A 121,896-nucleotide genomic window follows, 5' to 3' on the forward strand; every position below is an offset into this window, starting at 1 on the left:
TTTTTGGGTAGATAGGAGGGAGATGAGGCAGGGGGAGGGGCAGAGAGAGAGAGAGAGAGAGAGAGAGAGAGAGAGAGAGAGAGAGAGAGAGACAGACAGACAGAGAGAGAGAGAGAGAGAGAGAGAGAGAGAGAGAGAGAGAGAGAAACATATAGAGTGGAAGCACCAGAATTACCAAGGGGCCTTAAAGACAAAGCCATCCATCATGCCTGTTGATTTGTTTTGCAGATTGTTTTACAGCTGCTGTGCGACGCAGATCACTGCATTACCAAGTAAATAAATGACAAACCTCATAAAAAGGAAAGAATCCTGCATTGAGGCATTTGGACCTTGAGCCCACAACATCCTACCATACCCTTCAGCACACTCTTAAACAGACCAGGGAGGTGAGCTGTCTTAAGTATTTTGTCCTCTGTCCATTTCCATTCTATTATCCCATGCCCCTTATACTTTTTTGACTCAAACACTTTATCTTATCTAATTCAGAGTAGGTCCATCAGAGAGTCTGTGTCCTTTACAGGCTCCAGATGGCTGTCACCAAGTCTATAACTTAACATTTCATCTGGCATTTCCACACTGCATTCATAAGCAGCACTACATCATTCTATTGCCCTATTCAAATTTGCCACAGTCTTATTCAGAGCTGCGTTTGGGATGAAGCCATTGTTCAGCAGACAAAAAAGAGAGGGTTTGCAGTATTCATTATAACACCTGCAATGTACGTTTGGAGCACCACATGGGACACCAGCACAAGACAAACCACCAACAAAAAGTCAAGTGAACAAATATGTCTGTGATGATATAAACACAGATATTAAAATTCTTTCAGCTGCTGTTCCGTAAGGGAGAAGGACAGGGTGTGCACAAGTGAGCAGCAACACTACCACTAGAGTATCACTGAAACCTACATAGAACGAGATCAAGTAATATTCCATTCATCCTCATAAGCTACAAGTCTAATGCCTTGAACCAGGACTTGCATACATGCTTACATATATACATATACAGTATGAACTCAATAAGACTCCCTCACTTTCCCACAATTTGGTTGGTTAAATTTTTTCCCTTCTTCTTTTTTTTTATCTGTCTTCAATTCGTATATACAATTTTAGCAGAGAGTATAATCATTTTTTATATTTAGATAATATATTTTTCAGGCGCCCCCATGGCATATACTCAGATTTGCATTGTTTAGTGATAAACAAAGCAGCCTAAAGGAACACTGCAGTTAGTGGTCTGATTTGCTTTAAGAGAAGAACAGTGTCATCTAGTGGTTCCATCCATCCAGTGAGTTAAACACTTTGGTCAACTAAAAAAAATGACTTGGGACATATTCAAAAATTTAAAAGGCACATGGCCTACCTTTTAAAGCCTATTTACAACACTACTTTATATACAGTATAGGGGACTTCTGACACACACTGACGTACATGAATGACAAGTCAGTTTGCCACATTTCTGCTGCTAATACATTCTTATAAGACAAGACTATAAGACAAAAAAAATTCACAGATATTTGACTGATCTACACTATACTGCCAAACGTTTTGGGACACCCCTCCAAATCAGTGAATTCAGGTGATGTTTTTCAGGGGTTGGGCTTGGCCCCTTATTTCCAGTGAAAGGAACTCTTAATGCTTCAGCATACCAAGACATTTTGGACAATTTTATGCTCCCAACTTTGTGGGAACAGTCCTGACCTGATAGAACACCTTTGGGATGAATTAGAGCTCTTTGCAGCTATAATAGCTTCAACTCTTCAGGGAAGGCTTTCCACAAGGTTTAGGAATGTGTTTATGGGAATTTTTGACCATTCCTCTAGAAGCACATTTGTGAGGTCAGGGACTGATGTTGGACGAGAAGGTCTGACTCACAATCTTCACTCTAATTCATCCCAAAGGTGTTCCGTCAGGTTGAGGTCAGGACTTTGTGAAGTTCCTCCACACCAAACTCTCTCATCCATGTCTTTATGGACCTTGCTTTGTGCACTGGTGTGCAGTCATGTTAGAACAGGAAGGGGTCATCCCCAAACTGTTCCTACAAAGTTGGGAGCATGAAATTATCCAAAATGTCTTGGTATGCTGAAGCATTAAGAGTTCTTTTCACTGCTACTAAGGGGCCAAACCCAACCCCTGAAAAACACCTGAAATCAATGATTTGGAGGGGTGTCCCAAACTTTTGGCAATATAGTGTATCATTATAGATCATTAAAATAACCTGGAACACTAATCACCCATGTTGTAACAACCACACAAAGTTGACCAGTAGGCAGACAGATTATCCCTCAAAGCCTCTCTAAATCCTGATACACAATTCTACCGGAAAGCATTCCGCTTAAAGAATCCTGTTTCAGAGAAGTGTCTAAAAAGTTTTCTTGAACTCTTACAGCAGCATGAATTTCAACACTGCACTCTTCTGCCGAAGCCAGCAACTAAGTGCAATAATATCATTTTAACAAAATAAAAGTCACTTGTTCAAAGAAAAGATGAGAAGAAACTATGGAACAGTAGAACAGGAGTAGGAGTTATTGTTTGAAAAATACAATGTAAATACAACTGAGTGAAAAAACAAATGCCATTTTTTTCTCATATGAAAACAACTAAAGTTCTAAAGTTCAACTAAAGGCGTGTTTGTGTGGATAAGTAATACATCTCTCTCTCTCATATATATATATATATATATATATATAGTGAGTAACCTGTTTAATAACTTAGAACCACTACCTTTTTAAAAAAATAAAATTGTTAAAATAAAACAGTGATATGAGGGAATTATAAATGTTTCGTTTTTACCTCATCCCAAACTTTTTACCCAAAGGTTTTTAAAGTATATTATTGTTTGTTTCTCTGACAGTTTACTCACTTGGACAAGAACCCGACTTTTTTGGGGGGGGAAGTTTCTCTCTCTGACAAGCTTTTACTTTATGACAGAAGTTCATCCAAATAACAGCCCCCTCAGCTTTGGCAGAAATGTACCCTTCTCTGTTTGCCCCTCTCGGCCATGTTGACTGCTTCTAGCTTCACCCTACTTCTTGCAGAGGGGTCGAAACAAGCCGAACTCTTCCAAAAGGAAAAAATCAGTGTAGAGGGAAAACGGTGGCCGCGCGCTGAAAACACCGTGTCGGGGCACCAGAGCACATTTTCACACTCTTTCTTGCTCGATGGGAAAGTGAGTGTGAGCTTTTTGTGTCCGTCATGTGTGTATTAGTGAGTGTGTGTGAAGATGACCTGAGTCGGAGTGTTTGAAGAGGAGGAAAGTTTGAGGAAAAAGCTGTGCGGTAATAAAATGGAGAGAGGAGCTGAGAGTGGGCTGAGGAGGCTGGCGGCGCTGGAGACCTCGACAATCCTGCCCTCTTACTCCCTGCGTCGACTGCAGCAAAAACAGCGAGAAGGTGACGTTTCAACAAAAAAAAGTTATATTTTTTTTCCATTGTAAAATATAGTCCGAATCCAGTTAAGCTGTCTTAAAAGTTGCAAACAAAAGAAGAACACAAAAAACCCACCCCATTTAGCGCTTTATCGTTTACCTTTTTGTCCAGGCCTCGTGAAAACAGTTAGGTGCGCGAGCTGTGTAACATCGCCTCCTGCTCTTTGTTTTACAGATGTTTTTACACTGCGGACAAACACATATCGAGTTTTTTTTGGTCGCTCATTTTATAACGTTAGCAACATTGTGACATCAGTGAAATGTTTAAGTTGGCTGTTTGTTGTGTATGAGGTGAGCTTTGCCTCTTTAATTCAACTCTAACTAAAAGTTAACATTTTTTTGGCTACATTCCTTTCACTCGGGTTACCCTACAGAAAGCCGCCTCTGCCTCCATGATGCGACTTCTACTTGTTTCACCGACTTGTTCTGGGTCTTTAATGCTATTTTCCTGTTTCATATTATAACATTTCAGCTTGTCTTGTTAGCCCATACCTTTCTGACTCCAACCTCTCCTGAATGGCAGACATCTGAAACAACACACACCCACACACACACACCTGAGGCATCATTCAGAAATCTGAAACAGGGTCCACACACAGGCATCTGAGTCAGGACACACACCTGAAACAGGGTCTACACACCTGAAACAGGGTCTACACATGCACACACACACACTCAGAACAGCATTCAGATATCTGCTTGATGAAACAGGACACACCTAAAACAGGGCATACACACCAACAATGGCATGCAGGCATCTGAAATGGGGCACACACAAAACTGAACCTGGGCACATATACAAGAAACAGTGCACACACACACACACACCTGATCCAACTTAATACTAATCTTCATGAGCAGGGAAGCTTAAAGCTGCAGTTTGATAGGACAGACTGAAGCTAAGAAACTCTGCCTAGGTCAGAAACCTTTTCTGACTAGCCACAGCTGAACACGTGTTAATCTAATTTGGATACTCGACATGAATTTTATATTTTGAGGTTTCCTTTAATCATGCTCATGTTAGTATTAGTAACAGATTATTTGAACCATATTTTCTTATACTTGTGTAATAATGTCAATATAAAAAGTATGAATACAATGTTCTCAGATGTATGATGTATAAAATTGCACTGTAACAGAATTGTAAAGTCAGATAAATTTTTAAAACTAATGCTGACTTACGGCATTATTTCTACATTTCTGATATCTATAGCAAGTTTTCTGACATGGTTTCTTCCTGTTTTTCATTCTTACAGATTGATAGACTTTGCATTTCCGTAATACCCGAGGAGAGGATAGTTCTCTTTTGGAACTTGGTGTCTGTTCTTGTCATCTTTCAGTATTGTGGCATTGAAAGCTTCTGTCTGTGCCTTTGGCTGGCACGGGTTATGAGGATGTGCTGCCCGCATCGGGTACGAAGGATCCTGACGTGATGGGGTGCAGGACAAGCAAGGTCCTCCCAGAACCACCAGGAGACGTGCAGCTAGATCTTGTCAAGAAGGTCGAGCCTCAGCAAACTGATGTCTATAAGAACTTTATACGTGTGGATGGCAATGACAAAAAAACTGGCTCTCCTTCCCCTCAGGGTCAGAGTCATGCCACGGGTGCCACTAATTCCCCTACAGCAGGAAAAGGCCAGATGGAGCCTTCTGAACCACGGCGAAACAAAGTGGCCAAGTACCGGGCCAAGTTTGACCCTCGGGTGACAGCTAAGTATGAGATTAAGGCACTCATTGGGCGTGGCAGCTTCAGCCGGGTGGTGCGGGTTGAGCACAAGGGTACACGCCAGCCATATGCAATCAAAATAATCGAGACTCGATGGCGTGAGGGCCGCGAGGTGTGTGAGTCGGAACTGCGAGTTCTGCGGCGTGTACGTCATACCAACATCATCCAGCTGATGGAGGTTTTTGAGACGGCTGAGCGTGTGTACATGGTGATGGAGCTGGCCACTGGAGGTGAGCTCTTTGACCGCATCATCGCACGTGGTTCCTTCACTGAGCGGGATGCCACACGTGTACTCCGCATGGTGCTGGATGGAGTGCGCTATCTTCACATGCTAGGCATCACACACCGTGACCTCAAGCCTGAGAACCTGCTCTACTACCACCCTGGTGCTGACTCCAAGATCATGATCACCGACTTTGGTCTAGCGAGTACACGCAAAAAGGGTGACGAATGCCTCATGAAAACCACTTGTGGCACGCCTGAATATATTGCCCCTGAAATCCTGGTACGCAAGCCTTACACCAATGCTGTGGACATGTGGGCACTGGGGGTTATCTCCTACATCCTGCTTAGTGGCACCATGCCCTTTGAGGACGACAACCGCATGCGCCTCTATCGGCAGATCCTGAAGGGGAAGTACAGCTTCTCTGGGGAGGTGGGAATTAAATATTCAATCTTTATTCTTGTCTCCTGCATATTCTAACACCCAGCTGAACTGAAGAAGGGAATCAGGTTTATTTTTCAAACTGTGAATATAGGTTCTGACAATAAGATGGTACATCAGAGATTTTCTAAAGAAAATGAGATTTCTCTTAACAATCATTATTTTCCATGTTAATTAACATTAACAACACATGAACTTCAGTATTAATTCACTATCATTAAAGTTAAACAAATTGACATTCGGATAAAATGATTATTTATTGACTTATGTTTATTCGGTCCAGGACTAAAACAAATCCATATAAATGAGCAGTGTTGATGTTGGAACTGTGGTCTCCATGTGTAAATAGCAGAACTTGCAATTTAGCCTCAGCGTGTTTTCAAACCTGCTTCGTTTCAGTATCTTTTCTGAAATGGGGGACTTAAATTGTTAGTGTCTCATTTTCTTTCTGCCTGTTTGCTTTCACAAGGGAACATTTCAAGGCGTACCAAATATGTTTATGCAAGTCAAATGTCACTAAACTGTCCTCTCATTGGTCAGTGTGCCAGTTTATGTGCTGAGGTTCTGCTCATAGTAGTCATCAATCAAGTTGTGTAGACAGCAGCTTCACAAGCTTATTGTGGCTTTCTTTTTAGCTGTGGTTATTATAATTGATCAGTTTAAGCATGCACCAACGTGTCCTTGCTAAACACTGTGTAAATCTCTGTTTTTATATGTCTTAAAAATTATTCAGACCAAGATTCAGTGAGGCATTTTACCTGGTTCTTGGTCCAAGTTAAACCATGATTCATGTTGCGAGCTATTAACAAAACAAACACACTTCATGTAATGCAGTTCCCATCATGCATTAGCATACAGGTTGGTTTGTTGGTCTGTTTGGTCCGGTTGCTTTCCTACTACAAACAAACCACTCTAGAGTTTGTTTGTGTTCGAGACAAGGCCAGCTCATTCAGGTGGTATTGTCCTGATTGTTTTGGTGCGGATCTGAGCATAATTTCCGTGTTCATATATGTCGAAAAGAACAGAACCAAGGGAGAAAACTCTCCAGGTTCTGAAACAAACGCTCCTAATGAACAAGTGTGCAAATCCCTCGATTTTGGTATCATGTTGTCCATATTGTCAGTATTGTGCATTTTATTTACTTACTTATCCGTTTACTTTTGTTACTCATTGGTGATATAAACAATAGTTTATGCAGCTGTTCCTTATTTACTTAATTAAAGCATTAGTTGCTTTTTCAATCTTGCATCTGGTTTAGTTTGTGAATACTCATGTAAGCTTATGCTGAAGTTCTTTTGTCTTTTTCATTTTAACTAATGCATTAAATAATGACTGTTAAACAAACCTTAATGTAAAGTGTTACCAAATTTTGTGAGCTGCACGGTTCTTACAGGAAAAAGCAGCACATGAGGCAGAAATCAGTGCAAGTGTTTAATCATTGTTTTGATAAAACACAAGGCAGAAAAGAGGATTCAGCATAATGACAGCAATGATCAGGGATATTTCTAGAAATCATTACTGTGGAATGTGACTTCGAGCATTGGATCTACTACAGTGAATTGATGAATACAACTAGATGTTGATGTCCTAGTATTAAGCGGAATTTAGCTATAAATGTTTCAGATGTGTCTCATTGCTGTTGCACCAGTTGTTTAGTGTAATTACACTTAATATTTTTTCTTTGCTGTGGTTATGCAGCTCTGTGCCTTGATGTATTCAGGGCTCACTGGTGGTTTGTGGTATAGCATAAAGACTGCCTGTTGTTATAAAGCTACATGAGGACATGTAGACATTAAGCCAGTCCATTCACAATCTGCATTCCTAAGCAGAAATATTCCCCAGAAGGCCACTGTCACGACACCAGAAAACAATACCCCAAGAACGCCTGGCCTCTCATCCCTCTCTGCATGTCTGCTATAAACTTTATTATAAACCTCCTTTACCGTAAATGCTCTCTTGATGAATGAATTGATTGACAGACCAATTCTAAATTTATGGTTGTGCTTTTGAGGGAGTTTGCTTTGTATCGTGGATTCTGTGTTTGTTTGTGTCTTTTTATGCGTCTTTTGTGAGTGTGTGTGTGTTGACTGGATGGTAACCAGAGCTTTCCTGTGATCACATCATGTCCCACACTAACCCTTTGCTGCAGTGATGTCTGTAAGGTTGTGTGCGTCAGTGTGTCTGCGTGCTTACACAACAATCTGTCGGCTTTTAAGAAAAAGAGTTACACAAAGCAACAGAAGTTTGCTTTCTGTTCTCTGTGTGGGACTGTGAGATGTAAACAGCAAGGTTACAAATTAACAGACAGTTTAATTTGTCATATTAGTCAAGTTAAATGTTTACAGAACGTTTACGTTTTCTCATGGCTTGCCTCAGTGAGCGAATTAATCTTCCAAAAATGACCAAGCTCATGTGGATCAACTTCACCTAAAAAAGCCACTGCTGGCCATTTCAGTTCTACACTTCTAAATATGAAGAGACTGCTCCTAGTAGATGCAGAGAATATTAGGTTTCTTTATAAAATGTTTGATTAATTGACACTTCATTGGATAAATTTAAGTCTGGATTGTATTTACTTTTATCTTGCTTAGGATCTTAAGATATATATATATATATATAATTTAAAAAACTCCTTCAAAAAAGGTACTAGAACAACTAGTCTGGATGGAATGGGATTTTTTATTATTATTTACTTACTTAATTGACTCCATGCCATATAAATAATAAACTTGGTAAATGTTCATATCAGACAGACATGTGTAATGTAGTAGGTCAAGAAGTAGCACATCAAGAAAATCCAGAAGGTCATACCGAAAGTTTGAATCTATTGATTACATATACACAAAATACTACATGGGACTTTGTTCTAAACTCTGTTTGTGTCATGAGAAAAGTCTATTTCTGTATTTCATGTCATTTTCTTGCTCTCCTCACCCCAGCCGTGGCCGAGTGTGTCCAACTTGGCGAAGGATTTCATTGACCGCGTGCTCACTGTGGACCCGAGCGAGAGGTTGACGGCCGGCCAGGCGCTCAAGCACCCCTGGATTGTTAGCATGGCTGCTTCGTCTTCCATGAAGAACCTACAGCGCTGCATCTCTCAGAACCTGCTCAAGAGGGCGTCGTCGCGCTGCCAAAGCACGAAGTCAGCACAGTCGACACGCTCCAGCCGCTCGAGCAAGTCAGGCCGAGCACGGCGTGTACGAGAGAAGGAGCTGAGGGAGCTCAACCGCCGTTACCAGCAACAGTACAACGGCTGAAGACAGGAAGCCACAGTCACGCCTTACGTGCTGGTACCGACACTCTGGGACCCACTAGACATGTGCCGATAATCTTTACAAGGACAAAATTTACAAACGTATTTCAGACTTTTATGAGTGACCCAGAATTCTATTCAGAAGATAGCTTAATGTTTTATCAGATTTAAAAGCCTCTTCACATGGATCCTTCTTCGTGAAGGCATTCCTATAATCCTGTTCACCAAATTATAAATCAGTAAAAGGTTAAAAAAAAAAAAAAAAAAAGGATGGCAAACAGAACTGTCACTTGGTCTTTTCTGACTGAATAATAAATTTAGCCACTCTTAGAATATCTTTATACCTTATGAAATTCTTGCCGTGAGGGAACCTCAAAGAATAATCTGCATTATCAAATATAATATCGGCACATGCCTAGGACCCACATGCTGTGAGCAGAGGAGGTAAAGTGGCACAGGAGTGGTGTGTACTTACGAGTCTTATTGAAGAACTCTGAGAGACGACGCGCTCGCTGACCACAGAGCCAATTAGCAAAGAAGTATCTTACTCACACTCCAGTCCATCTTTGTGCTAGTGTTTTCCCTTCATGTTCATGTTATTTGTATTTTTCCTCCTTATTTATTTATTGTTCATGTTTTTTTTCATTGTTATATTGTCTATGGAGTTACTGTCTGATTAAGCCTTTACCTGATTGTATTATCTGTTGAACAGAATTCTACATAATGAAGTTGCTGGAAGGACTACTAAATCTGTGTTGGCTGTTTTTAGACCTTCCTGATTTTTGCTGTGAATTATTTTTGTTAACTGTTATAGTTCTAGGTAGTCACTCTCTAGGGTGATCTTGATGCTGTTAATTATTTCCCATTTATTACAGTTTATTGTGCCAAAAATCAGTTCAAATATGAAGGTTAAACCATGCCTTTTCTTTCTAAAGAAACCACTTGGGTGAAGTAGTTATTTATGGGAGCTCTTTTACAGCGAGTTGTCTATTGATGCTGCTTCAACTGTCAAGTAATTCCTGTCACCTTTAAACATTTTGATTTACAGATGGATCTACAGTATATAACATTGATTTACAGTGTGTATTTATCTTTAAATAAAATTAACGCTCAAGCACTTGAGCTAATATGCAGTACTTATGATTGCATAAGTTTCATTCAGCTGTAGCCATGTTTTATGTGTGATCTTATTCCAGCGATCAAATCAATCAGCTCGTCAAACCATGTCACATATCTGATACTTAATTCAGCGTTTTTAAACAGTGGGTATGTTCACATTTTGTTACCAGGATCAACCTGCTATCTTGTCTTAATTTAGGAATTTTCCCACATTTGTGAAAGTTAACCATTAGATTTATTATTAAATTTTAACACTGTATTCATTTGGGAAAGGAATGAGGTGTTTTTGTTGTTTTTACCCACTGAAGTGACCAAAGACACATTTGAAGCAATAATAGCTCATTGCATATATACTTTCTTGTTAGTGTAATCATCTGCTATACCTTTCTCATTCCAAAAATAGTTATCATTTGGGAACATTGAAATAACATTGAGTGATATTAAAAAGAAAAAAAATTTTTAATTCTACTTCTTTTGGGAAAACCACTGTTTCATAATTTTGTTTTTTAACTGAACAAGAAGGTTGTTTGAAGGGAGGAAATTTAAGAGTGTTAATAGATTGAATTTATACCTGATGTATTAATAAAACGAATCTTTGCCAAATTGCCAGTTTTAAGGAAACATACCGGAAAAGAAAGTATGGAGTGTAACAAAATCCTGGAGTTCTCAAGACATTCAGTATGTGGAGTTCAGTTGTTTTTGTAAACCTTGTTTAAAAAATGTTTTTATTCCCCCATTTGATGAAGTTGATCCAACACTGTCTCTTGAAGGAAGAGTGTAAATTTGTGTTGTGCTCATGTTGGTTTTGTTTTATTGAAGATTGATGTTGGATCATGTTAAATAACTTTTTCCCCCCAGAATAGTGAATTGTTAGTTTTTATCAAATGTCTCAATTAAAGAGTTTCATTTAAAAGGTTTTAAACAATTATTCTGATGTTGTTCAGTTTTCTTTCTTCTGTTATTTTAGCAGCAACACTGTAATGGACTAGTATACCATCCAGGGTAGATTTTCAAAACCTTCTGCCTGGTGATCCACCACAACACTAAGTGAAAGAAAGTGCTTACAGAAGAGAAACAAATGAATTTTAATACTACATCTAAAGTGTCATATTTCTGTTCATAGAATTAAAGACACACACCGATCAGGCATAACATTATGAGCACTGAGAGGTGAAGTGAATAACACTGATAATCTCCTCATCATGGCACCTGTTAGTGGGTGGGATATATTAGACAGCAAGTGAACATTTTGTCCTCAGAGTTGATGCGTTAGAAGCAGGAAAAATGGGCAAGCATAAGGATTTGAGCGAGTTTGACAAGGGCCACATTGTGATGGATAGACGACTGGATCAGATCATCTCCAAAACTGCAGCTCTTGTGGGGTGTTCCCGGTCTGCAGTGGTCAGTATCTATCAAAAGTGGTCCAAGGAGGGAACAGTGGTGAACCGGCGACAGGATCATGGGAGACCAAGGCTTACTGGTGCGAGTGGGGAGTGAAGGCTGGTCCTTGTGATCCGATCCAACAGACGAGCTACTGTTGCTCAATTTGCTGAGGAAGTTAATACCCAGTGCATGACGGGTCAGGGCTGTTTTGGGAGCAAAAGGGGGCCAACACAATATTAGGCAGGTGGTCATAATGTTCTGCCTGATCGGTGTAGATTTTCATTTTAACGCATGCCGCTTAAGTGTGCTTAATCTTCTTGCATACAGTGGTAACTAAATTCTAGATCATTTAAAACGTCTTTTTTAGAGTTTCCAATTGTATAGCGCCACCCTGTGGCCATAACCTGAATCATATGTAGAGCAGCTGTAATTATTAAAGTTCAATAACGTACGAGGTAATGAGTTGTGATTAGTTTTTTTTTTTTTTTTTAAATCCAGGCTAATTTATAATCCGGACTCCGTAAATTGATAAGATTATAGAAAATCAGTGGACAGAAATGTAAATATAATTGCCCTTTATTAGATTTCCAGCATTTCACTGTTCCTCACTGTACTACACAGCAGCGCTGCTAGACGTGACGCGCATAGACTTTCAGTACACACTTCTGATTGGCTAAAAGCTGCATCGCTCACCTCGCTACTCTGCGTAATTGTCGCTGATTGGCTAACTTCCTCTCTGCGTCTCAGGTTACTGTAGCAAAGCAAACAGCATTGATAAACCAGCCATGTCTGTTAGCATTGTGGAGCTAAACACACCGTCTAATAACGCTGTTTTACACCGGATTCATTAAACTGCATTCTCCTTCCCTGGACGATGGCGTGACTGCCTGTCAAAGAGTGATGTGAAAGAGTGAGTGATCTTTCTGTGATGCTGTACATACTGATGGCTCAGTTCACACGCACTGTTTGTTAGCTGTCGTTAGCTACTTTTGGCAGCATGTCCAAAGATGCACGCCTGTCTAGTGAAGTTAAAGATATTTATTTACCGACTTTAATTCATATTCACTCGCTATTTAATATCTGATTAGAGCCTAAACAACTCTACCTAGCCTTTATTGCTGCAAATAAAGAAGAGAAAGCTGTAAAGAGAACTTTCTCTTCATTAAGCTTCAGTAGCCTGCTAGCTTGTTAGCTCTGTTTGTTTAACCACATGATTTTTAACTGTAAACAAGTGACAGGAAAAGTGTAATATCACGGCTACTAACCATTACAATGCACAGAATGTAATGTTAGCAATAGCAGATTGTTGTCATGCTGTAGTCTGTTAGCTAACTCCAAAGCAATGCGTTGTATTGTACAAGAAAAGACACAAAGAGAACTGTATTCAGATGCTGTGACTTAAAAATGTACCTACAGCTTTACTCACTGACTTTCTTCTGTCACATCTGGATTTGGATCTGACCCAACATGTAAGCAGTGTTCATGGGCGGATGTTGGATAATTTAATAACCAGAAATAAAATAAAACAAAGGCTGAAATACTTAGAGCAGGTACAGTACAGTCAGCGCAAATTATATTTCGAGCACAACAAGAACAAGGCTGTCGGAGTTGCTCATTTTAATAAACATCGTGTTGCTGATGGTTTTATTTCTGCATCAGATGTGGACATGACATGACTGCACACCAGTGTACAAAGCAAAGTCCATAAAGACATGGATGAGAGAGTTTAGTGTGGAGGAGTCCTGACCTCAACCTGACAGAACACCTTTGGGATGAATTAGAGCGAAAACTGAGAGCCAGGCCTTCTCGTCCAACATCAGTGCCTGACCTCACAAATGTGCTTCTAGAGGAATGGTTAAAAATTCCCATAAACACACTCCTAAACCTTGTGGAAAGCCTTCCCAGAAGAGCTGAAGCTGTTATAGCTGTAAAGGGCAGGCCAACTCCATATTAAATTCATGTGCATGTAAAGGCAGATGTCCCAGTTTTGGCCTGGCTCATAGTCTCTCATAGGCTCTAATTCATCCCAAAGGTGTTCGATCAGGTTGAGGTCAGGACTCTATGCAGGTCAGTCAAGTTCCTCCACACCAAACTCTCTCATCCATGTCTTTATGGACCTTGCTTTGTGCACTGGTGTGCAGTCATGTTAGAACAGGAAGGGGTCATCCCCAAACTGTTCCCACAAAGCTGGGAGAATGAAATTATCCAAAATGTCTTGGTATGCTGAAGCATTAAGTGTTCCTTTCACTGGAACTAAGGGCCTAAGCCCAACCCCTGAAACACAACACCTGAATACAATGATTTGGACTGGTGTCCCAAAACGTTTGGCAATATAGTGTGGCTGTGGTTTCTTCTATCTTCCCTGAATCTAACTCGCTAATTACACTTTTTATTGCTTGATAAAATAGATTTAAAACACATCAGTATTTATGAGCCTGTATCAGTATGTCTGTTTACACACTGCTCCTTTTATTTATTTATTTGTTTGTTTATTACCAAGGGAGGTCATCTTGTGTCTGATGATTGAAAAACAACCTTACAACATATATTTCATTACTGCTCACAATTTGACACAAACAAAAAACAGTGAAAAGCATGTGTATAAAAATATTGGCAACTTTATTTGGAAGTTTGATGATTTCACAAGCCACTACATAAAGTCTTCATGGGAATTTTATAGACTGTTTTGCTTCCTTCTGGTGTAATACAGTTCAGTTTTATTTGTATAACACTTTTAACAATGGACATTGGCACAAAGCAGCTTACAGAAATAAGCAAGCCAGAGATGACAGTGGCAAGGGGAAAAAAAACTTGAGACTGTATCAGGAAGAAATGTTATGAGGAACCAGACACACAAAGGAACCCATCCTCATTAGAGTGACACCGGAGAGTGTCATTTTATAAATAATTTCCCTTTAATAACTGTGTACTAAACCTAAACATGAGATTTATTCTAGTTATGAAGGTTGTCTGAAATTGTTCACTGATGGAGACTTGAGTGCAAATCTGTTCATATCAATAGCAGCCTAAAGCCATCTTCATGGTTTGTAAGTACACAGTAATCTCATGTATTGTTAGACTGTCCATGTGGGCCATCCTCAACAGCAGTGAGTGAAGAGTCTCCAACCTAAAGTAAGGCATCAGAATGAATCAGGCAGGACCGGCGAGCAGAAGTGGTCAAGACCATGATGTGCATTTATTTCAGGATGTGAGCTAGTCTATAATATGCTTACATAACCTAATAATCACTTAGTCTTAAGTGCTTGGCGTAAAGATGAAAAATCCATCTTGAACAATTTAACGTTAATAATCACTCACTGCAGCTGAGGCTGGCCCCACACAGACCGCCTAAAAACTCCATGTGATAACTGCAGTTGGCATCACATTGAAACCATAAAACCTGTGGATATTCTTCACTGGAAAGCCTTAGGACTGCAATTGCTAGATGCTGATGCTTTTAAGATGTTTCTAGGTTCCTAGTCACACAATTGCACTTGTTGATCATATAGTGCATAGTTCTAGAAAGGAAATTATTTATAAGCTCTTTATCCGGTGTCACTCAGATAAGGATAGGTTCGCTTTTGAGACTGGTGACTCTCAATGGTTCTTCCTCATATTGTCTCAGAGGGTTTTTCTTTCTCTTGATTGCCCCTGGCTTGCTCATTAAAGATTTTTAAAATGTATAAAATAATATCCAGAATTTATGTATTTTTCTAAAGCTGCTTTGTGGCAGTGTGGCTATTTTTTCAACCAGGGTGGGTGTTTTTCCAGAAGCTGACATACTGACAGTAAATAGTGTTTTGAGCAGTTTTTGTCTGTGCAGAGACTATTCAGTGATTTGTCTCTATTTAAAAGACACGTATGTATTTAATGCTACCCTAACATATTTATTAATTATTAGATTAATATCTAGATAACGTAACTAGATAACATAATGTGGATTCCCTAATCACAATCAGTTCTGATGCACACTGTTTTGTTAACTTCTTGGATATCATAATGTTTATTTCCACCAATTTGCCGTTTCTATCATAAATAACGTTTTGTGTTATGTTTCTGTAGGAGGAGATAGGAGGCTCGTATACTTTTGGAGCTGAGAATCAGATACTTTTACTTCATTATCTGCTTTAATATATTCTCCATGTGTGGTAAGATGGCACCCCTCCTTCAGTTTGTGCTGCATCACTGATCGTCTCCACTGGAATCCAAAAATGGAGAGAAAACGCAGAAAGAAATGAAAGCACAAGCCATGCATTACCCAGGCTTCTCAGAGTTGTGGATCTAAATCTTCTGCTTGCTTTCATCAATGTTTACTATCTATCAGCCACATTTATTCAGTGATTTATGAAGCACAGACACTTTTAAACACCTTTGGATGGTTCTGAACTGAACTGGCGCGTGGACACCATGACACTAGCCACAGCACTGTGGCTCCTTGTGGTTGTAGCCCTGCTGGCGGGGAACGCACCCCAGGCTGGCACCGAGGATGAGCGAACCACCTTCAGCTCTTCTTTCTCCTCGGACGGATTCTCGAGCTCCAACTGCTCTCAGCTCACCCTCAAACTCGACTTCTCCTCCAAAGTGGTGGAGCACGGTAAGTGGAGTCACTCTCTCTTCTGCTTTTGTGTCCTGTCACTTTAGGTTGTTACACTGATGTGTTTATTCTGACTTGCAGTTATTCATATAGGAGTTCAATTCAAGCACATACCAGATTCAAACACATAATTGAGATGATCATTCGTGATCATGCATTGACTTTTTCTTGGAGCATGTGTTCAGGATCCTTCTCCAAATGACTGCAGTCATGACTAGCAGTGAACAGGCATCTTCCCTTAAAGGGCCCACATGCACACACTTAATAACAATTAGATTTATTCACACTCAATAACATCACATGCTGTAGTATAAATTCTTTAGTGTTGAGCTTTTGAGATTCATGGAACAGGAACGTGTATGTCATTTTTGACATACACGTTCCATACTAAACGAGTTTCCAAGGCCTTTCTGAGCAGCAGGTCTTAGTTTACAGTTGAATGTGTGGAAGGCCATGTTGATTTGACATCATGTGCTGAAGTTGGGGTTGAGGAGACCATCCTGAGTTCATGAGTAGGAATTCCAGGTTGAGGGGAAGTTTTCTTTGATTTCTCTTCGTCAGTTATTGAAAATGGCAAGTTCTGACCTTTTATTTAAAAAAACAGTAATAAAAGTGGTTCAGATTTGCTCTCGTAAGGTTCACATAGCTGTGCCAAAGTGCATCACCATCAGGCGAAAATAGTTTTGTCTTCACCACTGTAAAACATGATTAAAAACTCCTACTGCCATTTGGGTTTGGCTGAAAGATGGTAAAGTTTAACAGGTGCCAGTAGTAAAATGTTGATACTGTGTGGGTTTTGGGAAACTTAATTGTTTACGTTTGTTGCTTGTGATCTTCATTCTTGTTCACCCTTATCTTGGGCTGTTTTCAGAAAAACTCTGTTTAGATAATTGATATGCAGTATCCTGAAAAAAGAAATGTAACCACCAAATGTTCATTGCATCAAATGACGATTTTGAAAGACTAAGCCTGCTGAAACTCAAAAATTCCATTTCATTTTTCAAGATCATAAAAACATTTATAGTGATTTACTGATCATATTTTTTTAAAATAAATAAAAAGCTGCTAATTTAAAAACATGCTTGGTTCAGATTTGTGGCCCACTGTACTTTTTATAGTCCACCTCTAGTTGAAACCAACCACAGTCAAAACAAAATATTTTTTTATTGAACCATTTTAGTAACTCATTTCTAACCTAGAAATTTGTTAACGATCACTTAGACATTTTCTAGCACATTGGCTCAATTTTTATTTATTTATTTTTTTGTGTAATATGTTTAGAATATACTTCTGTCATTTTGAAGTCTTGTAATTCATTTCATTGTGAAACAGTGTTCTGGGTTTATCTTAAGGATCATTTTACTGCAAAATCATTTTATGTCACAATTAAATTAGCTACCAGTTAAATTGAGTTGTTCTTGTTGGGGCAGAATCAGCTCGTTTTCACCTTTTGAATCATTCAAAGCTAGCAGTTAAAGCAGAAGGATTATTTACTGTGTTTTTGGGGTCTCTCTTTATTGGTCGTTCTCTGCTGCTGTGGCCTCCAGCTCTGTGTGCTGAAAAGACCAGTGTTGTGCACATACCTAAAGGCCAGCACATACATGATCTTTGTAATGACCTGAAGGCTGGCCTGTGAATGTGAGCTTTGTGTAAATTCCCACATGTTTTATTCATTCACTCTTCCTTAACCTGCAGAGAGGGCATTATAACCTGCTTTAATCATGGTGAAGTCTCTGTCCTTTATAAACTTGTAGGATGGAAATGTGAAGTGTGAGGCAGGCTTCTATAAATATGTGGTTTAAAAACACTGAACTGATTTACATTATTTTGAAACATTAGGACCAAATTTAAATTTGGAAAATTTTCTATTAGATTTTATTCAATATGAATGACCAGTAAGAATCACAACTTTCACTATGATCTGTTATGGCTCAATTGCTATTACAAGATATTTCCACAGTTTTCCACAAGTTGTGAAGAGGAGTGTAGTTTTGGGCATGGCTTCTTCAAAAGTGACCTATGGATCACTTTTTAACCTCCAGACATTCTGTTGGACTGGATTATTTCCAATGTGAAACTTTCTGGAAACTTTCGAACCCTAAATGAGAACCAGGAAGGGTGGTACACAAAAAAAAAAAAAAGCCTTCTGTTTAGCGAGTTGCATAAACATAGCTAGTGGAAGAACATGGGTGTTTCTCATAAGCCACTCAGACAAATAAGCTCTAGTTTCAGTGGAACCGTATGCTTATAGTTTGCTTGTGCCATAAACAGTGAACCAGAAATAACTCTGCCTATAGAACTATTTTATCTCTACCTACTTAGCTGCCTGAGGGATGAGCGATTATCTGTCTTTATATTGAAACCCTGATTTGAAAGAAGACAATTTTCAAATCAAAAGTGCTGCAACTTGAATTAGTTGAAAGAAACAGCACCTCTTGTGAGTGTTGGAGTATTCTGGTTTAAAAAAAAAGGGCAAATATTTTCAGCACTTTTGCCTTTCTTTGTTACAAACCAATATCATATGAACGCTCAGAGAGATAACAGATGCTAGAAGTATGTAGCTAAAGACATGATACAGAATTACACAATGTCAAACAAAGCTTTTCTTTAATACTGGAAGATCTCATTCTAAAGTATTCAGTTGTTTTATGATGTGCATCAAAATCCACTGAGCACACGGTCTATATAATGGTCACTTTAGTAACAACATTTTTTTTTTTTTGGTATTTATGTTTGTCTCATGCCCAACTTTTTCATTATATGCTGCTAGGACAATAGATGGTACGAAATCTATACAAACACTTGTGGCCCTTTTTTTTTTTTTTTTTTTTTTTTTTTTTTTACAGTGTAATGAAAGCTTAATAAAACTCTGCACACAAATGAGCAGTAACATGCTGGAGTGTACACCTCCAACATCCTAACAGCGTCTCCACTATATACAGTGCAGTGTGTGTGTCACCCAGCCTTCAGGAGACAGCTGATTGAGGTGGGGTGCTAAGTTCGACCGCATACCTGGAAATGTTTTATCAAGGATTTAGCAGAAACATCGTCAATAATTTGATTTTATGTGTCAAACCTGGCATTGGTCTAAAGCATCTTGATAGTGCAGCTGTGCAGCAAGATAAGGGAAAAAGAGTCACTGAGCTGCTATGTAAATGAATAAAAGTACATGTTAAAAAAAATAAAAGTTTGTTAGTAAGCCTGTTAGCTAAACTACTGGGCTTATTATACATTGGCATGATATCTATTCATCTACCTACACACAATCCCTGACATAATCTCAGAATCCCCTCAAGACTTATATATATACCTGGATGTCGAAGTGTATATACCAGGCCTTAAGCTGTGACACAGATAAGTATGGGACTCTGATGAGGGTGGCCCTATGCCCCTATTATTCAGATGTTTTTGCAGAACTGCATCTGGAAAACATAAACTCTTGAATAGTTTTCAGAGCAGTAAATTCCACAGTGAGCTTGTTTTGATGATGCAGTGAATAGGGGTGGTTTGACTTTTTCACAGTAAGATACCTTGGTCTAAACTGGTCAACGTGTTAATCGACCACTTAAAAATTCAAGAGGGTGATGAAAATGAAAAGAAATATGTATGACCAGTGTCTTTGCAAGGAAACAAAAATATCAGATTCACTTATTGTGGTTTCTTGGGGAAAATGTTTCCAGATGTCTGTTCAGTAATGTCGAGAGACATCTTTTTGTTGTTTGGTTGTTTTTTTTTAAACCGTAACAGGATAAGTGAGCTGGGAGTGTCTTCACAATGTACACTTGTCACACTAAAGATTCCATGTGATGTACACAATAATCCAGACGTCACAAGAAGTGCTGGAGGTGTAGGGCATGTGGTTACACAAGTTGCACTCGTTTATTAGTAGGTCACATAACCATCACATGTACACAGTCTTTACCTGTGTTAGGAAGAAATAAAACCCTGGAAATATTGCTTCTCTGACAAGTCCTTTTAAACATTGTCTATATTTTATTGCTATACATTTTAAACTTCGCCAAACTCGAGGTTTGGTTTTGGAGTGATATGGTGAACGGAAGAAATAGTATAGGGGATGAAAATATCTTTACTAAAAGATTTATTTTTTTTGAGAATGACATTTCCTAAAATCTCTTTTTGCAAGTGTTTATCAGTTTGTCATTGTATGATAAGGTAGAGCATGGGTGTGAGAAATGTACAGGTGGAAATGCAGTTGTTTACTCTGTAAAAAAGTCAGCATTAAGTTAATGGTCAGATCATACACCTGTGACTTGTAGTTGGATGGGAACGGGTTCTGTTTTGTATAACATCTTTGTTCCTTTGGTCTCGTGTGGAAATTATTTAAAGCAGTCCTGTCGAGTCTAATTTAGATAAGAAGCACCTACAGGCAATTTATAAATGACTCAAGCGAGCAAAAGTCCATGTGGTCACTGACTGTAGTTTACAGCATCACCTTTAATCCTTCTTAATAGCTTAGTGTAGTGAAACACAGCATTCAGGGGAAAATGGCTTGCTGGAGTGATTTTTGTTCCTTGTGAAGAAAAAGGAATGATTTATTGTATTCATAGTTAACTACAAATGGAGGTTCCTCTCAATAATTCAATTCAGTATTGCAGTAAAGTGATTCAGATGAAATCACAAATGATTTTAAAATTGATATTAAAGACACTTTCTCCCTTCCTTTCCAGAGTATATAGTAGCGTTTAATGGGTACTTCACGGCGAAGGCGCGCAGTCACTTCATAAGCAGTGCCCTGCAGAATGCCAAGGCAGTGAACTGGAGAATTGTGCGACGTGAAAATCCGGCCAGCGACTACCCCAGCGACTTCGAGGTGGTGCAAATCCGACAGGATGCACACAGCAGTCTGCTCACGCTGCAGGACCACCCCTACATCAAGAGAGTCACCCCCCAGCGCAAGGTCTTTCGTACACTCAAACTGCTAAACGGTACGTTCAGGTCTGCAAGTAGCCGGTACTCCACCCACTTCAGATGTGCTCCATATCACCAGTCAGACTAACCACTGCTAGCATGATTGCTGACTGTTTATATCTGAAGCTCACAGTGCTCGTAAATGGGCAGTGTAATACAGCATGATTGTAACTTCCTGTAAATTAACATGGCCAATACTGCACATTTAGTTTAGCCATTTTTTCCTTTACCTTATTTATTGCTGGAAGGCAGCTTGATAATGTGGATAACTGAAAACAGTGTTTTCAGTTCATTACTTATCTTTAGCTTTTTGAAACAATTCTACACAAAAAAAACACAGAACTTACAAACACCTCATTTGTTAATTTAAACCAAATGCAGTGACTGAAATTGCACTCTGTAAGGGGACTATTACCCACTGGGGGAGAATGCAGCAGATGACTGAGAAACCAGCAGTCATTTATGTCTGGTTTGAGTGAGAGGAAACAGACCTTCAGGGTAGTAAGCTTGGAAAGAATGCCGTGTCTGACATACACACACACACACAGACTAACACAAGTCACACTAATGTCAGTCTGCAGCCACTCTAAAGTTCTTATTTATACCTGGTATTAACATCTAAGTATGCTAAGTGCAGGTGTGAACAGAGTCGAAGTTATATTGTCTTGCGATCATTGAAACTACCTGTAGAGGCAGTCAGAGTCTCATTTCACGAAATAATATATGAAGTGTACATGAATACAAAAATGTTCACAGTCTGCGAGTTTGCACTGTGAGTGTAGTGTCTCTTCCATTGAAGCACAAGCTGAATTTGACAGTCACACCTTACAGTTTAGTATACAGTTGTATCAAGCAAATTTAGCGACCACATTAGCCCCAAACCTGAGCACACAGTCACTGTGACATGTAGCAAAAGTCAGAGGAACAGTGTAGGCTATGGTGTGTAGTTTGATATTCATTGGATATGAAGAGTAAAAATACATCTTTGTCCAGGGAGCTCAACTCAGAAAAGGCAGCATTATGTCATAGCTAGTTTCCCGTTACATAGTCCGTCAGTCTGAAGCGCACTCCTACACACATCCCACTTTCCTCATCAGACCTAGCAGCCCGTCGCACAGGTTCAGTAAGAACATGCTGAAGAAATTATTAATTGGCTCCCAAGTCAGACATGGTAGGTGTTTGAATGACATATAAGTAGGACTACATTTAATCAGTGTAACCTTACATGTATAGCATTAATTATCATTAAACCTCACTAGGGCCTTGTCTGTGAGAGCCAGCTTGGGTGGAAAAAATAAATCTAATTATAGTCTGCGGAGGAGGACTTGGGTCAGGTCTTAAAAAATCCTCATGAGTGCCCCTTGAAATGATTAGCATTGCAGGTCGTTTTATTATGCCTCCTCTCCATCTTTGGATTAGATCGCTGCATAAATAAAGCTTTACCAGTCTTTCACTGATTTTGCATGAATGTCAGATTTTGTCTCAAAAAAGGATTAATAACGCGCTCAATTTAATGGTGGCTATAGTGCTTAGTGACCTCGTGAAGCAGCCATGGTTACAGAGATGTAACATGCCAGCATGGTGTCGCTGCTGTGCTCATTATTGATTATAAAATGAAATGAAATAGCCTTTATTTGTCACATATACATTACAGCACAGTGAAATTCTTTCTTCGCATATCCCATCCTTGGAGTTGGGGTCAGAGCGCAGGGTCAGCCATGATACAGCGCCCCTGGAGCAGAGAGGGTTAAGGGCCTTGCAAAATTCTAGTCATCGTTTTAAGTCTATCCTTTTAGCTGTTTAGTAAATTGTGATTAGCTAACTGCGTGAATGTGTAAAATCATGTGGCTTCAGTGCAGTGCAAAAAACCATCATGCAGATACACGAGCTTCAGTTAATGTTCAGAACATTTAACATCAGAATGATGAAAAAGCATGATCTCTTATGTCATTAATGTTGACTGATCTGAGTAGTTTAGAAACTACTGATCTTCGATTTTCATACTCAACAGACTCTAGAATTTTCACACAGTGGTGTGAAAAACCAAAAACATCCTGTGAACAGAGAGTCTGCAGGCTGAAGCACCTTGTTAATGAGAGAGGTCAGAGGAGACGAAGGCAGACAGGTTTGAGCTGACTGGAAGTCTATAGTAATTCAGAAAAGCATCTCTGCATGCAACACCAAACCTTGAGGTAGATATTCTACAACAACAGAAGACTACACTGGGTTCCACTCCTGTCAGCTGAGGGAGACTAGCAACCATACCAGATAGTTGAAGATTAAAAGAAATCGCCTGGTCATCAGTGTTTCCAGTCTTCAGTTGTCTAGTTTGGGTGAGTGCCCATGAATGCCTCAGATCCCTGTTTCTGGCTGATGGGTGTGGAACTTGATGTGGTCTTCTGTTCCTCAAGGTTTGATGTGTTGTGCACACTGAGATGCTTTTCTGCTCACTATCAGTTGCACAAATGCTTATCTGAGATAGACTTCAGACTCTAGAGACTGTTGTGTGTGAAAATCCTAGAACATCAGCAGTTTCTTACATACTCAATTCAGCCCATCTTCCACAAAATGATGAAAATTGTATCTCCTCTACTATGATTTCTTTTTAGTATTATTATTGTGTTCATTTCTCTCTGGTCAGCCGGAGGTGACGGCAGCTCCTCCTGTAATGACACACGCTGGACACAGAAGTGGCAGTCATGGCAGTCATCTCGGCCACTGAGGAGGACTAGTCTGTCTCTGGGCTCGGGGTTCTGGCATGCCACAGGTCGCCACTCAAGCCGTCGCCTGCTCCGGGCCATTCCCCGCCACGTGGCTCAAATCCTGCAGGCTGATGTGCTGTGGCAAATGGGTCACACAGGTGTGTATATTTCTTTGGATGGTCACTGGAATGCAAAAAACACAGAAGACGTTGCATGTTTGCCTCAATTTGGTGGCCAGTACCAATTTTTTTTGTGTATGGCTCTATGGATTCACTAAAATAAATGTTTCTTGGCCTCTTTGTAGGGTCAGGAGTGAAGGTGGCTGTATTTGACACTGGACTTAGTGAAAAGCACCCACATTTTAAGAATGTTAAAGAGAGGACCAACTGGACCAATGAGAAGACACTGGATGATGGTAAAACCCCACTGCAATTTGTTTTTGGCAGTGAAAGCAGGCTAGAGAATCCATTTCAGCATTGTTTCAGCAAATGTCTGTGAGCATGTTACATGTACACATAATTGTCTGCTCTCTGAACAATATTATATTTTTGTTTGTAGGTTTGGGCCATGGCACCTTCGTGGCTGGAGTTATAGCGAGCATGAGGGAGTGTCAGGGCTTTGCTCCTGACTCTGAGTTGCACATTTTCAGAGTCTTTACCAACAGTCAGGTACATGTATACAGCTTATTGAGCCTTGGGCTTAAGGTGTTCAGATGATTATGATGTATCTATAGTTTAACTCATTGGTTGCTAGCTCTTTTCTTTTGCAAAATTATTGAATGTCTCTGTAAAGAGATTACTGAGTGGCTCTTCTGTGGATGTGTTATGAAAGTGGTGGAATAGTGTATAATTTTAGCCCTGTCCACATCATTGGATATAAGGAGCCCTCTGAGTGACATAATCATTATGAAGCTGAAAGCGCAAACAGTATCTAATCACAATCATGATTGAGAATAATGTTTATTAAAAATATTCCTCTCAGGTGTCCTACACTTCCTGGTTCCTGGATGCCTTCAACTATGCCATCCTGAAGAAGATCAATGTCTTGAACCTCAGCATTGGTGGGCCAGACTTCATGGACCATCCATTTGTGGATAAGGTGCTCTTGGTGTCCCTTTTTGTTATCTCTGTTGTCATGAATTTGACACCTGAATGTTTGAATGTAAGAATTTTCCAGGTAGTTTCATGGTGTTTTCACACCTATTATTCCGTGCAAAGTGACTGCACCTCAGTGCGAAATTGATATTTTTGGTTCATTTGATTTGGTTTCACATAGCACATAATTAAAAAAACAAAAGAAAGAAAAAGGTCACACATCACCCAATCATGGAGAATGCAAAGTTGGTGCTTAGGAAATTCTATGAATAAATAGTTTTGTGTATTACATCTAAATTTTATTATCTATTTTTTGTTTGTATTTGCAAATTTATAGAGCACAGCTTGCACTTTTGTGGAGCTTCAGCTCTGTCCTTTAGCTCATTTACATGCCATGTTTGGTTCACTGTGGTTCAGTTCGATGTTTAATCACTTTCTTGCTGCAATGGAACAATGCTGTAGTTCACTTGGAACCAGACTGAGACTGTCTGTGTTCAGACACAACTAAGTTGTTTTAGTCCACATCGTAGTACAATTCTCCCTTTCCCAATCAAACCACACAGAGGGGGAAACTGACCCTGATTTGATTTAAATGGATTTATTATGAATATATGAGAAATGCATAAAGGTGCGAATGAGAAAGCAACTTTAGAATAATAAGAGACTACTATCAGTATCTTTTTCTGCCTGTGCATTGGAATTCTAAAAATAAACCTGACTGCAGTGTGTAGTCTAGGCATATCTGAGCCGATATCGGTTAACCTTCATAGCCGAACCCAGAATCAGTAAACAGAACATCATGAACACTCAACAAGAGTGCAACAGATTTTCAGTCATAACACAACAACACACTAAAAGCTACAGGGAAGGAAAAGTATTTCATATAATAGCAAGCATTGTGTGAGTATTTGAAAAACTGATGTACAACCTATAAACCTTTTTCTTGGCTTCACTCCAGGTTTGGGAGCTCACTGCAAATGGGGTTATCATGGTGTCTGCTATTGGGAATGATGGTCCTCTGTATGGGTATGTGGCAAAAATAATGAAAACCATGCAGCAAATAGGTCAAATGATGGTTTAATTTTTTTTTCTGAGGTAATAAAATATATTTACAGTGTTTGTGTTAACATTTACAGCACTCTAAACAACCCTGCTGATCAAATGGATGTGATTGGGGTTGGAGGAATTGATTTTGAGGACAACATTGCCCGGTTCTCCTCACGTGGCATGACAACATGGGTACGTCCTGTTTCATAGCAACACCACTGAACTGCAGCCCTCACCTGAAGGCTTATGCACAGGCTTGTTAGTGCATGCCTGAGGACTTTGTGCTGACCTAGAAAGGCAGACATATCCTATTTAGCTTTTGAATCGAAGAGTTCACCTTCAGGAAAGGTACATCAGTTCTGGCCTTAGGTTTGCTCTTTAGGTCTCTTAAGAGTCATTAATTGTGTCTGGGAGCAAAAAGCACTGAATCATACTTGAGCTAGTGCTCTAACCTAACTATTATCTCTTCTGTCTATTCCCAACAAGGTATCTTTGATAGTTTTTTGGGATACAGATAGATAGACATTTTTTTGTTTTTGTTTCTGACGTGGACATGTAAAAGGCAGACTTCGAATAATTCTGTTATTGACCCAGAATGATGATAGTGATTTAGTCTCAAGGTATGATGATGGTTTGTATGAATGCTAGAAGATCTACTGTTTCTGACTTTCAGGAGCTGCCAGGTGGCTATGGCAGAGTGAAGCCTGACATTGTGACATATGGCTCTGGAGTTCGTGGCTCTGGGCTTAAAGAAGGCTGCCGCTCTCTGTCTGGCACCAGTGTGGCCTCTCCTGTGGTGGCCGGCGCAGTCACTCTTCTTGCCAGGTGAGACATGCCAACGCAAATACTTTTCCTCTTAGCCCTTCTCTTTTGAGCCAACACAGTACGATCAACAGACACTTTCTAAAATGTTTTATTTCACTTCGTTTGTTACCAGCTATTCATAATAAAACCACCTAGGCTGCAGAATTTTATTTGTACTGAAATTTTTATCCTTTAATAATCAAGGAACATTGTGCTGATAGTAGGAATGTGTTTTAGAAGATTTTTAAGAGTGAGGTTTATGGGATTATTGCTGCTTTGTGCTGCCATCTTGTATTTCTTTAAGGCAATATGGATATGACCACCCATTGGTCATGTCACAAGACTTGCAGCCTGCTTAAATTTTGAAGACTTTGTGCTGTCTAGCACTTTATATATCAAATTGTTGACATAATTTTTTTAACCACTGAGCCCAGTAGAATATGCCTTTTCTCAGCTGTCTGGATTCTGTGTATATATAATGCTGTTTTGACATACAGTCATTGGCAGAATGTCTTTTCCAAACCCTTTAAAACAAATGCTTGTGGCTTCCTTGACTGGCGCTCTATTTTGTGTTTCCTTAAAAACACTTCCAGGGATTTTGTTACAAATAAATAACTGAATAGACTTTTTATATGCAGAGTGTATAACATGCTTGATGGACTTACTGCAAAGAGAGACTGATGAAATTAGACAGTTTGTCTCTGTTCATACAGAAGAATGTCCCATTTGCACCCACGCTCCTGTGGGACCAGTGAGTCATTGATGCATTTCTTTTGAGCCGCTGATGATAAGAAAAACAAAGGAAGTGAATTAAAAGAATCAATCTCCTCTCCCTTGGAAAGAAAGCTTCAAATACTCTGTCTTGCTGTCCTGCTGCCTTTTTTATGTAGGTCAGGTCAGTTAATATGAACTGGATTGCAGCAATCCAAGGATCTTTCACACTACCTTCAGTGTCTTTATTCTCATGTCTTGGTTCTCAGCAGTGTTGAAATCCGGCTGATGTGGCCTTTTCCCTTCTGGTTAAACAGTAATAACCTCGGTCAGATTGATGTAGTTTAAGTTGATCTCTTTGATATTTGTAAGTGATATGTGTTAGTATCTCATTGTTATCGACGATTTTGTTCTCTCTCTACCTTAGTACGGTGTTGAATCGAGAGCTTGTAAACCCAGCCAGTATGAAGCAGGCTCTGATTGCATCGGCTCGCAGGCTGCCTGGAGTCAACATGTTTGAACAGGGCCATGGCAAACTGGACTTGCTCCGAGCGTACCAGATCCTCAATAGCTACAGACCTCAAGCCAGGTAAGACACACACACACACACACACACACACACAAAATGAACAATCCGAAGCCATGCCCCTCTTGGCCACTATTGCTATGTGTAGATCAAGCTTCTGGGAACTGGAGGACAAAGTCATTGCATAGATCTGGTTATAACACCAAATAATAGATCAGAATTTAATGGAATCAAGAAATGTTTTAGGAAGATGCCAGCAACAAGGTCTTCAGCATGCGTTAAAAAGACACATTAATATGAAATTGTAATCTACTTTAACAATGGATAATGGCAATACTTGATAACCTATGCTGCTACTATTTGCTTGAGATGACCTAGCTTATTTCATCAACAGCCTGTTTAAAGGCAGCTTTTCATTTGAGCGAAGATACAAATAGTTGCATGAAGACAAGTCTCCGCTAATATTTGTCTAATGCTTCTTGTTTCAGTCTCAGCCCGAGCTACATAGACCTGACAGAATGCCCCTATATGTGGCCCTACTGCTCCCAGCCCATCTACTATGGAGGCATGCCAACTATCGTCAATGTAACCATCCTGAATGGCATGGGTGTGACTGGCAGGATTGTAGACAAGGTGAAAAAAAACCCCCAGAAAACATGATTTATATTGATACTGGGGATTGATAGTTTCATGAAGAATGTTGATACTTACCTACAACCAATGCCATGTGATATAAGCCTCATGTACACTATAACACTAAGGAACTTACAGCATCTTCCTACAATACTAGTAACCAAATAAAACATCTTATGTTTTTTTAAGTGGAAAGTCCAAGGGTGTCTGACTGGAGGACACAGACCTTTATCAGCAAGCATGATGCTTAGAAATGAGCACATGAAACCAGCATACAGAGAAACACATAAGGGCGCATCACTTTTGCAAGCACTGAAACATACAGGCTTCCTTTTACCAAGATCTAATTCAAGCAGAATACATGGCACCTTGCATTCACTTTTATTGACCATGCTGGCTAATAATTTTTTGGTTGCTCAGGTCGGACAACCAATCAGGTCCTCATACTTTGTTATAGATCCTCTTTAAATATTGTGACATCTTAAAACATGAATCTCAGCACAGGGTGTATTGCTAGCAGCATATTAGAGCAACCAACATAAATAGCAGTAAATAAAATTTGCCAAGATGTCCCTGATTGCATAATACTAAGGCTGCTTATTTCAGTATCTATTCAGTAGTTTTTCGAGATCTAAAAACTGCTCATACTCTAGTCTGAGGGGAGAAAAGGTTTATATGCTTATTTCATTAAATTTTCACATTTGTTCCTCTCGGTAACTACTTGTACATTTATTCAATAGCCCATCTGGCAGCCTTATCTGCCCCAGAATGGGGATCATATTGATGTGGCTGTGTCTTACTCGCCTGTGCTGTGGCCGTGGGCTGGTTACTTGGCCGTCTCTATATCTGTGGCCAAGAAAGCAGCCTCCTGGGAGGGAATTGCTCAGGGTCATGTGATGCTCACAGTGGCCTCACCTGCAGAGAATGATGTGAGTAAAAATAGAAATTTCTGTGCTATCTCCTAGCAGAAATGTTTGTTCTGAAATGTCCAGGAAAACAGTCTAACTGTTGTGACCATTTGTTTGTGTGTAGTCAGCAGTAGGAGGGGAAATAACCTCCACAGTGAAGCTGCCAGTGAAGGTGAAGATTGTGCCCACTCCTCCTCGCAGTAAAAGGGTGTTATGGGACCAGTATCACAACCTGCGTTACCCCCCTGGCTATTTCCCCCGAGATAACCTGCGCATGAAGAATGACCCACTCGACTGGTAGCTTGATAACCGTTTATTCAGATTTATCACCTGTCAATTTGAAACCTCCTTGAATATTCTTGGTAAATTTGTCCAAGTAATGTATCCAGTACAACTGAAGATGGACTGGTGGGGGTGAAAGTGAAAAATCATAAAGGGCAACAATCTGTAAAATTGTTTATTGTTGTCATAGGTTCTGTAATTGATTTCAAATTATGAAGCAAATTATAAAGCACTGTGTAAAGTAAACAAATGAATCTGTTTGTTTCTGAAGGAATGGTGATCATATTCATACCAACTTTAGAGACATGTACCAGCACCTCAGAAGTATGGGATACTTTGTGGAAGTTTTGGGTTCACCCATTACATGTTTTGATGCCAGTCAGTACGGTAAGGGTGTAGATTAGGCTTTAGATTGTGACTAAATCATTATAAAATCTTAAATCAGCAATACTGTGGACTTGTGTTAGTTCAATAAGATATGTGTCCTGTGTTTTAAATGTAGGCACTCTGCTGATGGTTGACAGTGAGGAGGAGTATTTCCCAGAGGAGATCACCAAGCTGCGAAGGGACATAGATAATGGTCTGTCACTCATCATCTTCAGTGATTGGTACAACACCTCAGTTATGAGAAAAGTGAAGTTCTATGACGAGAACACCAGGTAACATTGCCTGCCATGTCGCACTTAAATGATCCACTAATAAAATTCACTTTTCTATAGTGGTGTAAAGATAAAATCTGTCTGAATTGCAGGAGTAGTGTCCAAATAACATTAGTGTTACTATAACAAAATTATCAAGTACCGTGAGAGCACTATTGAAACAGTCCTGTAGTGGCGAAAATATTTAAGACAGAAAATAGAAATGAAAACTTGGAAAATACCTAAAGATGTTAATGGTGAAAGTGTTTCACACAATAAGAAGCTCTTATTGTCCTTTTGGCAAGCAACATTTCTCTCTCTCAAGTCATTGTGTTTTTCCCTGGTTTCAATCATGCTATTCCATACATGGGGGAGAAGCAGCAGACAGGATTGGATTGCATGACTTGACTGTTACATCTCATGAACCACTAAATATTACAAAGTCCTTGAGTAAAAAAAAAAAAAAGAATGGCTGAGTTCCGTAATAATGAAAACTATATGTTTCTGAGTTGTTCTGTCTGCCCAGCTACATTTCTTTGGCACAATATGTGCAATTATTAGCCTTCCTTTATTTGAGCCAGTTCATATTTTAAATATTACGCCTTGTAATGTATGTCATTATGGCTATGTGAATGGACTTGTTTTGGCTTTTGTAGGCAATGGTGGATGCCAGACACAGGAGGTGCTAATATCCCAGCTCTGAATGACCTCATCTCTGTTTGGGGAATGGCTTTTAGTGATGGACTATATGAGGGAGACTTCACAATGGCAGATCATGACAGTAAGATTTTACTAATATAACACATTGTATTTCTCAATTTTTGGTTTAACTACATTAAGATGGATTTAGTTGTTGTAAACAGGGTAACAAGTGTATATACAGTGTCTCACAAAAGTGAGTACACCCCACACATTTTTGTAAATATTTTATTATATCTTTTCATGTGACAACACTGAAGAAATGACACACTGCTACAATGTAATAATAAATGTAATAGTGAGTGTACAGCCTGTATAACAGTGTAAATTTGCTGTCCCCTCAAAATAACTCAACACACAGCTATTAATGTCTAAACCGTTGGCAACAAAAGTGACTACACCCCTAAGTGGAAATGTCCAAATTGGGCCCAAAGTGTCAATATTTTGTGTGGCCACCATTATTTTCCAGCACTGCCTTAACCCTCTTGAGCATGGAGTTCGCCAGAGTTTCACAGGTTGCCACTGGAGTCCTCTTCCACTCCTCCATGATGACATCACAGAGCTGGTGGATGTTAGAGACCTTGCACTCCCCCATTTGAGGATGCCCCACAGATGCTCAGTAGGGTTTAGGTCTGCTTGGCCAGTCCATCACCTTTACCCTCAGCTTCTTTAGCAATGCAGTGGTCATCTTGGAGGTGTGTTTGGGGTCGTTATCATGTTGGAATACTGGCCTGCGGCCCAGTCTCCGAAGGGAGGGGATTATGCTCTGCTTCAGTATGTCACAGTACATGTTGCCATTCATGGTTCCCTCAATGAACTGTAGCTCCCCAGTGCCAGCAGCACTCATGCAGGCCCAGACCATGACACTCCCACCACCATGCTTGACTGCAGGCAAGGCACACTTGTCTTTGTACTCCTCACCTGGTTGACGCCACACACGCTTGACACCATCTGAACCAAATAAGTTTATCTTGGTCTTATCGGACCACAGGACATGGTTCCAGTAATCCATGTCCTTAGTCTGCTTGTCTTCAGCAAACTGTATGCGGGCTTTCTTGTGCATCATCTTTAGTAGAGGCTTCCTTCTGGGACGACAGCCATGCAGGCCATTTGATGCAGTGTGCGGCGTATGGTCTGAGCACTGACAGGCTGACCCCCTACCCCTTCAACCTCTGCAGCAATGCTGGCAGCACTCATACGTCTGTTTCCCCAAAGACAACCTCCGGATATGACGCTGAGCACGTGCACTCAACTTCTTTGGTGGACCATGGCGAGGCCTGTTCTGAGTGGAACCTGTCCTGTAAAACCGCTGTATGGTCTTGTCCACCGTGCTGCAGCTCAGTTTCAGGGTCTTAGCAATCTTCTTATAGCCTAGGCCATCTTTATGTAGAGCAACAATTCTTTTTTTCAGATCCTCAGAGAGTTCTTTGCCATGAGGTGCCATGTTGAACTTCCAGTGACCAGTATGAGAGAGTGTGAGAGCGATAACACCAAATTTAACACACCTGAGACCTTGTAACACTAACAAGTCATATGACACCGGGGAGGGTAAATGGCTAATTGGGCCCAATTTGGACATTTCCACTTAGGGGTGTACTCACTTTTGTTGCCAACGGTTTAGACATTAATGGCTGTGTGTTGAGGGGACAGCAAGTTTACACTGTTATACAGGCTGTACACTCACTACTTTACATTGTAGCAGAGTGTCAGTGTCATTTCTTCAGTGTTGTCACATGAAAAGATATAATAAAATATTTACAAAAATGTGAGGGGTGTACTCACTTTTGTGAGATACTATAAGTGTAGTACATTGTGATCTTTCATCTCAAACCACATTCAGAGTTTGTCTGGAAAACATCTGATCACACTGCATTCATAATATAAGCACTACTGCTTCTCTTAATGCTTCAGGAGACAAAACTATTGTGGTATATAAGTTAATCAAGGCATAAGGGACCCCATTGTAAGGTGAATGTAAGAAGTGATAGAAGTGTGTAAATGGTACCATAAGACTGAATTCTTTTAAAAGAGCATTGGGCCAGATTTTTAAAAATAAATTTATATCCTATTAAATAAATTTATATTATTGACCAGATTATGATTGGATCAAATCTGATTTGATGTGAACTCTTGTTTTAATGAAGAAGGACCATGTAAACACAGACAGTACTATAGATTGCTTTGAAATTTCATCAGAAAATAAGATGGGACATTTTGGCCCACTTACTTTTTGTCGTATTTTTGTCATAATTGATAACTTCTGGTGGTGTGAAACCAGCCATAGTCACATAATTAGCTGGATGAGGGCCAACTGTGTGCAATTAAAGTGTCATATGTTCTGAATATATAAATCCTGGAAGGCCCCAGGATTGTTAGAGAACATGCTTAAACATACAGCATGACCGTGACCAAGGAGATATCAAAACAAGTCCAAGGCAAGGTTCTGGATAATTAGGGTTTAGTTCTATAAAAATATCCCAAATATTTCATGGTACACCACTAAGTCCATTGAAAATACAAATAAAAGTAATTGGTAAAACCACAACTCTGTCATTTTATCAAGTTCATTTAAGAGCTAGGCTGTAATATATTAGTAAATTTAGAAAAGGACATACATAAGGCACTGTATACATTTATTAAATGTTATGATATTAGGCTAAAAATCTATTATTGTTTGGCCTGTTTGTGAGGTGATGTGTGCTTGTGGCATCCTTTTTGCTCATTCTTTGTGAATATAAGTGGTCAATAAAGATGCATTGAGACAAATGACAAGGCCAGGTGTGAACTGTTCTTGGTCTCAGTTAACCACTCAAGCTTAATACATGGTGTAAATGAAGACTAGGTCATGCATAAAATGATTTTTTATGAGCCGCTAGTTGGTGTCATAGGTATTTACGGTTGTGAGTTGTGCGTTCTTCCTTGTTAGCATACACCGATCAACTTTTACGTTGTTATATAATATTGAGTAGTGCCACCAAAACAGCTCTGACCCATTGATACGTGGTGTAATCAAGACCTCTGATGGTGTGCTGTGACTCCAAGATTGTTAAAAGCAGATCTTTTAAAGCCTGTAAGTTGTGCGCTGAGGCCTCCATGGAATGGATTTATTTGTCAAGCACATACTACACATGGTTTATTGGTTTAAGATTGTTGAAATCTGGAGGCAAAATCAACACATTGAACTTTTGTTCCTTATATAAAAAAAAAATTTGCATGATGTATTATCCTGCTAAAAAGGCCTCTGACATTAGGGAATGCCTTTGATATGAAGGGGTGAACTTGGTCTGTAACAGTTTTTAGGTAGTTGGTACATGTCAAGTCCCAACAGAACATTGCTCAGAGCACCACACTGTCTATGCCAGCTTGCCTTCTTCATGTAGTGCATCCTGGGGCCATATCAGATGCATGATCATCTGGCCATCACAATTTGGCCCTTGTCAAAGTTCCTTACAGTTGCCCATTTTTCCTGCCTCCAACACAACAACCTTGACAAATGATTTTCTTGCTGCCTAATATACTCCACCCCTTTACAGATGCCATTATAACGAGATAATCCAAATTATTCTCTGTACCTGTGAATAGTTTTGATTTTGTGGTTTTAATATTGTCAGATTGGTATATAAAATTCTCTCTCTCTCTCCTTTCTCTCTCTCTCTCTCTCTCTCTCTCTCTCTCTCTCTCTCTCCTTTCTCTCTCTCTCTGTTGTTTTCCTCTATTGTTCTGTCTTTCCCTCATTAGTGTACTATGCCTCAGGCTGTAGCATTTCACATTTTCCAGAGGATGGGCTTGTTATTGCACATACCCTAAAGGATCAAGGTAAAATCACCCACGACTGTGGCACACTCTTGCCACAGCTTTACTCTTGTTGCCATGACTACCACCACTACTACTGTCTACACTGTACTACACCACTACTGTCACTCTCTTGTTGTTTGGGTCTCAAACACAATGCACAAACAATCCCAAGCCTAGTTTTCTGCTCTTTGTATCTGTTTCTAGGACTAGAAGTATTAAAGCAAGAGACTGCAGTGGTGGATAACGTTCCAGTGCTTGGATTATACCAGACACCTTCAGAAGGAGGAGGTCGCATTGCTCTGTATGGAGACTCCAATTGCATAGATGACAGTCACAGGCAGAAAGGTGGTGTTAAACTGACTTAAAAAAATGTAGTTCTCAAAGTAAGCTTTTGGTTCCGCTGTTTTGACTTTTGTTTTGAATGATGTAGTTATTAAATTAAAAAAAGGTTACTTATGTAATACAGACTGTTTTCAGGTTAATCATTCTATATCCTGAACATGGTGTTAATCTTCTTCTGTTATTCTGGTGTATGGCTTGATGTTTCTTTCTTTCTGTAGACTGTTTCTGGCTTCTTGATGCCCTGCTGCAGTACACATCCTATGGTGTGACTCCACCTAGCTTCCTTCATTCACAGAACAAAGTGCCAGCTCCTTCAGGCAATGATAGACCTTTGCCAGAGAGACTGGAGGGTAAGACCGGAGATCAGCTTAATGTTCTTTCAGCTTACTGTGCATTACACCAACACTGTGTCTAAAACTTTTATCAGGTTAATCTTCTGTGACCTGACTTTGCAAATGGTGATTGACTAATATAATACTGTTTTCTTGTGGTTTTTTTCCTTGTTTACAGGTAATCATCTCTACCGCTACTCAAAAGTACTAGAGGCCCACTTGGGTGACCCAAAGCCACGCCCTCTACCTGCCTGCCCTCACTTGTCTTGGGCCAAACCTCAGCCACTTAATGAAACAGCTCCCAGGTCAGTGCCTATGCAACTACTCCTTTATCATCAACAGATGGCCCAACAAAGGGCTGGATTTAACTTTGTTTTCTCTACAGTAACCTGTGGAAACACCAGAAGCTGCTGTCTGTGGACATGGACAAGGTGGTGCTACCCAATGTAAGGTCATATCGACCCCAGGTCAGACCTCTGTCACCAGGAGAGAGTGAAACCTGGGACATTCCTGGAGGTAAGATAGGCTAAAGACAAGGCCTTATTATATCCTGCAATATATATCCTGACTACTTATAAAGTATATCTATGGCAAATTTTCAGTTATTAATGACATTGTATATCCAGAAGTAAGTAATAAGCAATCGTGGCTGGATGCATGTTATTGTCTGTAACACAAATGGCGTATTAATTACAGGGAAAAAAAAACTTACAGTCTCCTGATCACCTGTTTTATAATAACACACTTTCAAAAGTTCTACTGTCATGTGAATATTATATATATTATGTTATAGTCTCCAACACTGGCTAAATACTGGGGAAATTAAAAAACAAAAATGTAATAAAATCCCTCACAGAATGTTTTTAAGATCTGTTTGACTCCTGCATGACTGTGTATTGTGTTTTCAGGTATAATGCCGGGTCGCTACAATCAGGAAGTGGGTCAGACCATTCCCATGTTTGCTTTTTTGGGTGCCATGGTCGTGTTGTCCTTCTTTGTGGTGCAGCTGACTAAATCCAGGAGCAGGCCAAAGCGCAGGAAGCCACGCATTAAAAGGCCAACCTATCTCCAACAGCAGCAGCAGCAGCAGCTCCCTCATTCAGGCAAAAACCCTACAGTGTGACACTGCCTTGCTCTGAAACTTTAACACACCAAGACTTTAAGGTGGTGGATTGAATTTGCTACAGACTAAACTGTCATTTGATGCACCATGCTTATGAAGCTGCCACCTTGACCTCTATTTGTGGGGTTTTCCTATGGACATTGATGTTCCTTTCTCCAAACGAACCTTTCATTCCAATGACCAAAAAAAATTGTTTTTTTTAATTTATTAACAATGTTTGAGTAACGATTCAGCCCTTGATATGTATGTCAAAATGGACAACCATGGAAAAAAAAACAGTTTCGTACACAGTGCAAAGTCCTGGATGTTTTTAAATACCTTTTCATAACTCTGTCGTCATAGTCAAAATTTTGGGAATTTTTTTGTTTTATGTCATTTGTTTGTGTTTTTATATAATGAGCTTCTGATGATTTTGTAAATAGCAATCATGATTTTTCACCTTTGTTGGTGGTCTAGCATAAAAAAAATCTCATCTGCAATAAAGCATTAAACTTGCCACTGCTTACTTAATGCATTTAAAGTAAATCTAAAGTTGATCACTAATTTACATGTGGTAGAAGATGTCAGATATGATGTTGGCCTTTGTAGTAAGTTAAAAACAACTTCTTGTTACTAGTGCAAACATATTTTAAGAGGTAACTGGGTCTTTGTGTTATATGTAACGTCTGCCCTGAGGGGTTCATGCATACAATCAGCAGTGAAATGACATTACTGTCTTTACATGCTTATTTGAGTATATTATTTCTAAAAGGAAAGCCCAGTTATCATAAATAGTTGGTTGAACACAAAATCCATGCATGGACCATCCTGTGTTCACAATTTGAATGCTACAGTAAACCAGTTGTTTGATTTGAAGGACAGTCCAAATGCTTAAACATAAGAATATAAAGAAACTTTAAATATTGTGCTTGGACCAGGATCGCTCTATAATTGTCTCCAACCTTATTAGCCATTACAGGAAGTGACTCAGTGCTGTCACTTTGTACACTTGAGACTTTATCAGTAAAAAAAAAGGTTTATTATTAGAAACAAACTTACAATATTATAATAACAGACAATATTGTGTTATTAAAGATTCTTTCATTTCAGTTCAGTTGGGTGTTGGGGCCAGCAGGGTGTTAAAAGCACCTGGCTGCCTCAGGGAAGGAGCTGATGTAGTGAGAAGTCATGTGCAGCTTCACTGTTAAGTCATGTTTAAAAGGTAATGTGGCACTGCAGGCTCTGAGTAATTACTGAGTGGAAATTCTCAGACAGGGTGTTTGGCTCCAGGTCCGGTGACAGAGACTAGTGTTGAGGCTCAGGGTCCTTTCTGCCTGTTAGAAAAGTTAAACTGGCTGATGATCTCCATCCACATGTGGCTTGCTGGCAGTGGAAGCAAAAACCAAGGCTGGGAAATTCAAGTTTAACATGATTTAAGAAATTCACTGAGGCACAGATAAATGGTCACAGGGTCAGTTCCCAGGTTCTTCGTGTAATTAACCTCCACTGTGGGCCGTCATTCTGAGGGGTCAGTGACATTTTCACAGGCTATTCTGCCCCATTAAAAGTGGATCAGGCCACAAGGTTTAGAGGGAAAGCCCGGCTCCATCACTTTTAATGAAATCAGTTCACTTCACAGCAGTCTAGGCCAAGAGCGTGGGTGATGGGAGCACTGATCTGTGGTGAAGGTGGAATGAATTTGGAATGATTGCAAGGCTAAAAGAATGAGTTCGAAAAGAGTTAAAACTTCCAGTTGTACAAGAGAAATAGTCCGTTTTAAATCTAATGTCTACGTTTTAGACATTTCACATTTAGATATTTTTTTATTGCTAAGAACCACATCAAAAGAAAACAACTCAAGGCAAGCTTATTTTAGTGATTAGTTTTCTAATTTCTCACATTTGTTTTAAAATATAGGATTATATATAAAAAGGGGTGACAGAACGGCTTCAGTTTGCCTTGTCATCAGCTGAAGTCACTGAAAGTGTACTGGGTGGATGAACTCATTTCTTCTAAAGTAATACTCTCTATATGGTATTTTGATGGAGACTGGAAGAGAGTGCTGTCTAACACTGTGTATTGAATGTAATCATTTGGTTGGATATCTATGTGGACATCTTTTCCTCTCAGGAGACAAGTAGATCCAAAGCATGGCAGTGAAATCTATATTTCTTTATACAGTTCTCTCTGACAATCATAGCAACACTAACAAACTGTGGGCATCTGTGACCTCACGCATAAATAAGAGGTCAGATAGCACTTTACCCAGGAGCGTGTTACTATGCCCTGTGAGCATGCAGCATAAGAGGCTGTTTGATGAAGATGCAGCATGAAGCTTGATGAATGAATGTGTCTCAAAGGAAGCAGACACTAGCCTTTGCCCTTTCCAGTTGGTAGCTGTGGAGTAAACTGTAAACTGGTAATTTACAGAGAAACATGAAAAAGAATTTCAATCAATCAGTTAACAAATAAATCTTCTTTTAAAGTCATATATATTTCCTATTATATTACTTTCTCTTTCCATAGTAATCCAAAATTGAGGTCAACTGCTTCTGTTCAGCATTTTAATACAGGTCACAGACCATAGTAGGATGTTAAGTGCTTTATTATATTATGCAGTGCAGCTGTCTGGAAGCATTTGCACTCCTTATGATTTTCTACACTTTTATCACTTTGTCATTTATCTATATGTCCCGCATGCAGCTTGTTTGTGGCTCTGGACACTACCTGCCTGCTGTGGGCTGGGGTTCAGGATGCTCCTCTTGTAAACTGTCCTCTTGTACAGCCACCTGCACCTTGGTTTTATTTAAACCTCAAGAGGTTCAGGGGTCTCTGAGTAAAAGACCTCTCTGTCAACTTCCTTGAATTTGTTTGGATTATTTTGGCACCCTACCCATACACAGATATTTACCTAGATGGCCCATCTTTAAATACAGAAAACTCTCCCACCAAATAATAAATAAGAAAAATGATGGTTTGGGGTTGATAAAGATTCTTACACTACACTGACACTAAGATGCACTGAATGACTTTCTTTTAAGAATATTTTTTGTATGTAGTTTGTGTGTGCTTGGAGGACTTGGTCTGCTTAGATCTAATTAAATTCACAGAAAACCTTGTAAAAAGAGCTGTGCATAGTTTTAGAACAGTAGAGACAGAAAAAACCTGCTCTCATGTTTTGTTATCTCCTGCCAGGAGGTGTGTGAGTTACTGAAATGTAAAGGGGAAAAGAGAGATGAGGGAAGTGTGATAGCTATTAAATTCACCTATATCTCTCATAACATAGCATATATGTTCTGGTCCATAAATATTTGGGCAAAACAAATATCCAAATATTATGACAAAAATAATGAATATCAGAGAATGAATGACTAATCAGTGAATTAAAGGGAAGTAAACACAGCCAAGTCAGGTGAACAATGTAAGAATTACAGCACTTTTTATATATTGTCCCCCCACTTTTTAAGAGAGCAACTTGTCTGACTTGTCTGCACACTGGTTTCATGACAGGTGTGTTATTCCCTCATTATTTCACATAAAAGAAAAAAGATAAAAGGTCTAGTGTACTGACAGAGTTTCTGCCAGTACAGCAGGCCATTCATTAGGCTGAAAAATCAAAACAAAGCCATCAGAAAGACAGCAAAACATTAGATGTGGCCAAGTTAACCATTTGGTTCATTCTTAACAAAAAAGAAAGAACACACTGGTGAGCTCAGGAACACCAAAAGGCCTGTAAGACCACAGAAAACAACTATGATGAATGATAGAAAAATTATTTTCTTGCTGAAGAAAATCCCCTTCACAACTACAGGAGGTAGTCGTATCCGTGTCAAAGTCAAGAGCAGTCTTCACCAGAGTAAATACAGAAGGTTTACCACAAGATGGAATCAATTGCTAAGCCTCAAAAACAGGAAGATCAGATTAGAGTTTGGCAAAAACAGCTAAAAGGACCATACAGTTCTGAAACAATGTCCTATGGACAAATGGGGGAAAATTAGATTGTACCAGTATGATGGGAAGAGAAGATTATAGAAGGGAAGAAATGTTTGGCTGCAAATGGAACTGGTTCACTTGTATTTGTTAATGATGTGACTGCTGACAAAAAAGGCAGCTGGATGAATTCTTAAGTCTACAGAGCTAGATTATCACAATTTCACAATTCAGTGGACATAGCTTCACAGCACAGATGGACAATGGCCTGAAACATAGTTGGAAAGCAACCCAAGACTTTTTGTTTAAGGCAAGGATGTGGAATGTTGTGCAATGGCCAAGTCAATCACCTGACCTGAATCCATTTGAGCATGCATTTCACTTGCTGAGAGCAAAAACTGAAGGTGAAATGCCCCAAGAACAAGCAGGAACTGAAAGCAGCTGCAGCCAAGGCCTGGCCAAGCTCACCATGGAAGAAATCCAGCATCTGGTAATGTTTATGGTTTCCAGACTTCAGGCAGACATTGACTTTAAAGTAATAATAACAGCAATTTAATTTGCGAATTTAATTTCATTTGTTAGTATGTCCAATGACTTTTGGCACATTGAAGGGGGAATCATGGGGTGGGCTGGCATCTGGTGCTATAATAATGTGTAAGACTGAGTAAAAAACAAAATCAAACATATAATTTACAGTTTATTTACAAAACAAAAATTCCATATTCCATATTAGAAAAAGCATAATGGAAATAAAAGACACAGAGACATTAAGAAAAACAAGGTACTGGCAAATAGATTTGCAAAAATCCAAAACTATAAATTAGCCTGATATAGTAACATTGACATTTTAACAATTCTCAGATATATTCTTTATTATTATTACTACAGGGTTAGGGTTATGGTTAAACCCTTAAAGAAGGAATGATTCTACAACTTACTTGCAGCATGACATTGTTTTCTCATTTCAAGGTAATTCTTCAACTGTAATGTTTGTACTCATCTATACAGAGAACTTCAGTCTGTGTGTACATGATAAAAAAAATAGGGCTTTTCACACTTCTGAAACCCCAGATAAACAGAATCCTGGGTTATCTGTAATCAGGTTTCACACTGCTCATACTATACCTGGGATTAACTGTTAATCCTGGGTATTCGTTAACAGATATTTCACACTGTACATTCCTAAACCCTGGGTTAATGTTCTTATTTGCATATTTGTGGTGTCACTGTCACTGACTGGACGAACAGCAGGCAAACTGTTTACATGACGTGCGTTTCCCATTACTGACGTGACATGAGCCTCACTGCTCAATTTCTGATTGGCTGTCTGTTGCCAAGCGTTCAGCAGCAACAAGCAAACACTGCTCCGTTTCACACTGAACAAACTTAGCACTGCAATGCTGGGTTAACACCACAAATGCAATACTAACCCTGCTCCGGATAACCCTGGGTAAAAAGTGGTTTTAACACCGCTTTCAAATTACAGGTGTGAAATGTTTCGGGGTTAAAAGCGGTGTTTAGAATGATGATAACCTAGGGTTAAGTGCAGTGTGCAGTGATCGCTTACACTGAACGATGTTAACATGCATAACTGCACTATCCAACTCCACATTAGTCATCCACATTTCATCCACATCATTCACATTTTAGAAATGCAAAATAAACAAATGTTTAAATATAAAAATAGATAAGTGTTTTTTTTTTAAACTTTATGTACATTTCTATTACACCTAATAGATTGTGATTTTACATCCAACTTAGATTCTAAAATTTTTTTTTTGCATATTTATTTTAAAGTCATTAATGGTTGGTATAACAGCCAACCAGTCTGCTTGGCAAAAGTATCAAAATATTTGTTTTATTTATATGAATGCAAAGCTTAAAAGCAAAGATAAAGGAAACAGAAATAATTGGACATGGCAAAGCTCCAATAATTAGAAAGCTTTTTTTCCATCTGGTCTTTTTGTCATCTCACCACCTCATCTGATGCCACTTTAAAAGTGCTCCGTAAGTGGTTCACTGTTATAACCAGATTAGCGAAGGCTAATGGTTGGGTACTTTCCATGCATCTAATAATTGCTATTTGCTAATTGCTGATTACAATTTATGACAAATTGATCTGTCTGGCAAAATCTTCTTAGCAAATCAGACATTGCATTATTAGACTGACATTCTGTTCTGCTGTTTTGATGATGATGATGATTCTTCTTCTTCTTCTTCTTCTTATTATTATTATTATTATTATTATTATTAAGCGACCCAAGATTTCATCATGGAATCTAAAAGCTGCCATAATTCCCATTGAGTTTAATTGAAAATTTGACCAACGTTGAAGTGTGACAAACTTAACAAACTTTACCTATCTAGTTTTCATATGCTAAGAAAATTAGGTAGTAACATAGTGTGGGTTTGTTAAGAGATCAAGCATCAGGGTCAATTACGTCCTTTTATGTCTCAGGTGTTTCTATGGTTTCTTGTTAGTGTGTTTCTCAGTTCCACATCATGGATTGCCAGTGGCACAGTGCAGGCATCACATAATGGCCTTGCTCCTATGAATGTATTTGGAATACATGCGCACACCATACACTTATCCTACACAGGGTCACAGGAAGTTATCCAGCCTATACTGAGTGATTATACATGCTGATAAGTAAAAATCAGATTGTATGTTGGTGAAAGTTATTCACACAGTAAGTGGCCGCACAGTGACGTCACGCCCAGGCCCACCTGGGTCAAGTCAAGCTCCGCCCCATTCACCCTTTTACCTATCCACAGTCTTTATTAATTTAGTAAATGCAAGTGCTTTGAGTTTAGCGACCCGTCAGGACTCAGGAATGGAGGCGCAGACGGTAGTAAACACAGGTTTCTTAGAGAAGCCGAGTATGAACAGGGAGAACGCGAGGCTGGGTTTCTGCGGCGCCGTGTTCATCATGCTGAAGTCTGCTCTGGGTGCAGGACTGCTCAACTTTCCCTGGGCTTTCTCCCGAGCTGGAGGAGTTCACGCTGCAGTCACAGTGGAGATGGTGAGTAACGGTATCTATTTAACCAACCGGCTAAAAACATCCATCATCAGCAAGGGTCGAGAAAGACCGCTTTAATTAATAGGTTATGGGTTTAGAATAAGATTTAATGGTTTTGTAGCAAGCTGGAAAGAACCTTCTGGTGTTACCTCTAAATTTTTCCAGTTTAAAAGTTCACATGAAAGACTTGGTCCAAACCCCCTAAAATCAGAAGTATGCAAACTACTCAAATACTAAATTATTATTGTGTGATTTATGTTAATATAGTAGGTCATGGTTTGGTTTTCTGTGCTAGTCCTGGGATTCCCAGATTATCTGCAGCCCCTTTAACTGCAGTATAAATCCCACGATCTCTCTCAGCACAGATCTATAAACATAATCAAACTACACAAAGTATATGGCCGATTATGTAATGTGCTATAGACCTACAGGTTTTATGGTTATTGAGGTTTGTATATGATTCAGTCAAATAGACCAATACATAGAAGTAAAATAAATATAATTTCATAATGAACACTTTTATTTTTCACCATAGTAACAATATAAAAAGTAAATCACAGACCTCCTGAATTTGCTTCATGGGGGTCCCCAGGCCCACTTTTCTACAAAAAAATACAAATGGTGTACATGTGAGGGTACGACCTCAGTGAAAAGAAACATTTTTAACACAGTCTTTTTTGAAAACATGCCGTAGTATATGTTGATGTACTATATTTGACATACATGATTGAATTTGTCGAGCTAGTTTTATATATTGTGTTGTCCAGACTGTTGGACAAAGGAGATACTTAATACATAATACTTTATGTGTCTCCTAATTAATGCATTTTCCCCTGCTAGTTTTCTCTCATATTCCTCGTTAGTGGACTGGTGATACTGGGCTACTCATCCTCCATCAGTGGTCAGAGCACATACCAGGCTGTGGTGGGGCACATCTGTGGGCCTGCAATAGGCAAACTGTGTGAGCTCTGCTTCGTCTTCAATGTCTTCATGATCTGTGTGGCATTTCTGGTTATATTGGCAGACCAGCTTAAAAAATGTAAATAACATTTATTTTATTCATGTAGTTTTACCCGAGTTTCCCTAATGGCCATTTAATTGTGGAGTAAGTGATTTTAATTTGAAATCATTTTGCAATAATTTCCTCACATTTCAGCAGCAGTGAATAATATATTCTAATGAAGGAAATAGAGCATGCCTCAAGCTCTATAAATGGAAGAAAAAAATATGTGGCCCACCAGCATCAAACCAATCAGTATAAGGAAGTGTGTCTAACTACCTGTCAGTCATGTTGCATGTGGATTTATGGTGCTCTTTTCTTGCGCAACGATCCAGATCTAGGCCATAGGTGTCAAACCGTATCCACAAAGGGCCGTGTGGGTGCAGGTTTTCATTCCAACCGAACAGAAGCCACACCTGATTTCACCTGTTTAATCAACTGATCTTGGCTTTCAGTAGACTCAGGTGTGGCTTCTGCTCGGTTGGAATGAAAACCTGCACCCACACGGCCCTTTGTGGATACGGTTTGACACCCCTGATCTAGACTGTTTAGTACCTGCGTAATAACATCTAAATTCTAATATCTATAATCCTGCTGGTGTAAATGTGACAGATGTGCCAGCGCCACAAAATCTGGTTAAAGTTTAAACCTATCATAAACTGTGTGGCAACATTAATTTGATAATAAATGCCTAACCTTTCACCTCCTAATTATTTGTTGCAGTAAAAGCTCATGTTGGGCAGCATTTAAATTGAACAAACAGGGAGAGTTTTTGGCATTCAGGTTCATCATATGTTATTTTTCCAGGCCTTTTCTCAGCTTCTTAAACATACTGTATAAATGAGAGCACTGATGAATATTAGTAATGTCCAATATAATAAAATTGTGAATATTGAATATTCTTTAATCTGTTATCTGTACATGCTTAGTACTGACAATTATAAGTCCTTATTAATGCCTAATGTCCCTGTCTGTGTTGGCGGTGTTTCAGTGAGTATTTCCATACATGGGCTAATCACAGGTTCAACTGGGAACGAGATGCCTTATCACTGGTACACAGACCAGAGTTTTACACTTTTCCTTGTGTGTCTCTTTGTGATTCTTCCTCTCTCAATTCCTAAGGAGTTTTGGATACAGAAGTATACCAGGTGAGAAACTTGCACAGGATTTGTAAATGATTTTTTTCTATTATTGGATTTATGTAATCAATAAAGTAAGCAAAAGCTATTATCTCTGTCACTATAATTATTGCTGGCATTTCTCACAGTGACTTTTACAGTACAAAGAATACTGCTGCATGTTCAGACTAATCTACACACCAGTGTGTACAGTTACCACAATTTAAGCCTAGAACTAATGAGTTTGATAATTGACTAATAGTTCTAGATGAATCAGTTAGGTGGATTGTTTAAAAATATGCTAAATCCAAAAAACAGCATTTACAGCATTTCAATCAACTAATGCTACTACAGATTTAACTACTGTAATTACAATACAGTATTTCTGACATTTATCAAAAATCTTCCATACACTGTGTCAGTGTGACCAATGGACCAGTGGCCTGAGAATGGTTCTTAGTCTGGTTCTTTTAGTACCCTCAGGCCATTTAATTTTGACTGGTCAAATTCAAAATAAAAGCCATTACACACTGGCTGTGTCACATCTTGCAATACTCAAATGCTGGATTCACTTTGCTGTGTTTGTGCAAAGTGAGTCATTTTGGATATTTTGAATTTTTACTGTTTGGAATCAGGGAATCATCTCTTTTTGTGATCGAATACAGAGAATCAGAGAATCTAGGGGAAACCCCCATGGACATGGAGAAAATATATGTTCAAAACACCACATGGAAAATGATCTAGTAGGCTGATCATTTGCCACAACGTTCAGTCATGTTGTATACGTTTAGAGATGGGACTAATATTTCAGAGGGGCAGGAATTTGTGTTAGACACAGACCTTTAAAACCGAACGTAACCAAAATTACATTATACTGAAATTGAAAGATGTGCATAAATACATAAAACATTCTTTATATGTTCTGTCATGTTGCTTATGTCTCTTCTTAAACATTTTTATGTCTTAAACTTTTATTGTCCAATTGTAATGGTTTTTTGGTTGTAATGTGGTTATGGATTTTACATGTTTTTTGCTAAAATGCCATAATTTCCCTTCATGTGTGCATGACTCAGAATGTACATTTTGCAGATATTTTTTCTTTGTGTTATGTCATCTGTAGCGCATTAGGCACTGTAGCTGCCACCTATTTGACTGTAGCCATTGTTATAAGATATTACACAAGAACAGTCCCCGAGGGCCACCTGTCCCCTTCATACAACAGTGGGCAAGTATTTGACCTCATTTCCATTTCTTAATAAGACTTGTGTAAGGATTATTTACTGGAAGATTATTGATTCTGTGCTATTGCATTGTTCCCTCAGTGACTACTTTCTCTTCATTCCTGGTGTCACTTGTGTTGAACAGGCTGAATGGTTAAATATCATTTTGTGAAATATTTTGTTATGAAACACTGTGGGATCAGGACAGTTTAAAAACCTTTTTCTCTGTTCACCCTTTCTGAAAGTCAATGGAGTATGGAAAATCTATACACAATTATAGTAATTGCCTCATTTAGAGTCAAAGAGAAACTTTGTTTTAATGTTTTAAACTCATTCTGTTGTTCTGGCCTTCTACTTCCTAGGATGGGCTTTTGGGCTTCAATCTTCAGCGTCATCCCCACAATCTGCTTTGGCTTTCAGGTAAATGTCTTATGTAAGGACTGTAATGTAATTGGACTAGAAGTGGAAGTAGAATTTTCCATACTGCCATTTTACCTTGGAATGGCACCTTATCTTAGAACAATACTTATATATAACACAAAGCACACACTTTATTAGGAACACCTGTACACCTGCACAGTCTTGCAGTTATCAGTTATCTGTTAACGGTGCAATGCGAAAAAGCAAACAGATACAGGTCAAGAAATTCAGTTGTGCTCATGATGGTCTTAGACTCCCATTTTTGGCTAACAGGAGTGGAACCCAGAGTGGTCTTCTGCTGGTGTATCCCAGCACAAGTTTCAATGTTTTGCGCATGCTGTCATGCTTTTCTTCTCACCACGGGTTCAGCAGTTACTGAAATACTCAAACCAGCCCATTTGGCATCAGCAACCATGCCACAGTTCAAGTCACAGGGATCACACATTTTCCCTATTCTGGTGTTTGATGTGAACATTAACTGAAGCTTTTGACATGTATCTGCATGATTTTATACATTGTGCTGCTGCCACCTGATTAAAAGATTAGATAACTGAATGTACAGTTGTTCCTAATAAAGTGGACAGTGACTGTATATTGTGTATTGTATTCTTATTCTATTCTATCGGTTTAAAGCTTGTTTGGTATGTGTTGTATATTTTATTACACATAAGCAATTTAAAAGAGCCTCTACAGAAGTACATATGTCTTGACATATTGTGGAAATGAAAAATAAACTTTGACTTGACACCAATTGTCCCTTTACCTATTTCCCTCTAGAGAAAATACAATTCACATTAACAGTGAAAAAGTAGTGAAATAATACTTTTTTCAATTTCACTTATTGCTTTCTGAGAAACCCAATGCACAGTGGGTGTAATAAAAGCGAAGTGCGAAGACCCATGATCCCTCAACAACCTTGTAATATTACAGTTGCCAGTATTTGGGCTTTTCAGATATCAGATAAATATGTAGAAGGAAGATTGCCCTCCTTGATTTTACTCACTTTAATAACATGGACATTGATCATTATTAATAAATAATCCTATTCTCTTCCATGGTAAGACCTTTTATTTTTAGCAGTAAATTTGCGAATATGGAAGGATGCAGAGGCCTAGACATCCCTGCTTTATTACTTTAATATACAGTTGCTTTTCAGATCCAGAGAGATCCTTGTGGAATTACATACTCATCAGAGTGTTTTAGAGTGTTTTTGCTGAACGTCTTTTGTTAGTTTAGTTGAATTTTCAGATAACATGCTTTTATGTGAACAGCAGTGACGCGATAGTCTCAGCCAAAATTATGGAGTTAACTCTGCAATGAATATATAAGAACTCTGCAATGCTAGATTTGTTTTCTTTTATCCAGTGTCATGAGTGCAGCGTTGCCATCTACAGCAGTCTGGAGAATAAGAAGCTTTCCAACTGGGTCATAATCTCATTATTTTCTATGCTCATCTGCCTTGTTATCTACACACTAACTGGTGAGGTTCCTCTTATATATATATATTTTTTTACAATATGTCTAATCACATGTAGAAATAACACACTCTCTCTCTCTCTCTCTCTCTCTCTCTCTCTCTATATATATATATATATGTATACTGTGTGTGTGTGTGTGTGCGTGTGTGGATGTATATAGACAGAGAGAGAGAGAGAGAGAGAGAGATTGAGAGAGTGTTGTTGAGTGGTGATGTTTATTTATTGTTTAGTTATTTTTTTATTAGATCATTAGAATTTTATCAGATCATTTCCTTGCAGTAAAGATTACACTTTTATGGTAAATCTTCTGGTAATTCTTTTTTTTATTTTTTTTAGGTATTGTGAATTGTTGTACTTGAGTGCATGGTATTAAATTAAGAACATTTCTGTTTTGAATTCTTAGGTATCTATGGGTATCTCACCTTTGGGAGGAACGTTGCTGCTGATGTTCTGATGTCATATAGTGGAGATGATGTTCTTATGATCATTGCAAGGTTACTCTTTGGGGTTTCCATTATCACCATCTACCCCATTGCTCTTTTACTTGGAAGGTAGCATATATAAAATATGTCATAATAGTGTTGTTGCTTTATTGATTATTGTAGCTATAACTTTGTACATGAATATTGTTCTTTATGGTGCTGTTAGACTTATGTACAGTCTTTCACCTTAATAACTGTTATACAGTGAGGTGATACAGGATTTTTTTGCTATATAAAATACTTCCTGTGCATATTTAAACTTCAATTAAGAAAACTTCACCTTACATAAAGTTATTAAAGAAAATAATATTAGGGTCTGTTCTGTTTAAGTGGTTCTATAATTGTGAAGTTGGTTACTTATCAATTACCTCTATGTATTGGTAGTGTAAAACCACAATCTTTTAATATTTCACTTGGTTTAATGATGAGGGCCATCTGTGTATCATGGCACACAACACATTTTAGTTTGTGTTGTTGTGCTGTTTATGTAAACCTCAATACCCCCTATCAGGAGGGTCCTTGGAAAACTGATCTAGAGCACATTCAGAGGAGAAACAACACCATCCTAAACACCCAACTAAACACTGTAATTCCATATTTGGATTGAAAACTATTCACATGTACCATTTGTGCACTTGTACCAACATCAGGGCTCTTCAAATCTGAGTTTTGAAGTCCACTGTCCTGCAAAGTTTAGCTCTACCCCATATCAAACATATCTAAAGCAGCTAACCAAGGTCAGGATTGGTTAGGGTTAAACTCTGTGTATCTCCCTGTATAAAACCCTGTAATAGATCATGCTTCACTGTTGCATTATCAAATGTAGTATAAGCATAAGCAATTGTATGTCAATTATAAACTTATAAAATTATAAACTGTAAAATTCTATACATTTTTTCATTTGTTATGCTTACATCTGTTCATTTCTCAAAATGTATGAATAAAATAGATGTTTTCCCCAGATTCTGCTAGCTCTGTTACCAGAATGTTTGCAGCAGAATGCCGCTATAAAAGAGATTTTTAACCTGTAAGTGAGTGGAATTCAAAAAAACTGAAGATAAAAAATAAGAGAGGTCTGATGTTCTGCATGCACACTGTACTGAGGTAGACATACTGAGGTTTCCGTAAATAGTTTAACCAAATTTTGGTTCGCCGTTATGTTTAAACCAAGTGAAATAAATAATGAAAATGAATAAACTGGTGGTTTTGCATTGGCAATATATAGAGGTAATCACTCAAAAAAAAAAGAAAGAAAGAAAAAATATAAATGGTCAAGCAACCTGTATTGGATGACTTGAGTTGGAATGACCAATTGTCAAACAATTAAAAAACACCTGAGTGTAAAAAGCTATAGACATTATAAAGACTTTAAGCATTTGTGCAAGACCCTGTCAGTACAATTGGTTGGATAATATGCAGGTGTAAAATTCATGGAGCAGGACAGGTGCACCACACAGGATTTTGCAAAATATTCTCAGACTAATGATAAGGACGTTGAGAGAAGAAACAGCAATCACAAGAAAAGAGTTACAACAAAGCAGAAGGAGCAACAATTACACAGAGAACAATAAGCAATGATCTGTACCACAATCATCTCCATTCTTACACCAAGTACACAAATCCTTTCTACACAATTAGCACAGAGATGCTGCCTGAAAGCATTTAGACAAAAATGTTTTATGCAAAAACTCTGAAAAGAATTGTATGAATAATTCCAAGAATATTAGAATATTAACTCTAGATTAAAAATTTATTTGTTTGACCATGTCTGCCCAAAGATAGTGTTTTTTTATGATCGTTTTTGTGAGACATCTATTCTGAAGAAGTTCAGTTTATAAATTTAAACTATTTATCCTGATTTTATATATTTTTCTAAAGCAGCTTTGTGACAATATACATTGTTAAAAATGCTAGACAAATCAGTCCTTCCAGGATTTTGTTTTGTGAAAAATGCGTGCTGTAGCTTTTTTTCAAATCCTGGAAGAACTGACTAATAAAATTAAACTGAACTGAATATCATCTTTTATATACTTTTTGATGAATACATGTTCTTTTGACCTTCATTTAAAACACTCACAATAAGAACTGTACATATTCAATATTACTACAAGCACCAGTTTAGTGGTGCGTCAGCTTTTCCACTGCATGATTTACAGGTTGGTGATTCAGGATCCCTTGCTGCGGCACAGAGAGACTTATGAGACCTGCATCAGAGTTGCTTTGACTGCAGTGTGGATCCTCATCACTCTCCTCATTGCTCTGTTTGTTCCAGACATCAGCAAAGTCATCAGCATTATTGGTGGCATTAGTGCATTCTTCATCTTTGTCTTCCCAGGTTAGACTGCAAGCAGTGTGTTTTATTCTGTACCTCAATGCCTCATTCTGTATGCTGTAGCTGAATAAGCAGTGTGATATTATATAACACTACACTGAAGAGGAGAATTGACATTTTGCTTATGCTTATAACTAACCCTAGTTATTCCAGCTGTGTCAGAGAATGAATGATGAGACAGTTCTTGTCATTTACTGGGCATTTTGTTTATAGTATACTGGATACTTCTTCTATATCATTTTTTAATACATCGCATCATCAGTTTTCATTTGTTCAGAATTGAAATGTTTTGATATTACAGAATCGTTATTGTCTCTGCTTACAGGACTTTGTTTAACATTTGCAATGCAGTCTCAGCCAATGTCAGCAACACTAAGGTGAGTCTGGTGAAAGATTGCCTTTGTTGGATTAATTACAATCTCTTTACACATGTACTCTGTCTACTCACTTGTTTTTGTTTTTGAAGGTGGATCTTAATTGCATGGGGGATGATCACAGTTTTATGTGGCACATTCATTTTTGGCCAGAGCACTTTCTTTGCCATTATGCAGGTCTTTCATAAGCTATGATCCTTGTCAACATTTGAAACTCTACCTCTGAACAGAACTCTTCTGTTCTCAACGAAACACTGCAAAAGTGTGAATGTTTGACAAAAGTCTGACAAAATATCTCTGGGAAATCCATGAATATATTGATATGTTGGTATGTCATCTTTTTAAAATACATTTTTATGGTATGCAAAATTATAATAATAGTATTTTAATAGTATATTAAGCCCTAGTCTTTTGTGTATATAAGTGATATTGTCTTTTTACCCTTATTGTGACTTTAAATTTTGTTCCAAATTTAATTGTGTTGAATTGTAAAATTATAGCATGTACACCATGTTGATTGAGCAGATCCATATAGAATAAAAATATTTCAAATCTGTGAAATAAAATAGGCTTCAGAGCCACTGTGAACATGACCAAGATTATCTAAGATGACTTGAATGAATGAATGAATGAATGAATGAGCATACTGTCAGTCAGATGTTTTTGTTACAGTTTCATCAGTATTATCATAGACCAATCCAAAGGATAAAAAATAGCTATTTTCTTATAGCTCTCACATTCTAATAGGACTCTAAACACTTTATTAAAGGCAGGTGCACTTGAACGAGAGACTTTTTAAGCCTATAGATATAAGACTCAAAGACAACACTAGTATTGTGTTAGTATAAACTGTAAAATTAAGTATGCACTGTGCTGTGAGTGCCAAAAATAGAATTTGGCCTTTCTCAATTGTTCCAATAATGGTCAAATTGCTAAACATTTTCATGCTTTACATATGCCTATTCCTTAGTTACATTTTCAAATTTCTGAGTCTAGAAAAATATAAGGTGTTAGATGTTTTGATGACGTGTAAATCCGTGCACTACTTTCACTAGTACTTTCACTAGTTCTTATTGCTCATAATAGGCACAACTGTATCCTTGCTCCTTTGTGCAATTATCTGATCAGCCAATTGTGACAGCAACACATTGCATAAAACCATGCAGATACTGGTCAAGAGCTTTGCTTAATGTTCACATCAAACATCAGAATGCAGAAAAATGTGATCTCAGTGACTGTAACCATGGTACGGTTGATGTATTTCAGGCTTTTCAGTGACAGCAGTCTGTAGCGTTTACACAGAACGATAAAAAAAAAAGTGGCAGTTCTGCAGGCAGAGATGTTTTGTTGATCAGAGGTGAATGGCCAAACTTGTTTGAGCTGACAGGAAGGCTACAGAAATGCAAGTGACTGCTAGAAAGTGTCTCAGAATGCACGTCAAACGCTGAGGCAGCTGAGCTACAACAAAAGATGACATTGGGTTCTATGCCTTACAGCTAGGAACAGGAAAGATAGTTGAAAATTGGAAAAGTATTAAATACTAAGAGTGCTTGAAAAATGCTTGATGATTCTACCTCAGACCTTGCAGATGACTGCAACACCAAAAGCTTCAATTACAGACCTGCTTGTAATCCTTTATGCTGGCCTGTCATTTTAGTTCCACAGCATGAACATCTCTAAAGCTGCATGTTATTGTTGAAAAAAAAAAAAAATCTATCCAAATTAAGAATGAGCTAATGTATAACTAGATTGGACGACTGAAACTGATTTCTGGCTGCCTTGCAACATTTCTTTTTCATGAGGCAATGTCTCATTGCATCTGACACATTTTTCACATTTATACTGACACTCCCATTTAAATAATTAAACCTGAATCAAGCAGGCAATGTAGCTTATGGAGTCACGCTCCATGCTGATTGCCCAAAATTTTAACAATGCCATTCATTCGTGTTAATTGATTAAGTCGTAACAGTTAGTTTTTTTGTTTTAAAATTGAAACAAAAGGTGTGAAGACAGTAAATGGAGACAATTTTTCATTCACGTTAGACCTTTAATTCTATTGAATTACATCACTACATTATCTATGATAACAAAGTTAAGACAAATATAATATTTGCATCCCTGCAATAAGTCTCTACAATCAATTTCAAGAGAGAAAGCTAGTTTTTACGGAAACATACACAGGTATAAGAATTAGTGTTTTCTGTTAAACAATGCCATAAAAGTGCCATTTCATACTCGATTTCTTATAGTGTTTATGTATTTCTCAGTTCAGGTGTTCCTAATTTAAGTAATATAAAATTAAGAAATGCACAAAATCCATTGAAAGTAGCATATCTAAATACTACAGCAAATAAGTTACTGGACATTCATTGGAACATGCACTCACGTGAGGAATGGGGAAAGTGAAGCCAAGTTTCATGGGGAAGAAAACAGCTAGGAATATTCCACATCATTGTGGACATTTGCTTCACCTCGGCTTGAACCGGATCACATCATACAGGAGCCCACAAGCAATTTGACAAATTTCCATTCACAAATACATCAAACCTACATGCCGTAATTATTAATGAGGCTGTTTGATTAGAGGTGGTGAGATTTTGATTGTTATATAATTCATGAAGATTAACAGTTCATTTTCAAATCCTGTTGTGTAAGTCTCTTTGTAAACAGTGAACTTTTCACCATATTAGGTTATGAAATGCACAACAAAAGATTTATGGGAATTAGTGTTAGAGGACATGAGTTCATTCCAGTCAATATAAATGTTCCACAACCAATATATGTACTATCAATAAACAATCCATTTAGTTCTGATTGAAGCTAAAATATTTAAAGACTCTCAGCATGTCAGATTTTGTCTAGATCTGTAAACTTCATTTACGTAAACATTTATTACACAACATTCTTTCATTTACATGATGTTGCTGCTCTGGGTCTCTGGTTGTGCACTTTGCCCGAGTAGATTTAATATTATTGGCTGAAAACTGCAGAAACATTGGCTTTTACACATTGGCTTTTGCAATGCATGTTTGCTCATTTGCAGTTTACCAAACACTGAGTTAAATTACTCGGTTTATTTGTTATCGTAACCATTATTGTAACCAGAGACTAGGTTTACTTTCCTTTTCATTGTTTTGATCCACCCAGAAGCCATAAACAGTCCAGAGATATTACATACTATTCCTGAAAGCAACCTTAACAGCTTTAAGGAGGACTGCGATGATGTTTCACATTCATTGCAGTCAAACCTACAGCATGTAAACAGTAGTTACAAAAGAGAGGGAGAAAGGGGAGTAGCGATAGAGGGAGCTTTGAGAGATCATCGGAGATATAGAGGCTTAAGAAGAGGGGTATATATGAAGGAAAGAGGAGGCGTGTGGTTATTCAGGTGTAAGATGAGGCCTTCCACCCTGGCCTTCCACACAAGCTCTGTTCCTTTCAGTCTCGGCTAAGACTGCACCAGGCGGCTAGAAAGTGCGAGAACATAGTGCATCAGAATCATTGTGGTCTGATTAGTATTGTTTTTAAGTGGTATATACATCAAACCCTTCAGTTAGCCCTGTGAATGGACAGATTGTCACCGTGGTAGAGCCCACTTACTTCAGGATAGCAATAATTCATCAGCTTTGTATTGATTGGAGTTACCATCCCTCTAAAGGGAAAAGAGGACTTAAGGCAGCGAACTGTGTGTGTGTATATGTGTGTGTGTGTGTGTGCATGTTTGTGTGTAGTTCTAATTTGAAAAAATCGATTAAAAGTTAAAATTTTAATAATCCACCATTTCTATTTTGTCTCCTCTGTTTCTTATACATCATTTCTACCATATGTATAAATAACTTCTTACACCATTTGTTCCCCTGAAAGCCACCTGGGCAAACATAAAAATACTGCACTACAAATAGCATCAGTGTTCACTCAATTCTTAAGCAGCCTCACCTGGCACAGCCACAGTGGACATGACCTCAGGCTGGCACAGCGTGTCCACTTTCACATGCTGGAAGGCCTTGCAGGCTGCACTCTGAAGGTGTCTAATGAACAAATACAGAGAAGAGGTGAACAAATAAGGGGCTATGTAAGTATACCTGCTTTTAATAATAGACATTGAGAAAGACGAAAGACAGACAGAGAGACAGACAGATAGATAGATAGATAGATAGATAGATAGATAGATAGATAGATAGATAGATAGATAGATAGATAGATATGTCAACAGTTTTAATATAATTATTTTATTAAGGCAGCAACTGTTTGAAAAAAAAAAAGAAAATAATATGAAATTTGTATAGAGTATGACTAACATACAGTAAATTATATTGTTCTGTACCTAATTCAAGCATTCCTTTCCTCTATTCAATCTGCTAAAATCTAGTTTTGATTAAATTATTAATAAAGCACCCACTGCTGGAGAGAACCATTACTCTCACAGTACATCCCCTGAAGCATCAATAAGTCATAAAACCCCTAATCTATAGTACAGTAGGTAAATGCTGCAGATTGCTCATCAACAGCACACAGCAGCAGAGCAGAGAAACCTGTTCAGATTGAAATTGTTATGGACAGTGGAACATGTTGATAGACAAGAGAACACACTGATACAGATACAAAAAGCAAGTGGGCAACCTTTTCCATTCCTCCTCCCCATCCCAGAACTCATACACAACGAAAGAGAGTCCGTCAGGAAGCCGCACTGCAGTCACACTGGAGATGGAGAGTGCAGGAGAGGGTGAGAGACAGAGACAGAGTGAGAGAGAGAGAGAGAGAGAGAGAGAGAGAGGGAAACAGAGGAGAGCAGAGGAGAGAATACACTGAACATAAGTAGAGTGAAAAACAACTAATTTTCCTGCTAGAATTTAATGTAAGGAAAGTCTTTCATATAACACTTAAGTAAATTACAAATTAAATTCTCTCCACTGCTAGTTCTGACACTCAGTCAAAATTCATAGTACTGTGTGAGACTCCACTGGATGGCAGTAGTTCGTTGTGTTGCATGCAGCTTACATCATATGTTTAGGTAAACTTGATGGTGTATATTGACCACCTAGCAGCTTTCATTAGAGGCAGTAATCCTGCAGCAAGTGCTTACAGCTCTGTTAATAAAGCGCTGCACTACTTTATTGAACACAACACACTGTGAATGTCCTAAATTAGCTTTATCAGGCAACACCTGCTTAGAGGGAAAGCTACTGGACTGTAAAAGCTTTTGCATGTCTGTATGTACACTTAAGTAACAGAAAATCTGGTATACAAGAGTGTGACTGAATTTATAAAACCTTCAAACTATAGTTTATGTGTGAGTTTCAGTTTAATTGAACATTCCACCCCCCACCCCCCAAAAAAAAAAAAAACTCTTAAGAAGGTAAAGAGAAGAAATAAACAAGATGAATTAGATGCTTCAAAAATGAAGGTGGGAGAATTTATGAACAGGGAAAGTACCAGGAAATTAATTACATGTCAATTGCTGAGTAATAGGAACTATTCAGAACCTGAATATTTCACATGCATCATGCAGGCAGTGATCAGTTCTGTCAAAAACCTTACGGCTCTTTATTAGATCAGCTCCTTGAAGATAGTCTTTGACAAATACTAAAAACTATTCCAAACATAAATGTTCTTCTTATCTGTCCTTCTAAGTATTTTATTTGGCGATGAATAAGATGCACACATCCCAACTGTGATTTTTACACAACACGGTTAGAGATGTAGAGGAGACATGGACATGGCTGTTAGACACTAATATAAATTTCACACATGCATACACCTATTTTTCTTGATTTGAGGGAAATTGTTACAAAATTTATGAAATATGTGCTGCTTAATCTCTGCATTTGAATGACAACTGTGTATGCAAATCAGTGGATGTTCCTGTCTGCAGATGCACACCCATAATTGCTTCTGGTTTAGCAAAGTCATCCCATAAACATGTTTTATGTGAAGTAATGCAATTTTGGGATCAGACACTTGCTGGGGATCCCCTGATATTAAAGAAATAGAGCATTTCTAGGATTTTATGTAGTGAACAGAAAGCCCTTGGAAGAAATGAAGGGCTTTGGAGCTTTGTGGTATTACTTCTGTAATTTTGTAAATGTGTCCCAACTTTCATCTTATTATTACGTCTATGTACCATGAATACATTTTTTGTTTGTTATACTGCATACATTTCAATGTTTCAAAACCACCCCAAGGTCACAGAATTACTTATTTATTCCCCTTTTATTAATCATTAATTCATGAGCTAAAATAACATCTGGCCAAACAGTGTTGCCTTTGGTTACCAGTCACCCAGATTCACGGGAGTCTTTCCTTTCGAAGATAATTACACAGTAAACTAAAAAATATCTGGAAATTTAGGAAAATTAATAATTATAGAAGCATACACAAGCTAAAAATGGCTCAGATCATTAATACAGTGAGCATACACACTTACTGGAAACAGTCCCTCTGGGCAGAGACATTCTTGAGATACTGCTTCAGAGCCTCACAGAACTCTCCCAGCTGCTTCTGGGATACCTTCATCTCTTGGCGAATCAGGTGAAGGGACTGCATGGTGAAAGAAAGAAAGAAGGAAAGAAAGAAAGAAAGATAATAAGGAAACATAATAAGCAAATCAGTGCTGGGAAAACAGAAGGGATATAAAGAAACAGACTGGCTAATGAGTGCTATCTCAAATCCCTGGCACTAATAACTATGCTCCCTGATGATCAGGTTTTATGAGGCATCTCAGTTAAATGGGTTTAAAATGAATCTCGTTTGTTAATGGCATTTGTTTAAATAAAATTCTAACCACACCTCTTGAATTCTCCAGATAAGTCCAATTGTGAAAAAACATTCTATCAATAGAAGCTTCATAAATGAACATAATAACAAAAAGGTTCTTCAAAGAGCAATTCATTATTTACTGTATTACTTTGTTTTACTCGGAACAAAAGACCTCCACCGTGACTGTTTGGAACAGGAAGACTCCATCTGCGTTTTTCAAAAGATCTTGGCGCAAAGACATTTTATAAATAAAATTCAGCTGTGCTTGAAACAGAAGGTGTGGTTTCTGTAACCATATATGAGATGAATACAGTATAGTAACATTAACATTAACTGTTCTGTTTGCTGCTTTCCCCCAACTTATATACGAAATGTACATAGTGCATGCATGGGGCAGTATCATTCCTACCCCTATGGACCTCTATGTAGTTCCTCCTATGCCACAAGGTGCAATTATAACTCTATGAAGCTAAATGGGGCAGGGAGCATGCTGCCCCTTGATTGCGCAACATCTAGAAATGTGACCAAATTATTAGAACATCAGCTTATGTCTGTCGAGATTCCTTTAAATTGTTGATCACTCAAAAGAAGTACAAAGAATGTAAATGGAATTTAAACTGTAAGGAATTAGAACATTATGAAGATTGACATTTGTTGAATGACTGATATACTGTATATGGAGCTCTACACCACCTGCCCTGTAGATGCACAGCAACAGTTTATAATAATGTGAACAAAGACATATATATTTAAGATATTTTACCTTTTTAGGATGGCATTTTTGCAGTGTGATGACTTGGAGTATGAATCTACACTGATGCATCCCTACTGAATATCTATAAGATTCTTCAATAATGATCATATGAGGTGTTTGATTGTGAAACTTTCCCCCAGGGAGGAGTAATAAAGAGTAATTGACACTATTAGGAAGTCCAGTTTTATAGCACAGTTGCAAAGGCTTGCTTCCCCAGGGCCTGGGTGGATTCAAACTGAAGCCTGATAATAAAACCCTGAACTTCATCAACGGCACTTTGCAACACCTTAAAATGCAATCAGGAAAATGCTTCTACTGATTCCCGCCCACTCTCAATCACAATAAACACCCCCCTTTTTTTTAACAGCAAGAAGAAGTTCAGTTCAATCTTGGCTAAAACATCATTTTTGTGATCATTTGTCCTTGATATTTAACCATAGGGTTATTCTAGAATGGGCTCAATTTAGCCTGACTGTCTTTTTTTAGTTTGTTAGTTTTCTTGAACAGCAAGGAGCCATCAAAGGCTCAGCTAAGCCCCAGCGAGCTTGTCGGACTGTGTGAAGATGCCTCATAAAGTAACTATAAACAATCACTGTGCTCAGTAGGAGATCTTTGTAGTCTGTTAAAACACTGAAGGCTAGCAAATTACAGTTCATAATATTTTGCACATATTTCAAATTCTTATCTTCATAGCTTTTTCTTACTGAATCATCTGACTGCAGGATGTATTTGCACAGGATTTGCATACTGCACAGAATGTTATATGTTATGCTTTATTCAGAACACCTGCAAATATTCGCTACACTCCTAAGCCTTGAGCACTGAATAATGGGATTTTTATAGGATTTTATTTCCCCTTTTCAGTCTGATGAGGCAATGAGGCATGTCTATGCACTATGCTGTCAAAATGTATTATTGTATTGTATTAATAAATAAAAAATGTTTTATGGTTTATAGGACTATAGCAAGTTTTTGTTGCATTTTAATAATGAATGAAATTAAGCTGTCTGAACATGGTGTATCATGCTTTGAGCTCTACTGGTAGTAGACATTCCTGTGGGTATGTATTGTGATGTGTATTCTGTAGCTTTGAGCGGAACGATGTACTAATGTGTGAGATATGGGCTACACTGGGAATCGAACACAGGGATGCAACCTCAAAAGTGTAGTGTGGAAATTACAGTTTCCATGGAAACTGGGGAATACCATCCTCCCTATTTTTCTTTCTCTCCTACATTCCACCCATCTCTCCTGCTCTTAGAATGGTGTATAAATCACAGGTTCATTTCCCCCCTCATAATCGTTTGCATACATTTACACACTGAGCTCCCTTTAAACAGGATTAAAGGGACTAGGCTTGGAGAACAGAATGGTTTGCATCCTAGGCAATGCATGTGTTCTTTCTGCAGTTCTCTCCATGATAATGGCCCTAAATGAGCAGGATGGCTTTCAGATAAGCTCTTATGTATCTCCCTCCAGGGTTTTCAATTTCTCTCTCCTTCGCACTTGCTCTCCCACCAACCTCTGCCAAGCTCTATCTATCTCTTGCCCTGCCTCTCTCCTCCTGTCCTTTCCCTTTGTTCTTCCTTCATATTGACATGCCACGATGATGTATAAGCCTAGCCTGCAAGCTGGTCTAGAAGAGGCATGCATGGAGACCATTAAAGCCAGTGCAACTTAGAATACTGCATAGTGAAGCCGTAAAACTGCTGAGGTTACAGATATACACAGCAGAGAAACCACAAAAGACTGGCAGGATGTTTACTCACAAGCTTTCCCTCCCAGCAGGAGGTTGAACAGAAGGTAGGACTGGACTTCCTTATCATGTGGATTCAGGACTGGCATTAACAAGCTGTCCAATTAAAAGAGGAGCTATCATATCTCAGGGTGTTTAGAACACCTGCTTAATGCTGAAAACAGGTACATGAGGCACTTTTGGGGTTGAGATTGGGCATGTTTGGCAATTGGTCATACCTCATCTATAGCATCACCTGCACTGCCTTCAGAGTGACACAGATCTCCACATTAGGGGTGTAAAGCAAAGCAAATATCTGCATCTGTATTGGTTTTATTCAAATATGTGCATGACATGAAATAAAATCGTAAGGGTTTTTTCCCCTCACTTTCACTAACCACTTTATTATGCCCAAGGTCATGGTAGATTCTGTGCCTATCCTGGGAACACTGGGTGTGAAGTGGGAATGAGACAAGATGCTAGTCGATCATAGGGCACCACCCACACACACATTCAAACACTCATTCATACCTAGGGCAATTTAGTGTAGTCAGTCCACCTACTGGCATGTTTTGCAGAGGAAGGAGGAAACCAGAGAATTCAGAGAGGAAACCCTGGCAAAACACATGGATGCTGCAACAAAGTCCAAATTATGATGTCTTCTAAAACCAAAATGTATTTATCAAATCAGTGAACTATTGTTTGTTGTTATAAGAATCTAATAAGCTGGGATACAGTGATGCTGCTGGTCATATAATAATAATAATAATAATAATAATAATAATAATAATAATAATTTGTATGACTTTTCAGTAAGATTTTCATATAAAAAATATGAAAAAAAACCCACAGTGTTTGGTCTGTGGTCTGCGTGGGCTATATTGAGTCGCAGCTCTATAAATATATCTTTTTGAATTTTTAACCAGTTTGCATAGAAATATGTTAGAAAAATGTTTTTCTTTAGAAAAACACAGTAAGGCAATGTTTGGGTCAGGCTACTGGAGCCGACCACAGAAGATAAACAAACAAACCCACACACACACACACACACACACACACAATCTCTCTCTCTCACACACAGTGTGCCTCCTATTCTTATCCATATATGTATCTGTTTAAATTCTGTAACATTTTCTGTCCTTTCTGAATAATGTATTCATCACATCTCTACAGAAATATAAATAAACATGTTTCTGATATGATCCTTTTACAACTGAGTAAACACAATGCAAAAAAATAAATGCATGCAAATATATTCAAAGGAGTCAGTGATAGCTGCTGTGAATGCTGTGGCAATTAAGTGGGATAACAGCAAAATGTGCCAAAGGGCTATAATTAAGCAGCCACTGAAACTACAATCAGCAAAGTGATAAAAATCAGCAAAAGCTTTTTAATGACTATGAGGCAGTTTAACTTAGATTAAAGAGTGTGACCTAGTACTGTACTGCACTGTATTTTATGATTTGCAACAGGAAACATCCTTTCATTTTTGTCTAGTAAGCTTACCAAGCATTAATCAGATTAATATGGCACAAAAGATTAACAGTTTTAAGAGTTTTACTTCAGAAGCAGTTGTTTCTGCTCACTGCATTAACAAGCATTTCATCATTCACCTCTTTTTTTGTTTTAGATACTTGTAAACTCCCCTATGTGATTAATAAAGCAATTTTGCTAAAACTGTCAAAACATATCTGTTATGTCCTTGTACAGAACACTCTACAACAAATAATCACACACACACAAACACACACACACACACACACAGCTGGAGCCATCATGTCGATCTTGTACTAATTCTATTTGTACTGTGACAACTGAGTGTAAAAGCTAACAAGGATTAATGAGGGTAAAGGAAGAGTGATTCAATTTCCTTGCAACCCTCCATGCACCACATATCACTGCACAAATCAGAGACAGGATGCAGATAAGCTCACGATACATGGATCTCAGAGCTGCGGTTTGGGTGGAGAAGAAGTATAGCTGCACTGCTGCCCCTTACACATGTATTCTTCATCAGAAACTTCAATGACCCATTCCACCATAATAACCCTGACATCCCAGAGGGCATCAGTTCTCATACACTCATCCATTCTGACACACAAACAGAGCACATTTGCTGCAAATACAAACGGATATTTACAAGTAACAGATGTAAAATGAGTAATTGTGTGAATTTTATCCTGTTGGAGGTGCAGTGGAGTGCTGTTCTGGTGCTTGAGATTCATTGAGGTTTCCCAGTCTGTATTTTGTAATTTAAATCATTTATTTTTTATGGAATTCCAACAATCGCACAACCTCTGACAAGTATTAGCCTTACTCAAAATGCCCTGAAACAAATGCCTATGCATATCTTTTCCTCTAAGAAGGGGAAAAGACTCCTTTGGGCCAAAAAAGCAATTAAAGATTGATGGGATGCTCTTAGTGTGGACCGCAAAAGCAGCTTTTTGCCCAGCACTTAGAAGGTTGGAATGATAATGTACCAGGTTGCTTATGGCTCTCGTGCTTGAGGTTACGGAGAAAAAATGAATATCTAAGCATGCTATGATTGGATGAATGGAAATAGATCGGTAATGTATTCCTCAGACATGGCAGGTCAGGTGCTGGCGCATGTTATTGCAGGCTAGGATTTGTATGAAATCTGTGTGCCGCTAATAATGATACCACCAAGAGTCGTATCTTACAAATCTCATGCAGCCAGTTAAGAAAAGTCGCAGAGAAAATATCCACATAATGGATGGGGGGCACGTTCTACATGCATGAGGTTTGCCCCAGTACTTACTGCGCTAGCTGTACCATCAGTGTCAGTAAGCCGCTGATGCAGGTCAAACCAGACTGTCTGTAACAGGAATAAAGACAGAAGAACCACTCGTGAAATCAGTTTTACTTCTCAGTTGTTTTCGGCTGCAGCTACTTATCCACATAAACCCTGAGGTCAGAGAGATAAGTGCATGATTTAACCATAAGCACCTTTCTCAGGCTGGGTACAGAAATGGATAAAAGGTTAACAAAACTGATTTTTTTAATACAAGCTGCTTGCTATGAGAAGACCTTCAAATGGAAATAAATAAGTCCCTTGCTATAGTCTCTTAAACAAAAGGTTTAAATTTGTTTATGTTTAATCACTATTTTTAGTCATTTATAGCAGCTATTGAGAAGCAACTTGAGATGCTATATGAAAGTAGACTATACAAATTAAATGCATTATTAATAATAATAATGATTATTAATAATATGCACATTGTGTTCAATATTTTTGCAATGAATTAAATTGTATATCTGCCAGAGAAAAAGATAAACTCTGACAGTGCTTGGAAATTATTAGCCATGAGTTGCATGCCATCAATGGTCGCTCCAGCTCATAGTTTAAAAACAAACAGACAAATAAACAAACAAACAAACAAAAACAAGGGAAAAAAAACCCACTACTAATCAGAATATTCTCTAATGTTCTGAATATTCTCAAATGCATAAAATGAACCGGCAAATCAGATGGTGTTAAATAATCACTCTGATTCAGACACACACAGAAACAACATGCACCGCTCTTTGTAAAGCTACTGAATTATATTCAGGCGCTCCAAGTCTAATGTGAAGTAAGCCACTCAGAAACTACATAATAACCATAAAAGTCAAAGTATTCTTGTGACAAGCTTCTGAATGCTTAATTAAATATTCATGAATTGTGAATTTTGTAAAGGCTATGCAGAGTCTTAACCTAATAAATGATTTGATCAATTTTCTATGAATGTTTGAGCATTTATGTACACTTCAGCTCACACAAAACAATTATTTTGAAATAGATAACTATTATTATGCAGATTTTCATACTTGGCTAAAGAAATGATAGGACACATATAAGAACTGACAGACAGGATCTGTATTAATTACAGCTTAATCTCTTTATAACTGAACAGTCTATTTCCCTGCAGATTAAACTGTCCTGCTTGCCTGATTACCGTTGTGGTTAACGACTCATGCAGGCTGGGCAAAGCAGATGTATGATACATTGTTCACTCAAGCACAGTAACAGCTTAAGCAGAAATCTTGCCTAAATAGACACATCTGGATGGCCTGATCTGTGAGGTATCTGGAAGCATGAATTTGGAAGCATGAAATTAGATGAAGGTAAAGCCTCACCTATGTAATGCTGAACATTAATTAAGGTTTTTATAATAAGAGCACATAATTAACTCACTGACAAAGGTTATGGACCATAGCTACATTGCCCTAATAACTTATGCAAATAAATTTATTCTTGTAAAATTTACTTTTGTCTACTATCTCTTCATGAGAAGCATTTTCACCACTAAATGAATGAGACGGAAAAGATGGAGTCTAAGATCCCCACTTGACTGAAAGTGCTGAATGCATAATGGTTGCTAATGACGCTATACATCTGCAGAGATCTCCTGTAGAGGCCGGAGATGGCGGCTTATATATCACATGGTGGATGGGTGAGGAGGACAATCACTGCAGGGGTGAATGGCATAAGCTCCAGGGATGGGGGTCTTAAGGACGCCACTGCAGGAAGTGATGGAAATGCATTTTCCCCAAGCAGTGGGATTGCATTATACAGATAACAAGAGCTCTGTGATGAGAGTGATGCCTCATTCAGCTGCGAGCCGGAGCTGGTCAGGCTGTTCCTCTCTAAACCAGTGGTTATTTGCAATTATGTGCTACAATCTTTATTGCAGAAGATGGATTGATATCCTGTTGTACACATTTATGTGGCAGCAACATCATGAGACTATTTAACTCCTTAAGCCCCTGACTAATCAATTAGTTATTATTCATCTTAAAGCACTCTATTAAATATGTGCTTGCTATATCAATATATGAATCATTCAGTAACTACATTGAAATGAAGAGGAAAGATATGTAGTTATGAGAGCAAGAAAAATGAGTCTCCACTCAACAAAGCCTGGAAGTATAAGTACATGGCTGAGTTCATAAACAATATGGGCTGTATTTACTAAAATGATTGATGAAAATAAATAAAACAATGAAAATGTAAAATTTCTTCAGAAGGGGTGCTAACAGTCAATGATAAAACGCTGGGATTTTTAACTGAGGTTACAAGACTTAAATGTGACTTCTGTACTCACATTTGTTGTAATTATACATTCTCTTGTATACAACATGTTTGAAACATGTACTTCATCCTTATCAACTATTCAGAACTTCTTCATACAATTATTAATTTATACCATATGGATTGTATATGTATCTTCATATAAGCAATAATCTTGTTTGCACATCATTGTTTCCATCATTGTTTTCCAATCACATCCGATTCCTATCACTGCGGCATGGACTAAATCTCACTGATCTTGTGAACTTACTGTTCAAAGACTTAACTAAGGACCAAACCAAAAATGATAATGCATGTAAAAATGTACACATGGGGGTGTAATTGAGCAACCGTCACAGAAATATTTGCACAAATAAAGTGTACTAGAAAGAGGATGCTGCTGTAGAGGATGACCAACATATGCACATTACTAAATGTCCATGTGTGTTTCCATATATTATAGATTTTACAATATACCTACATAGTAACAATTAATTGGATATTCACAAGCCATTCAATCCAATTAAACAAAATTTAGATCTAAGAAAAAAAATCTAATAGCTCTCTAGAAAGACTAATCTTTCATTAATAACTGATGAGATTATATTTTCCACAATATCATGAGACATTTCTATTGCATATGTCTTTTGAAAACACTGAACGCTGCAGCTTTGGAAATTTGTTGTGCCTAATCAGTCAAAGAAACTAATTTACTAATTTTATATCATTATTTATTCTTACACAAAATGTTCTAATTTAATGGTTACTTACATTTGTTACTTTTTTTTAACCTCAGTTCAGTAGTTTTACTGAAGTGTTAATAACGCTTAATCTTTTGCTTTGACACATGATTTAGAGGGAAGAGAACAGTGAAATGTCTTAAAAACATATTTCCATCACAGTATACTCAAAAGTATATTTCCAATTAGGAAAACAGACAGTAGAGCTTAAAGTGTTATAGCAATAAAATATTTCTGCTTAGTGGTGAGTTTGGCAGTGCTCTCGACTGACTTAACTTGTCAGTGCTTCAGGATGAGCTCCTGATCCTCAGAGTCGATACCATACTTTCAGAATGCTTCTGTGAATGTGAAATTAGCTGTGTCTGATCTCTCAACATGAGTGATTGTCTGGTTATTCTTAGCTTTGAAAAGAAACTGCTATGTCAGAAACTGCAGGATTAACTAGGGACCACATTAGCCACAGTGCTAAATGAATACATGCTCTCAGAACCCCAGCTCTACCCAAAAACCCTTGAGATGTCTTTATTATATTATTATTATATGGGCAATATTTATCTTGTTATCATTAGCAGTGCTTTGTTAGCAAGCTGTGACTATACAAATACAAATTATACATGCCTCTTTATGTGACTGCTATATACACAGGTCAGTATATTGATGGGAAATTGAACATATGGGTATCTGTATGCAGGACTTGACCTCTTATGGTGATGGGAATTGAACCTTGTTACCTTGTTCTCCAGGCGTCCAATCAGTTCAGCTAGACGGTTGATCTGCATTTCCAGGCCTTCTTTCCTCACCTCGACAGGTCCTGCGAAGAACACGTCACATAGAGTCATTCCATTATACTGAATGAAAGTTTACATAATGAATGCATGAACTGTGTCCTCCATGTCTTCCTGTCAAACTCTTAAAGCAGTATAATCATGTAACCTTTATTACATCCACAAGAATTTATTTAAAAAAAAAAAGAGTCTGGGCTTTTAAGGACAATGACAATAATCATATTAAATGACAATGAAAGTTTGTTTCATTTTTTACATCCAATAGATTGCACACATGTTTATTAAAATGCACAATCCAAAAAGATACTATTAATATTACAATTACAATGACAAGAAAAAGCTTTAATGACTTCAAATGAGCACCACTTCAAATGACACATAACTACCACTGATGCACAGGACAGGGAGGGATAAGAAGCAAGACATAGAAAAAAGATGACTGGGTTCTGCTGAATCCCTTCGTGATTTTGTAGGAAGACTCAATTTCAGGCACATATCTATATTTTAACATAAAACATACATCTTTTAACAACTGTTTCAAATTATTTACATTCTTTCAACTTTTACCATAGCATGCAGCACTTCAAATAACTGACTTATGAGCAAGTCATAGATAACAGTACTAAGGAGCAAAAATCCCTGAGATAAGGTTGACGAGGGAATCCATCCTCTCCTGGGTGAAACCAGTGATATTTTGAGAATATAGTATAACAGTCAAAGAGTGACAAATAAAAGCGTATAAGAAGTTAATAATCATGAAAAAACAAGAAGATATTTCTATATGGGAATATATTTCCATGTTTTACCAAGAAGAGGTGACTCACAAACATGAATGAAAGAAGTGTCATGCAAGTAACCTGTAACCAGTAAACTGTGTCAAACTTGTGCTTAAACTAAAACTGGAGTTTGGAAAAGCTGGTCTAACTTTAGCTTCTTTTCAGACTGTTCCACATAACAGACTTGTTACTGTAAGTCAGCCATGCTGATGACAGCCGTCACTGTGCGTAGTTGCAATAACATACGGTCAGACACACAACAGATGGAAAATCCACACACTCATTTTCACACGCTATGCAGTAGGTATCCTGCAAAAATATTAACAAACACACGTCACATTAATTAACACACCATGACAAAACCAGGGCTGTAATGACTTGCTTCAGGGCTCGACTGTCAAATTTACGTCATCATGCTTTAAGATCGTTAACAAAACTGAGATGCAATAATATACAAGACAGAAGAAATAATATCAATAATTCTAAAATTTTGAGCTTGTAGTCTGAGCCCTGTTATATGCTGGTTTATGGTAAAGCCTCACTGTAATTAACTCAGACATGTGAGAAATGCCAACATTAGAAGAATCTGTACTAATCACCATCCATTGTTACTTCAGCTCACCATTCAGAAGCAGGTTAAAGATATGCCCCCCTCCCCCACAACTACAGAGTTGCAGCAAATGTAAATGAATGACAGTCCCCTAGAAAGCTTTGAAAGGAAATTTGTGCAAAATTGTGTGATTCACAAGGGTTCATTAAGCGATGCAAGTTCTACCATTTCAATGCAAGCAACTACTCCAGGAGCATTTTAGATGCTCAGCTAAGCAAAGCTTTTTATATGAATGTTATAGGACATTGTGCCAGAAAATAGAAAACACATGCTTAAATTTAGCTGCTCATCTAGCAAAGTACTGTCTGATCAGTGAAAGGAGGGAGAGAGAACACTAATCCAACAACTCTGTCGGTGATGAGAGAGAAAGAAGCTAGGATAAAACAGGCAAGTTAAGGTGAAAAGCAAAACTAACAAAGAGAGTCAGGGGAAAGGTGAATGTGCCTTGAATTGAACACAAGTGGAATTTGATCAGTATTTTCTTCTTAGTATTCAAAAATGACAGATTGGACAAAGGTTTCTCTGAGGAGCACACACATGCATGAGCAGCTACTAGTGAAGTCAACAGGCTCGGCTTTTGTGTCAATCCTACATTGGTGAGACCATTTTAATAAAGTTTGTCATTCCATGAGTACTGGTTTATTGAGCATGACCGTGTTTCCCTGGCAAAATGAAGCAAATAATTGAATCATATCACAATAAATTACTGTCAAAAAAGCACATTAAAGCACATCACTTCTATCAGTGTTTGCCACAATCCATGGCTCCTCAGAAATATCACTGATATATTTTGTGTCAGTAGATAACTGATCACAAAATGCTGAACTACAAAACGCAGTCCAGTAGGGCTTATACAACCACTACAATACTTTCAAATATACAGTCCTTTTTTCTTGCTGAGTAAGTATTGTGGTATATGGATCAAATAGGATAGGGAAATCCTACACAGGGCTAAAACAAGACAACAGTCTGTCTACAAAATAGATTATATTATGTTATGCTTGACAGAGAGGAGAGTAACTAAAATTCCCTACTCAATTAGAGCCACTTAATTGCTCTGACTGCATATTACAATGTACATTGTATAGCTGCTGAATGAACAGAAAGTGCTGACTTGACACGCAGATGGCTCTGTGCTGTTAAGGACTCCTAAGAATTGTTACACCATTAAAACTGCAACAAGAAGTATGTCAAATGTGGATACTGAATGGGAGACTGTGGAGACGATCGAGTATATCGACATCCAGAGCAAATGTGGCTGTTAAAAACGAGACACAATGCTTCAGCCCATTGGAATGTAGACATCATTGCTTAGAGAATGCTGCATGTGAGCTATGTGCGCTATGTATAGACCAGCTCCATCTCATGTTTCAAATGATTCTTACATAAAACCCACTCAGTAATTATTTGTGCATTTCCATCCCCCACCAACTATAAAGCAAGTCAATTCCCCTTCACCTGTGATCGATTAATTGAGATTGTTATAAATGGGAATAAAAGAAGTGGCTAGTGAGTGCATTTTAATTTGCACTCAGTTTGATTTATGGGTAAGATGCTAATCTTTAAGCTAATCCCAAACACTGCAGTGATGTATGTCTGACATGACACATTTAAAGATCTCTTCTTATTACTGCCGCTTCTGCTGACACAAACTTTTATATGGTTGAACTGCTCCAGCCTCAGAGGATTTTAACTAACATACTGATATAAGTTCAAATAATCAGTAGACTCACATTATATTCTAAACATTATATTTTAAACCTCCTGACACAGCCTTGGACCTGCATTCTAATATACATACACACATACACTGGCATAATTAGCAGTGAATACTTATGCAAGAAACATTGGTTTGACCCAAATACTATACTGTATGTATGATATGTTTTGAGACCCAGTCCCTGAAAGAAGCCACCTCTTTGCAAAGTAGTAGGTTTCTTGTTTATTTTTTCCATTTGTGTGTGGAATGTTAGACATCACTGTCCTACCTGAGCCCACATTCAGATTCCTCATGCTGTCCTTGGCACTAAGTCTGTTATTTGGTGGATAGTCTGGCACCGGAGCTTCATTGTGCCTTTCAGGAACACGTGGACTGCTCTTACTGTGGTAAGATCTAGGTTAAAGAAGGGAGCAAGAATTATTCATGATAAATGTAGAAACTCTGAGCAGAGGTTGCTTACACAGACATATGTGTAATGACAAAAAGTTCCAAAAGTGCACAACCAGTGATGCCAAGTGAACTACAATAATACATTAAACATATTAAACTTCAGGCATCTTTGACTATGCATGGAGAGTATTAATTATATTGATTGATGGGGTATGACAAATTACTGCCAACATACAGTACCATGCAAGAACAGGAAAGATGGAATTGACCCTGATTTAACTGAATACAGATGCAATTAGTCACCAGTATTCCATCCATGAGACCTAAGGTGACATAATGGTATGGAGAATCTTTTACTGGCACACAGTGAGCCCAACTGAGAATTACTTGAATGCCAAAGATTATCTAAATATCATTGCTGAACATGTGCATCTTTCTATTGCCACTCTATGACAAAGAATCACTCCACATTTTACATAACCCTGTGCCATATCACGAAGCACAAGTCATTTCAAACTGGATCCATACATGACAATGACTTCAGTATATTATGTAACATGGGCCAGAGTTTCAATTAAATGTTTCTATCACCTAGGTGGTGGAATCCATACCACAAAGAACTGACTGACTGTGTATGTATGTGTGTGTGTGTGTGTGTGTGTGTGTGTGTGTGTGTAAAATGTAATGAATTGAGCTCCACAAGTGAGTAGACAGAACAGCAAAAGATATCATGAGTGTACCTAGTGACATGAGCTATACACTAGAGGAGCCAAGTGAAAACTTGCTGATCAGAATGAAGGATAGTTCTTTTTCAGTGGTGACACACTTTAACAGGACATATTATTGAATCTCTGCAGGTGCTAGTGTGTTCAGAAAGCTTAAGAAAAAAAGACCCAATCTACACTCTCAAAGATTTAGAATATTATGGAATGAACATCATATTTTAGCAACAAATGTCACAATAATATCAACAAAAATATAACAACAGAACCTGTGGGGCAGCTTTATGACCTAAAAATAATTTCTCTCTGTTTGATTAATAGCTCAAGAAAACACTCTAGAAAAATATTTTTTGAGAAAGCCTTTAGCTAGGTAATGACTACATCCATAATTATAGTTCATTTACTGTTTTGACTTCAACCTTTCTGACTAGTAGTAGTCAGACATATTAGTAGTATTACTAGTTGTTGGGGAAGTGGTAGCTCAGTGGTTAAGGCTCACGGATCGTTCAAATCACAACTACTAATTCTGACTACTGCTGTAGCACAAAGTCAAAACAGTAGATGAACTATTTGAGAAATCACTGCTATGTTAATGGGAGCAAATTATATATATCCGTCAGCTCAGAGGACATTTTGGAGTCAGCATGCATTTCAGCATGCTTCATAGACATCTCAGTCTGGATGAAAAATCGCCAGCTCTAAAATAGCCTATAGAACACAGAACTTCTTAGCCAAGCATGAACAAGAACTTCTCATTAAAGCATGACTGTCAAGCTCAGTCTATAATCATTACTACTATCCAGGATTGTTGAGAAAACAATCAATGGCCATTTGTACTTCATTGTGCTGTTGCTATGATCTTTAAATCTTGTGCCTTTACCCCGGATATCCTCATGAAAAATCTGACAACGCTTGTCAGAAACAGCTTATCTATGCATTCACCATCTCATGGCAACTCCCAATTGTAAAGCTTTGCTGTCCAGCATATCAGCATCCATTAGTAACAGCAGATAATCTATTCTAAACACAGTCACACATCTAGTGTGGCCCCTTAATCTTTCCTTCTGAACTCATTTCACTGGCTGTGATGCTGTTTGCATGCAGCAGCATCAGCTTAAATGCCTTGAATTTCTCATCAGAGCATATATCCATTATGATCACTATGATATACAGTACAAGTGAATCATGCACATTTTGTAATGGTAGAATGGATTGGACACTGTGTATGTCCTGCTTATTGCACACACACAAATATCAAGGAACATCTGAAGATTTAATCCTTCCAAGAGCACAGATGGAGACCCTCATGCTCTCTCCATCATAGTGACTATTTTCTTGTTTTTTTTTTTTTGGTCATGCAGATGCTGTATTCTTCATGGTTTCTCCGTCACTGTTATTAATGTACATTAACATTTTTACATACTAAAGCTATCATTACATACTTAGAGGAAAGCATTATCTACTGTCCATAGATGAGCTCAAAGGTACTCACAATTGGCTAGTGTTGCTGTGCTTGACAGAAGCGACAGATATGCCATCTCTCAAACTTGCATCCCTTCTCTTGATGTCAATCTCTTGATGGTAGAGTGAATGATTTTTTGTTGTGCCACTCAGGAGCCCAGTTTGAATGTTTCTGATTAAAGAACCTGTAGCTCTGTCTGCTCTTCCATCAATGATTTTGTATGTTTTGTGGAAAATTAGTAAAAAATTTTTTTTGTTTTTCAGCCCATACTATTGCACTTTACATTTTAATAATAAAATATCTGAATTATATTCTGCCTCTGATGTTAGTCACATTGGATAACAAATTGTTTGAAGGTATATTTTTCCCTTTAAAAACTCACCCTGGAGGACAATGCTGTTCATCAATAGCATCCACTGCGCTCTCCACAGAGTTGAGCAAGGACTGGATTTGATTGGCTGATTCCTTCAGCAGGAAGCGAGTCACAAACTGCTCAATATTAGTTCCTCTTTCATAGACCTGTTAAAAAAGAGAGGGGGTATACATTAGAGAGAGTGAGTGTGAAAAGCAAACAGCAGCAGAATCGGCACATTGCAGGGTGTCTAATGATTGCATGCATATCTAATGAGAGCTTGCCTGGGTCTCAGCAAGCTCATCAGTGAGTTGCAATGCAGCAGAAGGCTTTTAACATAACACCATATAACTAAACGCAGGCTTTGCTAATGTTGCATACAGCAGATGGTGGAACAACTGAACTCTTTCTGAATTATGGATGGGAAAATACAAGAAAGTCAACTGAGTATAGTAATAGCAGGAAATAAAAATGAGATATGAGAAACTTGAAAATGATGTGACATTTTCCAGATTGTAATTGCTTGCTTGATTGCTAATGATGCCTCAACAGTCAAGGAGAAACTTCTGAAAGGTCTTTTACTTTAGATTATTTTAGAACTAGACAAAACATTAACAACATGCCATTTCCACTGATTCACAATTAAGTTATTAAACCTTCTTAGCCATATTAACATCGTGTTGTTATGTTAATTGAATGTTTGTTGACTTGTGACTTCTGATCACAAGTCTATTACGGTTATTGACTATAGCAATAACAACAGTCACAACAGTTTTCTGGCACCTGACAATCACAGAGCACTAGAGTAAAAGTGTTCTCCACATCTTTGCAATGTCTTTATAGGTATCTCAGCACAAAGAACAAACATTTATTAGATAAATAATAATGATTTTCGTTATCCATGGAATTATGCAAAAGATTCTACAGAATGCTTATACAATTAAACACCAAGAGGCTCCTATTTCAGGAGTATTGATATCATTCATGGTTGAACCATCAGTCCACTCTCACATGACATTCAATAATCCCACAGGAAGAATATAACATTTCACTTTCTCACTTGTCTAGACAGAGATTGCAAAACATCTGACAGTGAAAAACTAGTGCCAGTTTTTATTTGCGTCTCATGGCTATAGAACAAAATGCTGAAGTGCAAAGATGGCATGAAGTAAAGAGCATTGAACACACTGATGCTTCTGATGACTTACAGCACAATGCAATGCAGACTCCTGCTGACTGTGTTTCATAAAAGGAAAAAATAGAGGAGAAAGTCTGGGACACTAGAGAAAGAGCCAGTTAGTGTGTGTGTGTGTGTGTGTGTGCATTGGGGGCCAGCGTGATTAATGTTAGGGACATGCCAGGTCAGCAGTTCTGTATTGCATTTTACTACTACTGAAAGATACACACATCAGCAAGAAGTAAAGCAATGGCGGTAATGCTAAATGCAGATTTGTTGAGAGAAAAAAAAAATTAAGATAAATGTTATAAAGACACAACGCTGTCAAAGCATCACTAAGGGGTGATTGCTCAAATTGTTGAGAAACTCTAGATAAAAGCTATAATAAGAGAGAGTCATAGAAATGTCCGGTGCCTGTCCCAGTCTAAGACTTCAACCTACAGTATGTCTAGTTGGTTTTACTTGTTGCCAACCTATTCAGATCTTTCAGCATTTTCTGGCTAATTTTCTGGTATCTCGTTTCTCAGTTCTTTCTGTGATAATCATTGTTTCTTAACTGCAGAAACAATGTAGTTGTTGAGTATTGAGTAATGAAAAGATTAAATGTTTTACTTAATGCTACTAAGTAAATAAATCTATATGAAATTTGGAGAACATCATTCACAAATCTGCGATGTTGTTATATATGTTTATATAAAACTCTAAATAGAATCCAAATGGTGAAGCAGAGCTTAAATACTGTGTTTTAAGGGAAAGGACAAAGCAAGGGTTTTATGTGTGTGTAAACCAGTGACTAAATGCATTTAAAATAGAAACTATGGAGCTGAATATTAATGAAAACTAAACAGAGTGCACAAATGTAGAACATAAGGCAACTGACACTTCTCAAGGATATTTACAACATACCTTTGTTTGTGATTATATGGGAGAATTACTGAATAACAATGAGTGACAAGGTAGAATACACACACATTTGTGCTGAAAGGAAATGAATGACTGATGCTCTTTGCCAAAGGAATGGGTTCATCCATTATACATAACCATTGCACATGTGTGATAAATATTACAGAGGTAGCAGCAAAAAGTAAATTAACTAACTGAACGGAAAGATAGGCTGAAAAGAAACTGACTCATCAGATGTTCTGTTAACTTGGTGATTTTGATTTTGATATGTTGAATATGATGAAGGACAATAGGTAGCTAATTCTGATTAGACACTACTTCAGGCTTGTCCTCTAAAGCTCCTCCTGAACTAGATTTTGCTGAGCTATGAGTAGGCTGTTAACACACCTAGGCTTCTGAAATGTTCTGTAATTTGAGATAGCCACTGTATTTGCATCTGTGAGGAAAATAACTGATCTGTGGACCTGCCTTGGGTTTCCATTCGTAATGCATAAATTAGCAGATATACTTTTAAAATAGATGTTAACAGCAGACACGTGGACAAAGGCTGGCTCCAAAACACACATTACGGGAAAGTCCAATGAAAATTAAATATCTTATTATTTAAAGGTGACTCAGTGGCCTGAATTAGCTTTATGTTTAATGCTACTAGCTTGCAAAATAAAAGGGATCAGCTTATACTTAATATTGTGCTTAGAATATGCTTGGAGTATACGCAGGCCTCTTCAAAAGCCATTTCCACAAATCACCAAACGGTGTTGCTAAGAAACATATTGACTCCTGTTGCTAGGATACAATTAATTGGTTGGAGTCTGAACAGCTATGTGGCATCTAAGGACCGAGAGGATCTGGGTCTTAATATAGATGAGACACCACAGATATGCCCGCATATCTATTTAAAACAATGGCACACCTGTGTTTTTCTGTTGAACAAACATACATATATGCTGTGCTCTAAAAACGTGCAAGCACAAGCACTTTCTTTCTGAAGCTGAATCTAAAAAAGCTGTTCAGATGAGCAGGCTCACCAGTATTTCAATAAACCACCAAAAAAAAAGCATTGGCCTTCATCTTTGTGCATTAATTGACTTTGGCTTTAGGGTGTTAAGTTATATTATCAATATTATCAACATATACTTACAATATTGATATGAATATATCACTATTATTGATAAACTGTTCATTACAGTGAACTTTAAATAATGAGAAATGTGTTAGTTTGGCTCAATTACCAAGCACACTAGAAAGAATGCAAAGGCAGACAGAGAATATAAACCCATAGCCCAGGCGAGATCCCAGGCAAATCTTCAGAAAAAATAAGGAGATTCAATCCTAATCACATTATGCTGCCTGAAAGCTGGAGTCGTGGCATAATTTGGTTATTCAGCCTGGGATACATCCATTCACATGCTGGGATCAGAGCAGCTGAAGAGCTACAGGCTGGGATTAAATCTAGAGCTATGAGAAAATGTCAGAGAAAATGGACTTTGGTTTCATTTTCAGTGTGTGAGATAGATAGATGATGGTTGTCCAATGTCTATATATAACGCAATGTTCACCAAAAATATTTTTACTGCTCATATGAAAATGTTGAATTCAAACATAGTACATCTTTATTTAATGTTGTTTTTAAGCAAAAGAGGGAGTTTATTTTATGTAGTGCAATTATTGGCACTTGAATTGTGCTATAGGCACAATAGGCAAGATCTCTGTAGCATCAGACTATTATTAATATAGCCTAATTTGCACCTTTTAAACCTTACACTTTCACAGAAAAATTAGTGTGAGGCAGAGAGTATAGTGTGCTTTGTACAGTTCACAGTTTTGGCCACTAGGTGCAATAAGAACTGTATGGGTTGCTCTTGATACTTGATACTTCTAGAAGTATACAACTTCTAGAAAGGTTAGCAAATCAACAGAACTTCAGATTATATTTGTCAAATTGTGATGATTAAAAATCATTGGTTACTCAAAAGAAGTTTGTCTATCCAGTAAATAAAATTATAAACTTCTTTATATCATTGTCCAGTGCATGTGGACTTCCCAAAAGTCTGAACCTCTAGGCAGAGGCAAGCAGTGTTCTGTTGCACTCTTTCCTGACAAGATGTGGTGTGCTGATGAGTGTCTAATGCAAATTGACCCATTCTTTGATAATGTAAAATAAGGATGTTAAGTTATTTTTCCCTGCTCCAGTTATGATCCACTCTTTCTCCTCAGACAAGCAGAAAATATACAATACAGACGTGGACATGAACACTAAATTAAGCACAGCAAAAAAGCTCAGGGCTTAGTGTGCTAGTTAGACAGTTCTTGAATCTTTTCTCACTTCTGTGCCCTAGCTCTGACCAGCACCATCTGCATAAAGATCCTACGCAGTCACAGTTGGTAAAGTTTCATGGTAACAGATGGTGGAATTAAATGAAAGGAAACAAAGCAACACCAAACAGACAGGGCAACTCTTTACTGTAGAAATAATAAACTACACTTTTCAGTAGGAATACTGCTCTTAACACAAAATCCCTGCTGCCCCTATTTGCCTTGTCCTGTTCTTATCATTATTGCTCAGTTAATGTACCTTTCATAGAGGCACAAATGAAAAAGATCATTTCACAATATGAAACATGTAATTTATCAGCCTTTTCCCCACAATTTCAAAGATAATGATAAAAAAATACTAGCACCATTTTATTTGATATACAATGTTAGCATACTGTAGGTAATGGACAGTATCCTCTGCATCACAGAATGACAATTTATATTCACCAAACAGCATTCTGACCCTTAAATACCTCCACATTAGCACATAGTAAAGATGTCATAGGAAGGGGAGGAATAAAGATAACTCCACTATATGCTATAAATCCTGAGACATTAAAAATGCAAGAAATCTCAACAACTCTCAACATGTAATAGAAGCCCAATTCTTCAATAATACATTTGTCCACGTTCTCTTTATCTTGTCTGCAGTATGCGATGCACCCGGGTATGCAATGCTGATTGGGTTGGGAGTATAAGAATGACAGTTCAAAAAAGATACATTTAAGAGACAGGCTTTCCCCCTATAGTTATAACAGGGAACATACCTCCTATACTAGAACAAACAAGACTTTTAGAGGTATTTATCAGTACACAGACAGTGATGGAGAACCACTGTAGAATAAATATGAATCTAAATATGAAGCATAGTCTATACATAAGAAAAAGATGAACTGTATGCGACTACATATTCAAGCCATTTATATTCACAAAGGATAAGCTAGTGTAATAACAATCATAAACGCAGAGGGATCTATAAAAATGACATGGCTTTGTTTAGATTACAAGAGAATGTAAGGCAACAAAACTGTCTCAGTGCAGGAGCTTTTTGTACCTTGTTATTGTAGATAACAATTATGGAACTGGCAAATTTGGACAACACTATAATTCAGTAGAGCCTGGTGAGATACTGAGTGGGGTGAAATTGAGATTTAGTAGGTGGGGACACCCTACTTATATATAAGTGCCAACAATGTGGGAAGAGTTCAACACTGATATCTTGTTTAGTATAGCTGTTTCTGAGGCTTAATATAGCTAACTGGGTGGCCAGACCTTAGGTTTTCAGGATTTCTTGTTTTTCTTTTTATTTCTAGCAAGATTCAAGATACAAAAAGCCATTAAACTAACATAATGAACACAAATGATCACACATCAGTTAATTGAAGAACTACATTACTGAAGGAATACATTTTGCAATCTTAAAATGAAACAGTTATTAAGCACAGCATTATCAATTATCATCAAGCCATAATAAACGATGCATTTTCATTCTGCTCCAGTACAGTAGCAAAAGCTCAGCTCTGATTGTCATCAATATTACCAATATACTGGTACTCCTCTACATTGATCTTTTCCCTCCTAATTTAACCCTGAGTGATGAGGTCTGAAAGATTATGAGCATACAAATGTTAAACATATTATTTCTCAATTTATGCATAATCATAAAAATGATTCTGAAATAAATATTTTAAATCAGTCCATCAAGATGTGAATGTAATTCCATGATGCTTAAAAGAGAAAGCAGTAAAATTTCACAGTGGGATGTATGGATATACATTATTAGTATGCCACACCAACAATCACCATCATACAGTATGTTTTTGCTGAACACCCCATTCCAGAGTTTACAAACCGCCATTGCCACCACCCCACCCCCCTTGTTACTATAACAGCCTGTACACTGCTGCAAACGGCTTGTGCTATACTGTGAAATGTGGCTGTTGGTGTTTCCCCATTCAGCCACAAGAACACTAGTTAAGTCAGGTACTGATGTCCAATAAGGGGTCCAGGTGTGCTGTCGACAGTTCAATTCATCCCAAAGGTGTTTAGTGGGGTTGAGGTCAGGAGTCTGTCAGGATTAAAACTAAATTTTTCCTTTGCTTGAGAGATTAATGAAGATCTAGCTCTTCTATATGTTCCCTTAGTCCACTGTATTTGACATATATACAACATAGAGATTTAAAAGAAGACAAATGAGTATAGAAATAACCATGAAAGCACTTTTAGCTATGACAGCTGTAAATAAGCTCCAGGAACTGCCATAGTGCCAATCTTTATTTGTCAATAAAAATACCTCATTATAAAGGCAGTTTGTTTTTCAGACATGTTGTTAAAGATCCAACAGGGGAGCAGTTCTTTAAGGGAGAAGTCTCAGTGGGGAAATCGCTCTATCAAGGGAGGTTTCTATGGATGTAGCTCAATAAAAAGGCAAATTTTTACTAAGCTCTTTATGAAAACATGTTTCGAAGGGGGAAGTGGCCCATAAAATCAGCCTTCTATGGACACTGTTTTATGGAGGCAGCCTTTCATGGAGGCAGTTCTATAATGAGACAGCTTTCAGTGAAGGAAATTCTCTAAGGAATCAACTTTTATGGAGTCAGACTTGCAGCTTCCCATTAAGACAACTTTCCACCAAATGAACGTTGTAGGTTTCCATTCACACAATTCACAGTGAAGCCTCAGCCTGCAGCAGGCTACATACTGGCCACAGCATTTTGTGCTAGTGTCAGGACATTAATAAATGAAAGTCAGGGGCTCAAAATGTTGCTTACAGTTACACCCTCCAGGGAAACATCTCTTTCTTCTTCAGGATATAATAACACTGTGTATGGCATCACAATACCCACAACTATTTTCATTCTATGAGTAAATGAAGCTTAACAGTGGTAACAAAACATACAAAATTTTACCAGTAGGTGAGTTTGTATTTCTTTACACTGCATGTCTTTACCTAAATATACAAACTCAAGATATTTACAGATACATGCATGTTAGACAACAAATAGTGCAAAACTGATATATTGTCAAATCCAGTAGAAAGCCGTTATCTTAATATTAACCAGTTTCAATGGGTTTCATAGACTGAAAATGACTGAATACAAATTCTTGCAATTATTTCAACTGATATGTAAATTCTCTTAAAACACAACCATATACTAGTCCCACCCTTTTTACCCATGCCTAGAATGTCAGATGATCATGAATATTAAAATACAAATATGTCTGAAATTCTTTCTATATATACAGATGGTCCTACAGATATTTAAACAACATTTAACTCCAAATGGTGCTTAGCCAAACTGATGCTATGCTACAACACAGTTTGATTCAATGGAAAGTAGCAGCGCTTTCTAAAAGCAATTAAAATAAACATGTGACAGTCTGGGATATTAAGCCAGGCTCATTAGTGTTACACATCCACTGCGTAACACACAGCCTGGGAACTCTAACTACAGTCACATATAGCCTCATGAGTAGAATAAAGCTGGGGTGAGTGCTAAAGAATAAGGGAAATACTGTAGGATGCATTTGTTCATTGACAGAATCTTTGGCTTAATCCATACATACTTTCAGAATCCATAACAGGCTGCTTAATAGCTAAACAGCATATCGCTACTGCATATGACAGGGGAAGTAAAAAAAAAATTGTAAAGGAAAAGTTTAATCAAAAATTAAAATGAGTCCTGTCTTAAACCTTTTCAACTTTTTTTAATTATTATTTTCTTCCATCTCTTTACATCTGGCTACAGAACAAATGTAATGATTTGATAATGATTCAGAGAGAAGTGGCATTTACAGGCAGGCAAATCAGAAATAGTAACACCTGCTGAACCAATCACTTAGAAAGAATTTAGCACAGCATGCAACGACAACTGCCACATGAAAAATGGTTTGAAACAGCAGAGTTGCAAGACTGAAACCGTGGAGTGGAACAGTGACACATTTCAGGGGATCTAAATAAGCTCCTTCACAACAGATGTGCACACAAACAAATAAATGAACAAATAAACAAACAAACACACACTCAGCAAAACCAAAAGACACCTAACATGGAAGACACCTAAAGTGGATGATTGCAGGATTCTTTCCCTTGCTGAAGTAAAACTCGTTCATAACATCTAGCCAATTGAAAGCCTACAATCAAGAGACTCCTTTATAATTAGAAATACAGAGGGTTTACCTCAAGGTGCACCAGTAAAACTCAAGAAGAGAAAGGCCAGATTAAACTTTGCTAGAAAACATCTAAAAAAGCCTGCCCAGTTCTGTAACAAGATAATTTGGACAGATAACACCAAAATTATCTTAACTTAAAGATTAGCCAGACTGATGGGAAGAGATGAATAAGGAAGGGCTCATGACCCAAAGCATTCCACATCATCTGTCATCATGGTGGAGGCAGGGTTATGGCATGGCCTCATATGGCTGCCGGTGGAACTGGGTCACTGATGTTTGTGCAAGTAATAGGATGAATTCTGAAGTGTACAGATTCAGTCAAATGCTGCAAAACTCAGAACTCAGATCTATATTAATTTAAAACATACTTAAAAGCAACCCAAGCCCTTCCTAAGACAATGAAATGGACTGTTCTTAAATTACCAAGTCAGTCACCTAACCTCAACCCAATTTTGCATGCTTTTCACTTGTGATGACAAAACCGAAGGCAGAAAGACACACAAACAGCAACTGAAGGCTGCTGCAGTAATCACCTGGCAAAACATATCAAAGAATGAAAAACTCCGTATTTGGTCCATTGGTTCCAGATTCAGGCAGTCAATGACTGTAAGAGAGTTGTTATAAAGCATTAAACATATATTATGTTAGTTTGTCAAATTACTTTTGAGGTTGTGAAAAGGAGAGAAATGTCTGTAATTCTTAAATGGGTAATGCAATCCTGAATTAAAGCTGAAAGTCTACAGCTCAACTGTCCAAACACATATGGACCCAAATGTACATACCTTTCCACTTATAGCAACCATTCTCATAAAAATAAAGATTTTTGAAATATAAACACCATTTTTTCCTATTAGTCTTTAAAAACATTTGACCAAATATTGTGTTTGTATTGATGTACCAACACAATGCAGGCAATGTAGTGGATATTTAAGGTCATGATTAAAATGATCTGCTAGACGCCACCTCCATAACTCAAAGCTGTTTTGGCAAGTTGCATAAAAAACAATAAAAGCAAGTCACAAAATTCAATATTTTAGTCAGATGAGGCAAAAATTCTTTTTGGTCATGCACACCATCAGCATGTTATATTTAACAAAGAAATGTTAAAGGTTATTTAAACTTACTTCTGTAAGTTTAGTTTACATATGTTATGCATAAATCCTGTGCTACATTTGAAGTTATTCTTTACGATCAAAGACCAGGCTTTTTATACTCATTATTGCTCAATTTAAAGTCTGTAATTCTATAGTTTTGGGATTATATGAGATTTATAATCCCATAGACAGTTATTGATATAAACCATTTTTTTTTCTTAAAGCTATTCACATACCCCATATAAACAAGAATTTTGTTCAAGGTTGGGTGGACCTGCTGCTAAATCTGATGCTCTCTGCTCTCTTGTCTCACCACAATCCTACTCAGCTTCCTGGACTCAGGGAGCATGTCACAGTCCAGTGTGACAGCCCACACTGGGATTACAGAGGATCAGAGCTGACAGGTAGCATTGAGGCAGAGCTTTTGGGACATGGCCCAATGACACCCACTACATCACACCATCTATTGCTGACAATCTCCACAGGTATAATGGAAAGCATGGAGAAAATAAATTAGAAACGAAGCTGCACTCTCATATATTCACCTGCTGGATCCTCAACCATGGTTTAGGTTCATGAATATCAACCTCTGGCATCAAACTCCAAAGTGCAGCACAAAAATATGCAATTCCTTGCTTGCACTACAGCTCTACAGTTTGTTTTTGCCATTTTGTTAACAAAAGTGTGTGCTATGATATCCTTTATTTGATTTTGGTTTCTGTATCCTTTATAGTCTCAAGTTTATTATCAAGTATTAAAATAAAATAGTAGCAGAATGTTTAACAAAGTATATTATGTAATATCAGAACAAAACTGTAAGAAAATAAATTATGATTTTGCTCACAACGTTCAAGGGGAGAGAAAAGAAAGAAGAAGAGAAATAAAAAGATAAAAAAACAGGACATTATTTTTTATAAGGTTTATTCAATGTTATGAAACTGATCATACAACCACCTATTAAAAAAAGATGAAAGAAACAAATTCTTGTTTCATCCACATCCACAACTACAATTCCCAACAGACATGGATAAAAAAAGATAAAAAGATAAAAAAGAACCTAAACATATGGCAGCTGAGCTGACTCCAACTCCTGACACTCGTGCTCACACTATATGTATTGCTCACTGTCGCTTTGTTTCCTGACATGTCAAGCTGTATTGTTTTTTTCGTTGATTGCTATATATTTGTTTGTCTCCTAGTTTCTGAATCTTGCCTTGTTTTCCCATATGTTTACTGTCTGACCACTGCCTGTGTATACCTACACTAACTTTTAACACATTCCTTTGTAAATGTAAAGCATTTTACCTGATTCTGCAACTGTCTCTGCTGCCTGACAATTCAAAAGTGTTTCTCCCCTGTTCAAGCTCTCCATTCACCATGTCCACCCTATAAACAGCCCATTTAAACTTTAAAATAAAATTAAAAAATATATGTATTGTACAATAACCTAAGATTTGCCATATATTCCATAACATCATACATGAAAATGGCCTGTGGCATCCCATATAGGGTGTATTCCAGTCTTCTTTCCTAGTATTCCCAGGATAGCCTTTGGATCTACTGTGACCCTGACCAGGCAATGTGCAGTTACTGAACACAGCTGAGTAAGATTTTACACAGTGTATACTATACACAATGTATACCATTTCCTTTGTTTGTAGAATATTATTTGGTTTAAATCTAAAGGAGATCTTTGTGGTTCTGGAGAATTATTAAACTGCCCCAATCTGGTAACCCTTTCATTAGCTGTCCTGGTCACTGCTCCCCCAGGGCAAACATATGTCAGTGTGATTTCTGCCTATTTATGAGCACTTTATGCAATACTAAGTCTATGGAGCTAAACAGAGCCATGATTGCACTGCCCCATGGTTGCAAATAGAAAGAAGAGCTAATTAATAAAACATCAATTAATTAGGTAATTAGGTAATCAGGTAATTATGATTTCAACAGAGATTAAAATGAGGCTATGAATAAGGACTTTATGAACATTAATGTTTATCTAGGCTCTGCCTTAACTGCCACTATGGATGAGCTGTCAATGTAGTTCATAAATACAATCTACCACACCTCAATATTATCTTCTGTCTTAAGAATAGCCAGTACAGGGTTTTGGGGTCATAAAATTGATTTCATTAATAACTTAGACTCAAGTATATCTCCACAGAAAATGACTTTTTTTCCTAGACAAAATATTCTTGCTTCATAAATGGTTACAGTCATCTGAGTTCTTTTCGGCATTTATATATGTTAGAAACAAGTGAGACTTAAACTTCATTGCAAGAAGATTAGGAACAATCTGCCAAATTAACACTGAAACAAGGGTTTGATTTTCATTACACTGACTCAATCTATTACACTGAGACCTTGCTGGAGGAGAAGATAAGGATTGTAGTCTTTTCTTTTCAGAGTAAACAGAGTGGATGCTGCTGACAGCGTGCACTTGTGATAATAGAACAGGAAAGCAGCAGGTAAGGGAATATTACTTCTCCTTGTCTCGTTCTAATCTTGCTCTTTTGTTCTGACAGGAGGTAGAGAGGTGTCTTTGGTTCTGACACTAGTGCTCTTACTAAGCACATTATGTGCAGTCAACTGTCTCTGATACTACTGCAAATGAAAAATGTTGGGCAAAAAAAGGGGCAAGGGGCAAGTTTCATGTTTTAAAGAGGCATTTTGGTGTTATTAGGTGAAATCGGCTTCTACAGGGCATAGAACAAACATTCATTTAAAATCTCAATACCAATAATGCTATATTCTCTAGCACTTGTACCATTATTTTCAATTTACTTTATGAACTAACATAATAAAACATTGCAAATAATCTTACAGCCTGTCTGGGACTATTTTAGTTACTACTATCTTAAGAAGTAATAAGTTGCACATATGCACTGAGAAATAAAGAGCAATATATATGCAGCATATCTTACCCGTAGGAGTTTATCTTTAATATTGCTCCCTCTCTCAGCCCCGAAAACACAGTTAATGAAAGCAATTAAGGTCAAAATACTAGCTATGAGACTATAGGTCCATATAGGTCCATATCTATTTTATTCTAAAACTGTTCACAAGTAGGTGAAAATACTCCTGCAGAATTAAAAAATAACCTCAGGGCATAATGTAGTTCAGCAGGTTAATCAATCAATCAATCAATCAATCAATCAATCTATCAACCAATCAATCAATCAATCAATCAATCAATCGAATGATCGATCGATCGGTTGATTGATCAATCAGTCTGTCTGTCTGTCTATCTATCTATCTATCTATCTATAGCTCATTTTTCTATCCATCCATCCACCTATCCAAATTTATTTTATAAATTATTAAACATTACAAATGTTATGCCAGAAATCTATTTGACCTCATGGTCTTATGGAATAGCTTCTCAACAACACTGGATTGAAATGCTTATTCTAATTTACACCCTTAATCATATTTATGTCTGACATAAAAGATGTCATCTCTTCCACACAATAACACCTCAAAATAAGCTACAAATACAGTAGGCCTACTAATTAACGCTCAGCTTGCCAAAGCATGAATATTTTATAAGCAGTATGAAAATATCACATTTGCATTAATAATTACTGCCAGCCCTCAACAGAAGCTGTGGCACTGGCAAGTAACGAGGACTTAAAGAGAAACAGTGATTACAATTGCAAGGCAAAACTAGATTACTTGAAGAGGATACTGTGTTCATTTGACAAGTCACCATCAAATAGTCATCTCAGGGCAGTTCCATTTAATTAGAAAAGAGGGAACACTGACCCACATTCCTGGACTGAATTCAGAGACTTGTGATGAAATCTGAATTCAGTTATGTGAGTGTAGTGAGGAGTAATACAGACATTGTGCAAGTTGTTACCAATGTCGACGAAACTAGGGACTTATGTGGTATGGGAAGCACAGGAGTTGCACGTCATGCACAAAAACTGTTGTGTCTGAGTTATGTGAGATTCTGAGCTTGAACATGAGTGGGTTGTGATTGTGTGATATTGGATTGTGTGAAGAGCAGTACTATGGTCATTGCCACTGTGTGACATTTTGAAATAACCATAGCATCATCACAAAGGAGACATCTTTTTAATCAAAGCCATTACTTATATTAAGGGTAAAAGGGAACTCTTTGTGTAGCAGATGAATGCTCAATCAGCATAGCCTTCAAACTGTGGGCCATTTTCCTTTAAAGGAGAACATGTTAAATAAACAAATAAACTGACAAATTGAAACTGACATCGAAAGCAGACAATTGCTTCAGTAATGCACACACAATATGGCTTGATTATCTTCAATTAGTATAAAATTATTTGCCAAAGATCCCCAATAAGCTACAATTTTGGCCCAGTCTGTCACTTCTGCTGCAGCTATCAACAGTAGATATAGTGTTTTTCCCTGCATGCATAAGCTTTATGCTTTGTGCCACTGCACCTCTAGGCCATCATGCAATAAATAAAATATGCTGGCTCAAGCACTATTTTACAAGCTAGTGTATTAGTGAGAGATTAAGCCATGGGCGGACTGGGAGCAAACCAAGGTTTGCTTTAAAGTGCCCCTGCAATTATTTATTATCTTTTCTAATATCTTATCTTGCATAGAAGAATGAAAGTATATTGACTAATGTTACAGTATTAGATCCAACACTTATTGGCACATAAATAAGAAAAACAAAGTGTTGTGCATAAAATGTAAACCATTTTTCTGCACTATATGACCAAAAGTATTTGTACACTGCACACCCATTTGTACCCATTCCAAAACCATGGCCATTAACACAGAGTAACCTCCACTCTTTTGAGAAGGATTTCTATTAGATTTTGGAGTGTGGATATAGGATTTGTGTTTATTCAGCCACAATAACATTATCGAAATTGGGCATTAGAGAGATTGTGTTAAATGAGATGGCCCCAAAGTTGTTTAGTGGGGTTGAGGTAAGGGATCCTTCACCTCACATTGGCAAACTGTTCTGGACCTTGTGGCAAAAATTTGGGGAAGGTCCACATATAGATATGATGGTCACAATCGTCAATAAGAAATACTATAGCAGTAACAAATGTAGCCTAGCTAGTTTTCATTTTCTTTTGTTATTATTATTATTATTATTATCATTATTATTATTGGTTTAGCTATGGCACCGAAAAGCTGCTCTCTCAACACTGATCTAGACATCAACATCATCATCATCTTCATCATCATCATCATCAGCAGCAGCAGCAGCAGCAGCAGCAGCATATAATACAAAGGTTAATTGATTTGTAAACAGATTTTTGTACTTGTCCCTTCTTTCGCTGTACCCCATAACGAATACTAACTGTTCCAAACAAATTCTAAACAGGATCTCTGCATGTTAGCATCCTAGTGGTGCTGCTGCATAGTCACCTGCCACTTGTCAGAGAACATGTATCAGAGAGAAGGGGAAAAAAAAATCGAAACCAGCCCATTCATCAGAAGATGAAGCAACCATCGGAAAATTTCTTTCTTTTAGATGTTTATTTGAATGCATGCTGCATACTCTGCACTCATTTTATTTGACTTAGGTTTTCTAAGGTTTTCTGTTGCTTCTATTACATATATTGTATAAGGCAGCAAAGAAAGAAAAAATGCAGCCTTCATTTACTATTCCCCCGATTTTTGCTATTGAATCTACACAAGAAAAATCTGGCAACCATGCAGTCCAAAATGCAGTCAAATCTAGGTATTCAACTAGCATTCAAAGAGTGGCTTTTTGTTTGCATTTGTTTGAGTGTAAACCCATAGGAATAGAACAAACACTGCGTTCATGACAGATAGATCAGATGGCATTAGTTGCCTGTGGAATGACACTAGTTAGTAGCCATTGGAATGACACACTGGGAGTCGCTGAGAGCTATATCAGATTCATACCCCATTATGATCACAAGCAAGACAATACATCTGTCTCTGTATAATCTATCTGCCTCTCCATCTCTATTACAAATGCACATTCATGAAAACAAAGAAAATTCCTAATTGCTGTGCATTTCTGAGGTTTGTGGAGCATTTTCTGTTCACTTTAAGCCCTTCACTAAGCTTCATTTGTTCCTCTAAAATAAACATTAGGACTGTACAGGATTGTCTTTGCAAGGAATAAATTAATGACATAAAAAACACAACGAGCACAGATACACATTCACACAGACTCTCACAGACAAACGTGCAAACACAGAGCTGTATCCTGGATTGAGGTGTATGATAAAAGTAAAAAAAAGATGTAAATATATTTCTTGTGTCCTAAAAGTCAAACCCTCACTGCTAAGAGGGATCTGATTTGTGTTTTGCTGTAGCTAAAGCATAGCAGTGCACTGAGGCATCTGACTGAGTGCCAGCTTGTACTAATGAGGAGTAAATACCAAACAGAATATTCAAGTAAAGCTTTGAAATGATGTGTTATATTTAGCAGAGTGAAAGCAACTGCCTTGAAACCACATATGTGGCTACACAAATTAGCACACACACACACACACACACACCTCTATACCACTGAGACTGTCAGTGTCAAAGACTTATCAGAGACTGAGTCCTATTTGGACTTGTAAATTCTGTGATTATAAAACATAAAAATAATCCATCGGGTAATCAGCTAAACATGGTTACCTTCATTATTAAACAAAAGAAGCAAAGCAGGAACCAAAGAAGACCTGGAAGAGTATCGACCTCCTTCAGATTAAACAATAAGCCACAGTAAATAATTGCACACATAAAGAACTCATACATTAATTAGCACTTGCTCCACTAACCTTCTTGGTGAAATCCATGGCTTTGAGGATGGAAAGGTTGAGAGTCTCCAGGGATGCAAGCACACCTTCATAGTCTCCCATGTGCTTGGCAAAGTAGTCTGGATAATAAGGCAAACACAGGGAAAAGAAGGAAAATGACCATTCAAAAGACCATTTTACCATGAAATTTCAATGTAAACCATAAATTCAGTATCTATCTTAATTATTAACTAACTTCAGATATAACATTAACATGAGAGTGTATTGGGTGTTTACATAGTGCTGAGTAACCTTTTATCTGGTCAGGGTTATGGTGGTTTAAATGACTAATTAAATGACTAATATGAGTTTTGTTTTGAGGAACAGAAACACCTAAGTGAAAACAAATGTACACACCTCTACTACAAACCACCTATAGACTGTGAACCCAGCAGTACCATCACTCAGTTAGTACTATCAACTAATTCCAGACATGCCAATGTTTATGATAGTTTATGTTTAGTAGATAATCAACTTTACTCTTTTGCTTCCACTTTATTTGGATAGTCCACTAAATAACTCTTAATGTATAGTGGATCATCTCTACACTATATTAAAATTTCTACAGCAATAATTTCAAATTCAGTTATTGTTGATTCTATTGATAAACTTTATTACATTGTTGAAAAGGCAGTTAAACATAATGTAATGTACTGTGAGAATCAGTATATAGGAAGCTTTAAAACAGACTATATTATTTGTAGAGTTTCTGAAGCAGATTACCCAAATACTGTTACCTATTCTTATATTTGTGTATCCATTCATTCATGTACACATTCATTATCCACATGCAGATGGTTCTACAAAGCTCCTGTGCATTTACTTGACATTTTAGCAGACACTATAGGGAAGGACAAGTTGCTATTGCTACTGGGTTGGAGTTGAAAGCAAGCATGATGAAATTCACCACATTATTCATGTAAAATAGCGTGCATCCACATGCATCCTCTTCCCCACTAAAACAACAGACAGATACAGGCAGTACTTTTGATACTCACCACAAAGTTCCTTAGTGTCAACATTACTAACAGATCACAGAAAAGATGGTTGCATATAGAGGGATAGAGAAGGAAAGGCAAAGTGAGACTGGGATAAGAGACAAGGAAGAATCCATACATGCAGATAAATCACAGGGATAAAGGCCAAATTAGATCTCCTAGTTATACACTTTCACCCACACACATGATTCTGATTGATTATGGTCACTGAAATATGTCATGGGCCATATGTAACTTAATGCACAGGATATCCAAAGGATAATCAGTAAAGCAGCACAAGTATATGTGAGTTCAGTGATGAACAAAAACTCACAAATAAACTTCTGAACTTCTGAACAGAGCAAATCAATTATCAACGAATTACTCAAAATGTGTGTGTGTGTGTGTGTGTGTGTGTTTGTGTGTGTGTGTACATATGCAGGAGAGGGAGAAAGAGCCAATTTATCTGAAACACAGACTGTCATCTACCAGCCTGAGCTAGTTGTGACTGATGCTGATTCCAAAGAAAGAGTATTAAGTGCTTCCAATATTCTAGGCAGCCAGATCATCGCTGTTTGACTTTCTATAAAAAGGAGAATCTTAGGAATGATTGGCAAGTGAATCTACCAGCTTGTGATATAGTTCAAATATATGTTCATCAAATAACAAGTATGATGGTAAACACTAAAGAGAGAGAGAGAGAGAGAGAGAGAGAGAAAGAGCGAGAGCAAGCGAGCGAGTGAGAGAGAGAGAGAGAGAGAGAGAGAGAGAGAGAGAGAGGAGGGAAGATAATGAAAAGGGCACAGCCAATAAAGACTTTAGAGGATAGCAATTCACTTGTCCTGTCTCCTATCCATCTGCCTTTTTCATCAGTGCCAGCTTCCATTTTTCCACCCTCACTTTTGATCTAGGGATTATTTTTTTATTCCTTTGCCCTCAACTTAAAATAGATGCACCATGAACAAAGACGAGTAAAGTGTCACCTCACCCATCTCCACCTAAAAAAGAGCATAAAAAATAAGCATGACATTTGCTGTGACAGATCGAGACTGACATTAACCCTGGCTAACAAATCTTGTGGCACTCACTTTTCTGAGGCTATTAAAGTTCACCTCTCTCTGCCAGCCTTTGTAATGTTGAGCACTGAATGTCAGAAATAAAACTACACTATGTTTCCTTGTTTAATATCAAAAAAGCTAATACCAAAACATGTTCAGCCATTAAGACCATAGTTTAATGTGTACCACAGTAAAACTATAAAATTCCATAGTAAAAAATATGCTAGCAATATTATTGATGTATATGCAATAACCATACCATAATGTGAGCATAGCACCATAGCAACAGGTGTATTAATATACAGTAACCACAGCTACCATTAAGTATGACAGTAACATAATTGTAGTATAATGGATGTTTCAGACTTTCATAACCATAGCTACTATAAATGACCCTGGGAACACTGCAGCATAACATAATCACTTTTAGAACTGTGCAAGTACCTTTACTCTAGGAACTGTATATTAAGTTTTTTAAAATACTAAATGATGTTAAAAATCAAATTTATTCATAAACATTTTATATACCTTCATCAGCAGAAATTAACCTTTGCCTATTTTTTTCTCCAAGTAAACTTTTTTCCTATATGGTATTTCATATTTTTATGCCAGGCTGATTGTACTAACACCTCAGGCTGTACAGCACAATGAAATAAAAAAGATTTACTTAATCTCTTGCTGAAACAGATATAGTGAGTTATATGTTTCACAATATTTTGCTTTATTGTTTGATCTCAAGGTCAATTAAATTGTGCCTGTTTAGGTTTATCATATATAATATCTTGTCATATTTCAATCCTAGTAATCTCACATGTAGAATTGTTTAGCTCTTTCATTTCTGGCAGAAAACAGACTTCATGACAAGTGGTAACTATAGCTGTTGTTCATTAAAAAAAATTGAGATTTGAGTCAGAATTTCATACAGATAAAATAAAAATTCATCACCGTCTTTGGTCAGGTTAATGTAATAAATGTGGCCTAGGACTCATTTACCATCTTTACCATCTCTAATTTTATGCTTGACATACAGTTAAATCTGATAACATTCAGTTTCTACACATATAATAGAGTATGGAGAGTTTTTAAAAAGAGAGTTTTGCTAGGTAGAGGGCATTTCAAGAAGGTAGAGGGCATTTCAAGAGGTTGTTCTCACAGCTCTTGACTCTGGTTTGGTCTCTTGGAGGTTTGGTCCTCTGCTGAGGTTACTTTATATTGGAGCTCAATATGTTCTCCTCATGTCGGCATGGATTTCCAAACACATGCCAGTAAGCACAAATTGAATGGAATGTCTGTTTGTTTTGGGGGTGCTGGTGTTCAGCATTGAATTAAATTTTATCGTAACACACAGTAGTGGTTTATGGCTCCTAAGTAGAGACTCAAAGATTGCAGTTTTTCATAAATAACCTACCTAAAAATCTTTTTTTACCTAGCCTAATAGGTTTAAATGTTAGAATTTTATTGAGGCAGTGTTTTACTACCAAAAACATTGACCATTACCCTGTTCACCAGCAGCTAAACACAATACTTTACCCACAGAAACCCAAAAGTGATCAAATAATTCATTTGTTTATTCTGACTATACTTAAAATTTCTATTTTCTTTCCACCAGCTGAATGAAACACCAGTATACTGCTAGAAAGGGTTATTTAAAATTCAAAGCAACACTGGAATTGTCTTCAACCTATTTCTCTCCTCTTTCCTCTCCTACCCTCCTTTTCTCCCTATTATTCCTTGCTTGTTCTCTTTAAACCTCCCCCACAATGTACACTGCCCCCACTCTCACACTGTATTTTTCCTGCCCTCTTTGCCTTTGGGCTCTAGTAGTTCATTATTTCTTAGGAAATGTGCTGGGGTATTGGAGAGCAAGTAGCACATTCCATTTTTACATAATTCATTCTGAAATGTGATTAAAGACAATGCACACATTGGAGCACCCCTGCCATCAGACACACACACACGACTGTTAAGGTTGTTTTTTGTCACATGTACTGTAAATACACATTTGAAGGACAGTGCAAAAATAAAGAGAGAAAGAATGAATAAAAAAAGAAAGGCAAAGAGAGAACATCTAATCTGTTTGGCTTCATAAAAGCAGATTATAAAATAGATGATGTGGGGTGCCCATAGAGGGAAGAACCTCTACTCACACTACCCGCTCTCCTTTTTTCACAAATTTTCTCTCTGTCTGTCAGCTTCACTGCTTTTCACTTGTTCACTTGTGAATGTGCTTTATTATCACATTGCTTTATCATCCTTTTTGCTCATATTAAACTGGACATTCACCTGGTGTTATCAGAATCAATGGTATGGAAAAGATTCTCCAGTTCCTCTTCATTCAGGGTGCCGTCTGAGAAGAAGGCCTGGAACTCATCCAGGGAAAGCTTTCCATCATCTGCATGAAGACAGAGAGAAATTGAGAGAAAAGCATTTCAGCCACATATCCTGTATTTGCAGCACTGGGACAGCCAGATGTTTCTGTTTGGATTCAGACAGATGTTAAATTAAGTGCAAGCCCACAGGAGACAACAGATGCCATACCGTCCAAATTAATGCACATACAGTCATGGAAAAAAGAATGTACACCCTCCTTCAAGCCTGTGTTATTATTTATCAGCCTAAATAACAACTGCGTTGTCCACACCAACTTCTAAAAAATAATAATAAACTTAAGTGACACAAAAACACAAAAGATTTCAAAATGTCATTCTATTCCCATAAAGTAAACCAACATTCAGAAACCAGGTGGGAAAAAATAAGTACACCCTATTATTCAGTAACATGTAGTTTAGCAACAATAATTTGAAGTAAACCTTTTCTGTAGGAGTTTTCAGTCTGTCACGTCTGTCACATCATGGAGAAATTATGGCCCACTCTTCTTTAAAACATTGCTTCTGTTCATTGATGGTTGAGGGCTTTCATTTATACACAGCTTTCTTAAGATTCCACCACAGCATCTCAATGGGGTTGAGGTCTGGACTTTGACTTTTAACACCTTGATTTTTTTCTTCTTTAGCCATTCCAATGTTGATTTGCTGGCATGCTTGGGATCATTACTCTGCCAAATTACAATCTTAAGCTGTTGGACAGATGGCCTCACAATTGTCTTAAGAGTATTCTGGGGTTCATTGTTCATTGTTCAAGTGGAGTTCATTATTGTCTCTATGACTGCATAGCTTTTTTTTTATATCTTTGAGCATTAAACAGTCTTTGGACTGAATTTGCTAGGCTCATGATCCAAATCATCCCACATCATCTGTCAAACATGGTGCAGATGTGTACGGCTGATAGTGGAACTGGGTCACTGGTGTTTATTGATGATAAAAGTAGCAGGATGAATTCTGAAATGTGAAGAGCTATACTTTCTGCTCTGATTCAGTCAAATGCTATAAAACTGATTGGAAGGTGTGTCATAGAACAGATATATAATAATCCAAACCATACTATGAAAGCAACCCCCCCAAAAAAGCATGCTTTTCAGTTAGTGAAGACATAACTGAATACAGAAAGATCCACAAACAGGCAGCAACTAAAGGCCTGGCAAAACATCTCAAGGGATGAAACTCGCCATTTGGTGATATCCTGACTTCCGACAGTCATTAACTGTAAAGGTTTTTGAATCCAAATAATAAAAATAATCCTTATATTTATTATATTGTTAGCTTGTCCAATTACCTTTGAGTACAATATTGGTGCAATACCTTTGTCAAACCCCTTTTGAAAAATTTCAAGCCGGCATTCACTCACATTACTTCATTTCACATCCATTGTGCTGGTGGTCAGAGACAAAATTACAATAATTGTGTCGAATGTATATGCTGAGCATCCTGTACCTGTCATTACTAAGCCTAATTAGTGCCTTGCTATTACACATATCTGGTTTTCTGTTATTTTCCTCCTAGTCTTGTCTAATTTATGCTGTTTGCTGATTGCCTGACCTTTGCCTGTTTTTTTTATTATGATTCTGTCTAACCCTTTGGATTTGTCGGCCTTCAATTTCGATACACTTCAGTTAATTTCAATTACATCTGTTTCTGCTGCATGACAATCATTGGCTATAGGGGTATGAACAGAGTGGGCCAAGAAACTGAGTGAATGTAAAATACTATTCAGCTGGGAGTGTTTTTTTTCTCAAGCCAAAATGTCTTTAGTGTATAGCAATAAGAATGCTTTTGAATGGGATTGTATATTACATGGGGTTATTTCTACTCTTTTTATTGTAGCTTAAAGACAGAGCAATCTTTACATAAGCGGGAAGACACAATCCATAAAACTTACTGCCAGGACTAGAGATAAACCAGTAATAATTACATTACCCCACCTCCCCATGTAAACCTAATCCAATCTGAATAGGGCTTAAGAGGAACCTTGCAATGAGAGAGATCAATGAAATTTGCACTACTCTGGATCTTCTTTTCCCCACTTAGTTGCCAGGATCTGCTGCTCAGTGGATGGTACAGGGCTTATAGATGTCCCAGAAGTAGATCACTGGAAAATGAGTGGAAATGTCCACCAGCTATTAATTATCACTTCAGACACCAACTCACAGTCAAATGTGCATAAAGATGAAGATGGAGACATGTCATGACTAGGTGTTTGGTAGTTTGACACTCAGAATGCTGACTCCACTATTGTACCTTTTATTGCAATGCCACTACTATTGATTCAGTAGATAAAATTCATCACTTGGTGGAAGACTACACCATCCCCCTAAACACACACACACACACACACAGACAGTAACCTGAGTCTAGGATGAACCTGGGGACTCTGGATCTGAGAGGCGGCAACACTACCTGTGCCGATAAGTCTGTATTATACACTATAATGCTATTGATCAGTAGCGGTCAAAAAGCTGTCTAACACTCTTCATGAATGTGTTATGTATACAAAGAGTATGTGTATATACTCACTGCAAAAAAGGGAGTTAAGAACTTAATCATCACAGACTTAATCATCACAGTTTAACACCAAGTCAATTAAACTTAAGGATATCAATCTGTTCAGGTAGTACGTATAAATGATGAATCGGTTTCACCTGCTTTGGTGCAAATGAAAGTCACAGCAAATGCACTGGAGAGGCAACAGCAAGACAACCCCCAAGAATGGGCTGGATGGCACATCCATATGTGTTGTCACAAGGAGGTTTGGTGTGTCTCCCAGCACAGTTTCAAGAGCATGGAGGAGATACCAGGAGACAGGCTGTTACACGAGGAAAGCTGGACAGGGCCAACAACCCAGCAGCAGGACAATTATCTGCTCCTTTGTGAGAGGAGGAACAGGGAGACCACTGGCAAAGCCCTACAAAATAACCCCCAGCAGGCTACTGGTGTCCATGTTTTTGACTGAACTGTCAGAAACAGACTCCATGATGGTGGCATGAGGGCCAGACATCCTCTAGTGGGACCTGTGCTCACAGCCCAGCACTGTGTAGCTCAACTGGCATTTGCCAGAGGACAACAGAAATGGCAGGTCTTCCACTGGTGCCCCGATCTTTTCATGCATGACAGTAGATTCACACTGAGCACATGTGACAGATGTGAAAGAGTCTGGAGATGCCATGGGGAATATTAAGCTGCCTCCAACACCATACAGCATGACACTGGTTTGGTCAGTGATGGTCAGGGGAGGAAACATACAGACCTCCATTTGCTAGCCAACGGTACCCTTACTGCTGTTAGGTACCAAGATGAACTTCTCATATCCATTGTCAGACCTTAGCCCTAGGCTCCTCCTGGTGCATGACAATGCCCAGCCTCATGTGGCCAGAGTGTATGGGCAGTTTCTGGATTATAAAGGCATCGATGCCACTGACTGGCCCTCACATTCCCCAGACCTGAATCCAAATGAGAACCTCTGGGAACCTCTATGTATTGGAGCATCTGTAGCCGCCAGGTAGCAACACAATATCCAGAAGCTCACTGATGCCCTGATCCAGGTCTTGGAGGAGATCCCCCATGACACCATGTGCCATCTCAACAGGTGCATGCCCAGACATTGTTGGGAGTGCATACAGGCATGTGAGGCTCATACACACTACTGACTTGCATTATGAGCTGCAATAATGAAATTCTAGAAAGTTGGATCAGCCTAATCTTTTTTTTTTTTTTACTGAATTCGGCCCTCACTTGGTTGAGGATTTTAGTTTTCATTAACCATTGTCTTATCATTTTATTCTCAATGAATTACACATTTCAGTGTTCCTTTATTTTTTCTGAGCATGTGTGTGTGTGCCTGTGTCCATGCCACTCATTCTCTTATTACCATGCTAAAAGAGACAAGGGTAAGCCAATTAGAATCCTACATGCAGTTTTCCTCACCAACAAGTAGTACTTCACTGCAAAAGCAGAGCAATCCCTTCCAATCTCACCACTGTAGCATTCTGACAGCGATTCACCTTTGGGATGTAACTTATAACAGAGTTTGCGAGAATGCAGATTCCAATTATTCAAATTTTCATTCATGGACCCTTTCAGTGTTTTGATAGCTTCCATGATATCAGTGAGATTAACCGAGTCCACAGTGAGCATAAAATTGGACTTCGTCCGACTGACAGACAAGTTGTTTATCTGTATCCACCACAGACTTGTCACCTTTCCTGGTTAGTCATGGTGTCTGCAATCGAAATGATAACAAGCAAAGTTTAACTTTTAAATAATGAAAGAAAATAAAGAAATAATCAAGAGATGAGAAGCATGCAAAAAACAGGTCTACTCCATGCAGTGCTCACTAGTGCACTGACAGTGATTCACCTTTATTCTGTATGGGTGCAGATCTGATTGGTGGTTCTCTTTGAACCTTTGGTACTTCTTGATAGTGTAAAACTGCTAACTGGTAACTGCTTAACTGGTATTAAAATGCTAGTGTCTATTCATGGACAATGGTTAAACATGTGCATAGAACTGGGGCCAAGTTCTCCTACCCAGCTCTGTGAATGTACCCTTGTTCCAGGTGTCTTCCACTCCAGAGAAAGATATTACAGTGCAGTGACATTATGCTTTCATTAATGATCTTTCAGTTCTGAGTTTTTGTATTGTTTAATTACACTGTTTACAAATGGTTAAATATATCCACACTATAATGGTAATAGTAAGTTGGGCGACTGAAAGGTGTGTGTGTGTTTTAAGTGTGTCTAGGCAGCAGACTGCAGGGCCACAGACATGCTGCTTTGTACAAAAGGAAGGCAATTAACACTTTCCAATCTCAGCAGCAGCCTTCCATATCAAAGCCTCCTAACAGAAGTAACAAGCAGAGTGTTTCCTTTCTCCCTCTCTCTCATCTTCAACTCATAATATTTTCGGGAGAACAGGAGGAAGGGGTAGGATGGCTGGTTCCTATGGCAACCAAGCACTGAGAAGCTGACCCTCTTCAGAATGTTCTCTGTTATCACTTTTTCACTACCTCCTTCTTTTTCTCTAGTTTTGTCTCTATTCCTCAGGTTATTATTTTAAATAAATAAAAATGGGTTCAAAATTGTGTGTTGAGGAGTAATACTGCATTGTCAAAAATATAAGGTCACTTAGTTAATAGTCTTCTTCTTCTTCTTCTTCTTCTTCTTTCGGCTTTTCCCTTCAGGAGTCGCCACAGCGAATCATCTCTCTCCACCTATCCCTATCTTCTGCATCCTCAACACTTACATCCACTAGCTTCATATCCTCATTTATTACATCCATATACCTCCTCTTTGGCCTTCCTCTTTTCCTCCTGCTTGGCAGCTCCATGTCCAACACTCTCCTACCAATATAGTCACTCTCCCTCCTCTGGACATGTCCAAACCATCTTAACCTGGCCTCTCTAACTTTGTCCCCCAAACGTCCAACATGAGCCCTCCCTCTGATGTACTCGTTCCTAATCCTGTTCAACCTTGTCACTACCAAAGAGAACCTCAACATCTTCAGCTCTGCTACCTCCAGCTCTGACTTAGTTAATAGTAAAATTTAATAACTGGTACCAGTCCTAACTTACTGATGTTGCTTATAGTAGCCTACAGCATTATACTTTACTATGTGGCTTTTGTGCTCCTGAAGTGAATATGGCTGGGTAGCAATCAGTAGCCATTTAATTATTCAGCTGTAAAGTAGTAGCAGTAAAGTGCTTTTATGTGCATTCACATAAAAAGGTCTATTTTTGGTGACAGGTCAGAGAAAAAGAACTGGAATTTAACCCTTTATCCTTTAGCCTGTTTTATCATTGTCACAAAGCATATTATTCAGTAACCATCATGAATTATACAGTAACTGCATAATAAAAATGTAGCTGCAAATTTTTTGTAATAACTGAAAATACAGGGCTAGGTGGATGTATTTTAAATTTACGTCACTTTTTTTCCAGATCACATTTTTGTTATAGACCTTATAACCTTTGAACCAGGAAATAAATGATTGAAACGGTATATGATTTGTTTCATTGGGTGTGTCTAATTTGAAATAATTCAAATTATGTCCAGAATATACCTCTGGTCAGGGTTGTATATGAAGGGTATCAGGTAATATGCAGTCGTTTTAAGTCTCTTGATAATATCACTTATATCACTGCCATCCCTTTGCCACTGTAACTGCTAATTTCCCCACTGTGGTACAAATAAAGGATGATCTTATCTTATCTTATCTTATCTTATCTTATCTTATCTTATCTTATCTTATCTTATCTTATCTTATCTTACAGTATATTGCCAAATGTCCTCACACCTGACCATCACATACAAATGTGCGTTTTGAACAACCCATTCTATATTTATTCTCCCCTTTCCTGTTATAATAACCCCTACTCTTCTAGGAGGGCTTTGATTGTAGAGTGTAGCTGTGGGGATTTGCCCATTCATCCACAAAAGCATTAGTGAGGACAGGCACTGATGTTCGGCAAGAAGGCCTGGGGTGTAGTCGACATTCCACTTAATCCCAAAGGTGTTCAGTGGGGTTGAGGTCAGTGCTCCGTGCTGGCCACTCGAGCTCTTCTACTGCAACCATGTCTTCATGGACCTCAATTTATATGCTAGTTTAGATAGAAGATGCAGGTGAAAAAAGAATATTCTTTAAATTTTGACAGACAGGTCAAGTTATTGTGTATAATTACAGGCTTGTATAGTAAATTCAACAGAATAAACATGCCTACTGTAAATCATTAATTAATTTATTTACTGTTTGATGGTGAAGAAAACAGAGGTCTGTTAATCAGAAAACAAGCATCTTCATTTCTAATTCATCAAAATGAAAGTAATGTAAATTATACTGTATATCGCCTGTAAAACACCTCTTTTTTTACTTTCATCCTATATATGCCAAAGAGTATACCGATATCCTGCCTTAATTGTGTATTTCAGGGATTTCAATATATAGTCAGACAATGCAGCCTGCTAATTCTTGGTAGTGAAGATTAATAGCAGTGATGGTGAACAAAATTAGAGAGGTCAATAAACAGTGCAGCTTGTCTGCATTTAAATGTAATTGCATGTTTTTGGATAGAATAATCAACACCTATTTGAACGAACACCCAATTTTGTTTGTCAAACTGGAAATCAGTGGGCAGTGTCCTTTGAGACATAAAGTTCTTTTTGTTATAACAGATGAGTTTTCCACATTTTACACCCCCTCAAATGCTAATGTCATTTCATAATTTCCAGCATGGATAAAAAGGCAAATAAACTTCCACTTTATCATGTGTGGGATTGAAAGTGAAATATGAGATGTAAGTGGAAGGTGAAAAGTTTCTATATGTACATATACAGTATATATATTTGAAGACTCATTCCTACATACATTTTGTGGTGTGCTAGCAATGGAAAGACTTGCTTATTCCTTGCGTTTTGTGGCAAAACCCCCATTAAGCAACAGCCAGGTGTAGAGAACACCATGGAAACACCATCAGGACCTAATGGAGAAGCTGCTGTAACCAGAGGAAACGTGAAGAGTAAGCTTGGGAAGGCGGTGACAATGAAGGAATGCAGACTGCTTTTAGGGGTTTGAGTAGAAGATTGTACAATATTCTCAAAATAACTTCAGAAAAAATACAGTAATCAATAACAGGGAATTTGCTCTCATTGAGTTTTGTGGAATGGAGATTTATGTTATTCATACCATTAGTGAATGGCTCCTTGTCACAGACAAACCAATTTTTCTTCGCGTGCAGTTATTGACTGCATTTGGTTTATGGGCAGAAAGCTGCTGCTGCAGCAGTACATTCACTTTGTGTGAGCATTCTTGGAACTGCATGTAGAGAGATATATCTAGACATATGCAATGGTCTATACAATGAGCAGTGGCTATAACACAGCTCTAGATGCAGGCTATGCTTCTGGCTGTTAAACTGATCATAACTCCATTTTAGACAAGGTGCTTTATTGCGAAACTGCCGTGACGAGACAGTAGAATATAAGCACTCCTACTCCATTAAGAAAGTTTTTCACTGGCAGGCTGTGGAGATGTACACACAGATACACTGATAAACACATAGACATGCACATTGACATCTAATTAATTGACATCTAAATGTCACCCGGACTGAGACCCCAGAGAGCACCGGCAAAATATCCGCAGGATCAGAGCAGGATAACACCAGCCTAACCCACTCTCATTAAGGAGAGAAAGGAAAGGCCACACATTCACACATGCACAGAGATTACACGAGTACAAAGGAGCACAAAGAACTAAAGGTATACATTAGCACAAATTTTCATATAAGCCCTATCAATCTCTGTCAAGCAAATGTTCACCACCTACTTCAGAAATAACATATTGAAGGTGTACTAATAACATGGTGCTGAACATTTCACAGTAAGCTCAAGTGAAATAAGTATAGTGCACACTTTTCCTTTGCAAAATTAGAGATTTATAAAACTCCTCTCAGCAAATAACAAAGGATTACAATGCCATAAACCTTATAGTTACTTAATGTTTAGAGTATGTCTAGTTTTCAACATTTTTAAGGGTTTCATGTCACAAGGTCACAAGATTATAATAAAGACCTTAAAAGCAGGGGTGTAAAATGTACAGCTCATGGATCAGTACTGATCCGATGAAGGTTCTAATTTGGTTTTCCACAGATTTGGGATGTGGATGTGGGATAAACGACTGCTTTGGTGATTACTTATCCAGTATTTTAGTCTTTCACTCCCTGGTTGTGTTCTCTCTTAGGGCAGTGAGGTCACCTTTGACTCTGCACACAGCAGCAAGCTTGTGTTGTACTGACTTGTTTGTTTGGTTTGTTATTAAAAATATATGAAGTAAGCACAGAGAAGTTTGAGCAAAAAGGTCAGATCAATGATTCACTCCTATTTTCTTATATTTCTGTCGACTCTGCCTGGATGGGTGTTTATGTTATTTGTAGACTGGGATTAGAAAATTCAAGCTTTTGCATGTATTATGTTTTCGGTGTGAACCATATGTAAGAGGATGGTACATGTATAATTAATTGCACACACTTCTGCTTAAAAGCACTCAACTAAATCAGCGTCAAATTCAAACATGCCTTAATAATGTACTGCTTGCTATGTCTCAGGAAATCAGGTATTGTATATTTGGGACATCTGTTCAGCTTGAGCCTGATATCTCTTACTGCAGACACCATGTGGAAAACAGAGAAGAGTAAAGATGTTCTGAGCTTTCAGTGCATAGGGGTGGGGTGGTGGGGGATGGGGGGTGGGGGTGGAAATGGCATTGGGGATTGGTTGGGGGTAATGCATGCTCTCTTTTCCAACTCAGGTTTCTGACGTGATACACCACACTGTTCCAAGGGCTCCAGTGCCAACATGGTAGCACATAATCCGGACGCTGAGGCGCCAGTCTGCTCTGGCCCAAAGAAGTACAAAAGCAAGCCTCATCAGCAACACAGAATGTGTGAAACACCACTAAAGCTGTGGAAATAGAGGAAAGCCAACATGCGTTCAGTGTTTTCAGTGAGAAATGCTAAAATAGAAATGAATCTCCATCCCACAGCCAGCAGAGCGGCTTTCAGTGTGGCATAGGGTTAAGCAACATCAGGATTACAATTTCTATTCTGAACCCTTCATCTGAAATAATTTTCAAAGGCTTATTATGAATTAGGACTTAACAATAATACACTAGAGTTGTTGTTTTTTTAAAATTAATTATACATGACATTTAAAAAAAAAAATGTACCAGTTGGACAATATTCTAGTAATATACAGTGGTTGGGAATATTTAAGGTATATATTCATAGTCATACTGATCGTCTTATTTTATTAATTAAATTTGATTAATTAATAAGAAATAAAACAGCAGAAATGTGTTGGATTTAATTAATATAAAATAGTATTCAAATCATACTTTTTAAGAAATTTAGAGAATTAATAGTGTGAGCAACAAAACATGTAATCCAATACATTTGCCTAATGCAGGATACAACTGAGTTGAAGGGCCTAGCATAAAAACCCACACTTGCACACACTACATTGGACTAAACCACTGAACCACCACGACTAGCACAGCTAGCTCGCATTGCTGTAAAATCAATAGTAGATTTTTTACAGCGTAAACAGAACGAGACTTGCAACACTGAATTTCTTTATCATTGGCAATATGTGTAATAAGAACTACTTAGTATAGTGCCTTATGAATACATGTTCAGTACAAGCATTTTACAGGTAATTACAGAGATGATGTTTTGAGAAACTTCATTTATATTAAATTAGCCAGGACTGCACTCATCACAGATTCAGAACCCTGAATTGTCCTTCTGAAGAATTTATTAAAAATTATATAGCACTGTGCAAAAGTCTTATATAAAGACCTTTATATAAAAGTCACATATAAAGAAACAGCCTAAAAATCTTAAAAATGCTGTAAAGAGCAGTAAACAGCTCTAAACAAAACAAATACAATATTTGGCATGACAGCTTATTGCTTTTTAAAAATTGCATAAGTCCTCTCAGAATATTGGCTGGCAAGCATGCCACAGTTATGCTGGAGACATTGTCTGACACTCTTGCTTCAGTTTTCCAGGTAATCCCTGATAGTCAATATTCTTTTTTCATCTGAAATGTGTTACTCTTACATAATGTTACTTTCTTTACTGACATACAAACATTATTCTGTAACATTTAATTTGGGTTAGAAGTAATGTTTGGAAATGTGTTTTACTGACTCAATAACCAGGAGAATGAAATCTAAATCAAAATTCAAATAGAACCCTGTTTATTTAAACCACACAACAGTGTTTCCCTATTCAGAAATCTTTCAAGTACAACCCATTTTAGATGCTAAAAACCCTTAATTAGCCAATGAACCTTCAAGTAACCCTTGAAGAATCTGATTTGAAGAGTGCACCTGCATGCTCTTCTCTGTGCAACTACAGCTTTGTCTATAAATAAATAAGATAATCATTTTACAGACATTATGAAATGAAACTAAATGTGAAGGCTTTATATTTGTTGCCAGCCCATTTTTGCATATAGGAAATAAAGTGCTACAATAATCAATCCAGGGAGCTATATAAATGTATTAATATCATCAAGCCAAGCAGGCAGCCAGACACCTCCTACACTATGTTCTTGTGTGAAGAATGCCAGAGCTGACGGTGCCTGCAGAGCTGTTGGCAGTTTATCCAGCAATAAGTGGTCTCCCTGAGGAATAATGATGGGACAGGCAACATATTGCACACAGTCTGAAGCTCAAAAAACAAATGTCATTACCTTTCATCAGCTCTGTATCAATGCCAGGTATGACCAACACAACAGCATACACCTGGACTGCTGTTGAGTGTTGAGCGGATAAGGTAGTTAATTTGATAAAAAATCTGGCAAGAGTGTTGTGTGTGATGTGCTTGCCATGTTTCCTGTTAAAGTCCATTGCAACCTTGTGACAGCTTTCCTATTCAGCCATGGGAATGACTTCAATACATTCTTCTTTTGTCCAACACATTCTGAAACACTATCAGAAAATAAATTTTTGGGACACCTTGTTGTGTCTTCATGGGACACTACAAGGTGATTCTCTGAAGAAGCAGTGTTTTCTAGACAAGGAGTTGTCAGTGTAATGACAGAAAGTGTCTTGCATATTCATAAGATCCTTTGAAGAGATTATAAGAGCATAAGAAACTGAATCAGTTTATCTCAATAAAGACATTGCACCTTAAAAGCAGAGACAGTGGGGGCAGGTAGGGTTCTCTCTACGTGTAGGAGGTTATCTAACAAAAAGTAAACTTAACAATTCTTTGTTTCTGACTGTATTAAACAGTTCTGCTTTGACAGAAGTGCTGTTTGAAAGTTTACACACCACATACCAATAAAGCCAATATTTTCTTTCAACATGCAGCTTTTCATGAAGCCACACGCATGTTTAACTTATTAAATAAGCTGGAATTAGAATTAATGTTGTGCAGTGGTGGACTGAATTTGATGACGGGGGCAGGGGAGCAGGATAATGGAAAAATGAGAACAAGCCAAAATCTTTTTGCTTGAGGCCAGAAGTGTGTTTTAATTAGCTAGGCTCCTGGGAGTGAGGAGCTGCAGGCACCAAACCCAATTTCAAATACTTTTTGAAAAGATTCCCTGCAGAAATTAGATTTTTTACTTTCTGTTCAGACTATTTTTTCTTACTGCATAATTACTGCAAAGAACAAATACTTTTTGGAGTTTGTCACAGTTACATGTTCTTCAAACATGTACTTCATGCTTCAAGTTGTATACTTTTTATGTGGGTGAAAAGAAGTTTACAGAAACTGAGTTAAAATTAAAATTAAATTAGAAAATTCTTGAATATTTTAATGGTGATTTGTGAAAACTATAAATAATGTGATAGATACTTTCAGTTTCACACGTCACACTTTTTCAATTTCAACTTAAATTTTCAATTAAATTTTTTCCTATAGTTCCTTTAACAGTGGACATTGTCTCAAAGCAGCTTCACAGAAATCGAATGTGTTGAATGTCCATTCAGACATTTTGTACATAAATGATGAATGCAACACCTCACATAGCCAGTCAGACCGTAAAGACCAGTGCTACTGCAGTTAGACTTGGTGAAAGGAGACCAATTTGTGAGAAAAGACAGGAAATATAAAAGATTAAAGAGAATCATGCACTTAGTCTCTATATAGTGAAGAAAAAAGAAGCGTTAAAACTTCTAGATCGTTTTCATCTCATTCATGTAAACCATTGTCATTAAAGTTTTTTCAGACAATACGTGCCTGGTATCCTAGTGCTCATATTTGAATGCATCTGTCTGATTCACTGCTCTGTGCTCTGAAGGGAGACATAATCATTCCTAAAGCTCAACTTTCCAGACAATAGCTGGAAATTGAACATCCTGCCTATTCTAAAGATCTGGCCTGACTAAAAGCACTCTACAAAATTACTCATTTGAGAGGAAATTTCCCACTGTTTGGTCCATTTTTGGAAATCTGTTCCTTAAAACATCAGAAGTAATCTCAGGTCAGCACTATTCTACTGAGGCACTTTATACATGCGCCACAATTCAAGACAACACAGACTTTGTTCTGAATAAGTCATGAGAGTTCAGACATCTGTAAATGTGTACAGATAAATTATGGAAGCTGTGAGAGTACAAACTTAAAAGACCAAACTATAGGAACCCATATTTATACACAGATATGACATTTACTCAGGTTCATTATTCTGTATTGACTTTACCACTTTCTCCATCCTGAGACAGACCTGTGCAGAATCCAGCTGAATCCAAGTGATGGCACCTTTATGCCAGACTTTAAATTAAGTGCCATTTCCACAAATAGATTTCATTTGCTTCAAAAAAGTTTGTGTGTGAGTGTTTAACAGCTAGGTGACCACCTACCAGCCAAATTATTAAGGTGGAATATTTCAAACATAATTACAAAAGCAGGAGTCTTTTAACGCTCATTCAGAGAAAGCCAGGGTCTTTTGCTGCCAAACCTCCATTTTCACATTCATTCAGAATAAATAAACTTCCTTAAATACTCGCTGTCTCTGGTTCAACATGAGAGACAATAGTTAGCTCATGTTGAACCAGTGTACACTAATTAAGCTACAGAGGGTGTTTGTTGGAAAACTATGGAATACTATAGTCATAGTATGAGATGTTAGAGACAGGACACTTAAAAACTTAAAAATATATAGAGATGACATTCCTATGTATAATAGATCATTTTAAGTGTAGGTCAACACTAATGTAACCTGACAACAATACAGATATGTCTATAGTCATGTCTACTTGAGACAATGCTTTTTTAAAAAATTTTCTCCAAAGTGTCAGAGAAAGACATGTGAAATAACGCCTGAGATGTAGCTTAAGTGTTGAATGTGTAGTTAAATGCAATGATGTTTTAAATGAATTATCTCTTTGGTAAGATAAGATGGCACAAACAGGCTAATAGAGTTTTATATTGATTTTTGGTCAATTTTAGCCTTTTCCCTTTAAATCACACTGTTTTGTTTTTTTGTGTGTGCTTTCTCTTCAATCAAATATTGCAGACCTGTAAATCTGTTAAAAACCATGACCCCAATTTTACAGAAAAGAATAGATATTAGTAATCTCTACATTTCTGTACAATAAATTTCATTACTATTACAGACCTTTTACTTCTATATATATTTATGAAAAGTAGATGTTTGACCTTTGTGCTTGCACAGATACATGAATGTGTCTGTCAGTGCTTTGACTTGCTCCTGGGAGAGCTGTGCTTTAAAATGGCCGTCCATGGCACACACAGAGGCACTGCAGCTGAGGCCCTTTAGTTAGAGCAGAATGGCTCGAATGACAACACTGAAGAGGCTGAATAATACATAACCCTGTCCACAGCTGAGCAAAGAACTGCAGAGAGTAGCGCACTGGGTACCCCTGCCTCACTGGCCAGTTTGTGGGCATGTGTGTTTAATACACTACATACTACTTAACATAAGAACATAAGATATAATGCCTATAATTACAAAAACAAAAAGAACATGTTCATATGTTAATGTTAATACAGGTAGAAGGTAATTTTGTACTCATTTTCAAGGTTTTTGCACTCATTTTGTACTCATTTTCAATGAGTTTAAGCCCAGTAAGTCCTAGTTCCTAGTTCACTCTGTGTATCCCAAGTGTCATTGTAGTCTGAGTAGTGTGAGTATATAATTGGGTATATAAATGTGAAAAAGCTGCAGTGCTTAGATGATGTCAGTGCGTGAGTTAAGAAGAAAGACTGTAAAGGACAAGAAGATTTTAAGAATAATATTACACGAGAAGAACAGATTTTATTGGAAATAGACAAAATCATGTCTTTTTTTTATGAGATCAGCATCTTCATAGTTTCATCAGCATCATAATTAAAGAGAAAGATCACCAAAGTATCACCAAATCATTATCTCTGCTCTATCATTAGCTCTGTTCCCCGGCTCTGGAACTCTTTACCTCCAGACATCCATATCCTTGACTCTCTGTCTATCTTTAAATCTAGACTCAAGTCTCACCTGTTTAAGCTTGCTTACTCTTCCTAAATCTTACTTGCCCTCTCACACAGTCACAGTCTTCTGTATTTTTTTTTTTGTTATTGTTGCTTGTTTTTTGTTGTATTGTTTCTATGTGCTTTGTTTTGTAACTCATTGTTCAGTGTCCTTGGGTGTTGAGAAAGGTGCCTATAAATAAAATGTATTATTATTATTATTATCTCATTAATAAAAAGTAAGTAGCACAAGAGTCACTCATCACTTGTACTGCACTTTCCCCAACAAGGACTCTAACCATCATAAAGAATGAATGAGGCTCAGCTGGAATAACGCATAACCACACACCAGGGCTTTCATCATCCTGCAGTGTTTCATCCCAATGCCCAGTTCAGCCTTCATGCCTTGCAAAAGCAGGTCCTTCCAAGGCTGTCAACTTGTGCTGCAACTCTGCTAAAAACAGCTTTTCTATATGCAAATGAAGAGCCTAATTTTTGAGACATCTTCTATATTCTTTAATGCCGTTTAAGAAATGGAAGGAGGGAACTATGTTGTATTTACATTGAGAGCAAGGCTAATGTCAACCTGTTTACTTGTCACTGAAAGTGCATGTAAATACTCATTTGCTGCCAAGGAAAGCCTGTGATTCAAAATAGAGAAGTGTGTGTGTGTTTGTGAGAGAAAGAGAGAGAGAGAGAGAGAGAGAGAGAGAGATGAGGAATCATAAGTATGCACTCAAGTACATAAACAAAGATTTAGCTAATCGAAAAGCTTAAAAAGGATAATTGAGTACTAGTCACAAATGTACCAAACACACACAAACACAGAGTTTCTACAATATTTTAAATTACTGACAAATTTGTCAGGAACTAATAGACACAGTGTAGAGGGTGACACTTCACCTTAGAAAGAACAGAGTTTCAAAGAAGGAAGAATTACACTTCCATTACCACCCACTTCTCTATAATTATCTGTAGCCCTCTCCTACGCAACAACTCCATTTAAGCAGGCACAATACTGAAGAGGGGGCACTACTGTCAGTGTAATGCTGGGCCATGGCCGCAGGGCCAGTGATGTCACATCCTTGTTAGATCTTGTGCCTCTGCTTGACAAACTAGTTCAGGGGAAAAACTCAGCGGTCAAAAGACCTCCAATAATTAACCTAGCTAAATGGCTCCTTGGGTTTAATTGTACATAAGAGGTTGGGATAGAATTATTTAAACATAAAAATGTATTTTGTCCCTAAATAAATATTAAAAATTACATGTTTGTTATATTCAGGATTTTGTGCAGTCTGAACAGTTTTTACTGTTTTACTGTGTTAATAGTTCTTACACCATACATCATAAAAATTGAAATTCCCATCTTCTCATGACACTTTTGAATGAAAAACATTGTGCATTATAATATTATTACATATTCCGATACCAAAGAATTAAACAGAAACAATACAGAAACAAAGCAAAAACAATTAATATTTTATGTAGTCATCATGACCATCAGGTTGATACAACTCAAGGATGATAAATAATCCTGTATTAAAACGAAAAGGTTTTGAACAAATTAAATTAATAAGCAAGTACAGCTTGCTGCAGCTACTCTGATTTAAAGCAAATGTCTGGAGCAGCCTGGCATCCATCACCTGCCGTCCTCCACAATGTCTCCTCCTCTCTCTTTCTCTTTCTCTTTCATTAAAACTTACACCAAGTTGCACTCCAGAGAGGATTACAAATCACTGTGTGCTAGTACTGCACATCAAATAGCAACTATTTCCTTTAAAAGAGAAACCGTCTTTTATACAGATACCACAGACAGTGGTGTGAATATTTTTCACACCCATATTGTTGTGTTTTTCATTTAATGCATATTCTAAGAGGCTTTCTGAGTGTTCTGACAAGGGGGAAACAGATGGATGTGAGCCAAGCAAGCAAAGAATTTTTGCTTAGGGTAATCTAAAATTATAATAATGAAAATGCATGGAATGTATTTACCCATGAATGCTGTATAGATTTTTATAACTTGCCAGCATGGGTCTCTTATAATGATGACCGATCTAAAGGCCACTGAATTTGCATGAGAAAAAAAGGGCCTATTTGCATAATAAGACTTATCTAAAATTAATTAGCAAGTACATCTACAATCATGGCACCAATTTAATTAGCATAAAAATATCCCTCAATCAAATTACTTGGAAGAACATGGTCATTCAATTAGAAAAATAAAAATTACAAAGAGGAAAGTGTGAAAGAATTACTAGCATAGCAGTGTGAAAGAATTACTACCATAAAAATCAGGAGCAGTACCATGAAGATATAATTTATTCCATTTAAATGAGATTTTCTCCCTCTTTAGCTGTCTCTCCTCTATTCTTACCTGTAGCAGAAGTAATGCAACAAAGTAGGAGAGCCAGAAAGCATGCAGATTTCTAAGTCAAATAGTAATAAAAAGAGATTTATGTATCGCTCCTTTGTGGGCTGATCTGCAGTTCTTAGAGTGACTGCCCTTTACAGATTATATGTATATCTAGTTTCACGATGTTTTCTAAGCCTTGACTTATTAACCTGCTGCAATCTCATTAAAAAGCCTTCAGGTAAACAGAATCTGAAGGAGAGATTTGTTTGCAGTTGCGAAACACTGAGATTGAATAACTTTAGTCTAGGTGTATGCATTTCAAGCTGTAGCTTCAATTCCAGGTGTCATGATATGGTACATTGCTCCCTGGAGTGGAACTCTGATCATGATGCAATAGCATTGGAAATTGCATGTGTATAACCACTAAAATGTACCTCCACTCATGTATGGCCTTGTGTATTTCTCAAACATTCCGTTCTAATTAGCTAGGCTATTAGCAAAAACACTGGCAACCTTCCCAGAAGTTGGACTAAAAAATAGAAATTGGAAATGTGTTGGAATCTGCATGTTTTTAGGGATGTCATCTTTATTCAGTCACTTCTGCAGCATTGTTAATCCTCCTCCTTTCCTTATGTGTACTTGTGAATTATAGAATAAATGTCACTGATCTATCTGAATAACCAGGTCATCTATGGACAATTAAACTGGTTCAAAAACATTTTGTATGGCTAAACACACACTCACCATCTTTATCAGCTCTCCGGAATATCTGTAAGGAAACCAAAAAGAGACAATTATTGACTGTTGAATCTATATTTATTGTTCTTGTAGTTAAAATAAAACATTCTTACATGGTTTGAATAAGTGTCGATATATATATATATATATATATATATATATATATATATATATATATATATATATATATATATATATATCTTATATAACTTGATAATAAAACTACTGTCTAGGTAGATGTAGAAAAGAATTCATATGGGTAAAGAAAACAATTGTTATTTCTGAAAATGTAATTCCACATTGGATAACCAATCTCCATGTGAAATGGTGTGTACTGCATAATGGTACTGGCTTACACCCAAACGATGGACACAAAATGCTATTTACATTATAGGAAATAAAAGATACTCTACTGAGAAGTATGCAATTTATATCAAAAATGTCTAAGTTATGGTATGTGAAGCCATTTTGATTTTTCTTCTTAAACAAATCAGATGCAAAAGGTAATTTTCTCCGCTCTAATCAAAACAAATTGCCACCTACTCTTCCCCTTACAAATAACTTATTATCAGTCAACACACTGAAAAGCAATGCAAACAGTTGCAAAATTCAGTTTCATCTCACATTTACTTTTGCTATTTCATGCACCAGTGAGCACATTTTTCTCAAACACAAGAGTAAGGAGTGAAGCAGGAGCTTGTTTTGAATGAACTGAATTCATTTCAAAAATGACTACAAGGCAATTTAGTAAGTGTTTCTTTCATGAAGGTAAAATATCTTGCTCTGTGATAATAAACATTTTAAAGCATATTTTGTACCAGTATCTCGTGAAACTAAAAAAAGCTAGACAGGTCCGAAGATTAGCCCAAATATAGTCATTTACGTCATGACTGCTAAGTGCCTTTGGTGCTGATGGTTTGTGTCTTTTCCTCATGTGAGAGAATGTTAGGAGGAATGTGAACAGTGGGTTAGAGATGAAACAGGAGGCAGTAATTGTGACATGGGTACAGAATGCTATAAGAGCAGCACAGTAGTGCTCCATTGCTCTGATAACAGGACATTCAGATGATAAGCTAGAAGTACAAGTGCATGTAAAACACTGAATGAAATTGTGTAGCAGCATGTGGAGGTCTCAAGTCTAACACTGTTTATTCAGATAATGTAGGTGACCCAGTTTAACTCCTCTTCAGAAGAGCAATATCTCTGTGATAGCAAAAGGAGGACAGTAACCCAAAAGTGAAAAGGCATATAGTGTCCTCCAGAATTACTGGCATATACATATACTTGGTCAGAAAAAAAATAACATGTAATAATTACATGTTGAACTCAAGTAGTGTAATTTTTGAGAAACAATGCTTTGAATGACGCCTACCCTGGAGTAGTACTCTGCTGTGCAGAATCATTTTTATACTTTATTATACTTTATTATAATATACTTTATTCTTAGGTTTGTGTATATGGAGTTCCCTCTTTATTTCAGGTTTTATAGAGACAGGGGTCATTCCAAATGATTTTCTTTAGAAACTTCAATCTTGATTTGGAAGTATGTACCAAGTCTGAACCCACTACAAGAGGCTACCAGGTTTTTGTGATGCCTTAGAAAAATTCATGACGCCAACAGCCTTCACAAAAGACCCATGAACCACCAGCTACAAATGCCAATGTGTAAATGATCCACCAGTCATCAAATAATTTTATTATAATTTATTTTAAACATACCATTTTGGGGATGGTGGACTTCTGGTCTGCTCAGAGCTTTACCAAGTTAGATCTCTGAAATGCATACAAACTGGTCCACATCAGAGGGAGGAACAAATGGAAAACAGCCTCAAATTTATTTATTATGGAAAACTTACCACCATCTCTAGCCACTATGAGAACTGCATAGTGGGCTCTCTTGGGCTCCCCTCAATGTACCAGTGCTTAATGAATGACATTAATAATGATGTGATGGGGAAATATGTCATCTTTTGCATTGATGGCATAATTTACTCCTCCTTTTTTGACACTCATCTCATACATAATCCACCTCAGAGGAGTCTCCTTGCTGGCTGCCGTCATTGAGTGGTTTATGCCCCAGACAGTCAATTACCTGCAATGGTATCTCAGGTTTGCTAACTTGGTACTTCACTACTACTACCACATCACTAGTGGTACTTCATCTGTGGATTCAGCTCCATCGGTCACCCCCTAATGGGTGGCTCCAAGAGGGTCTGAAGTAAAGTTATCCTTTGAGGCCCTTTGTTGAGGTGATGCAGGACAATCCTTGGTTTGGGGAAATGCCCAAGCTGCATCCTGTCGCCTTTTTCTGAAGGAAGCCATCTCCGGACGAGGGAAATTACGACAGTGGGAACTGGGAGCTGTTGTCCATCTAGCGATCAAAGGTGAAGTGGTGACACTGAAGGGTTGACCACAAATTCACTATATAAAATGACCACAAGAATATAGAGTCCTTCAGGTTGGCTCAATGCCTGAAACCCTGGCAAGAGTGCTGGTCCCTTTTCTTTGCTTTTTTTGGTTCTAGTTCAACCTGTCCTATCACAGTGGCTCTAATAATAATAATAATAATAATAATAATAATAAATCTCATTCTTTCTCCTCCTCCTCTTATGTAGGCACTGCATATAGACTGGGAAATGGATCAGGCCATCCCAGACCTACCTCAATGTTGCTGCATAACCCCATCCTTCCACATCTCCTGCTTGAAGCCAGTCATACTCAGCACCCTACCCACCAACATCCTGCCCAACATCCCACCTGCTTCTCTCGACATTGAAGGCCAGCTGGCCTTCCTGGTCAGGTCATTCATAAATTCCCATCAATGCTGGATCCCAACGAATAACATCCTTGACCCCAACCTGTCATCAAGTCACCCCAAACACCGTGGTCAACAACCAAGTGGAAGACTTGGAAAAGACTTGCAAAAGCAGTGCTCTTAGAGCCGTCTGTCAGGTCAGCCAAGTCAGTGCATTTCACTTCCCATCACACATAATGGCCCACTAATATATCCGCCCTGGGCTACACTCCCCACACACCCTGCCATGTTCACAATCACTGGATATTTGAATGTGCAGACTGGTAATCACCTGATTTCTGTCTGTTGTGTGACCTTGATTATGCCTAATGATTTGGATTTGTTGTACTGTTGAACTGTAAACTGTTAAGCCAAATGACCTGCAATTGCATCTATCTCAGTATCTTTACATGACACAAGATGACTGAGGCATTTGGACCATCTGCTTATCTAAATATTAAGCTGATATGTTCAAGAATCTGTGCTTATAAAACCAGTCTTATTAAAAATAACTTGATTTTTTAATTTTAAGTAAGACATTAACTACAATTGTCGGCAGGGCACAGAGACATTATACATGATTGTCCAAGTAAGACCAAAGTCTAGCCTAGGTAAGGAACTTCTCATTATAAGTGACAGAAGTACTGTTAAAACTATACTCATTAGAATGAGCAGAAAACCAGAAATGGTAGAAATTATTAGAAATTCTTAAAGGTGCAATTGCTTGAGCTAAAGCAGCAGATGATTAAAATGTTGGTTCCACACCATAGCTCTTCTTGTATTCTGACATAATGCATAGAGAAAATAGTTCACTGCTAGACTCTTATCACAATTGTTGAAATACTATGAAATAGTAGATAGAATAGTAGAGAGGCTGAGAGGCACGTTTAAACCAAAGAGACTTAATTTCACAGATTGCCTGTGGTTACATTTGGCAATGTACTAATTAATGTTAATAATATTTCAGCATTCAAACATGCATTCATCTCTTAATGTCATGTGCAGGCACTAATTAACCCTCACTGATAGAAAAATATGAGTTTAAAAACCTCTGTATAAGCTCTCTAGCTTACAATCATCAAGCATAAGTTTGTGTTGATTCCTTACTCTTAGTCTTATTAATATTTTTAATCAGGCATAATACTATGTTGATCAGGGTCTCTGATGTGCTTTGTGAACGCCTTAAAAAGTGTGATTCTTTAAGACATATAATGTAATTATTTGTGGTGAAGTCTGGAACCTAAAGACATAATGAGTGCTGGTTTTCTTCTTTAGTGATGTTCTGCCAGGCTTTTACTGCAGTCATCCTCAGTTCCTGCTTGTTCTTGGGGTGCTTTTATCCCATTCAGATAAACAAAATACAAGGGAACCAGTTCCATTGGCATCCATATATGCCCAAGCTATAAAATAAGGTAGTATGCTCTGGATAAGGAGCAGTTTTTGTCTTTCAGTCTTTGTCTCACCTGTCCATAGTTGGCTCTATAAGGCAGGCACTCTTTTTTAAATCTTTGAACAACCAACTGATGACAACGATACAGAAAATGTGTTGCCTGAGTCATGGCTTGCAGTACCTATACAAAGGGAGATCATGAAGAAAATCTGACAGGCCCAGCAGGATCCCCCTCCTCCTCAAGGAAACCTACATACCACAAATTAAAAGTCATGTAGTTGGACACACTTCCCTTAGTTTTGGACACACAGGCATCAAGAGAATGCAGAGGTTGGCAGAAAACAAGTTTTGGTCAGATGTTGGGGCAAGGTGTAGAGAGGTATGCCAGTGCAGGCTTAGTCTGTGCCAAACCCATACCCCCCATCATTTGCCCACAGGCCTTTGACAGCCTCACTTTGCACTCCAAAGACAACCAGCCACCCAACAAAGATTCTTTTTAAGGAGGTATTCTCGAGTTATGGCCTACCAGAGTGGTCCAATACATGTCCCAAGTGTGAAAGCATAAGACTTGATATTAATGACAGTCTCAACTCAGATTATCACTCATAAACCACAGCCAGGAACCAGGAAATTGGCACTTTTCTGATACCATACTTGCACAATCATATACAGGACTGGAGCAGATACTTTCCATGGGGAGAGTACACTCAAATCTCCCTAATTCATTCTGCCACCAGGCTTACCCCTTTCCAATGTATTTTGGGGTACCAACCTCCACTATTCCCCTGATCTGGTGTACCTGAATGTGCCTATTGTCGATGACTGGATGAGATGTGAACGCAGCTAGGGGACCACACACCTCTGTTTACAAAGAGCTATAAAACAACTGAAAAGGCTTACAGACTGATATCAATGTCAACATACACTACTGCAACCAGGCCAGCTTGTCTGTTTGTTGTCTAGAGACCTCCGCCTGAGATCACAATCCAGAAAGTCCACATTATGCATCCAGCCCAGTCTCTTTTCCAAAAGACTGCAAGAGGGTGCTGCACCCTCAATTTGTAACCACTTCTTCTATGTCTCTCATTTCCTATTTGACCATTTTAAAAGACACATTGATTAATTTCTTGGTGCAACATCTTGGGTTTTGTCTGTCACTAATGTTTTCTGACCTCTAACTTTGCCATGACTTTCATCTCTGCTTGACACTTTCCTGCCTTTATACAGTACTTATCTTGATTGTTTTGGTATTTTTGACCATGGCCCTTAACTCATTCAGATTTTCAATCAAAGCTTTCTTCATTATTATCTCAAATCATGACAAATATTACTCCCATGTAAATATAAATTGTTACAGATTACTTCACAAAAAGCATGCCACACCAAATCAATTGTACAGTAAGTACTCAGTATTTAACATGAACCTAAATATTTAACAAATAATAAAAATAATAAATAATAAAAATGGCCCTAATATTACTACAATTTTCACATTTGGAAAATAATTTCTTAATAATAAGTTCTACTCTTTTGATGTGTCTGTGACTCTAACATCTAAACAGCTGCACAGTTGGCTGGAATTTTCTGGAGAAAATCTTATCTAATGGTATGAATTCCTTTATAAGTAAATGAACATATAAAGTTATAGATCTTTTTCATCATCTCATCTTCAAGAACTGCCTATGGGTGGATTAGCTGTATTAAGATTTCATAAAAGATAGAAAAGATTATATATAACACAAAAACAAACAAACCCCTTTAAACATCCAAGCGCCTTTGGTGCATTGTTGCTTAATTTCAGATGTATGGTTTTGGCATAAAAAGGATGGCTAGACATAAACTCTGTACTCCATGAAGTACCACAAGATTTCAGATCTGCCTTTGCCCAGAGGCTACAGCTGGGATCTTTCATACTGAGAGTCCCCTGAACTAAGCCCATTGAAAATCTGCAACGTAAGCTGAAGAGAAGAGTTCACAAGAGAAAACTGATTCTCCAGGCTCATCAACACTCAATCATTTAAAAACATGTGGGTTGGGAAAAATATCCATTTAAAATGTTTTTTAAGTTATCACAGAATACATTAAAGTTTTAATTTCTCTCATATTTTGATTGAGATTAAGCTAATTAACCACCAAAAGCATTTTTCAATCCCTTTTTAATCATCATTACATTGGGTGCTAATACTTTTACATATGAATATTATGTATAGTATTACCATATCTACAAGATCATATCTTCAGTATGCTAGATAAAGGTTTGTGCTTAGTTGATGAAACCAGCTCTGCAGATGAAAGTTGAAACAGTTTAATAAAAGAATCATGTCTTTACAGCCTGACCATGAGCCCAGGCATCTCACAGGTAATGGAATCTACCTGTCAGCAAGGAGGGACATAGATTCTCAGAAAGCATGTGCACTTTAGAATGTGTGTGCCTGCAGAGAGCCGCTTTGCACTTCCCTCACCCCATCTCCTTCCCTTCCTCCTTTTCTCATTCCTAACTGCATCCACCCTTCCTGCATCTTTTTCGTTCTGCTGTTTTTTGCCTGTCTTCTCATTCTGTATTGCAAACCCCTTAATTTAATTTTTTGTTGTGCAATTGTGCCCCAAGTCTTTTTGAATTGGTATAATTAGTTTAATTAGTTTTATGCACTGTTTAAATGTATTAGTATGTCATGCTTTATCTGGGACTGGTTCTGAACTACTTTTCACTTGCAAAAGCCTTAAAGCAATTTGTGTATTGAGACATGATAAGGAAAAACAGATAATTATTGACCACCAATTGAACAGAGTACAGCAACATTTTAACCTACTAAATCAATACTGCTGAGACCTCGCCCTTGCAGCCATCCATGAAGCCAAAAGAGTAGGCTTCAGTAAAGTAGAAATAAATAAATAAATAAATAAATAAATAAATAAATAAGTAAGTAAGTAAGTATGGTGCGCTTGTCAAGCAAACGCAGTCTATATGTAGTGATATATATAGTCAAACATGTACAGAAATACAGACTGGAAAAAGCCAAGAGAAATCTCATTTGTCCGTTTGCTACTAAATTGCCTACCGATTTATCACATTTTGCAGATGCCGTTCACAAGGGTTGCCAGATTGGACTGACGGTTTCCACCCTAGAAGCGGTTTAATAACCAAACAATTTACTACATACCAGTCCAACCTGTAATTAAACAGTAACTTGCAACAAACACAGTTACCATCCCACGGCTATTTCCTACGCGGATTTGACTTCCTAACCTCTATTTAAGCATATAGTTACCAATCTGGCAACACTGGTCTTTGTACCATTGGAGAGAGCGCGCTTATTTGATCCAGCGGTTTCGAGTTATCCGCTTTCGATTTAGGGCACATGTACCCAACCCTGGTTTTGCAAAAAACCCTTTCTCCTGAACATTTAAGTGTTTAGTCTCTTCTAATTTCTCCTTCAACTGATCATTAACAGCCCTTGCTGAGTTTAAGTGTGCGTGTTAGAGCATGGAAAACACTAAAATGCGCTTATTGTGGTATGTGAGCATAGTTAAGATGAAATAGGAAAACATACAATATATTGTAATATACTGCTGCTTTATCTGAGGTAAGAGATCTGCCGTCTGATGTGAAAATAGGACGTTAATTTATAGGCACAACTTGTAGGATACTGATAATACTTTAAGTGAAGCAGTGTTCTCAGTACTCTAATTAATCCTGGTTGTAGTACATCCTAACCTGTGCGCTCCACCCTCGCAGCGCATTAGTGAAAAATGAAGTGCACTTAAAGCAGCTTACTGATAAGAGTAAAGCCACTTACGTCTAGGATGACTGAAATGCCTTTGCGCGGCTCCGGAGCGAAGAATTGCTCTTGCGCCACGGCAGCTTCCTCCTTGCCGTACTCGCGCGTCGAGATGCTCTTGTTGTCGCTCATCTTGGTGACGATCCAGCGCACAAGCCCGTCTATGGCGCCGGGCTGTGAGCCGCCGTTCCCGGGCTGCGCGGCCGTCGCGGTCTCGCTGTTTTGCGCGGGGAATCTAGTTTGCTCGCCGCTGTCCTGCGCCCGCAGCTTGGCTTGGTCCTTGTAGAGCAGCTTGTGGACGCCGTCCCTGCAGTAGCGCGCCGCTTGCTCGCACATCCTCTTTGCCGCGCTGCGTTCATGCTGCGCGCTATGGGGGCGATGCCCTCCCCCCGCTCTGACATCAGAGCTCACGGCACACACACACACACACACACACACACTTCATAATATCACTAAACAGATTTCTTCGATTATCTAATGGAGGCCTATCTTTTTGCTCCCTATATCCTATCTTGCAGTAATTATGTGTTTAGGCTTTGTACAGTTTATTTTACTGAACACGGGTTTGGCTTTCATATCATAACAGATCATTTCTACTAGCTTAACATATGTCCACTGACAACGCCGAGTGAATAGAACATGAACCGAACAAAATGAATAGAACATAGTTTTATGCAAACAGTTATAATGATTTTGATTACAGGTTGTGCATTTGTGCCAACAAACCCTATCATGTTCCAAAAAAAACAACAACTTACAATTACATTCCACTTTCCACATTTAGTGATTTTTAAGTTGATTTCAATGCAATGAATATTTCATTAACAACAAAATAATCATCAGATTCCAAAATTTTACTTGAGAAAGAACATCACCTCATATCTAAACTCTGAGTCTCTCACACTTTCTAAACTTTTTTGCTGGACAATTCAGTTGTTGGATTCATTCACAAGTGGACTTGACTGTTTGTGGTGTCCTCATTTCTCGTTGCAGTCACTTGGTTGAGAACCCAGCCAGCAGTGTTTAAATTATATAAATATTCTTGGAAATTA

The 121,896-nt window shown here is 37.8% G+C and overlaps 4 protein-coding genes across 5 annotated transcripts; 3 read left to right on the forward strand and 1 right to left on the reverse strand.

Annotated features, from left to right (window-relative positions):
- The first annotated feature begins 2,965 nt into the window (after positions 1-2,965).
- On the forward strand, positions 2,966-11,093 carry pskh1 (protein serine kinase H1). The gene is made up of 3 exons (XM_058388305.1): positions 2,966-3,391; positions 4,683-5,806; positions 8,755-11,093. Exons 2-3 carry the CDS (start codon positions 4,859-4,861, stop codon positions 9,070-9,072), a joined length of 1,266 nt encoding a protein of 421 aa, XP_058244288.1. The 5' UTR covers positions 2,966-3,391; positions 4,683-4,858; the 3' UTR covers positions 9,073-11,093.
- Positions 11,094-12,321: 1,228 nt separating this feature from the next.
- Positions 12,322-37,225, forward strand: mbtps1 (membrane-bound transcription factor peptidase, site 1). The gene is made up of 23 exons (XM_058387996.1): positions 12,322-12,480; positions 15,633-16,164; positions 20,853-21,110; positions 23,735-23,953; positions 24,100-24,210; positions 24,354-24,463; positions 24,777-24,893; positions 25,848-25,915; positions 26,026-26,128; positions 26,610-26,761; positions 27,879-28,040; positions 28,466-28,610; positions 29,351-29,539; positions 29,643-29,815; positions 30,072-30,187; positions 30,303-30,459; positions 31,095-31,219; positions 34,876-34,953; positions 35,137-35,277; positions 35,493-35,624; positions 35,785-35,911; positions 35,992-36,122; positions 36,515-37,225. The coding sequence occupies exons 2-23, from the start codon at positions 15,978-15,980 to the stop codon at positions 36,727-36,729; spliced, it is 3,216 nt and encodes a 1,071-aa protein (XP_058243979.1). The 5' UTR covers positions 12,322-12,480; positions 15,633-15,977; the 3' UTR covers positions 36,730-37,225.
- Positions 37,226-42,967: 5,742 nt separating this feature from the next.
- slc38a8a (solute carrier family 38 member 8a) lies at positions 42,968-52,483 on the forward strand. Its single transcript, XM_058387230.1, has 10 exons — positions 42,968-43,661; positions 44,499-44,697; positions 45,650-45,806; positions 46,897-47,001; positions 47,359-47,416; positions 48,782-48,896; positions 49,298-49,445; positions 51,533-51,711; positions 52,034-52,085; positions 52,175-52,483. Exons 1-10 carry the CDS (start codon positions 43,305-43,307, stop codon positions 52,275-52,277), a joined length of 1,473 nt encoding a protein of 490 aa, XP_058243213.1. The 5' UTR covers positions 42,968-43,304; the 3' UTR covers positions 52,278-52,483.
- A 1,636-nt stretch (positions 52,484-54,119) lies between these two features.
- On the reverse strand, positions 54,120-121,214 carry necab2 (N-terminal EF-hand calcium binding protein 2). Of its 2 annotated transcripts, XM_058387127.1 has the most exons (13): positions 120,863-121,213; positions 112,888-112,912; positions 94,707-94,815; positions 91,387-91,412; positions 90,371-90,468; positions 73,989-74,125; positions 71,301-71,425; positions 67,873-67,952; positions 64,110-64,166; positions 58,510-58,622; positions 56,706-56,783; positions 56,022-56,113; positions 54,120-55,552 (listed from the first exon to the last, which is right to left on the reverse strand). In XM_058387127.1, the coding sequence occupies exons 1-13, from the start codon at positions 121,178-121,180 to the stop codon at positions 55,524-55,526; spliced, it is 1,287 nt and encodes a 428-aa protein (XP_058243110.1). In that variant the 5' UTR covers positions 121,181-121,213; the 3' UTR covers positions 54,120-55,523. The 2 variants fall into 2 exon arrangements, with proteins under 2 accessions (XP_058243110.1, XP_058243111.1); XM_058387128.1 differs by lacking the exon at positions 64,110-64,166 and having other exon boundaries at positions 120,863-121,214.
- Between the last annotated feature and the right edge of the window lie 682 nt (positions 121,215-121,896).

This window comes from Hemibagrus wyckioides, linkage group LG04 (assembly GCF_019097595.1).
Source record: "Hemibagrus wyckioides isolate EC202008001 linkage group LG04, SWU_Hwy_1.0, whole genome shotgun sequence".
Lineage (NCBI taxonomy): Eukaryota > Metazoa > Chordata > Actinopteri > Siluriformes > Bagridae > Hemibagrus > Hemibagrus wyckioides.

Coding starts and splice junctions, on each gene's coding strand:
- pskh1 (XM_058388305.1), top strand. CDS start 4,859: ATGGGGTGCAGGACAAGCAAGGTCCTCCCAGAACCACCAGGAGACGTG. Junction 5,807..8,754: donor AGTACAGCTTCTCTGGGGAG/GTGGGAATTAAA, acceptor TCCTCACCCCAG/CCGTGGCCGAGTGTGTCCAA.
- mbtps1 (XM_058387996.1), top strand. CDS start 15,978: ATGACACTAGCCACAGCACTGTGGCTCCTTGTGGTTGTAGCCCTGCTG. Junction 24,211..24,353: donor TGAGAAGACACTGGATGATG/GTAAAACCCCAC, acceptor TTTTGTTTGTAG/GTTTGGGCCATGGCACCTTC. Junction 30,460..31,094: donor TTCTATGACGAGAACACCAG/GTAACATTGCCT, acceptor TGGCTTTTGTAG/GCAATGGTGGATGCCAGACA.
- slc38a8a (XM_058387230.1), top strand. CDS start 43,305: ATGTTGGTGAAAGTTATTCACACAGTAAGTGGCCGCACAGTGACGTCA. Junction 47,002..47,358: donor TCCCCTTCATACAACAGTGG/GCAAGTATTTGA, acceptor TCTACTTCCTAG/GATGGGCTTTTGGGCTTCAA. Junction 52,086..52,174: donor CCAATGTCAGCAACACTAAG/GTGAGTCTGGTG, acceptor TTGTTTTTGAAG/GTGGATCTTAATTGCATGGG.
- necab2 (XM_058387127.1), bottom strand. CDS start 121,180: ATGTGCGAGCAAGCGGCGCGCTACTGCAGGGACGGCGTCCACAAGCTG. Junction 91,413..94,706: donor ATTGATTCTGATAACACCAG/GTGAATGTCCAG, acceptor GTGATCTGTTAG/TAATGTTGACACTAAGGAAC. Junction 90,469..91,386: donor TGACACTAAGGAACTTTGTG/GTGAGTATCAAA, acceptor CTTATTATCCAG/ACTACTTTGCCAAGCACATG.